Source organism: Candida margitis (genome assembly GCF_024628925.1).
Source record: "Candida margitis strain CBS 14175 chromosome Unknown scaffold36, whole genome shotgun sequence".
In the NCBI taxonomy this organism is placed as follows: Eukaryota; Fungi; Ascomycota; class Pichiomycetes; order Serinales; family Debaryomycetaceae; genus Lodderomyces; species Lodderomyces margitis.
In genome coordinates, this window is record NW_026261866.1 from 1 (window position 1) to 120,335 (window position 120,335).

General features: G+C 38.6%; 51 protein-coding genes across 51 annotated transcripts; 31 read left to right on the top strand and 20 right to left on the bottom strand. All coding sequences in view use genetic code 12, as the record gives it.

The window, feature by feature from the left end:
• CANMA_004005 (uncharacterized protein) lies at positions 1–238 on the top strand (the record flags this gene model as incomplete). Its single annotated transcript, XM_051816237.1, has 1 exon — positions 1–238. A coding segment is annotated over one exon (238 nt), but the record flags the coding sequence as incomplete, so codon positions are not given.
• Positions 239–556: 318 nt separating this feature from the next.
• On the top strand, positions 557–1,300 carry CANMA_004006 (glutathione S-transferase family protein; the record flags this gene model as incomplete). The annotated part of the gene is made up of 1 exon (XM_051816238.1): positions 557–1,300. The coding sequence occupies one exon, from the start codon at positions 557–559 to the stop codon at positions 1,298–1,300; it is 744 nt and encodes a 247-aa protein (XP_051670347.1).
• A 353-nt stretch (positions 1,301–1,653) lies between these two features.
• Positions 1,654–4,097, top strand: GTT13 (Gtt13p; the record flags this gene model as incomplete). The annotated part of the gene is made up of 3 exons (XM_051816239.1): positions 1,654–1,685; positions 1,750–2,424; positions 3,350–4,097. The coding sequence occupies 3 exons, from the start codon at positions 1,654–1,656 to the stop codon at positions 4,095–4,097; spliced, it is 1,455 nt and encodes a 484-aa protein (XP_051670348.1).
• A 691-nt stretch (positions 4,098–4,788) lies between these two features.
• On the top strand, positions 4,789–6,123 carry CANMA_004008 (TauD/TfdA dioxygenase family protein; the record flags this gene model as incomplete). The annotated part of the gene is made up of 1 exon (XM_051816240.1): positions 4,789–6,123. The coding sequence occupies one exon, from the start codon at positions 4,789–4,791 to the stop codon at positions 6,121–6,123; it is 1,335 nt and encodes a 444-aa protein (XP_051670349.1).
• Positions 6,124–6,940: 817 nt separating this feature from the next.
• Positions 6,941–8,695, top strand: CANMA_004009 (sphinganine-1-phosphate aldolase; the record flags this gene model as incomplete). The annotated part of the gene is made up of 1 exon (XM_051816241.1): positions 6,941–8,695. The coding sequence occupies one exon, from the start codon at positions 6,941–6,943 to the stop codon at positions 8,693–8,695; it is 1,755 nt and encodes a 584-aa protein (XP_051670350.1).
• A 282-nt stretch (positions 8,696–8,977) lies between these two features.
• CANMA_004010 (uncharacterized protein) lies at positions 8,978–9,913 on the top strand (the record flags this gene model as incomplete). Its single annotated transcript, XM_051816242.1, has 1 exon — positions 8,978–9,913. One exon carries the CDS (start codon positions 8,978–8,980, stop codon positions 9,911–9,913), a length of 936 nt encoding a protein of 311 aa, XP_051670351.1.
• Positions 9,914–10,042: 129 nt separating this feature from the next.
• Positions 10,043–12,250, top strand: CANMA_004011 (uncharacterized protein; the record flags this gene model as incomplete). The annotated part of the gene is made up of 1 exon (XM_051816243.1): positions 10,043–12,250. The coding sequence occupies one exon, from the start codon at positions 10,043–10,045 to the stop codon at positions 12,248–12,250; it is 2,208 nt and encodes a 735-aa protein (XP_051670352.1).
• A 390-nt stretch (positions 12,251–12,640) lies between these two features.
• Positions 12,641–15,343, top strand: ASE1 (Ase1p; the record flags this gene model as incomplete). Its single annotated transcript, XM_051816244.1, has 1 exon — positions 12,641–15,343. One exon carries the CDS (start codon positions 12,641–12,643, stop codon positions 15,341–15,343), a length of 2,703 nt encoding a protein of 900 aa, XP_051670353.1.
• Positions 15,344–15,538: 195 nt separating this feature from the next.
• Positions 15,539–17,281, bottom strand: CANMA_004013 (phosphopantothenoylcysteine decarboxylase complex subunit; the record flags this gene model as incomplete). The annotated part of the gene is made up of 1 exon (XM_051816245.1): positions 15,539–17,281. One exon carries the CDS (start codon positions 17,279–17,281, stop codon positions 15,539–15,541), a length of 1,743 nt encoding a protein of 580 aa, XP_051670354.1.
• Positions 17,282–17,895: 614 nt separating this feature from the next.
• CANMA_004014 (uncharacterized protein) lies at positions 17,896–20,049 on the bottom strand (the record flags this gene model as incomplete). Its single annotated transcript, XM_051816247.1, has 1 exon — positions 17,896–20,049. The coding sequence occupies one exon, from the start codon at positions 20,047–20,049 to the stop codon at positions 17,896–17,898; it is 2,154 nt and encodes a 717-aa protein (XP_051670355.1).
• A 5,598-nt stretch (positions 20,050–25,647) lies between these two features.
• Positions 25,648–27,582, top strand: AHR1 (Zn(II)2Cys6 transcription factor AHR1; the record flags this gene model as incomplete). Its single annotated transcript, XM_051816248.1, has 1 exon — positions 25,648–27,582. One exon carries the CDS (start codon positions 25,648–25,650, stop codon positions 27,580–27,582), a length of 1,935 nt encoding a protein of 644 aa, XP_051670356.1.
• Positions 27,583–28,133: 551 nt separating this feature from the next.
• CAM1 (translation elongation factor EF1B gamma) lies at positions 28,134–29,578 on the top strand (the record flags this gene model as incomplete). The annotated part of the gene is made up of 2 exons (XM_051816249.1): positions 28,134–28,332; positions 28,533–29,578. 2 exons carry the CDS (start codon positions 28,134–28,136, stop codon positions 29,576–29,578), a joined length of 1,245 nt encoding a protein of 414 aa, XP_051670357.1.
• A 346-nt stretch (positions 29,579–29,924) lies between these two features.
• On the top strand, positions 29,925–31,043 carry MNN9 (mannosyltransferase complex subunit; the record flags this gene model as incomplete). The annotated part of the gene is made up of 1 exon (XM_051816250.1): positions 29,925–31,043. One exon carries the CDS (start codon positions 29,925–29,927, stop codon positions 31,041–31,043), a length of 1,119 nt encoding a protein of 372 aa, XP_051670358.1.
• A 435-nt stretch (positions 31,044–31,478) lies between these two features.
• On the top strand, positions 31,479–32,450 carry CANMA_004018 (coiled-coil-helix-coiled-coil-helix domain-containing protein; the record flags this gene model as incomplete). Its single annotated transcript, XM_051816251.1, has 1 exon — positions 31,479–32,450. One exon carries the CDS (start codon positions 31,479–31,481, stop codon positions 32,448–32,450), a length of 972 nt encoding a protein of 323 aa, XP_051670359.1.
• A 244-nt stretch (positions 32,451–32,694) lies between these two features.
• Positions 32,695–34,647, top strand: NOG1 (putative GTPase; the record flags this gene model as incomplete). The annotated part of the gene is made up of 1 exon (XM_051816252.1): positions 32,695–34,647. The coding sequence occupies one exon, from the start codon at positions 32,695–32,697 to the stop codon at positions 34,645–34,647; it is 1,953 nt and encodes a 650-aa protein (XP_051670360.1).
• Positions 34,648–36,385: 1,738 nt separating this feature from the next.
• CANMA_004020 (uncharacterized protein) lies at positions 36,386–38,092 on the top strand (the record flags this gene model as incomplete). The annotated part of the gene is made up of 1 exon (XM_051816253.1): positions 36,386–38,092. The coding sequence occupies one exon, from the start codon at positions 36,386–36,388 to the stop codon at positions 38,090–38,092; it is 1,707 nt and encodes a 568-aa protein (XP_051670361.1).
• Positions 38,093–38,409: 317 nt separating this feature from the next.
• CANMA_004021 (uncharacterized protein) lies at positions 38,410–39,321 on the bottom strand (the record flags this gene model as incomplete). Its single annotated transcript, XM_051816254.1, has 1 exon — positions 38,410–39,321. The coding sequence occupies one exon, from the start codon at positions 39,319–39,321 to the stop codon at positions 38,410–38,412; it is 912 nt and encodes a 303-aa protein (XP_051670362.1).
• A 275-nt stretch (positions 39,322–39,596) lies between these two features.
• ELP3 (Elongator subunit) lies at positions 39,597–41,246 on the top strand (the record flags this gene model as incomplete). The annotated part of the gene is made up of 1 exon (XM_051816255.1): positions 39,597–41,246. One exon carries the CDS (start codon positions 39,597–39,599, stop codon positions 41,244–41,246), a length of 1,650 nt encoding a protein of 549 aa, XP_051670363.1.
• Positions 41,247–41,485: 239 nt separating this feature from the next.
• Positions 41,486–43,945, bottom strand: PBS2 (mitogen-activated protein kinase kinase; the record flags this gene model as incomplete). The annotated part of the gene is made up of 1 exon (XM_051816256.1): positions 41,486–43,945. The coding sequence occupies one exon, from the start codon at positions 43,943–43,945 to the stop codon at positions 41,486–41,488; it is 2,460 nt and encodes an 819-aa protein (XP_051670364.1).
• A 2,934-nt stretch (positions 43,946–46,879) lies between these two features.
• Positions 46,880–48,388, top strand: UTP15 (snoRNA-binding rRNA-processing protein; the record flags this gene model as incomplete). Its single annotated transcript, XM_051816258.1, has 1 exon — positions 46,880–48,388. The coding sequence occupies one exon, from the start codon at positions 46,880–46,882 to the stop codon at positions 48,386–48,388; it is 1,509 nt and encodes a 502-aa protein (XP_051670365.1).
• Positions 48,389–48,441: 53 nt separating this feature from the next.
• CANMA_004025 (uncharacterized protein) lies at positions 48,442–49,413 on the bottom strand (the record flags this gene model as incomplete). The annotated part of the gene is made up of 1 exon (XM_051816259.1): positions 48,442–49,413. The coding sequence occupies one exon, from the start codon at positions 49,411–49,413 to the stop codon at positions 48,442–48,444; it is 972 nt and encodes a 323-aa protein (XP_051670366.1).
• Positions 49,414–50,054: 641 nt separating this feature from the next.
• CANMA_004026 (uncharacterized protein) lies at positions 50,055–51,113 on the top strand (the record flags this gene model as incomplete). Its single annotated transcript, XM_051816260.1, has 1 exon — positions 50,055–51,113. One exon carries the CDS (start codon positions 50,055–50,057, stop codon positions 51,111–51,113), a length of 1,059 nt encoding a protein of 352 aa, XP_051670367.1.
• A 659-nt stretch (positions 51,114–51,772) lies between these two features.
• Positions 51,773–52,840, top strand: CANMA_004027 (uncharacterized protein; the record flags this gene model as incomplete). The annotated part of the gene is made up of 1 exon (XM_051816261.1): positions 51,773–52,840. The coding sequence occupies one exon, from the start codon at positions 51,773–51,775 to the stop codon at positions 52,838–52,840; it is 1,068 nt and encodes a 355-aa protein (XP_051670368.1).
• Positions 52,841–52,937: 97 nt separating this feature from the next.
• On the bottom strand, positions 52,938–56,489 carry MSU1 (Msu1p; the record flags this gene model as incomplete). Its single annotated transcript, XM_051816262.1, has 1 exon — positions 52,938–56,489. The coding sequence occupies one exon, from the start codon at positions 56,487–56,489 to the stop codon at positions 52,938–52,940; it is 3,552 nt and encodes a 1,183-aa protein (XP_051670369.1).
• A 215-nt stretch (positions 56,490–56,704) lies between these two features.
• Positions 56,705–60,220, top strand: SMC2 (condensin subunit; the record flags this gene model as incomplete). Its single annotated transcript, XM_051816263.1, has 1 exon — positions 56,705–60,220. The coding sequence occupies one exon, from the start codon at positions 56,705–56,707 to the stop codon at positions 60,218–60,220; it is 3,516 nt and encodes a 1,171-aa protein (XP_051670370.1).
• A 456-nt stretch (positions 60,221–60,676) lies between these two features.
• Positions 60,677–62,068, top strand: ANP1 (Anp1p; the record flags this gene model as incomplete). The annotated part of the gene is made up of 1 exon (XM_051816264.1): positions 60,677–62,068. One exon carries the CDS (start codon positions 60,677–60,679, stop codon positions 62,066–62,068), a length of 1,392 nt encoding a protein of 463 aa, XP_051670371.1.
• Positions 62,069–65,150: 3,082 nt separating this feature from the next.
• Positions 65,151–66,752, top strand: CANMA_004031 (uncharacterized protein; the record flags this gene model as incomplete). Its single annotated transcript, XM_051816265.1, has 1 exon — positions 65,151–66,752. The coding sequence occupies one exon, from the start codon at positions 65,151–65,153 to the stop codon at positions 66,750–66,752; it is 1,602 nt and encodes a 533-aa protein (XP_051670372.1).
• A 2,619-nt stretch (positions 66,753–69,371) lies between these two features.
• On the top strand, positions 69,372–71,477 carry CANMA_004032 (uncharacterized protein; the record flags this gene model as incomplete). The annotated part of the gene is made up of 2 exons (XM_051816266.1): positions 69,372–69,605; positions 69,729–71,477. The coding sequence occupies 2 exons, from the start codon at positions 69,372–69,374 to the stop codon at positions 71,475–71,477; spliced, it is 1,983 nt and encodes a 660-aa protein (XP_051670373.1).
• Positions 71,478–72,426: 949 nt separating this feature from the next.
• On the top strand, positions 72,427–74,157 carry LEU42 (Leu42p; the record flags this gene model as incomplete). The annotated part of the gene is made up of 1 exon (XM_051816267.1): positions 72,427–74,157. The coding sequence occupies one exon, from the start codon at positions 72,427–72,429 to the stop codon at positions 74,155–74,157; it is 1,731 nt and encodes a 576-aa protein (XP_051670374.1).
• Positions 74,158–74,278: 121 nt separating this feature from the next.
• CANMA_004034 (uncharacterized protein) lies at positions 74,279–74,551 on the top strand (the record flags this gene model as incomplete). The annotated part of the gene is made up of 1 exon (XM_051816269.1): positions 74,279–74,551. The coding sequence occupies one exon, from the start codon at positions 74,279–74,281 to the stop codon at positions 74,549–74,551; it is 273 nt and encodes a 90-aa protein (XP_051670375.1).
• Positions 74,552–74,567: 16 nt separating this feature from the next.
• Positions 74,568–77,537, bottom strand: INP51 (phosphoinositide 5-phosphatase; the record flags this gene model as incomplete). Its single annotated transcript, XM_051816270.1, has 1 exon — positions 74,568–77,537. One exon carries the CDS (start codon positions 77,535–77,537, stop codon positions 74,568–74,570), a length of 2,970 nt encoding a protein of 989 aa, XP_051670376.1.
• A 321-nt stretch (positions 77,538–77,858) lies between these two features.
• Positions 77,859–78,578, bottom strand: CANMA_004036 (IRC22; the record flags this gene model as incomplete). The annotated part of the gene is made up of 1 exon (XM_051816271.1): positions 77,859–78,578. One exon carries the CDS (start codon positions 78,576–78,578, stop codon positions 77,859–77,861), a length of 720 nt encoding a protein of 239 aa, XP_051670377.1.
• Positions 78,579–78,761: 183 nt separating this feature from the next.
• Positions 78,762–80,252, top strand: CANMA_004037 (uncharacterized protein; the record flags this gene model as incomplete). The annotated part of the gene is made up of 1 exon (XM_051816272.1): positions 78,762–80,252. The coding sequence occupies one exon, from the start codon at positions 78,762–78,764 to the stop codon at positions 80,250–80,252; it is 1,491 nt and encodes a 496-aa protein (XP_051670378.1).
• A 245-nt stretch (positions 80,253–80,497) lies between these two features.
• Positions 80,498–82,033, bottom strand: FCY21 (purine-cytosine permease; the record flags this gene model as incomplete). Its single annotated transcript, XM_051816273.1, has 1 exon — positions 80,498–82,033. The coding sequence occupies one exon, from the start codon at positions 82,031–82,033 to the stop codon at positions 80,498–80,500; it is 1,536 nt and encodes a 511-aa protein (XP_051670379.1).
• A 2,788-nt stretch (positions 82,034–84,821) lies between these two features.
• CANMA_004039 (uncharacterized protein) lies at positions 84,822–85,109 on the bottom strand (the record flags this gene model as incomplete). The annotated part of the gene is made up of 1 exon (XM_051816274.1): positions 84,822–85,109. The coding sequence occupies one exon, from the start codon at positions 85,107–85,109 to the stop codon at positions 84,822–84,824; it is 288 nt and encodes a 95-aa protein (XP_051670380.1).
• A 789-nt stretch (positions 85,110–85,898) lies between these two features.
• CANMA_004040 (uncharacterized protein) lies at positions 85,899–86,555 on the bottom strand (the record flags this gene model as incomplete). Its single annotated transcript, XM_051816275.1, has 1 exon — positions 85,899–86,555. The coding sequence occupies one exon, from the start codon at positions 86,553–86,555 to the stop codon at positions 85,899–85,901; it is 657 nt and encodes a 218-aa protein (XP_051670381.1).
• Positions 86,556–86,979: 424 nt separating this feature from the next.
• Positions 86,980–88,008, bottom strand: GCN4 (amino acid starvation-responsive transcription factor; the record flags this gene model as incomplete). The annotated part of the gene is made up of 1 exon (XM_051816276.1): positions 86,980–88,008. One exon carries the CDS (start codon positions 88,006–88,008, stop codon positions 86,980–86,982), a length of 1,029 nt encoding a protein of 342 aa, XP_051670382.1.
• Positions 88,009–89,231: 1,223 nt separating this feature from the next.
• On the bottom strand, positions 89,232–90,683 carry CANMA_004042 (uncharacterized protein; the record flags this gene model as incomplete). Its single annotated transcript, XM_051816277.1, has 1 exon — positions 89,232–90,683. One exon carries the CDS (start codon positions 90,681–90,683, stop codon positions 89,232–89,234), a length of 1,452 nt encoding a protein of 483 aa, XP_051670383.1.
• A 292-nt stretch (positions 90,684–90,975) lies between these two features.
• CANMA_004043 (uncharacterized protein) lies at positions 90,976–91,437 on the top strand (the record flags this gene model as incomplete). Its single annotated transcript, XM_051816278.1, has 1 exon — positions 90,976–91,437. The coding sequence occupies one exon, from the start codon at positions 90,976–90,978 to the stop codon at positions 91,435–91,437; it is 462 nt and encodes a 153-aa protein (XP_051670384.1).
• Positions 91,438–91,777: 340 nt separating this feature from the next.
• CANMA_004044 (uncharacterized protein) lies at positions 91,778–93,270 on the top strand (the record flags this gene model as incomplete). Its single annotated transcript, XM_051816280.1, has 2 exons — positions 91,778–93,171; positions 93,264–93,270. The coding sequence occupies 2 exons, from the start codon at positions 91,778–91,780 to the stop codon at positions 93,268–93,270; spliced, it is 1,401 nt and encodes a 466-aa protein (XP_051670385.1).
• A 65-nt stretch (positions 93,271–93,335) lies between these two features.
• On the bottom strand, positions 93,336–96,377 carry MSH3 (mismatch repair protein; the record flags this gene model as incomplete). Its single annotated transcript, XM_051816281.1, has 1 exon — positions 93,336–96,377. One exon carries the CDS (start codon positions 96,375–96,377, stop codon positions 93,336–93,338), a length of 3,042 nt encoding a protein of 1,013 aa, XP_051670386.1.
• A 215-nt stretch (positions 96,378–96,592) lies between these two features.
• On the bottom strand, positions 96,593–98,452 carry CANMA_004046 (uncharacterized protein; the record flags this gene model as incomplete). The annotated part of the gene is made up of 1 exon (XM_051816282.1): positions 96,593–98,452. One exon carries the CDS (start codon positions 98,450–98,452, stop codon positions 96,593–96,595), a length of 1,860 nt encoding a protein of 619 aa, XP_051670387.1.
• A 1,825-nt stretch (positions 98,453–100,277) lies between these two features.
• On the bottom strand, positions 100,278–101,729 carry CANMA_004047 (uncharacterized protein; the record flags this gene model as incomplete). Its single annotated transcript, XM_051816283.1, has 1 exon — positions 100,278–101,729. The coding sequence occupies one exon, from the start codon at positions 101,727–101,729 to the stop codon at positions 100,278–100,280; it is 1,452 nt and encodes a 483-aa protein (XP_051670388.1).
• A 6,716-nt stretch (positions 101,730–108,445) lies between these two features.
• On the top strand, positions 108,446–109,576 carry PIR1 (beta-1,3-glucan linked protein; the record flags this gene model as incomplete). The annotated part of the gene is made up of 1 exon (XM_051816284.1): positions 108,446–109,576. One exon carries the CDS (start codon positions 108,446–108,448, stop codon positions 109,574–109,576), a length of 1,131 nt encoding a protein of 376 aa, XP_051670389.1.
• Positions 109,577–110,690: 1,114 nt separating this feature from the next.
• Positions 110,691–113,219, bottom strand: CANMA_004049 (serine/threonine protein kinase; the record flags this gene model as incomplete). The annotated part of the gene is made up of 1 exon (XM_051816285.1): positions 110,691–113,219. One exon carries the CDS (start codon positions 113,217–113,219, stop codon positions 110,691–110,693), a length of 2,529 nt encoding a protein of 842 aa, XP_051670390.1.
• A 983-nt stretch (positions 113,220–114,202) lies between these two features.
• On the bottom strand, positions 114,203–114,595 carry CANMA_004050 (RNA methylation protein; the record flags this gene model as incomplete). Its single annotated transcript, XM_051816286.1, has 1 exon — positions 114,203–114,595. One exon carries the CDS (start codon positions 114,593–114,595, stop codon positions 114,203–114,205), a length of 393 nt encoding a protein of 130 aa, XP_051670391.1.
• Positions 114,596–114,908: 313 nt separating this feature from the next.
• Positions 114,909–115,742, top strand: CANMA_004051 (proteasome regulatory particle lid subunit; the record flags this gene model as incomplete). The annotated part of the gene is made up of 1 exon (XM_051816287.1): positions 114,909–115,742. One exon carries the CDS (start codon positions 114,909–114,911, stop codon positions 115,740–115,742), a length of 834 nt encoding a protein of 277 aa, XP_051670392.1.
• Positions 115,743–115,784: 42 nt separating this feature from the next.
• VPS28 (ESCRT-I subunit protein) lies at positions 115,785–116,540 on the bottom strand (the record flags this gene model as incomplete). The annotated part of the gene is made up of 1 exon (XM_051816288.1): positions 115,785–116,540. The coding sequence occupies one exon, from the start codon at positions 116,538–116,540 to the stop codon at positions 115,785–115,787; it is 756 nt and encodes a 251-aa protein (XP_051670393.1).
• Positions 116,541–116,659: 119 nt separating this feature from the next.
• On the top strand, positions 116,660–117,499 carry DFG10 (putative polyprenol reductase; the record flags this gene model as incomplete). Its single annotated transcript, XM_051816289.1, has 1 exon — positions 116,660–117,499. The coding sequence occupies one exon, from the start codon at positions 116,660–116,662 to the stop codon at positions 117,497–117,499; it is 840 nt and encodes a 279-aa protein (XP_051670394.1).
• A 176-nt stretch (positions 117,500–117,675) lies between these two features.
• On the top strand, positions 117,676–119,037 carry CANMA_004054 (uncharacterized protein; the record flags this gene model as incomplete). Its single annotated transcript, XM_051816291.1, has 1 exon — positions 117,676–119,037. One exon carries the CDS (start codon positions 117,676–117,678, stop codon positions 119,035–119,037), a length of 1,362 nt encoding a protein of 453 aa, XP_051670395.1.
• A 343-nt stretch (positions 119,038–119,380) lies between these two features.
• CANMA_004055 (uncharacterized protein) lies at positions 119,381–120,335 on the bottom strand (the record flags this gene model as incomplete). The annotated part of the gene is made up of 1 exon (XM_051816292.1): positions 119,381–120,335. A coding segment is annotated over one exon (955 nt), but the record flags the coding sequence as incomplete, so codon positions are not given.

Sequence of the window (120,335 nt, forward strand, 5' to 3'; positions counted from 1 at the left end):
ACATGCTAAAGGTAGAAAATGGTTTGTTGGTGACAAGATCTCTGCTGCTGATATCATGTTGTCTTTCCCGATTCAAAGTGTAATTACATCAGAGAGAGGTGCCACTGTTAAACCAGTGAAGGAAAGTTACCCAGATGTATTCAAATACTTCCAAGATATCACCTCAGAGCCAGCATGGATTAGAGCTGCCGAAAAGGTGAAAGATTACGACCATGTCATCACCAATGGTAAATTGTAACGCAGTTGAACCATTAGCAGATGTCTTGACAAATTGTATAGAGGCTTTATATAGTAGTTATCAAAGGTTTGAAATATTTTATCTCGTATACTTTCTTGATAAGCAACTCTTCTCTTAAGAAAAATATGCACTTAACTCCGGAAGATTTTAGTGTAATATTATATACATACGAAGCAATTTATAAGAAAACAAGGAGGGAAAAAGGATTAGTTAATATAAATAGAGTAGATTCTCCTAAATTGCGTGGGCTGCAGGTCTATCTTCTCTTTCTTATTCTTCTTCTTCGTACATTACATTACATATTAAAGTTCACGTACAATGGCTCAAGAAGACAAAATCACACTTTTCTGGTTACCACATTCCAGAGCCCAAAGAATTGTTTGGTTATTGGAAGAATTGGGATTAGAGTTCAACTTGCACATGGAAGAGCGTGTGCAAGACGTTAGAGCTCCAGAAAGTTTCAAGAAATACCATCCATTGGGTAAGACACCTATACTTCATGTTGAGAAACCAGATGGGACTGTCAAAAAGTTTGCTGAATCAGGTTTCATCACTCAGTACTTGATTGAACATTACGATACCGAAGGTAAGTTCAAACCCGCTACTGAAGACGATAAGGACTTGATTGACTATTTCAACCACTATTCTGAAGGCACCTTCCAACCATTGTTGGTAGGTTTGTTGGTTAATAACGTCGCTGCAAAGTCAGTCTCTTTCCCAATTAGTGCTTTGGTTAAAACCGTAGTAGGTAAGATCAACCTGGGTTACTACGCCCCCGAAGCGGAAAAGAATGTTAAATACTTGAATGACTTTTTAAAGGCGCAACATGCTAAAGGTAGAAAATGGTTTGTTGGTGACAAGATCTCTGCTGCTGATATCATGTTGTCCTTCCCAGTTCAGAAAGTTATTGTTGCAAATGGTAGTGCTACTGTCAAGCCAGTGAAAGAGAGCTACCCTGACATGTACCAATATTTCCAAGATATCACCTCAGAACCAGCATGGATCAGAGCTGCTGAGAAGGTCAAAGGACACGATCATGTCGTCATCAATGGTAAATTGTAAGACAATCAGATCATTAGAGATGACTTTATAGGTTTTACACACACATTCGTTTATCAATAATATTGTCTTTTTGTAAGAAACAACCATATATGTAGAAATTTTGAGCTGGGCCTTTTGCACTCTTTTGGGACGTTTTCTCTTGCGTACATCCGAGGGAAGTTGAGTAAAAACGTTAGTGGCGAGTGTCCAAGAAAATAACAAAAGAAAAATAACAATAATAAATAATATTTGTACAGCAATTTAGCTCCCCCAAGCCCCCCTGAATCTGAAACAGTATAAATAAGCACTGCAATTGCCCCCCTCCCCTGTAATTTACTTTTCTTAGTCCTCATATCAACATAATAAAACACATCATGTCTCAAAAAGATAAAATTACCGTTCACTGGTGTGTATTACATCATTATGACGCCTCCGTCACCTCACCCTACTAACAATTTTTTTTACCCCAGGTTGAATTTCTCCCGTGCCCAGAGAATTCTTTGGTTATTAGATGAATTGAAATTGACCTATGACTTGAAAGTTTATGAAAGAAACAAAGAATATAGAGCCCCCAAAGAATTGGAAGAGGTTCATCCATTGGGTAAGAGTCCAGTCGTTGAAATCACCAAACCTGATGGCGAAGTGATTCAACTTGCAGAATCAGGATGGATCGTCCAATACTTGATTGACAATTACGACACCGAGGCCAAACTCAAACCAGCCAGTGTTCAAGATCAAAACAAAGTCAACTACTTTCTCCACTATGCTGAAGGAACTTTGCAGCCATTGTTGGTTGGTTTATTAGTCAACCAAATGGCTACCAAAGTTCCCCCATTCCCCGCCAATTGGATCGCCGGCGCCGTTGTTAAAGGAATCAATGCTAAATATTACGGCCCCGAGTTGGAAAAGAACTTGAAATACTTGGATGGTATTGCCAAGGCGCAAAATGCGAAAGGAAGCAAGTATTTGGTGGGAGATAAATTATCGGGTGCTGATATCATTTTAAGCTTTCCTATAATTTCCATCTTTACTACCGGCAGAGGTTTGCGTCCAACTGTCGTGGATGAATTTCCCGAGTTACATAAGTACTATCAAAACTTGAGTCAGGAAAAGAACTTGAAGGATGTGAATGAAAAGATTGCAAAGTATGAACGTAGTAGTCCACTTAAGTTGTAATTGGATTTAAGTGTAATGTTTAAATATGTTTAATTTAATGATTGTGATTGCCGATTCTCTCCAAATTGGTACAAAATTTCGAGAAAACTCTTTCTTTAGTAACACAAGCCGAATAATCAACTTTAAACACTACAAAGCGAATGGTAAAGCCAACTCTCTTACAATGCTTTCACACTCACTAAATTACGAGAATGCATAACCGAAAAAGGGACGGCTGACCAAAATAGTTCATGCTTTCAACTTGAACACAATAAATTGTCTAAATGCGGTATAAAAAGAAGTCGGTGAGTTGTCGCCCTAAACTTACACCTGTTTTCCTTTTTGGATAAGCGGTCTACAAGTTGGTCTTGACCCCACTCTCTGTTATTCACTCTTTTTACTGTCGTATATTACTGCACAAATGATAATTTGCTTTACTTTTTTATTGTCTTGGGGTATGTTCCCAATAGGGGAGATAAAAGGGCACAAAACTCTAAAAAAAATTGCTTTTTAGTGGGTGGCTTACTTTCCTAATTGGGTAAAACAGAGAAAAAATAGTTTGTCACAAGATACAAAACTTACCTCATCTGAACATTCTAAATAAGGTATAAGATAAAAAAATCACTCCCGCGATACTATTTGGGGTATACGCATGACCGTATCGAGAAGGTGATAGACCAAAGGTCCAAAAGTTGTATAAATATATATACAGGTATCCACTTCATTTTGTTTTCTTGTTTTTTGTTTTTGTTTTTATCTTTGATTTCAAAACAAACAAGGCTTTAAATACCTAAAACTATGACTATGGCACGTCAACCAGCACACCCAGAAGACAGATTCATCTTACATTGGTACGCAGTTTCTACAGAGCACAAAGGCACGAAATGGGCTTACTAACTTTTTTGACGCTTTTAGGCTTGATGACTCTCGAGCACAAAGGATATTATGGTTATTAGAGATTCTACAATTAGATTACGAGGTCAAGATATACTTACGACACCCAGAAACGTGGCGTGGTCCCGTAGAGCTATTTGATGCCCACCCCACGGGTAAAGCACCCGTGTTGGAGATTATATTTGGTGATGGCAGGCCCAGCATGAAACTTGCCGAAAGTGGATTTATAATGCAATACTTGTTGCGCTTTTACGATCGCAATTATATTTTAAATCCTACTGATCTCAGTGAACAGTTGGAAGTGGATTACTGGTTGCATTTCAGTGAAGGAACCTTGCAACATCTTCAAATGACATTATTAATCAACTCAGTTGCTAAGCACGTGGCGCCATTTGGATTAAAGGGCATGGCCAAGTTAGTGACAAAGGGATTGAACAATGGGTTCTATCTCCATGAATGGAAGTTGAATATGCAGTATTTGGACGACAGGTTGGCCCAGAATGGTACGGGCTTTTTTGTGGGCAATAAATTGACAGCAGCTGATATCATTTTGAGCTTCCCCATATTTGAAAATGTATTTGATAACTTGGATGGCGTTAGAGAAATAACTCATGATAAACGAGATTTAAGAAAAGTGTGGCCAAATTTAGCCAAGTGGAGTCGGATGATTAAGAATATCCCCAGTTATAAGAAAGTGAACCAATTGATGGATGAGGAAGTTGAGGATTTGATTGCCTTGAATCCGAAATTTAATTATGCAAAGGATTAAACTTAGGAGGAGTGCATTTGTCCGATAACGGAGAAGTGCGAGACTGTGTATTGTTGTTTTAGTATACCCTCTGACTTGACTTGTAGCAGTGTTTGTCGTTAATAAAAAAGATGTTCAGGAACTAAATCTATCAGTGAATTGTTTATTGTTTATTGTGATGCCACAGTTTTTTTAAATCCGGTTTGGGGAGAAAGAAAACAGTTAATTTGCGCTATAAACCCGACTTATATAACAGAAACTGCAATTAGTAATCAATTGAATCAGTTCTTGTCGTGAGCCGGTGATTTGCAAGAAGCTTATGTATTGCATGGTCAGTTTTAATAATAGAAAGTGTTCCACAGTTTCAGTGGTTTAGTTATGAGTTTCCTGTATGTTGATAAGGTAATCAATTTGGAAAGTTGCACTACCTTTCTCAAATAATAAATTTTGCATCCACGATTGTATGATTGACAACTGTGGCGCACACACACCTTTTAATATATATATATTGCTTTCATAAATTAGCACTTTGTATTAATAATCAAAGGGAGATAGGGGAGAGAGGGGAGAAACAAAGGGAGTTAACAATAAAAGCACCTGGTGAGACATTCTCTGTATTAGCTTCGAATATAAAAGAATACGTAATTTTCCACTTTGTCCCTCGTCTTAGACAACTAGCTCTATATCACTTCTGCTTTTTACTTTTCACAATATGGCACCAACATCAATTGTTAATAAACCCGAGGAGACTCAAACTCCCTTAAAATCAAAATCAGCTACCACTGCTTCTAGTGCTGCCACCAATGACGAGGACTATAATGAAACTGTTCTCAAGTTAGCCAACTTGAAACCTATTGGATTCGCAAAGGCATCGAAAGATATTATCACTGGAGGAGATAAGGACTGGGTTCATCGTTTACCAAAAACCACTAGAGAAAGATATGAAAAGTATGGCGTTGATCTTTCAGAAGGTTACCCATACATTCCAGAAAGTGACCAAATTCCCAAATTCGTCGATGAAGCATTTGCCATTAGAAGTGAAGATTACCCGTTTATTGAACGTGGAAAAAATGCTGATCCTGAAAAGAAGGCCTTGTTTGGTGCAGCTAAGGATGTTATTCACTTAACTCCATACATTGGAACTGAAATTGTTGGTTTGCAATTGAGTGATTTAACCGACCAACAAAAAGATGAATTGGCATTGTTGATTGCCGAAAGAGTCGTTGTCTTTTTCAAGGATCAAGATTTGTCACCACAAAAGCAATTGGAACTTGGCCACTACTGGGGTCAAGTTGAAGTTCACCCACAAGCCGCAAGAGCTGGTCGTGATCTTAAGGGAGTCACCACCATTTGGCAAGAATACGCTAAAGGTAGATTTGGTATCCCATTGACTTTTAAAAACTCAAAATTGGGTAACTCTCAATGGCATAGTGACTTGGTGCACGAGCACCAAACTGCCGGTATCACTCACTTGCATCTCGATGCCATTCCACCATTTGGCGGTGAAACAATCTGGAGTTCAACTTATGGCGCTTATGATAAGTTATCCCCTGCTTTGAAAGAGTTCTTAGATGGTAAGACTGCTATTTACAAGAGTGCACATGTGTACTTGGACCGCAAGAACCCATTGAGAGGTCCCAAACATGTCGAGAGAGAACACCCCATTGTTAGAACTCATCCTGCAACCGGCTGGAAGTACTTGTTTGTCAATAGGTCAATGACTGATAGAATTGTGGGATTATTGAAGCCTGAATCTGATCTTATCTTGGAATACTTGTTCAAAGTCGTTGAAGAAAATAGAGATATCCAAGTCACCTTCAACTGGCAACAACAATTGCCTGGGTTGAAATCACCGGCTGAAGGAGAACAAACTTACAGAGGTACTTCAGCTCTCTGGGACAATAGAATTTCCAACCACAATGTTATCCATTCGGAAGAGAGTATCAATGGACGTCATGGAACTAGAGTTACTGCTTTGGCTGATACTGGTTATTTTGACCCCGGGTCACAGAGTCAAAGAGAAGCCTTGGGATTGTCCTTGGATTAAATTGAGTATATGTGTAGCGTTTATTTCTAAATATAAAGCTGGATCTTTTAATGCGAGTACTTTGTTGATTATGAGGCACCTCTTTCCATACTGATATTTCGACTCTATAGACCAACTAAGATACATCAATACAAAATGAATGTTGGAATATTGGTTATATATAGAAGATTTAGTTTGATTTTGTACAAACTGAATAGTCGTTTAGAATCAACAACAAAGGTGTAGGTTAATTTCCCCGTTGAAGGGGTTAAATCCGTTCCAGTGTAATACAACAGCGAAGATTACCAAGACTGTCTTTGCACCTTTTGATAAAGTGTTTAAAAATAGAAGTTCAAATCTTTCCAAATCGGGAAGGTTGAACCCACTGATATAAATGCGGATAAATTTTTGTTCTCAGTTTTTCAATACATTTTTTTCCATGACTCGTAGCCATTTGCCTCTAGCGTTGCTGCTAGTGCTGTTGTCAAGACGAGACATCAGGAGATACGCACAAGTTGTATGAATAACCTTACCCACCAACGGCTGCATTTAACTATCTCCTTAACTTCCCTTGGTTCAGCTGCATTGGGCTTGAATGAGACTTTAATAATAGAAGATTACACAAAGTCACACATGCCTACTTCCCCACTGGTCGTGTAAAAGTTATCAAACCAAAAGTCCGCCCACACCGGTTTCTTGTATATAAACTGATAAATCTCACACACCCACAAGATATAAATAATATTTCACCACTTTTCATTTGCATATCATCGCCATTATTTTTTCAAGAGTCAGATACTAGTTGTCTTCAATTAAGTAACAAAGTATACCAAGCAATATGGCACCAGTTGATATTTCTTTCGATTGGCCAAAGAGTATCGAAGACATCCCAGTGGTATTGTTCACCATCTACCACCAAATCAAGCTTTTAATATTGGTTCAATACTTTTCCACTAATGATAGAGTTTGGGGTTGTATTTACTTAACAAGAGACGTGTTTTTCATTCTTTTTGTCTACAATCTCGTGTTGAAAGTCATGCAAGCCGTTTGGAGCTACGGAATCTTCGGAATTGTGAAAAAAGTCTACCGTGTCGTTTTGACTGGTATTTCGCAAAGAGTTATGGAATTACCATTTATCAAGAGCAAAGTTGACAAGGGATTACAAGAAAGCATTGCGCAAATTGAAAAGCTGGTGATTCAAAATGACGACAGTTTGAAGCAATTTTCAGAATTGCCCAACAAAGGGTTATCTAATACAGCGGTTAATGATGAGTTGGTAAAGTTACAAGACTTGAAACATACTGATTGGATTAATGGTAGAGTCAGTGGTGCTGTGTATCATGGTGGAGATGACTTGTTGAAATTGCAGCTGGAAGCGTACCACAAGTATAGCGTGGCTAATCAATTACACCCCGACGTGTTCCCTGGAGTACGTAAAATGGAAGCTGAGGTAGTAGCTATGGTATTGGACATTTTCAATGCTCCCGATGGAGCATGTGGATGCACTACATCAGGTGGAACCGAGTCTTTGTTATTGACTGGATTGGCAGCACGTGAATATGCAAAAAGACACAAGGGTGTAACAGCTCCTGAAGTTATTGCTCCCATTACCGTTCATGCTGGTATTGAAAAGGCCTGTTATTATTTCGGAATGAAGCTTCATAAGGTTGACTTGGATCCAAAAACGTACAAGGTCGATATCGGCAAGGTGAAGCGCTTGATTAATAAGAATACAGTGCTCCTTGTTGGTTCGGCACCTAATTACCCACATGGTATTATTGATGATATCGAAGCATTGTCAAAACTCGCAGTCAAGTATGATATCCCATTGCATGTCGATGCATGTCTTGGTTCATTCATTGTCACATTTTTAGAAGCTTCAAAAGTTCATGGGTCACGCAAGTTGCCTGTATTTGACTTTAGATTACCTGGAGTTACTTCAATTTCATGCGATACTCATAAATACGGTTTTGCTCCCAAAGGCTCGTCTATTATCATGTACAGATCACCCAAAATGCGTGAATGCCAGTACTACATCTCCAGTGATTGGACCGGTGGTATGTATGGGTCTCCTACTTTAGCTGGATCCAGACCTGGTGCATTAATGGTTGGATGCTGGGCTACGTTAGTGCATATCGGTAGAGAAGGATACAGGAAGAACTGTTTTGACATTGTGAGTGCCACCATGAAGCTTAGAGAGGCTATTGAAACCAATCCTGTTTTGTCCAAGTACTTGGAAGTTATTGGAGATCCTTTAGGCTCAGTCATTGCATTCAAAGTGAGGTCAAATCAAGCTAAGAACTTGTCCATTTACGAATTGGGCGATTTATTGGGTAAAAAGGGATGGCATTTTGCCACCTTGCAACATCCAGCTGCTTTACATTTTGCTCTTACAAGGTTGACTGTCCCAGTCATTGATGAATTGATTGGTGACCTTGTGTCGAGCACCGAAAAGGCTGTCGAGTATGTGAAAGAGCATGGCCAGACCACGGGAGACACAGCAGCCATGTACGGTGTTGCTGGGAGTATTCATACTGCTGGGTTGGCTGATAAGTTGATTGCAGCATTTTTAGATTCGATGTATAAAACATAGATAGAGAGAATGACAGAAAAGATGTGTCTATTGAATCTTTTATGTAGCGCGCGCATAACTCTTCCCAATTAGGTAATTTCATTATTACTAACCGCTGTGTATGACTAACTTTTGATAAAAGGTACCAAAAAAAAAAACATAAGAAAAAATACACAACAAAATATGCCTATCAAGTGCAACCACATCTAGAGCGACATTTTCTTAGAAGATAGTAACATACATTCACTTTACAGTGTAATATCACAAACTTTCAGCACATCAATCCAGTACATCATTTGCACCATGCCTACGTGCTCAACCTTTTCCTTTATTTCCAGCAGTTTCAGTTTCATATCATGTACAAGTTGGATATTTGCCCAACTTCCCCAAATTATAACCAACTATAAGCTCAAGTCGGCTGAAGGTATACCTCCGCTGTTTCTTCTACTATGGTTCCTTGGTGATTTCCTCAGCTTCACCAGTTGTTTAATGAATGATGCTGTCTTGAATTTCCAATTGTATTTGAGCATCTTTTTCCTTTGTAATGACGTGACATTGTGTTTCCAGTACTACTACTATAACAGTATCTACCCAACCACAGTACCTTCCATTTATCAGCCGGTAGATCCAGTGGTGAGAGATGAGGTGACAGATAATAAAGATGTGTCGATACACAGTGAGGGTTTAAATATTAAGCACAAACATAGCAGAGAACACCAAGCGCTCAATGATGGAAGCGTATCAAGCAGCTATGATTCCACTGAGGAGTCGAGCTCCATGTTAAGGAACGTTGCGGTAGCTGCAGTCTTGAATAGCGGGAAGGCGAGTGCCTTACAGATAAGCTCAGACACTACCAGCTCAGCAGTTACTTCATGGGGGCTTGTATTAGCTTGGGGGTGTACCTTAGTCTACTGCAGTTCAAGGTGTCCTCAGTTGTACAAAAATTACAAAAGAAAATCCGTTGAAGGAATATCGCCGATGCTCTTCGGATCTGCTTTGTTAGGTAACTTGGCATACACTTTGTCGATACTAACAAGCTGCTCCTTTGTTTTTGGGGATGATAAAGCTGATTTTATATACAAAGAGTTGCCATATATAATAGGAAGCTCGGGGACAATTGTTTTTGATGCCGCTTATTTTTATCAAAAATATTTATACCGTAACAATGGCAGAAACACTTCAACAATGTCATTAGAGCCATGGGAAGAGATAGAGCATAGTGGAAGGGTAGGAATATAGAGTTTGTAGGAGTTTTAGATTTGGTTATTCAGTGTACCTTTTAATAGAAGAACGTCTTTTTTAAAGAGAGAAAAACAGAACAGAAAAAATTTCAACCTGATTCGATCTGACTGCAACAACTTCAACTAAATGCTTCGACTTCAATGGTTGCCCCAATGTATAAGAATTCATAGTAGGGGAAGGATACGAAACTTGAAGCAAGCGAAATTTGTGTCCTACTTTACCACGAGTACATTAAACTTTCATAATGCTACACTTGAGCCTTCAATACCTCCACAAATACTAAAGCCGGTGGGTCGTCCGCTTTCTATTTTGGATATACTGCCTGACGTATCACCAAACCCATTATGTCTGTTGGATGTTGAAAAGCTTCGACATTTGACAAAGAGGGAACTTCGACATCTAAGCTCAATTAGATATAGCTCTATGGAAGAAAAAGCAGATGCGTGTTTCACCGTGTCTCTGGCCATAAAGGATCTCGTCATTTCAAATCCAAAACAAGCTAGTCGGATTTACCACTTGTTGGCAGACGATGAGATGAAGAAGGTTGTTTTCAGAAATGTTATCGAGTCTTTGGCGCATAACGAGATTCCGAAAGTCTACATGCGATTCATTGCCGAGCCCCAATCTCATTACACACGCGCTAGCTTTACGAAAGCGCTTCTATATTTATTAAAATCTGACATTCAAATAGCCGACAAGTCAAATGCTTTGCTTGATTTTTTTGAAGGTGTAGCCGAAACGGAAATGGTCAATTCACTACCCATTTTTATCGATAAGAAAGTCTTTCAAACCATACTCGACATCATTGGAGAAGACAACTATTCAAACCTATATTCATATTTGCTACACTTGAATATCAGACCTAAATCCAAAATTACATTCACTGAATTTCGCGAAAGTCTCTTTACGGTTTCCCCCAGATCAAAGTTTATTGCCAATACCGGGTACATCAATCCAAGGTGGTTTGATTTGAACAAGACAAAGTTTAACCCAATACACACGTCACGAATTATTGAATTTTACTCGTTTGCTGAATTGAAAGCAATTTGTGACAACTACCTGCTTCAGAACGACCCTGCCAGAGCTTCGTTATTCCTAAGTTTTATGGTGTCCAAGCTTGAGCGGGAAGGTAGAAGTGAGCTGGCGAACAGGTCTGAGTCCTATACCAAAGAACGAGTGCAGGTGGTTCTCAATTGTGTACTTAACTTGATCATTAGATTCAAGAGTGTCTCGAGTGCAACTCAAGTTTTGAAGTTTATGAAAGATGAAAATTTCAATGTCGAGCTCGAGAGCCTTTTGATTTTACTAAAGACATTGAGGAAAGCAAAGGAGTATGAGCAATTTATTACCGTCTTGACAGGAATTCAATTGGATACACTCAAAAGAAACAAAAAGAACATAATTGTCGATGAGATATTGTTGTTGATGCGTGACAAATTCAGCTCTTCTCCTAAAGTGATTCTTGGATATGTTAGTGCATTATTTGGAGCACCACAAAGTGAACGATCAGGAATATACATTTTGAACGAGCTTGGTGTACTCAGTTACCCTTATGAATCGACAATTGCTTCAAAAATTACCTCGACAAGGGTTGTACAGGCTGCCAATGTTGACCAAAATTTGAAAAAATCCAAATTAACTAGTAGGGCCTTAGCCTATGTTTATCAAGTGCTATTTAACTCAATGGAAAAGAGCCAAAGGCATGATGCATCCGTCATTAACAAATATTTTCATCTTTACGTCGACTTTATGGCAAATAATTCACTTAGTGAACCCGATGATAAGCCGTTGGGTGTCTTTTTCGATTTCTTGCTTTACGTCAACGAAGACGTTGAACGGAATACAGTTGTACCTCCTGGTAATTACTACCTTGCGAAAGCAATGTTTGATTATTACAAGACACTAGACTTGAAGAGAAATAGAGTATCTTCAACAACATTGCAAAAGCTATCGAGAGTTGCGATAACTAAATATAACGACTTTACATTTGCAACAGAAGTGGTACGATTTGCCAAAGACAAGGGAAAGCTACTCACTTTCCATCAAGTATTCCCATTTATCAAAAAGTATCATGACGAAGGCGATCTGAGAAGATTCAAGTTTTTAATGAAAGAGTTGACTGATATGGGGGTCAAAGTTACATCAAGAGAATTGAGTGACTTTATCAATATCTGTAGAGACCCTGAGCCTGCTAAAGATGCATACAAGTATAAGTGGAGTATGACATTGAATAGAAGAGAAAACAAAAAGGCATTGGATCGATTGAGCGCTAATTTCTTGCCTAACAACGCTGACAATGCTGCTTCGCATCTCTTAGATGAAGATGCTTACTGAGATATGTAGACAAATGTAAACCGAATCTGTAGATGTACAGTTTATATATTTCAGTGTGTTATGATAATGAGTATACAGCTTTGATATAAATCATTCTCAGTTTTTTTTTTATTTCTGTTGATAATGTCTATGTTTACTTTTGTTACCGATTGGGAAATGCGTAAACAATAAAAAAAACGCTTCCCATATCAAAAGTATTAAATCTATAGGAAGAACAAATGATCACCACTGTCGTTTCATTCATCATTAATTCAATAGGCAGGGGTAGACAAGTAACATATATAGCCAGCAGTCCATAATAGAATGAGCTTCTACAACAATTTTAACCACAACCTACTGCCCAACCAAACATCGTACCAACGCAACAATTCATCCCGCGATCACCCAACGATGGCATCGATACAGAGTACGCCAAAATCCCACTCCAATAATAGCCAAGTGACGACTGAGTACTTTCGACTGTGCTCTAGGTCTCCCATTGAAGAAATAGAACGGATGGTTCTGCTGTCAACATTGGCAGCTGATGACCAAAGTCGACTACAGGAGGGCAATGATGATGATGAAGATATGAATTCGCAATTTGACTCCATTGAATTCAAAATTAACAATGCCATACTGGAATTGGAGTCGATATACAAAGTTATCGGCTACTCATCATCGGAAATGAAATTGAAAAAAGCAGAAATATTCACCATTGTTCAGGATACAATCAATAATTTTGCAAACAATCTACAGCGGGAGAAGAATACCATTGAAAACGAATGTGAGTGGTTAAAACAACAGATTCAAGTTATATTATCGATGGTGAACGATTCAAAAGGAGACAAGTCACTATCACTATTACAAAAGGGTCTTGTGTTCAATAATCATCAACAGTATATTGATGGTTACAAAGAGCAGATTTTATCAAAGATGACAAGTTCCGCATTTCAACAATCAAAGCTTGGTGATGAATTGACGTTGGAGCAGCAATACGATTACATGGTTAAAAACATTCCAGAATTGAATCTTTTAGAACTGAGGTCCAGATTGAATGTAATTTTTATTGATGTTTTGAAAATATTTGTCAGATTATACAAGCAATATAATTCCCTAAATATAGAATGTGCAAAACTTGTCGTTACAATTGGAATTTCAGAATTTGATCCTCAAGTGATTAGCACAATGCCGCCCTTGAATGAAGCCGAAATGCATCGTGAAGTGATGGAGGAGTTTGGTAACTTGATTATGACCATCAACACTACTCAAACTCCAGATCAAAATGAAAATGACATATTTGTCCTAGCTAGTCCTGTCAAGTCATCATCACTGCAAGAATCAAACTATACACATGATGGATCCAGCCAGGTCAATATAAAGCGATTAAGAGAGGTTAATTACCAATTGGTTCGAATAATGCGAAGCTTGAAATTCACCAGAATCTCTACAGACTTGATCCAGAGTTTGCAGAGGGAGATTAAGGTAGGACGTGAACTGTTGGATGTTAGGAAAAGCACCATTGTCGAAGTTATTCACAAATGTCTTGATTCTATTGAATTCCTTCAACTTTCAGATGATCACTTGGCTGAACTACAGAAGAATGAAATAGGTGGAAATGAAGGTTTTCTAGACAGGCAGACATTGGGGTTAATACTACGTGATCCTCTAGAGTTTGGCTTACACGATGAAAATATTAATCATCTAATACAGATTCAAAATTTGGTTGATGCCAAAATTACTGAAAAGCGCGACAAATGGAAATCATATTCAGACTCATGTATGCAGTTGTGGAAACGTCTTGGAGAGAGCGACGAGTACATTGATAATTTTATGCTGAGCAATAACAATTTATCAGATCTTTCCCTCCTTAACTTCAAAATGGAATTGAATAGGCTTTATATTAAGAGATCGGAGTATATCGAAAGTTTCATATCTGATACCAGAGTTGAAATTGAAAGTCTTTGGGATAAGATGTTTTACTCGCAAGGAATGCGGTCTGAGTTTCAGTATTTTAACTATGATCCTGATAATGACGACGGGGAAGACAAAGAGACGGTATTAAATATCCATGAAGACGAAGTCAAGAAGTTGAATGAAGAATACAACCAGAAAGCGCCGGTATTGCAGGTATATGACGAATTGCAAGACCTTATCAAGGATCAGAAATTCCTCCAGGAGAGCTCACGCGATTCTTCAAGATTACTAAGCAAGAACTCGTGTAAAATTTTGCTTAATGAAGAGAAAATACGGAAACGAATCAATAAAACTATGCCACGGGTGATTGAATCGTTGAAACTGGAGGTGAAAAAGTATAACAATCGCGTTGTCCAAGAGGGAAAGAGAACCTTAATGATGAACAGCAAGGACTTTTTTGAAGAAGTCTTGCGTCTCGAATCAGAGCTTTTGAATTCGGGAAGTAATAGAGTCAAGCCCAAATCAGCTTCGACATCACCAATCAAGAGACCCAATACTTCGTCGAGAAACTTTTCGCCTGAAAAGAAGCCCAAACTGCGGTTCATGTCGACAAAAATACCTCCTGCTGCGCCAACTGGCACTAGAGCTAAAATAATCAAGTCGCCAACAAATACACGCCAGACAACATCAACAACCACCGCAAGAGCTAACATTCATACAAATTCAACCACCAACAATAGCACTACCCTAAGGTCTTTGCTCAGTTCGCTGTCTAATAGCGCCATAAATTCATCTACCTTAAGTGCAAATAGTCCAATATCTGCAACACGCACTAGTTCATTCACGTCCAAACCTCCAACAACTGAATTGAAACCGCTTACATCACCATTAAAGATGTCAACCACGAATTTGAATACCCAGGGCAACAGTAGAAGCATTAAGCGATTTACAAATAGGCCAAATCAGTATAGTAGTGGAACTTCGGAAGAAAAGGAGAATAATAGTACTGATACTTACAGCAACAACAACAACAACAATATTGGGAAGATAGATGAGATTGCGCCAGGTTTTGTTGGTTGTCTGCGTGAAAGAGTAAGCAGCGTGGGGACGACAAGTATAGGCAACGACACTTCGACGATGATTGGTGATGACTATTTTGCTTGGCGTGATGAAAAAATTAAACAACTAAATGATATATGAATCCACCCTTTGTATATGTATGTATGTATGTAACGATGTAATTTTACCAATAAGTACACACCACTCTGTAGTTATTTTGCAGTTTCCAATTAGCTGAGTGAGATACCACACAAAATTTCTCTGGTCGTAGATCAAACATGTTGTTACAGGGTTAAGAAAATAGCTAGATAGTATATATATGTATACCATATTGAATCAACGTGATTGATCTGACTTGGATCCTAAATCTAGCGATACTGAGACAGGTTGGGAGGAAGTATCGCCATTATTATGATGAGATTGTGGTTTAGGTTTATAGAAATGTTGGTCACCATTTACCCTATGTTCCATCTTGAGTTGACTTCCTGCATCTTCTGCAGTGTCATCATCGTCATCATCGTCATCGTCGTCATCGTCATCGTCATCGTCATCGTCATCGTCATCGTCGTCGTCGTCGTCGTCAACAATAGCCAGACTGCTCTCTTTGTCAGCCAACTGTTCCTTTGACTTTTTCACATCCTTCCCACTTCGCAGAACAGTTTCACTATCCTCCTCGTCCTCCTCATCCTCTTCATCGATAACTTCAGGATACCCACCTAACTTCAACACAATCTTATTAACAACTTCATTCCAATCCATCATTCCACCCATACCTATATCCCCATAACTACCAAACACCTTCTCCAGCGGCTTCAACACTTCAATCCATGGCATTTCTTCAGCAATCATTCGCAACTGCCTCTTTGTCGTTATAGCATTATAAGAATAACTAACCATTGCTGGTGCCAATAAAATAGGATACGAAGTATTCCAAGCACGTATAACGTTGGTCAATAAATTATCACATATTCCAAGTGAGATTTTCGATAACGTGTTTGCAGTCAAGGGGCAAACAACCAAAATGTCGGCCCATCGACGGAGTTCAATGTGCAAAACTGGATCCAGCCTTGTTTTCCACGTTGTCCATTCGTCTTCATCTCGCCAAATTCGTACTCCCTTGACATTCTCCATTATATTTAGACTCTCCTGCATGAGAAAGTTTTCGCTAGACCGAGTAAGAATAAGTTGAATAGCAATTTTATTTGGAGTGTAAATTTCAAACAACTTGTTAATGATGAGTTTGATTTTGCCGGTAGATAATGCGCCGCACACACCGAGCAAAATGTGGATTTTCCCATCATCTTGCGGTAACCTGGGGTCAATGTTAGCGTTCTGCTCGGAAATCTTGGGTGATTGTTGTCGACTAACTTGAGATGATAACGATGCATTATGCAGATGTGGAGGTTGTCCTTGAGGAGAAGGTGCAGTAAATGAAGCGGCTGACCCAATTGAGACTGCATCTTTGATGCTGTCGTGGCTTTTACCTCCATCGCGCAAAGGGTAGAATGAAGATTGGGGGATCGCATGTGAACCAGCAGAGTTTGAATTTGACCCTGACCCACTTCTCGATCTGTTTCCCAATTTACCTGGCTTTACAGCTTCGTCAACATAGAAATGGGCATGAACAGATGGGGTCTTGTGATGCTGGGCATCAGCTGGTGGGTGCAATAAGTAATCCAAACTGGTGACAGATTCGTTGTTATCACTAAGGACAGTTGGTGACATGTTGTGATCCTTCAAGTTTAACGAATTCAAGGTACTCACCAACGAGTCAGAATGTATCTTGTCTTTTAAATATACACCTCCAGCCATAACAGTTTCCTTCTTCTGTTGGTCACTCTCAGGAGAAGAGGTTGGTAGCAGCTGTTGACCTTTGCTTGGTTGGATGGGAGCTTGTTGAAGTGATGCAGACAGTGCTAATCCAGGACGCAGTTGGGTTTCTGTCTGGCTGCTCGGTACTTGGTGAGTTGTTGGTGGAGACGTCGGATTCCTCGACAATATCGAGGGGGGCATCTCTTGATCATCATTTTTTGCTTGCAACTGCAACTTCTTCTCTTTGGTGGAGGAATTCGATGGCATTAGTGGATGTCAAGTGTGGGAAAAAAAATAAAAAACAAAAACAAAAGGCGTAGATTGTGTGAGATTACCCAGTGACAATTTGCCGACTATAGCTCTAATTAATAGTGGTGTGTCTGGTTGATGAGAAAAAGTGTAATAGTTGTGTTTTATCCCTCTATTATGTGGCTGATTTTTTATTAAGAGATTGAAAATTGAGGAATTTTATATATTTTATGCTTGCTTTTAGAAAGAGAGACAGACAGAGAGACTGGGAAGAAGAAAAACCGAAAAAAAAAATTATTTTTATTTTTATTTTTATTTTCATTATTTTATTTCTATACTGCATATAACCCTAGAAACACTATATAAAAATTTTCTTTTATTTATTTTTTATTAACAAAATGTTTTTGTTTGTAAAGAGGGAGGGCTTTAACATTAGCAAACCATTGACGACAAAGATGTAGTCTTTGATACAGCTACAGGTTAAGACGAAGAATTTCTCAAAAAAAAAGATAAAAATGCAATTACTGTAAACAGTTAATGCACTTGTCTTCCGCTAAAGTAAAGTGTATTCCCATTCCTACATTCTATCTCGAGAGACCTCTATATCTATTTGCACTAATATCTATACTCTATTAACTATCATTAAGTGATAAGTTTCCAAATACTTCCCTTGTAAGCTGCTCTTCTGGGTCACAATCAGTTCCAGTATTTCCACTAGATCGATTTGTGCCTTGCTGCTGTACAGTATTTGGTGGGTCAAAATATTGCGACGACGGAATTGGTGCCGGGACAGGACCCGGAGCTGGAGTCGCACCAAGTGGAACTCCATAAGATTGATATACATTGGATCCCGGTAGAGGAGGAGCTTGGAAGTAGTACGGCATGAAATAGTATCCCGATGTAGGCGCATTCTGGTTTGGACTAGATGATGACATTGGGAAATTCGGTGGCGCTTGAGGTGGCTGCAAAACAGTAGGAGGATTGGCTGCTGAATAACCAGCTTGTGGGTTTTGGGGGTTGCCATAGTAGATCTTTTGTTGGAGCAGATTGCGTTCGAATGCTAAATTACTTAACAATGAAGGGCCAGATGGGGTCGACACAAATTTCTGTTGGGCATTGAAATTTGTTGCTTGTTGTGGTACTAATGGGACTGGCGGCATTTGTGGGTACCCCAGTTGAGGCGGAGCACGATTGTGCATTGGTAATTCAGAATTGCCATACTGTCTCCCAAACGTACCTGGAATTGGTCTCGAGTATAATGGAGTTCGATGAAGTTGTTGTACAGTGTAGTTGTTGAATTGAGGAAATTTGTCAAAACGTATAGTTAAAGCCCGCCCTTCAAACTCAACATCATTCAACAACTCGATAAGCTTTTGTGAAGATGCTCTATCTTTTGTGGTCACAATGGCAAAACCCCTGCTCCTAGATAGAACTTGAGGTTGGTGCATTGTGCCTTGTCCATAGAATAGCCCCTCATTTAGAGTCATTTGCAGAATTGGGATCTCAACTCGGAGTATAGATATTCCATTATCGGGATCAATCTCATTGGCCTTTTCTATAAGGAATTTTCTCAATGACGCCCAATTTGAAGAATAAGGAACATTACCGACAAACAAGCGAGTGGGGCTTACTTTTATCAATTGCTCTGGACTATCTCCTTCTCCTGCTGGAACTTCAATTAAATCTTCATCTGTCGAGGCCTCGACATGATCCTCTTCACCTGCTTGCTCTTTGTCTTGTTCTGAATCATTCATTTCACCCTCTTCTTCTTCAACTGTTGGCTCAGGTAGAGTATTCCCCTGCATCATATTCATAATAAAGGACGGAACCAGATGTTTGGCCGACACCAGGTCGGTTGAAACTGTGGATAAGTTACTCGAGTGTCTGTGACCGTAGTTGGAAAAGATTGAGCTTGCGTGACTACTGGCTCTAGAATCGGCAGTATTCGATCGGCGTGAGTCAAACGACGACATGGAGGAATCTGTCAGCTTCTGAGACCTAAAGGATGAGTTACTTTTCCTCAGTAGTGACGGTTGACGATATTGGGGTGGGATATATGTTCGATTGAACTCTGGCTTTGTTGAGTCGGTGGAGCCTTTATCGGAACCAGGAAGGGCTGAAGTCTTTTCCGTTGCCTCTAAATTAATATAAACAGAAAGTGTAGAGCCCTTCCATTCTACTCCATTCAAGGCTTGTATTATATTATTACAAGCACCTAAGCTTTCAACCCGAACAATTACTTTTGCTGGGTTGGTTGTTAAAAGTTTGACAATTTTAAAGTTTTCATCACTGACTGTCTGCTGTAGTAATTGTTCAATTTCCTGTTGTGATGTACTTTGGCCAATATTGGCTATTTCAACCACGAATGGTTTTGGTTTAACTTCAGAATTTCCTGGCGATAGCGAGCTAGTGTTTCGTTTTATAAAACTGGATGTTAATGGCTTAGCATCGCTCAATGCAATTGCTTCCTCGACGCGGGCCAGTCGAGGTAGATTCGACGGTACTTGTCTCTGTTGCAGTTGCAGTTGCAGTAGCAGTTGCAGGCCTTGAGAAAGACGCTGAGGCTGTTGCAGCAGTTGATTCATTCCTAATTGCGAAGTACGACGTGCATTTGTAAGCAGGGGAGGTCGATTATTGGACCCTGATTCATTCCCTGATCGCTGTAGTGATGAATTTTGCGACAGTGTTGCTGCAAGTTGATTTGCGTGACGGTTAAATGTTCGACTCCTTTGTTTTCTCGGTCTCTCGCTTAAACCTGCATCTTTATGAGGTTCTTGTTTCTTCATACCTTATCTACCCTTAATCAGGAAATGATGATGTTGAAACTAAAATACTACTTTTGATACAAATTATATGAATTGAAAAAGGACTAAATTGTTCGCTTCCTGTGTAATTTTGGTCCCGTTTTTTCTTTCTGTTTAGTTAAGGTAGTGCTTTTTTTATTTGTTTTTTTTTGTTTTTGTTTTGCTAAAATTGCAATAATTTTCAAAATAAAATAAAATATAAACCATAAGGCATTAAGCATAAAATAATATAATGAAGCAGTTATTTCTACTGTGTCCCTGACAGCAATTTAAAAACAAACAAACAATTGTTACAAAAATAGAGTAGATTACATCACACACCAACAAAAGAATATACACACATAGACACACACACACACAGAGATACACAGTGAGGTACACTATTTGATCTCACTCACTCTGCTTCTTTGCAAGGTTGAAAAGCGTGCATACACACCACCAACATACCTTTATGCACCTCTACCCGCTCGTTAACAAAAGTACACAAACGGATGCTTTACAAAAAAACAATAGAAAAATCCATACAATTCCTCTCAATTGCAACAAATTATAGATGACCATTCGCCGATCTCCTTGTATGCGAAATTAAGGTCAACTTTGCGTAAATGAAACTCTTCTCTGCCTATTTTAGATCCTTCGACCTATAAGAACAAGAGTAGCGCTATATTTTTTCGAGCGTCTATTCTGAATTTTTCTAAAATTTGACGAGTAAATCTACAAACTCAACGGAAAATAAATAAATTAATTAATAAAACGTTTAATTTTTTTTGTTTGTTTTCGTGTGTGTGGGAGTGTTTGGGTGTGTGTTGAGGTGATATTGTGAGCCACGGTCATTGCTAAGAAAAGCTGTACTTAATTAACACCGTATTTTTTTTTTTTTGTTAAGAAACTCCTTTTTTGTGTTATATTGGGGCATTATATCATTATTGTTGTTTTCTTTTTGACGAGTAGAAAAGCTATAAATAGCAGCGCAATCTCTGAGAAGTCAAAGATCAGTTGGAATTGGCATAGCACAGTTCTGTTCTCGAAGTTATAGATTGTTTCTTGGGAGTTACTGCTGATCTGTTGCAAATAGTCGGATTCCCATCTGCTTAGCCCGCCGCGTAAAATACCAAAATTCAGAGTGCCAAGTCTAGAAAGCAATACTGAGTTATAAACTATACGAAAACAACCTGAGAAGCTAATTTGTGATTGTGTGTTTTCTGAACGCAACTCAAGGTCTAGCCTAGTGGCCATTTTACTTCTGCTCACAGAAATAGTTGGCTAAAGAAAGCGAAGGATTAAAGTCCTTGTCTTTGGGTTGCAGCAGTGGTCATTTTGTTATCAAGCTAGTATGAAATTACGTTCTAAGTGTTTTTTAAAACACATCCTTGGTATACGTCAGTACTATTTCAGTGACTAGAATAACTTTACGGTAGATTTTCCAGCCTGTAGTAGCTTTTGTGTTATCATTTAATGATTTGGTATCCAACCATACATCTAGCTTACAAAATCGCAATTCAGATTCAAATAAAAGTGGTACGCAAGGCCCTTAAAGTTATAGATCAATATTTGGAAATTAAGGTTTGGCAGGTAATTAAAGTTAGAACTGGACTGGTCATTTTATGATGCTAAGGTTTTCGCCAGGTGCAAATTAAGTTATAAAGGGTTCAACTTTATCGATGATGAGATTTCTTCCGGATTTATTTAAACCTTATTTTGCATCTTGGAGATCCTAAGCACTCATAAATGAAGTGCTAGAAATGTTGCTTTGAACTGCCTTTACGAATTAGACTAGCCACATTTTTTAACACCATCTCTTGCTTAGTAAGTGTCTCAGATAAGAGCTCGCATAGCAGTAAAACAATACAAACTACATCCTCAACATCATCAGCTGATCTCAGTGATAAGCAGCGACATTTCCGTTCGTTTCAAGAAAGGGTTGTGGATGCATGCAATTATAATAATTTATTATTTAACTGCCGGAAATGTATTTTATTTTTTTGGTGGAGCATTTCCGTTCGAAACTGCAAATCATACAACAGAGAAAAAAGTATTCCTGGTATAGCACGATATTGAAATATAACAGACACGACGGGGTTTACAAAACCCTCAAAGTGTAATTTCTGGGAACGTATGTCCTGTAATTTGGAAATTTCTTTTCTCTCTCTTGTTTCTATTTATCAAGAAAATTCTTTTGCCATATGTATTTGCAAAACCTTCTGGGATAAAAAGTACTTACCTCTCGAGCGGATTTAAATTAATATACGACCTGGTGATTACTTCCCTTTTTCCACGTTTGGTTAAGAAAGTTCGTAGAAAAAACAAACGTACAGTGCTTCGGTGGTTCACGTTGTTTTGTATTTTTGTGTATTTTGCACCAAAGTCTCGGATGATTGGTGTCATTATTCAAGATCTTGATACATTTTAAACATGAAACTGAGGATAGATGCTAAAGCCATAGGGAACAAAATTTGTGAATCAAAGAGCAATAATTGACTGGTTTCTAGTCCTATGATTCTAATAATTCAATGCTTCTCCAGCTCAACGCCATAAGCAATTATGAAAGCACATCTGTTGATGCCAAGGTGACCCCATACATCTCGCACTTCCGGTTTAGAACAAACTAAAAGTCCACAAAATCTGTTGACGGTTTACTGGTGGGGTCGCAAAACACGGAATTCAAGATTTTAGTTTGGCGGGGCGTTCATCGCCTCAACCTGCCAAATTAAAGTTCTGTGTAACAAGTTTGAGCTTTTGAACCACAAAATTAAATTTTACACGGAAGACGGCCCACTCCGAACCAATCTCTGGGACGTTTGTTCCAGCTGATCAGTTTAGTTGAGCTAGGGTTACAGTTTATCTATTATTACACCTTAGCTGATTGCGAGCAACGTTGAATGAACCACGAAGGATAAAATTGAATCTGTTCAAACCGATCGACACCTCTCACATGTAGTCCTTCACCACTTCTATTGAAATGTCCGGAGAATAAAGCTTTCAGGAATGTTAGACGTTTCAAAATTTTTAGTTTTTTTTTGATTTCTGACGCGCCTCCACCAATTGAAGGTCTTGTTTTGGTTTTTGAAATGGTTCTTTGTTTCTAGAAATAATATCAGGAAGTTATAGCCGATAAATTGTCTTTTGTGATACGTTGGGGTAGAAATAGAAATATAATATTATCGACAGCAAAAAATAGAAGGTTTGTGAGAGGGGTAAGGGGGATACAATCAATGTATGTTTCTATTTCACACTTAGCGAAGAAAGCTTCTTCTGGAAGAACAGTTTGCCGACCGTTTGAGGAAACTCTATAACTATATTTAGAGTAAAAGCCTCTCTCTCACTTTCTTTCCCAAAAAAGAAAGCAATACCTTTTCAAAACGCGTTTGTGTAATAATAGTATTCGCATTATAACCCCTTCTGCATTTCAAACTATATAACCAATGAGTTTGCTTTTCTGCAGAGAAGCTAACATTAAGAGCTAAATGTGGGTGGGATTTTGCACGGTGGCTATATCCGTCTTAGTAATTTCGCACAATCCAATGTTGTATTCGGACACCAGCTTCCTTGAGATAAAAGACGACCAGGATCCAACCAATGCAAATGTATGAAACAATGGACCGTTTGGGGCTTTTCTATACTGCGCGCCTACTTTCTTTCTAATAGTGCGGTTAATCCGTCTATATAAACTGTGAGGAGCATCAACATCACAAAGCTTTTGTGTTTTTGTTGCGGCCAAGCTTGGCCGGGCCAGAATAGGGAAAAAAATAGTGGTTAACTCATCTTTTACAGGGGGTGGAAGCGAATCTATGTTACATCATCTTGTGCTGCTGTACCCTTTTTTGTTAATGTTTAAAGTTGTTACATTTGAGTATTAGGTAAACTTTTATAAATAAAGTTTTTGTCTTTCAAACCTTATTTTCACAACACATGTTACATTTAAGCTTTAAGCTTTTTACTTTGTTTGCTACAACGCATTTCACAATATGCTTGCTGTTGAGCTTCCGGGTGGTCGATTTGCAATTGTAAGGGGCTCTCAGTAACTTTCAGAGGTCACGACTAGTTAATAGCAATAAGGGAAAAAGAAAGGGTTTGCTTTGGTACTCTCCGTTAAGGTATACAGTAATATATTGATTCATTATTTCAATCATTGCATAAATCGGTGGCTGATATGGCGTTGAGTCCACCGTTTGCATCTTACCATGAGGTAACTTGTATGTTACCTTCAAAGCAGATATACACAGAGTTGCAAATTTAAACGCAGCTTAGAGAGAGTAAAAGGTTTAGTATCTTCCAGTATCACCACTTTTGCCTAAATTTAGCAGAACGAATGATCATATGTTAGTTACAACTTGTCTACGGAGCAGATAGGTTTAAAGTTTTAAAGTTTAGCTCATGAAAAGTTAAAATGAAATGTCTTTCGTAATTTGAATTTTTTTTTTAAAAAAAATCTGTCTATTCCCCCATACCTTCCCTCCACCTCCTGGTGTTACTATTGAATGACTCGAAATAGCACTGAGTGTCTTTCCAGTCCAAACTGACTCATGGAATGCATCTTTTCACATCTAGCATTGGACTACCTTGTTTGGTGCAGAAATGACCTACTTAGTTTGAGTTTTACGTAACTCAGCAATACTGCCATTAGAAATTGTACAAAAGGGCTTTAGATTATACTGTTGAGGATCAAGGATCGAATAAAAAAACAATATAAAGCAAAATATTATAAATTTATGTAGAATAACTAAAAAAATTATGTATGACAAAAAAAAGATAAACGCTACACAAGTCGAGAGCTGGAGAAAGGATGATGGTTAATTTACTAAACTCCTTCTTTCCTCCCAACTGTATTTTGCTCTTTGTTAACCGTAATTAACTTTTTATAATGCACTAAACTTTGTTTCCAATTGACTAAGCTGACATATAAATAAAACCAACTTGGATCAAAAATTTTGGAACTTATTTAAACTTTGGATTCTTACTTCGCGTTTTGAACAAGGCCCTGTTATAATATACGTCTGTTCCACTAACTTAATCCAAAGGGTGCAAAACTTCAGTTCTTTTAAGGAGATTTTTCACAAATTTTAAAAGTTCAAGAAAAAAGTATCCACCCCCTCCGCCCCCAGAAATAGAAAAACTTGGGTGTGTTACTACGAGATTTCAAAAAATTTTCAAATCTATTTTTTGCTTTTATTTTTTTTATATTGTTTTTTGTTTATTCCTTTTCCTTTTTGTTGCAAACTGGATAAAACAAAATATCATCAACAAAATATACAAAAACCGCCATCAGTCGTATTGGGTACACAATTACACACAAATAAACCCAACAGCTTCAATTAACTACTTTTACACATAAACTGCCAAGTTGGCTACAAAAGGAATAGAGCTGAAGGTAAGTTATATACCAAGCACAACAACATTCGCACATACGCCCGGTCTAAGTTTCCCTTGAGAACTTTATTTGTCAGCCAGTGAGGACTTGACCCAACCACTCGCAATAGACAAGGAAAAATCGTGACCTACCACCCCATTGCATAGTGAGTTTTGTTAGTACAACCCTTCACAGATCCAATCATTAATGTTTCTACGTGTCCAGACAAAGAAATGGCCAAAGAGCGACCACAACACTACTCTCTGTCGACATCATCCTCCTTTTCCACGTCCAAGTCTTCGGCAGATTCTACCGATTCAGCGCCGTATAAAAGACGCCGTACGAGATCAGGGTGTGTTACATGCAGAGACAGGCACATCAAATGTGACGAAAATTTACCAGTCTGTTACAATTGCCTACGACTGAAACGAGTTTGTTACAGGGGTTTGAGATTAAACTTTACGCAATATACATTTTACGACCCACAAAAGGATAGCCCTTGCCCAGAGGTGGTCCATGGAATCACTCTATTACCTCACAGGATCTTAGACCAATCAATTACTATAGCAGCATTGTACAATGGATTGGAAAAGTATAAACCATACATGCATTTACATTCATTACAGGATCTAAGAGATTCAGACTTGGAGTATCAAGATGACAATTACTTAGCATCAAATGATCCAATACTTGCAAATAGACCCATTAATTATCCTATAGATCTCTATAGTTCACACAACAAGAAGCCGGAAAGAACTATAGAAAGCAGTTCAAACACATTGTATGAACTGGCATCAAGATACAACCAAGCCACACAACATGCATTACCGGAGTCTTCCTTAAGCTATTTGAATCAAGATGCATTGAACCACTCCAATCTACCCCAATTAGAGACAAACTTACCATCTTTGAGCAACAATTCTCAACAACCACTACATACGCTACAATATACATCAATGCCAGCAATGCAAGTCACATCCACTTTAAATTACACAAATCTTGAAATGACTAATCCGAGTACTGTTCCTTTAAGCTATGATCTCCAACACTACATAAATTTGCTTGTAAAGGAGCAATTTTACTGGTTACTTGATCAATTCAACGATTTTCATATTTGGCAAAATATCATTCCCGTTGTGTGCATGAAGGAAAAGGACAATTTCTTATTTTCATGCCTTATGAATTGTTCTAGAGACTCAACGATTTCAGATGCGATTGATTTAGAGTTTCTCATTGACTTTCAAAATTTCAAGTACAATCAGGTAAAGGATATTGAAATTGTCCAAACAACAAACTTGTCACTTTTTGAAACATTGTTGATTAGTGTTTGTTTGGTTTTGTTGGGCATATACTTGAAGGTTCCCCATGACAATCTCACAACGTTCCACAAGCAAGTTCTTAACAATCAATCAAATTTGTTTGACCAGCTTTTGGCTAAACTTTTTATTTATTTCTTTCATCTGGGAAATACAGAAAGGTCCTTAATCATCTCCTCATGTATTCAATCAATTACAATCTTGAAATTTTTCATGAATAAGTATTATGACTTAGCTTTTTTACATAAACAACCCACCCTGTATATGAATGTGCTTGCTGACGTTGATCTTTCCAGTTTTATCAAATTCAATTCATACGAGATAAACTACCTCAACATTTCGTATCAGAACATTGACATTACATCGTATCCCTCAAATAGAGAGCCAAAAGCACTGCTGCAGAATGTGAATCTCGTGAATCCATCAACTCAAGAGCAAGATGCTAGCCGGTTCCCACAGACTGCATCAGAAACTAAGAAGCTAAAACACTTGTTGTGGTACTTGATCAAGCTTGATTACATCATCAACTTTCCAGCTGAGACTTCACAATTTTCAACCTATAGTAATGCAGATCAAGTACTCGATCCTCATCTACAAGCTGTCAACCCGGAACAACTCTTTACCAGGTCGAGCTCAGCATCTTATGATCCGAGACCAATTGCTCGTTCCATCTTGCAAAATTTTACATTCAAGTTGCTCAATATGAATAACGGAATGATTATTCAACAATCAAACTTGCTGATTCAGCAGCTTTTCGAGATGTCCAGACAGAGAAGCCCAGAAGATGAACTAAACCGGCAGCAGTGGCTGCACTATTTTGGATGGGCTTTAAGATATGTCAACCCTAGTTGAATTGTATAGAATTTGGTTAAATAAAGCGTTTCACTTGTTTACATAGCAAATAGAAATTCGTTTACCTCGAGATGCTCCATAAACTATTGTCAGGAAAGCCTTATTTCTAAACGGATAGGGTAAAACAACATAATATCCCGCTTGTGTTCAAGTAAGAAATTTTAGAGCTGTAAACACCTTCTGCCTACTCGCTAAGCAATTTTTGACACGCTTCTTTTACTCCATTATCCCGATTCTGTTACTGCAAAATGTTAACCCGAGCTTACCACAGAGTTCTCATACCTCAATGCGGTGGTATTATAAATGTTAAATGTGAGGTAGTCAGCACCCTAGGCCTGGTGATACCTTGACCAATAATGGATGAGTCATGTCTTGTAACTATATCAAAAGGAATTACTGTGGTTGAACCTGTGCACGTGATTTCTTCGGAAATATGTAAAATAAAAAACCCTCATTGAAAAATTTTCCTCCCATATAAAGTGCAGGAATTTTCCAACTTTTTCTCATCACATTTCTTCCTCTTGCCAACCTGAACACATCAATTACAAATCATGTCGTTGGGTACTTTATACGCTACTCAGCAAATCAGAAGTCTTCCTGCCAAAGCATTGGCCAAGCATTTCAACTTGGATATCAAAATCAGCGACAAAGATGCTGCATATGAAAAGAATTTCCCATTGAATAAAATCCCAGCCTTTATTGGCCCAAAGGGATTCCAATTGACTGAAGTCATTGCCATTTGTCTTTACTGTATGTATTTCCCATTGATCCATTGCGATAGCCCAAACTATACTTTAAAGTGATGAGAAATCTTTTTCAATTTATTATACAGTTATCCCTGTCTTAATAAACTATGTCGAGAATACCTAATCTGAAGTAATTATAGCTTTGGAGGCTTCATATTGTTGATCAAAAGTGACATGGGTGAGCTTTTACTAACAGAATAATAGTCATTAACTTGGGTGATCCAAAGTCTAAATTGTTGGGTAAGAACGCTGCTGAATATGCCCAAATTTTAAAATGGACCTCGTTGGCTAATACTGAGTTGTTACCAACCGAAGCCAAGGTCTTCAAGCCATTGAATGGTGCTGCTCCATACAACAAGAAACAAGTTGACGAAGGATCTGCTTACTTGGAAAAAGTCAACGGAGTTTTTGAACAAAGATTGGCAAACTACACTTACTTAGTTGGTGAGAGAATCACATTTGCTGATATCTTAGCTGCAACTTTGTACGTAAGAGGTTTTGACTTTTTGTTTGGTGAGCAATGGAGAAAGGAACATCCTGGAATCACCAGATGGTACAAGAGCGTCATCAAGTCTCCAATCTTGGCCGAATTCTTGGGTGATTACAAGTTCATTGAGAAGCCAATTGAATATGTACCACCAAAGAAGGAGAAGAAGGAAAAGGCTGCTTCCGCTGCTACCCCTGCCAAGAAAGAGGCTGCTGCTCCAAAAGCTGCTGCTTCTGCTGCTGCTGACGAACCAGCCCCAGCTGCTCCAAAACCAAAGCACCCATTGGAAGCTTTGGGTAAGCCAAAGGCCCCATTGGACGAGTGGAAGAGATTCTACTCCAACGAGGAAACCAGAGAAACCGCTTTGCCTTGGTTCTGGAAAAACCAATACAACCCAGAAGAATGGTCATTGTGGAAGGTTGACTACAAGTACAACGACGAATTGACATTGACATTCATGTCCAACAACTTGGTTGGAGGATTCTTCAACAGATTGTCAGCATCCACTAAGTACATGTTTGGTTGCATGGTTGTCTACGGTGAAAACAACAACAACGGTATCACTGGTGCTTTCTTGGTTAGAGGACAAGACTACGTTCCTGCATTTGATGTTGCTCCAGATTGGGAATCTTATGAATTCACCAAGTTGGATGCTTCAAAAGAAGAAGACAAAAAGTTTGTTGACAACATGTTTGCCTGGGATGAACCAGTCGTTGTTAACGGTGAAAAGAGAGAAATCTCCGATGGTAAAGTCTTTAAGTAGATCGTTTTTATATATGAATGCCTTTGATAGGTTTTTTACTCTATAGCTTCCAGTTCTAATATTTATGCCCATTTGTTTTATGATTTGATGTGGTTTATGTAGAAAAGCTCAATCTGTTGAAAATAAAAAAAAAGCTTCGAAGAGAAAAAGAAGAAAAAGAAGAAAAAAAATTTAAAGATTTCGTAACGTGTTTGAAATCTGCGATTTATAAACAAGCGAATTAGACCACAGTGTATTTCCCCCTTTGCATCCAAGATAGTCATTTCAGGAGTTAATTATTCACGTTTATAAAAGCAACCGGCTTAACATTTTCTCAAACGTCCCTGCAGCCTAATCTTCTACAACTATGGTACATTATAGAAATCCATACGTGAACTACATACGAAGGAAACCTTTGGCCCTTTTGGCACCAGTTACTGTGCTCCTTTTCATCTACTTTATCTTCTTTGGGTCCTCATCGTCGACACCATCCTCGAAATCCGCCCCAAAGTATAGCTACGACAAGAAATCAAAGTCTTGGTTTACCTCGAACAACAAAGATTCGGTAATGGTGAAGAATTTGCCCAAAAACCATATAGCCCATTATGACTTGAATAAATTATCTTCATCGACCGATGCATTAGCTAAGAAGGAAGAGGTGTTAATCTTAACACCAATGACCAAATTTTTGCCTCAATACTGGGAAAACTTGAACAAGTTGACTTATGATCATTCATTGATCTCGTTGGGTTTTATATTTCCAAGAACAGAGGAAGGCGATGAAGCGTTGAAGGAATTGGAGACAGCATTAAAGAAGAGCAAAGCTGGCAACACTTTAAACTTCAAAAAGGTTACATTATTGAGACAAGATTCAAATTCGTTAGGTAGTCAGTTGGAAAAAGAAAGACACGCTTTCAAAGTTCAGAAGGAAAGGAGATCGATGATGGCATTGGCAAGAAACTCATTGGTGTTTTCTACTATTTCACCTTCTACATCGTGGATTTTATGGTTGGATGCCGATATTGTCGAGACTCCGCCAACTTTGATCCAAGACTTGGTGGCCCATAATAAACCCGTTTTGTCGGCCAATGTATACCAAAGGTACTTTGACGAAGAGAAACAGCAACAATCTATCAGGCCGTACGATTACAATAATTGGGTTGAAAGTGAAGAAGGTTTGAAAATAGCTGCTGGGTTAAGTGACGATGAGATTATTGTTGAGGGATATGCCGAAATGGCCACATATAGAGCATTAATGGCCCATTTCTACGATGCTACTCAAGACGTCAATTCAGAAATGGCATTGGATGGTGTTGGCGGTGGTGCAGTAATGGTCAAAGCTGATGTCCATCGAGATGGAGCTATGTTCCCATCGTTCCCATTTTACCATTTAATTGAGACAGAAGGATTTGCCAAGATGGCAAAAAGATTGGGATATGAAGTAGTGGGTTTGCCCAACTACTTGGTGTATCATCACAATGAATAGAGTAGGTAAGAGTAGAAAAATATAGGAAACCAAAACATTATTGAACTTGTTGCAAGCGTTTTGGAGAGGTGAGCTGAGGTCCCTTTGAAGGGGGCCCTGGCTTTGAATGTCATTGTTTGCACTTTTTATCGAATTTAGAGCTAATGAAATTGTAGTTTAAAAGGTGATAGTTATTATTCCATAAAGCTTGGAAAAGGTTGTATCCAGTGACAGCTTCGATCGCCACAGACCAGTTGAAGGGCATTTTGTATTTCCATTCTCGGACTATCACCGACATCTAGCAAACCTTTAGACCGAGAACATTTTGCTATTTGCGCATAATAACGATTCATTTTTTTGCTCATTTTTTCCTTTTTTTTCTTCAGCAATTAATAAATCTAATTAGTAAGACAAACTTTCACCAAACTTTACCCAAACCTCCTTTCCCCCTTAAGTATGCTTAGACAATTTACCAGATCAGCAGTTGCTCGTCAAAGTGCAAGATTTGCTAGAACTTACTCAACAAGAAGCTCTGCCTCCCAGACTCAATTCAATACAAAATTGGCTGCTGGTGCAATTGTACCAATAGCCATTACCATTGGATACTTGTCATGGTCTAACTCGATCCACAATGAAACAATCTTAGGAGTAGCGGATAAAATTGGAGAAAATTTTGAGGAGACTGCTGCCGCCGCTGAAAAGCATCATGAAAAGTTTAAAATTGAACAACAGCAATTGCAAAAACAAAAAGGCGAGGATGAAGTTGCTGACATTGAAAAATTAAAGACCGATTTGACAAAAAAGACAGGTGCTCTCGACAGTAAAGATGTTTCTGCAGACTCATCAACTGGTAAACAAGCTGCTGAGAAGTTGGACTCAGATATCAGTAGACATGAAGCCAGTGACCCAGAAAAAGTAGAAAAGTCTCAAGAAAACAAGGATGCTCTCGCTGATAAATCGAAAGGGGATGCCTCAGAAAAGAAGGAAAAGGCACAGAAATTGGAAGAAAAGACAAATGACTTGAAGCTGGGTGACAAATCCGACAAGTCTACCGACAAGAACAACGCTTCTGATAGTTCCCAAGAAGACAACCATCAAGGTGCGGCTTATAACCCAGAAACAGGTGAGATCAACTGGGATTGTCCTTGTTTGGGTGGAATGGCACATGGTCCATGCGGAGAAGAATTTAAAGAAGCATTCTCTTGTTTCATTTACTCTGAAACTGAACCAAAAGGCATCGACTGTATCAAGAAGTTTGAAAACATGAGGACTTGCTTCAAGAAGTATCCAGAACATTATAAAGAAGAGTTGTTTGATGATGATGATAAAGAGAATAGCACTGAAGTTGTCGAGCATGAAGTTTTGGAGACTGCTGAACCAGCCGTGAAGGAGATTGAACAAGCAACTGAAGCAAAAGCTTCTAAGTAGATTCCCTCAACTGTGGTTGCTCTCTGCTGACTTGTTTTAAGTAAAAGTAACTGTAATAGATTTTTGTATATATACACATAGTTTGATGTTGGTAAGAACCACAAAGACAAAAATGTAAAAATTCCTTTTTTCCCTTTTCTTTGAAGGTGAAAAAAAAAATTAAAACCTCATCTCATCTAAAAACTCATCTTAGGTTACAAGAGATATTGTCACACCTCCATTCACAACTACTACTAATTACAAGATGCAGTTATCATGGAAGGATATACCGCCAGTGCCAACATCCAACGATATGTTGGATATAATATTGAACCGTACTCAAAGAAAAACTCCCACAGTCATTAGACCAGGATTTAAAATCACTCGTATTCGTGCTTTTTACATGAGAAAGGTCAAATTTACTGGTGAAGGTTTTGTTGAGAAACTTAATGACTTGTTGAGTGGATTCCCTAACATTAATGATGTTCATCCTTTCCATCGTGATTTAATGGACACGTTGTATGAAAAGAATCATTATAAAGTTTCGTTAGCTGCTGTCTCCAAGGCCAAGACTTTAATTGAACAAGTGAGTAGAGATTACGTGCGTCTTTTGAAGTTTGGTCAATCTTTGTACCAGTGCAAACAATTGAAAAGGGCCGCCTTGGGTCGTATGGCTACCATAACTAAAAAGTTGAAGGATCCATTTATCTATTTGGAACAAGTGAGACAACATTTGGGAAGATTGCCTAGTATTGATCCAAACACTCGTACTTTGTTGATTTGTGGGTATCCAAATGTCGGTAAGTCCTCATTTTTGAAATGTATTACCAAGGCTGATGTTGAAGTTCAGCCCTATGCCTTCACTACGAAATCATTGTATGTGGGTCACTTTGATTATAAATATCTCAGATTCCAAGCGATTGACACGCCAGGTATTTTAGACCGTCCAACTGAAGAGATGAACAACATTGAAATGCAGAGTATATATGCTATTGCTCATTTGAGGTCATGTGTGTTGTACTTTATGGATTTGAGTGAACAGTGTGGATTTTCAATTGAAGCTCAGGTTAAATTATTCCATTCTATTAAGCCTTTGTTTGCAAATAAATCGGTGATGGTTGTAATGAACAAGTCAGATATCATTAAAGTTGAAGATTTAGACACTGAAAAGCAAGAAATGTTGGAAACTTTGAAAACAGTTCCTGGAGTTGAGATTATGCACACATCATGCTATGAGGAAGAAAATGTTATGCAAGTGCGTAACCATGCTTGTGAAAAGTTGTTAACTGCTAGAATCGAACAGAAATTGAAGGGAACTGCTAGAGTTAACAACGTCTTGAATAAAATTCACGTTGCCCAACCACAACAAAGAGATGATGTCGAAAGGTTACCTCACATACCAGAAGGAGCTAAAGATGTACTCAAATACGATCCAAATGATCCAAACAGAAGAAAATTGGCTAGAGACTATGAAGCTGAAAATGGTGGAGCCGGTGTCTTCAATATCAATTTGAAAGACAAGTATATATTGGATGACGACGAGTGGAAACAAGATACCATGCCTGAATTATTGGACGGTAAGAATGTTTATGATTATTTAGATCCAGATATTGCAGCCAAGTTGCAAGCATTGGAAGAAGAAGAAGAGAGATTGGAACAAGAAGGATTCTACGATTCAGATGATGAAACTAATGATGCCAATATGGACATGGATGAAGACGAAATACAAGATATCAAAGATAAAGCGCAATGGATTAGAAACAAGCAAAAGACAATGATAATCGAAGGTAGAAATAGAAAGTCGTTGAAGAACAAGGCCGTTATGCCAAGGGACCAAGTTAAGAAATCATTTGGTGATTTGGAAGAGCATATGTACAATATCGGTCATGATACTGATAAATTGCGTGACGCCATTGGTAAAAAGAGAAGGTCCAACGATGGAGGTAAAGCGTCAGGAGTTGACATATTAAGACAAAACCAAGGTATTAAAGCAAGAAAATTGGCCAAGAAGAAACAAGCAGCTTCGCAATCAGATAGATTGAATGATGGTGTAAGTGATGGAGCAATGAGATCACAAGCTGAAAGATTAGCAAAGATACAAAGAAGAGAAAGAAACAGAATGGCAAGACAAGGTGAAGGTGATAGACACTCAACTGCTGCTTTGCCTAAACATTTGTTCAGTGGTAAGAGGGGTATCGGATCAAGTGATCGTCGTTAGACGGATGTGGTTTTATTTTTGTATAGTTTTGATATATTTACGGATGGAATTAAATTATAAAAGATTTAGTCGATTTGAATGCTATCTCCGAAAGTTTTTTTTGTGTTCGTCCGAAGCGCAGTTTCTGCAAAATAGCCCCTGACTAGGTTGTCAAGACAACGGGAAACGAGAACACATCAATCCACAGCCATATGTGGAGTGCATTGCCATACTTTGCTGCGCCCTTTCCTCGTTTATCTGTTTTGTTTTTCCTTCTTTCCAAGCGTTGGAGCCACAGTCGAAGCGATAACTAAAGTTCAAGAAAAATAGAAGCAAGTTACTACAAGGTGTGTCTAGCATTAACCTATCCTGCTCTGATCGGGCTAGAAAAACACGGTGGCCGTATTACGCATTTGTTGTGGTTTTGAGCCACAATAAAGGATTTAGACGAGGATGACTTGGTCCTTCCAAGCATAGCCTGTAACCACAGGGTGAAACTTAGTTTCTCAAAGGATCTTTGAAGTTCGGTATTGATGACACTGATAAATCCTTGTATAGCGTGCTTCGTGTGAGAGGTGCTTCTAGACTTTTAGAAAGAAAATATATTTAGACTTATTTGAAAGGGGAATTCTGCAAATAAATCAACGCTCAGTTTACGAAAGCAATAGGCGAATTTCCGCAATCGAATAGTATGACAAGCGATACCAACAGGGTAATTAGTCAGATTTTTTCTCTAAGGAAGTCAACGATAAGGATACAAAGCACTTCTTTTAAACAGAGGATGTGTTCTATTACCTCTATTCTTCTCAGGCTGTACATGTATTTGGTTTGTGTAATATCAGGTCAAATGTAAGATAAGGTGAAAAAAGGGATTTTACTACATAAGCATATCTTATGGGATTACGTAATGATAGTGCTAATCAAAAACTTTACTTTTGTGTAATTTGTTTCGGGCGTCTAATCAACGGTTCAAATCAACAACTGCCATTTTATTTGTTCCTTTTATGTATTTGCGTCTTCTCTTGCGGATCTTTCCACCTCTTTATTTCCATTTCTAAAGACTGCTATAAGTATCAAAGTCTCTGCAATACCGCTCATTGATATGCCACGAGCGCACACCTCCTGTAGGTGATATTTTTAACAATAACATTGTACAATTTTTGATAACAAGTATATGCGTTTAAAAATAATATACCACTTGCTGTTGCTTTATTGTTTTTCCATGTGAGGAATTTCTGGAATAAATTAAGCCACTGCAATTTTTCAATTTTTATTGTTTGCTAAATCTAACAATGTCGATATATATTGACTCATACATTTGTACAGTGTGTACCTCTCCTATTGTATTTTATCCTATCACAATTTTTCCAAGGATCCACCACAGAGAGAGAAGGCAATAAGAGCCATACACACGCACGCACACACACACACTCTCTCTCTCTCTCTCTCTCTATCTCTTTCTGTTTCTGTTTCTGTTTCTTTATTGTTCTCTTCCAGTTCACATTTTTTATTGTGTAACAAGGGATCCACAGTTCAAGTTTGTTTCTTTTTTCTATTTCTTTTTCCCCCTTCTCCCTCTTCCTCTCTCTACATTTGAACATATAGATAAGAGAAATTTCTTAAAAAGATACAAAATTTCTCAATTATCAAAAGATTATTATAATTACTTGACAAACAACGGTTTTTTTTCGGCAGTTTCTAACAGCAGACCTTTTTTAACTTCAAGAGAACAGAATCACAAGTCGTATTACCCCAAGTCATGCCTCAAGCGAAGGCTAGCCTGTTCCTGCAGGATAATCACAATCTGAAATTCCAGACTCATCACAGCGCCACATCTAATAATAATGACAAGCGTCCACGTCAACCGCTCGGTGAAGCATTTGATCTCAGCTCACTAAGTGCTGACTTACCCCCAAACACAGGTCCACCAGGCACAGTTTCAGTCACTAATGGACCATCTTCAAATGCAAGTAAAAATTTGAGTCATGTACCCTGCAAGTTTTTCAAACAAGGAAACTGCCAAGCTGGTGATTCATGTCCCTTTTCTCATAACGTTGAAGGGGCGTTGGCTGCTGATAAATTGCCTTGCAAGTACTTTTTGCGAGGAAATTGCAAATTTGGTTTAAAATGTGCCTTGGCTCATTACTTACCTGATGGAACAAGAGTTAATGCAAAAAACATCTTGGCCAGTAATGGAAATAACAACGGTGCTGCCTATTCTAACCACAGCTACGGATTAAAACACCAAAAGTATGGCAACAGCGAAGCTACAAGCTATAGTGGCCATGTCAATCAAAGAAAAAACTCACCTGAATATGAGTATGGTAGAATTACAAGACCAATTGAGGATCTTACTCCTAGATCGCGCTACACCAGTGTATCACCACCTGACTCGCATTCAGCAGGCATTGCCTCTCTTCTGAATGCTGGATATTACAATAGTTACCAGGTAAAGCAACAGCCACAACCGTCGCAACCGCCACAACAGCAGAACCAGTACCAACAGCCAGTATTTCAACAATTTGGGCAACAACAACAACAACAACAGCAACCACAGCAACCACAGCAACAGTTATACCCATTTCAACAACAACAGCAACAACACTATCCTCAACAACAAGCACAACCACGCAATATTTCCCACCAAGAGGCTCCAATTTCCTTCAATACTCTTACTGACGACAGTCTCGCCAGATTTACCAAACAACCACAACACGAACATCCCACACCGCCCAGGCAAGAACCACTTAGTTGGTCCCCAGTTGCGCATTACGCAAAACCAGCTGACTATCTGTATACACAATGGGGATCTCAACAAAAGAGAACTGACTCGCATCACCAACCACATAGTTTGGGATCAAACTCTTTCTCAAATACGTTTACTGACGGCCCCGTTTTCAACACGCCAACGACTAAGCCACAAAATAACATTCGTCGTTCTTATTCCACAGGTGGACAATATCCAACTATAAGAACAGCACATTCGCCACCACAACTGTCAACGGTATCGGGAATAAACATCCAGTCTTCAACCCCATCTGCCACCACGCCATCATCACGATTCTCATTCAGCTCTGGAGCCTCAACTGCACTTTCGCAAGTTAACGATTACAGCCTACCAGTTAAAGCAAATATCTCGCTGTATCTGTACCAGAATATCTCATTAGCCTCACCAGTGTTCGACGATGAGGAGGGGGTGGAAGTGGAAGATAAATTTGTTGCAAAGCGTAACGAGGATTTCGATTACTCCCTTCCAATGCATCAAAGTAATGCCAACGGTGTGTTTGAAGAAGATTTTTTACCTAGCTCATTAGCTGATGTGGTTTTATCACCCCAGGAGTTGAAAAGACGTGATTCGAGATCCCAAAGTGGCACATTGAACAATAGGCCAAGTTTGCGTGCGTTGCTTGAAGAAACTGGGTATACGGGAGCTAATGAACCGGAAAATGTTTTTCTTATGGAGTGAAGACGATGACGAGTGTGATTGGAGATTTGATATCCCATATGTGGGTGCAGACGAGGAAAACGTTGATAAATGTTACGAGATGTTAAAAAAACTAGACAATGATAGTTTATTTGTTATACCAATCGGGAACGGTTACCAAAATCTGTTTGCTTTCTTTTCGGTTTCATTTTTTTTAATTAGTTAGATATTTTGGCTGTATAGGATTTAATTCAAAAGGTGTTTACTTTCTTCAAACTTGCTAGAGTATAACTGTGTATAACCTATGCATTTTCTTTATACATCTATTTACAAGCTGATATGATTCAAAACATTTCTCTCTATTTTGGAGCATCACGATAAATATCAGCTGCTTTTAAAACAAACTTTTGCATAGCATGAGCATCAAAAGCATCTAATTCAGGTTTTAACCCTCGTTTATCATCACTCTCAAACAATTTACCCACCAACAAAATCTGTCCATTAAATGGGTTCATTGAATACACCAAGTAGTCAGTGCTTTGACTTTCAACATCTTGTATCAATTTGCCGCTACTTCTTTCGGTCACGGTAACATGTTGGGTTGTTTTCAATTTCATTATAAATTGTACAAAACATCCAATTCCATCCTGATCAGGTATAACACTGAACATGCTGATCTTTGGGTTTGAATCAATTGATTTTAAATCCCAGGTTATCTTGTAATTCGGTTGGAAATTGGCGGCCCTCAAATTGAGTACATCAATTAAATGTTTACCGCAACATTGATTCAACTTTAAATTGATAAACTTTGAAACATCACGCAGCGATGAAGTAGTTGAGCTAAAATTGTTGCAAGCTTGAGCAAAAATCTTATTTGTTTTAACGTAATTTTCGATCGCCTTGTCTTTCCATTCATTGAATTGTAAAGGTTGGGCGATTTCTCGTTTATATTTAATGACATTGTATGTGTTGAATGCAAAAGTGAGGAATCGACGCAAAACCAATTTTGGCCATGATAGTGGTGAGTATTTAAAAAGACGTGGTGGGATGTACAAGTCAGACATAACTCCAATATACGCAAGGGGAACATTTGCTATATTCATTGATTTTTTCTTCTTGGCTGGTGGATCCGGTGTGGAGGTGGATGAGTCTTTTGCATTTGTTGAATAATGCGATACTTGTGGAGATAATCGAAGCAAAGGCATTGTGCATTGTCTATTGAAAAGCGACTTGAGTGCAACAACACCCGTTGACGTTCTGGGAGCTAGCATTGTTAACATGAATGCTGTAATGGCAGATGGTTTTGTAATGTCGTGAAAAAAAAATCTCAAAAAAAGAAAAGTTTAAAAAAAATTTAACCAGTATCACAAATCATTCTCTTACGACACTGTTGCAAAAAGAAAACCTTCCTGCGACAATGTGAACTTTAAAAAAAAAATTTTGTATCTTCTCCGATGACCAATAGAATCCTCACCAACAGTAATCCCATCAGAACTCCATTTCCAACATAGCATACACATATTTCACCACTGCACACATTATAAATATGCCATCGCAAAATAAAGCAAAACAAGTTCCAGAGAAGGAAAGATTTATCCAATGTTGTGCCGACATATCTCTCGACTTGGTGGCATCATTAAAATCATCAAAAGACATCAACTTGAATGGACTCATCACTCGATATGCCAAAAAGCATAAACTTAAAAGCCAACCAAGACTAACTGATATTATATCCTCGATACCTGACCAGCATAAGAAATACCTCATACCTAAATTAAAAGCCAAGCCTGTGCGTACGGCATCAGGTATTGCTGTTGTCGCTGTCATGTGTAAGCCCCATAGGTGTCCTCATATCGCATATACAGGTAACATCTGTGTTTATTGTCCAGGTGGACCAGACTCCGATTTCGAGTACTCGACACAATCTTACACTGGTTATGAACCTACTTCAATGAGGGCAATTAGAGCTAGGTATGACCCTTATGAACAAGCTAGAGGCAGAGTTGATCAATTGAGGCTGTTGGGCCATTCAATTGATAAAGTGGAATATATTATCATGGGAGGTACGTTCATGTCATTACCCATTGATTATCGTGAGAGTTTTATAACGCTGTTGCATAATGCTCTTACTGGGTTCAATGGTAAAAACATTGACGAAGCAATTGAATTTTCGCAGCAATCACAGACTAAATGTGTGGGAATAACTATTGAAACCAGACCCGATTACTGTACTGAGACGCATCTTAGTGATATGTTAAAATATGGATGTACACGTTTGGAAATTGGTGTACAAAGTGTCTACGAAGACGTCGCTAGAGATACTAATCGTGGACACACGGTCAAAGCTGTATGCGAGACGTTCGCTGTAGCTAAAGATGCTGGTTATAAAGTTGTTAGTCATATGATGCCCGATTTACCCAACGTGGGCATGGAGCGAGATTTGGAACAGTTTAAAGAGTACTTTGAGAATCCCGATTTCAGAACTGATGGGTTGAAATTGTATCCTACTTTGGTCATCAGAGGCACAGGATTATATGAGTTGTGGAAACAAGGGTTGTACAAGTCGTATAATGCCAATGCATTGATTGATTTAGTTGCCAGAATACTAGCTTTGGTGCCACCTTGGACTCGTATTTACCGTGTTCAAAGAGATATCCCCATGCCCCTTGTCACTTCAGGAGTTGAGAATGGTAATTTGCGTGAATTGGCCTTGGCAAGAATGAAGGACTTTGGTACGTCTTGTCGTGATGTGCGTACGCGTGAAGTCGGTATCCAAGAAGTTCACCATAAGGTTGTACCTGACCAAGTTGAATTGATCCGTCGTGACTATTATGCCAATGGAGGTTGGGAAACGTTTTTAAGTTATGAAGATCCAAAACAGGATATTCTTATTGGTTTGTTGCGTTTAAGAAAAGCCAGTAAGAAATACACGTATAGAAAGGAATTTACGGGACAACAAACATCAATAGTGAGAGAGTTGCACGTTTATGGATCAGTTGTGCCATTGCACTCTAGAGATCCTAGGAAATTCCAACATCAAGGGTTTGGTACCTTGTTGATGGAAGAGGCAGCTAGAATAGCTAAAGAAGAACATGGGTCACTGAAAATCAGTGTTATTTCGGGTGTTGGTGTAAGGAACTACTATGGCAAATTAGGATATGAATTGGATGGTCCATTCATGTCAAAGATGCTCTAGCGGTGGAATGGATATAGTTGTCTTTCGTTTCTTTTGTTATTTATTTATAGGGGTTGAAATAGAGTTTTTTTTATTTGAGTGTACATTGTAGAGAGCAGTATAACTAACTTGTGTGTCAGCACACTTTGATAGCGATTGCTAATATACAGGTGGTAACTTCATCTACATAAGAATTGAATATATACAAAATGGAATATATATATATTACTCTATAAAATCATCCTCTTTCCTCCAATATGTTACTTACTACCATTGTTTTGGCTATTCAAATTATGTAGGAAATTCTTGTTATTAACTTGAGGTAATCCACCTCTATGCAAAGCAGGTGCACGGACTTTGTTCTTCAACAACGAATGAACAGATTCGGCATTGTTTGCCCTCTGTGGAATTGCCGCTGCAGCCGCTGGAGGCTTCAGTTTACCCACAGACGACGTGGGTGTTGTGCCGCCGGGAGTGGCAGACACAACAGCGTCCCCACTATCCAATTGGTTCATCCTTGCTTGAACTGTTTTATCCAAGTGTTGCGGCCGGTCTCTATATTTGACCAACCATGGATGTTGTAATAATGCAGCATAAGAAGGCCTTAAATCGGGGTTTTTATTCAAACAGGATTTGACAAAGTATTGTGCTTCTTTTGAGTACTTTGAAGAGTCCAACTTGGGAGGTTCACCATCGACTATTGCACTCAATTGGGAAAAGATATTATCATAAGTCTCGGCTGGATATGGGTAATGGCCAACAGCCAATTCCAATATAGTCAATCCCAATGACCATACGTCGGATTGGACAGAATAGGTGGCTTCGTCTGGTTTTAAGCTCTTGATTCTTTCAGGGGCCATGTATGATTGACATCCGATATTAGTCTTTGCCATGGAGGCAACTAAATTACCCGATACACCGAAATCACATAGTTTCACTCTGCCCTGAGAATTGACCAAAATATTTGTTGGTTTGACATCACGGTGGATAATGTTGTGCTTATCCTTAAGTTCCTTTAATCCACGAATAACCGACTCGGTGATGTATGCCAATTCACTCTCATTTTCGACACCGATATCACTACCAAATATCCTATCAAGTGATCCCCCATCCATATACTCAATACACATGTAAACGGCACCTTCAACAAAAAATGCACCATAGAAATCAACAATAAATGGCGAGTCACATTTGTGTAAAATATCCAACTCCATCAAAATCTGCGTGAATTTAGTTTCATCCAACTCTAGCCTCACTTCCTTCATTGCCATTAAAACACCAGTAGGCTTGTGCAACACTTTCGATACCGAGCCATAATTTCCTCGACCCAATTCTTCCAAGTATTCAAACTCATCTAGTGAAATGTGGAAAGATGAACCCGATGAAAAGTCGATTCCTTTGGAATGTAATGAGGCCTTACCTGCAAAGTTCAATTGTCCTGATTTGATGTCTATATACTTCGAATAGTTGGCAAATAAACCTTGTAACTGGGGCTCTTTGTCTTGCTGTTGGGGACTGTTGTCACTGGAGGGCCCTGAAGAATTTGACTTACCTAAGCTACTACTTCTTGAAGGGATGTTGCTTCCTGGTGAATCCAAGTTAAGCTTGAAGTTTGGTTTCTTCTTTCGCTCAGATAATCGTCTCGATAGCTCGTTCGGCGTGCCCAATTTAGAACTCATCGTGGTTGCAAATGGAGTTGAAGTGGTTGAAGTTTGTGCAGTAGTGGAGTTGACATTTGACGCTGTAGCAGTATTAGACGCAGTCGAATTCGACGTCACCCCGATAGAGCTTGCTGGCGGTTCCTCGCGCTCTGGTGTTCTAACTGTGCCGGTATTGAGATTAAGTGTTGCATCTAATGATGTTGGGGACATTGTGGCAGACAGTGGTGATTCTGATGAGATAGGTGGACTACCAAAAGGAAACGCGCTAGTATTCAATTTCATTCCTCTTCTTTGGGATAACGACGGTTTCTTTTGCATGCTCATCTGTGATTTAAATGTTGGAGACAGGAGTTGGTTCTGGTTGGGGCTTCTTGTTTGCTCTTGCCCTTGCCCTTGCCCTTGCCCTTGCCCTTGCCCTTGCCCTTGCCCTTGCCCTTGCCCTTGCCCTTGCTCTTGCTCTTGTGCTTGTGCTTGTGTAAATCGGTTTGCCATGGGTTGATTCCTATCCGGTGCATTTGCATGTTGAGAATTGGCATCTACCGAGTTTATTGTGTTCTTTGTTGTGTCTGATGACGGGGCAACGGTGTTGAAGGCTGACGATAAGGACTCTACTTGTTTTTTACCGATTGTGTCAGGTTGGATATCTTCCTCCACGTGAGCTATGGTTTCCAATTTCGAATCACTCTTAAACTCCGTGGCATGAGGGGGAGGTACAGGAGGTGCAAGTGACGATTGTTGGAGAGCTGCAGTTGTCACGCTGGGTGCCGTGGCATTATTTTGCTTATAAACATTCACTGGTTCGGAAGCCGGTTTCGACCGCTTTTGTTGAAATGCCAATAACCTTGCCTGTATGTCACTATTTAGTGGTGTATGAACTGACGATATAGGTGCTGCAGGTGGGGACGAAACAGGTGGTTGGACTGTGGATGATGTGGAACCTGAACCCGTTGACGTTGAAGAAGCGGACGAAGCTGCACGACTCCTGGTGCCAGCATATTTGTTTATACTCAACCTTTCAAATTGTTGCTGTATCTCGTCTTCGCCTGGCTGATGGCTCATGGTACTTTAATGCTTTCTATATTAGTGTAGTGTATATGTTTATTCTGTATTTCTTTGGTAATTGATTTAAAATGTTTTCCACTATCTCGTAGTTGCTATTCTGTTTACAATTATTTTTTTTTCTTTTTCTTTTTCTTTTTATTTTTATTTTTTTCGTTTTTTCTTCTGTTTGAGTTGTTTGTACTTAAGGCGGGTTGCGTACACAAAAATAGCTCTTGCTGGAGACAAAAGGATTCAGTTAGCGTTGTCTTAGTTGACGAGTGGGAAGGGGGGGGGGGGGGGTAGGATCAATGGTCAACACTCCAGAAAATATAGTTGCTCTATGTATCCCTTCTGTTTAACGGAAATGTACCAAGTTTACTTCCACTGGGAAACCTTTTCTTGTCTTGAATTGAAGTGCTATGATTTTTCTCCGGACCTGTTTTGCTTGTTAAACTAGGTCTTGTTTTTTGATTTATTGTCTTGGGTTGGGGCTTGTAGTACTGGGTATAGTTGGAGATGTGCAATGCTAACTGATTGAACTGATTCGTGGCAAAATCAAAACTGTATCACTTTCTGTGGACGTTAACCGAGTGGTAGTAGCGTTATTTAGCAAATTTTTAGTCCCAGTGAAATCCCTCGGAGTATGCAACCTTTTTTCGAAAGAATAAGCTCTTGTGTGAATGACGTCTTATTGCTGTAAATGCCAAAGACTACTTAATTTGGAGACTTTAGAAAGAACCCGAGTGTCCTTAAATGTTGAGCAAGTATACGTACCTTTTATTAAAAAAAAGACAAAAAAAAGTAAAGAAGTAAGGGGATATCTCTTCTTGATTTAATACTGTTTGCTTTTCAAGGTTCAAGACGCAAAAATGCCAATATTAATAAAGTAGTTTCCGCAAATCATTTATTTTACTGTATTCCATTGTTTTGCTTTTGCTTTTGCTTTTGCTTTTGCTTTTGCTTTTGCTTTTGCTTTTGCTTTTACTTTTAGTCTTTACGTTGGGTTAGAATTAGGGCTCAAATGAATTGTGCATTTGTGTACCGAATGTGTTGCTGGACACACATCAACTTCACAAATGGAATGGAATCTTGTAGAGCATCAGTTATCTGTCAGTTGGGTCCTAGACCAGTCTGCCGCAAAATACATAGTAATGCTGTAGCTACTACACCGTTACCCCAATTTCTTTCGCTCCTGATCAACACGTCACATCAGTGTCGCCATCGAGTTCCATTATTTGATTCGGTGTTGTTTCAAAGAATTCCATATATAATAATCAGCTTCAAATCTTACACAAACTGCAGTAGTTTTAGTCTTTAGATTCGATTACTGTTGTCTACTTTGCTTATTATCTCTATTTCCTCCCTATGTTCAACACTATTGGGCGTGGTGTATAAGTGATATTATTATTTTCGTATTCTATTAATAGTCCTATATGCCACAAAATCTAAGCTCTTATAACAAAAAGAAAATAAATAGCGTAAAAGTTTGCAAGAAAACTCTAATAATACCCTTCTCGAAAATAAAGCACTAAACTAGTGGCATTAGTGGTGGAAACCTTTAAGCTATGAAGAACTTTTTCCAGTAATTCTCAAGTTATCCCTTTTAATCAACAATGTTTTCCCAAAGGTCGTTTGTGCAATTTGCAAAAGTTTTGTTTGTTGTTTTTTTTTTTCATCATACGATCAATCAATAATCAAATCTTTTGTGTCGCACGGGATGTTCTCCCCATGGCTAATTGCATCAATGAGCCACCAAATTGAGACAAAATACATACATTTGCCCATTGGTTAAATCTTTTCTCACGGAGTTCGTGTATGTACCAAATTGAATACTCTTTTGTGTAAATTTTACTTCATTTTCTCTTTTTTTAACATATATACACGCCCTTTATAACTACTTTATGACTTCTTTGTACAACTCTTCTATATATTTTGTTTTGTTTACCCTATTTGCGTACCTTAAAATTTTATTATGTGTGGCATTATTGTATATATTATTACTAATAAGTTAATAAAAGAGAAAACAAGGAATCCGGATGATGTTTAGTAATAAACCTTCCACCTTTCTCCAACTCATCGCTGGTAAATAGTCAATAATGTGTAAATTTGTATCGTCTGAAGTTTGAAAAGCACAGAGGCCTAAATTATCAACGGCACCATTTACATCTCTGAATTTCAAGAGAAAATAACATAAACACCAGCACATAACCACCAACAGTTACTTATCTGTGTTGTGGTAGTTATGCGCAAAAATAGGTTACCTACCACCAGGTATTCATCGTCAGAATAGTTCAAACCAAGCTCCCTCTAGCGACTCCTTCTTGTCTTGGTGTAGAATGGACAAAGTTTTTTGTTGGGTTTCACCACTTTGCAATTTTGTGTTTTACCACAACATCATATACAATCCAGTTAGCCAAACTGCACTACGGCAACTCATCACCAATGGTGAGACAGAGCACAAAGTCCAGTCAATTAATGGCGCTAAACATGAAGCACAATCTACAGACTTATTTTGAAAGCTGTTAATGTGTTCAAAGGTCTTTAAGATGATTGTTGGATTGCTAAAGTAGTTGCTAGCAACGTAGTCGCTCACAAATTGAGACTGCTAGGTCCTTGAAAATATTAGCAAAAAGGCTTGACTCTTTATTTTTTTTGTTTCAATTTGGTACCAAAATGTTAAGACACTGATGACATATAAGTACAACCATAGGGATTACTCTTACCACAGTGCACTCCAAGCAGCCATACCCTAATCACAGTCCCCAACTACCCCTCCTTGCTCAAATAACCATGTAAAAAGCTTCATCAGGAATACTTTGCTGCAAAAGGAAATGTTTGTGTAATCTCATCACGTGAAGGTCTTCGCTTCAAAAAGAAAAAAAAAAATCTTAGACGTTATTATCATTTCCGGTTACAGTACCAAACTGTCTACAACTATCAAGTATCTACATCATGTCATCGGCAAGACAAGGTATACCGCAGGTGCGAAATCCAACCTTAGCATCCCAAACTACTCCTGAACAAAGATATTGGAGAAGTTATATTAATCCCCAATTGATCAAAGAGAACCATGCAATTAACCACATTGAATTCAATCCAATAGCACCACATGATTTTGCTGTTGTATCATCAACCAGAATACAAATCTTTTCATCAAAGACGAGACAGATCATCAAGACATTTTCTCGGTTTAAAGATGTGGTATTTTCTTCCAATTTTCGATACGATGGGAAATTGATTTGTGCATCTGATGCCAGTGGTCTTGTATCGATATACGATAGTTATCAACCACGAAATTTACTAGTTAGTTTGAACCCATCGCTGCATCCTACCCATGTTGCAAAGTTCCACCCTAGTATTGGATCTAATTTAGTAACTGGATCTGATGATCGTGTATTACGAGTGTGGGACATTTCACAAACATCTCAGGGCCCCATTCAATCATTTAACGAGCTGCATCATGGTGATTACATAAGAAGTGTAAATTTTGTTCCTGGTGATTCAAATTTGTTAATAACTGGATGTTATGATGGCATGGTACGATTATTTGATACTAGAGATCCATCAGGTGCAGTTGCATCTTTTAACCAAGAAAACCCGGTTGAAGATGTTCTTGCAATTAACGCCAGCACTATTGTGAGTGCTGGTGGCCCACATGCAAAGATTTGGGATTTGACTAGAAACTCTCAAATTCATCAGTTGAATAACTTCACCAAATCAACCACATGTTTATACGACACAAAGGAAAAAGGATTATTAATCGGATCTTTGGACGGACATGTCAAAGTGTTTGACTATAATACAACAAATTGGGATGTCAAGTTTGGATGGAAGTTCGGAAGTGGTGGGGTCTTAACATGCGCCGTATCGCCATCCAATTACAAACACTTTGCTGCGGGGTTAACGTCGGGTTTAATTTCTATACGTACCAAGACCACTGAACCAAAAGTGAAACAAGGTGTCAAACAAGAGACAAGTAATGCATATGCGCGAATGATGAAAGGTAGAGACTACAAAGGAGAAGAAGAATATGAAATAGTAAACAACACCAGTGGGCCGCAGACTAAAAAATTGAAACAATTTGAAAAGTATTTGAACAGTTTCAAATGGAGCGAGGCATTAGACAGTGCTTTTGCACCAGGATTACCAAAAGAGCATACAATCACCATTCTCAACGAATTGAAAACTAGAGGTAAAATGAGAATTGCCTTGTATGAAAGAGACGAAATTTCATTATTGCCCATGCTACAATGGTTTACCAAGAATATCGAAGATGTAAGATCATTTAATCTTATAAGCGATTATATTGCCGTGATTTTGGAAATGTACGGATCAATGATTGATAGAAGTGTTGTTTTGGAAGAGAGCTTTAGTGCCCTTTTGCGCAAAATTGAATTGGAGATTGCCAAGTGCAAGGAAGCCAATGAAATAAATGGTATGTTGGAACTATTAACTGTATAGACATTTAAACGGAATAAATCACCTATTAAGCAAAGCAATTGCGTCGTTCGCTTTCACCATTTGCGCCTCCTCTTGCGTTTCTTCATTTCCTGAAGTCTTGTTTTCTCTGACTCGCCCATTTGTCGACAAGTATCTGAACAATACCATGGTATCTTACCTGTGGTATACTTTAAAGCATCAACACGATTCAACAAGCCCACACATTTGTAATGAAACCATTCACCATTGGGACACGAAGCTTCATTATCACATGCAATCATATCGCCAAGAGACGGCTGTTGACAAAAGCAATATCTTTTATTGTCTTCATCTTCCTCCTCTTGAACTTGTTTCACCTGTGGCACAATCTCTTTTTCTTTTCGTATAGGTTTCCTCTCCTTCTTTGCAGGTAGATCATCTTTCTTTGCTAGATCAACAGTCTTTGTTTTACGCTCCGTACTGTTCTTTTTCACCACGTGTTTGCCCTTTGGCTTCAAAACCTTATCCTGTTTCGGTATTCTTAAAACTAACTTAATCCCCGATTTAGTTGACGCTCGTTTCCGCTCCTTTTGCGAATGTTTTTGTTGTTCAACAACGGCTTCAACCTGTGACACCAACGGATGTTCTTTATAATGTTTCTTCAACTGTTTACGAAGCTGTTCGTGTGATTCTTTATCATCCACTTTCAGCACACGCTTATCTTTGATTGTATTCAACTGATTAATTTCATCTTCTAGATGTAGCTTGTGAATAATCATTTGATTATTGAGTGTTTTTCCTTCTTGTATAGTTTCATTGTACAAATGCCGTATCGAATGCTTTAGCTCGTACATTCTGTTTATCTCATCTTGCAGTATGCTTGCTGTTGTTTGATATTTCTGGAGTAAATTGTGCAACTCTTGTTTGGATTTGTCAATTTTGATGTTGCATGATTGAACTAGCCAAAGTGATCGAACTATGTCGCATGGGAGGTGATCAACAGTGGACAAGAAAGAGTTCTGAAGCTGATGTGAAGCGTATACCTCTGTTTCCTCATGATACTTCATAGTTGATGCAGCTTTGATATCTCGTGGAGTTTGTCTGTTTATTTTCGTTTATTTACGAAATCGTACGCTAAGTTCAAAACAAAAATTTTGCGCTTCTTCGTGAAGTTCAGTACACTACAGTCTAACATTCCCGAAAATAGAAACTACACCGTTATTTCCAATCAGCGGAATCTTGCAGAATCTCACTCTAACTTTGTCATAGAGCTTGCATTAAGGTCACACTTTCTGGTATATGCGCAACTTGGTCCATTTAACGTGTCAATGGGAATGCCGTTGTGCAATATGACAGGTATTGAAACCACTGCTCCCGGCATACATTCTTGGAATGTCCCGCTAATAGAAGTTCCCGGGACTCTAAAATAAACCATAGACATCTACTCAGCCCACAAGTAACTTTTATCGGGTCAAAGAATAGTAAACCCAAAAATTTGAGCAAAAAAAAGCCAAGAATTTTGCAAAATTTAGAACCCATTATTTTATAAATGCCAAGTGGTACGTTCCATGGTTGTACTGCATGGGATGTTTCTTAAACTTCCTATATAAGAGTCGTGAAACAATTCAGCTGACCACATCTCGAGAACTTTCGTCTGGGTCTATAACTACAGCAATTACCCTTATGCTAATCACCAGGTAACTCTTCTATGGATATCATATTTATAAGACAGGACAACGAGGATACTTGTCTCAGCACCAACTCCTACAATGGGAAGTACTGGCCAGCGAGAGTGTCATCAGTCCCGGTATTGTTTGTGGTGTCGGCGTTGGGATCATTCACGCCATTGTTGGCAGCGTATTCTACCAGATTTAGAGTACCAAGGTGGATATTTGATGCCATAAAGTATTTTGGAAGTGGAGTGATCATAGCCACTGGATTCATCCATTTGATGGCAGAGGCGGCTGCTAACCTTGGAAATAAATGCTTGGGTCCTCCATTTACCAACTATCCGTTTGCTGAAGGTATTGCATTGATTGGTGTATTTTTCATATTCTTTTTCGATGTTGTAGCCCACCAGCGACTATCAGTTAAAGCGAAAGCTTACTTGGAAGCGGAAAAGAATGGCGACACGCTGTTGGAATTTGAGTCGGTTGGTCGACTGCAAAGTGAGACTCTACCAGAGGAGGATCAGGAATCGAACCTGTCGAAGCACACAAATGGATCAACTGAAATAAGGGAGGTGGATAAACGAGATTTGTCTAAGCTTGAGAGCATATACCAAAAGATTTTGAATTGCGTGGTGTTAGAGTGTGGTATTGTATTACACTCGATTTTCGTAGGGTTGTCATTGACTATAGCTGGGGACGATTTTGTAACGCTTTACATTGCTATTGCCTTCCATCAATTTTTCGAAGGCTTGGGTCTCGGTACTAGATTTGCCACCACGCAATGGCCCAAGGGGAAAAGATATGTTCCATGGGTTATGTCACTAGCTTACAGTTTGACCACGCCGTTCGCATCAGGAATAGGCTTAATAGTACGTGGCAGCTATCCTGCAGGATCAAGAACAGCATTGATCACCACGGGAGTTTTTGACGCAGCTTGTGCGGGAATACTAATTTACAATAGTATTGCTGAATTAATGGCATTTGATTTCATGTATTCAGGAGATTTCAAAAATAAGCCGGCAAAAGAGCTATTGATTGCATTTTTCTACTTAACTTTAGGGGCCTTTGTAATGGCACTAATTGGAAAATGGGCATAGTCTTGGTTTGATATTTGCAAATTCTTTATAGAGGATAATAGTGAGATTTCAAAGTCGAATTGTTTTAAGCCCTCTGGGTTCTTTTAAAGATTGACCTCTATACTCTCGATATTAGTCTACAAATCATACATCAAGTGACTTTTAAAATAAAAAGGTCCAACCAAAAAGCAATTCTTGGTGCAACAAAAAAGAAACGGAAATAATCTTCTCACTCTGTAACTTTTGTGATACTATTCGAAATGTCACTCAATCTTGCCCCACAATTATCAATGAGCAATGCCCTACAGTTGACTAGTAGCATCAACTATAACAGCTTACACGAACCAATTTCACTTCGATTTATACTTTATGTGGGCTATTTTTCTAACAGAAAAAGAAAAGGAAAAGCACTCAAGATAAATTATATATTTACACTAGTCAGCAGTATTAGTTGAAAATGTTCTTCAATTATGGTGACATCTGTCAGGTTGGCAAATCTAAAAGCTGGCAGTCATTTTCTCTTCCCTTCCATTTTCTTTTCTTTTTTTGGTTCAGTTTCTTTTAAACAACTTTACAAATGTGTGCCAACCAGTTATAAAATCCCATGAATGTCTTACCTTCAGTACAATGATGTCCCCCCTCAAAAGAACCAATTTTTCTTATATCTGACAATATCAACCATGAATTACTTAGTCGCAAGACAGAATAATTACGATACTTGCCTCGATGGCAATTTCTACAATGGAAAGCATTTTGCAGCCAGGGTGTCAGCTGTTCCCGTTTTGTTTGTGCTTTCAGTAGTGGGCTCGTTTGCCCCTTTGCTAGCTGCATACTCCAAAAAGTTCATGATACCCGAATGGATTTTCAATGGAATTAGATATTTTGGAAGTGGAGTAATCATTGCTACCGGGTTTATCCACTTAATGGCTGAAGCAGCTGCAGCGTTGAGCAACAAGTGTCTAGGTCCTCCATTTACAGACTACCCATTTGCTGAAGGTATAGCTTTGATTGCCGTATTCTTCATCTTCTTTTTTGATATAGTTGCTCATTATAAACTATCCAGCAAGGCAAAAGCCCAGATCAATAACGAGAAGCATTGCAAGCTTCCAATTGGATTTGAATCCGTTACTGGGGAGCCATCAACCGATTTTTGTCAAGGATGTGCCTGCCCGGGTGAAGAAGAACTGCAATCGAATTTGTCAAACAAATCCTTCGACATAGAAATAAATGAGCGCAATCTCACAAAACTTGAAAGCTTGTACCAGCAGATATTGAATTGTGTTGTATTGGAATGTGGTATTGTTTTACATTCTATATTTGTTGGATTATCATTGGCTATAGCTGGGGATGAATTTGTTACGTTGTATATTGCCATTGGATTTCACCAGCTTTTTGAAGGTTTAGGTCTTGGCACACGTTTTGCAACCACACAGTGGCCAATGGGAAAAAGATATGTTCCATGGGTTATGTCACTAGCTTACAGTTTGACCACTCCCTTTGCCTGTGGAATCGGTTTGATTGTTCGTGAAACGTACCCAGCAGGCTCAAGGACTTCTTTAATCACTACCGGTACTTTTGATGCCACTTGTGCTGGAATCTTGATCTACAATAGCATTGCTGAATTGATGGCATTTGACTTTATGTATTCAGGTGACTTTAAAGATAATGGTATTAAAAAGTTATTGTTTGCATATATTAATTTGAGCTTAGGTGCATTTGCAATGGCATTCATTGGAAAATGGGCATGAGTGGGGAATTAAGATTTATAGAAAAAGCCAAGTTGCTAGAAATTTCATGTATAGTTACGCTGTGTTTATGTACAGTTTTCTATTTACAATAACGTAATCATCTATATTCAAATATCAATAGATTCTCAATCACATCAATCTTTTTCAAATGCAATTTTGAACTATCAAGCAAATCCCCAGCACCCAAATGTCCCGAACCTACATCCTCCAACAATTCTTGACTAACATCAACATGCGCATTGACACTGGAAAATGTTTTCAAATTTACAGCAACCGTCATCCCCTTTTTGGGGTTGGAACGAAGCGATAACTTCAAATCTAGCATTTCTGTTATATTGCCACTATTTTGCTCGTGGAAAATTTTCAAAAACAACAACTGCCAAAAGGTTATCGAGTCCCTTTGTATACTTCTCACGATATCATTCTTGGCATTCAACTTGGATACAATTCCTCCGATACTCTCATCCGACACTGAGGTTTTTCCAAGAAAGTAATCCTGAAATTTCCATTGGTTGACCATATCAATAAATCTTCGCAACGGTGAGGATATATTTGTGTACATGTTCAACCCCATCATAAAGTGCTTCTCTGGTTTGTCCGAAATTATCCCTCTCGTCAAGAATGCGTAAAGGTTCAACAATTTTTCCTGATCAATATCACTTCTTTCCTGCCGAACTAACTCCTTATACTCTAGCAACAATTCTGGATTAAACTTTGGGTCTAAACTGCGGTACAATATTTTAATGCCTTTATCGTTGGCAAACTTGGCAGTCAAATGATTAGCGATTATCATATTTTCAGTCACCAATTGAGTTGACAAGTTATTTGTACTTTCAGATGTGATTTCAATGGACTTGTCGCTGTTTGGAAGACTTAGCTTGTAGCTGCCATCTTCTTCAACCGATGTATGATTAGAGTCCTTGTTTGTCCCCACCATCAACTTCTTGTTTTGGCCACTTGTGTATGCATTATTTGATTCTCTGATTCTCCACAATAGCGATGAAATATATTGCAATTTTATCAAATTGTCAAAATCAGCATCACCAGAAGTTGAAGCATCTCGATATTTGCTAATTTTACAGTCATCTAGAAGCAATTTATTCACAGCGTCATACGTAAAGCCTTGACGAAACCTTTTGGTAAGTGCAAATTTCACCTCACTACTATCGTAAACGTTCTTTTTGATATTGTCTAAAAGAACTTTGTCGGGAGCATACAGGCTGTCCTTCAATGCTCTACTAATGCAGTCATCAACATCTCTTTTGTTTAATTTATACTGCACAACAAATGTCCTCGTCTCTACTCCATTCAGTCCCAATCCGGCAATTTTCGACACCATTTGAGGCAACATTGGGAACACTGCCTCGGGAAGATACGTGGTGGATGCTTTCCCATACGCAATGCTGCTGATGATCGAGTCTGGTTTAATGTACGAGCTTGGTTCTGCGATGTGAATTGTAACTACGTACTTGCCATTTTCTTCATGTAGAGAAATTCCGTCATCAATTTCGTGAGCTGTTGCGTCGTCAATGCAATATATCGACACTTCTTTCATGTCAATTCTCTTGTCACTGAGGGGATCATTTTCGTACAAATTGTCTGTTAATGTCTTTTGTGCAATCTCATCTTTCTCGCGGAGCTCATACACCTTGTCAAAGTATTTGAAGTATGTACCTTGCAAATCTGCCTTTATGGAAGTATGTTGTCCAGGAAGATCAGATTCCGCTGTCCATTTAACAGGATTGACATTGACATCCTGGTTCAACCTTGTCAACAAATCGTATGCTTTACCAAACGAGTATTCAAACTTGTAGGAATCATCTGGGATTACCTCTCCCTGGTTTAAAAGTAAGCTGTCAATCCTTCTCAATAAAGAAATTAGTGTCGTCGACACCATTGGATCGTCGTCAAACTTTCCATTTACATATTCCTTCAACATGTTTACCACACTGTCATACAATGTCGGTTTAGCTAGCTCTGTTTTGCCAAGAAGTCTTTCTGTACAGTATTGTGCCACTTTTCCAAACTCCTTTCCTCTAAGAGCTCTAATTACTTCGTCTTCGTGGGCAACTTGCGCCAAGGGCCATATGATAACTTTAGTCGGTGAAAAAGATGCCTTGTCTCGCTGGATTGTCCATAGCCTGCTTTGCTTCCTCAATGCAAATAAAACAGACAAGTATTCTGCAGCGACAAAGTTTTCTGAGGCATAATCCACCAGTTGATTGGGCAGAATTCCGAAAGACGCTCCATTCGATGGGACATTAGGTTCCAGATGAACATTCAATTTGCTCAAAATTTCGAAAATGGAAATGGATCGAGGTGTATTTATCTCTCCAGTCTCGTCATTTTGCAATATTCTATGCAATCCTTCCAATTTCTTGTTTGTTTCATGGACCTTGCGAAATGCATTGTTTGATATCTGCGTCAATGCCGCATGAAACAATTCGCGAGCTGCATTTGGTATAATAAATGTCCTCACATTTGAATTGGTCAATAGTTGGGATGACGCCTGGGATAAGACAAGGTCATTGGAATCGTACTCGGACACTTCGCCTTCTACTTCAGCAGTGGTTTCGGTTTCACCCTTTTGCAATTCTATTGGCAACGATGCAGCAGATCTAGTAAAGTTTAGATCTGGTATGCCTACTGGCGGATTATCTAAATACTTTTGCTCTTCTGTGACAAAGTTACCAATAGTTTCCATGTACTTTTCAGGAATGGCTTGGGGTATTCTGTAATTCACGTTTGAGAAACTAGAAAACACAATTTCTCCCTTGTCAGAAAGAAACGTGGCAATTCGAGAATCAAATGATTTAGGGGTCTCAGCAACAATGTACAACCGAAGACTCTCTGAACCAAAGGTAACTAAATCCCCCACTCTCACCGGACTGTTCATTAGGTTCCCGTTAATTTTGACTCGCTGGGGTAGTTGCTTGAAAAAGCTCTTTAGCTCGTTGAAGTTACCTATTTCTTCCTTCCACAGGTTCGAAGGATCTCTGTACAGAAGTTTTTTTGACTTTTCCGATCTGCTTTTGATACCGTCGAGAATCTCCTTGTTTGGTCTATCCAAGTTGAAATTGGGTTGCTCAATATCAAAATATTTCTTCTTCGTTTTGATCATCCCAACAAGCTTTGTGAGATCACTTGCACTATCTTTGGGGGTACTTGAATTATCCAAGAACAGTTCTTTGTCTACGCCCTGATCCTGAGGATGCTTTGGCTCCTCATTTCCCATACTCTTATCACGAGCTAGCTCTTGTCCACTTTTGATAAACGATCGCAACGAGCTCATATCAAATTCTTTAGATGGTGATCCATTTTGAGCTTCTCGATTTGTACTTGTTGATTCGTCGTGATTTTCCTCGTGATTGTTGGAAAGTGACTTGTTCCATTTCAGCGACGATACGGGACGATGTTTAAAGTTTTGAAACTTGAGAGATCCGGAGTTACTCCACTGTTTGGTGGTGCTATTCAGCTTCTTCTTGTAATCATGTAAAACTTCCCTACTGCCCTTTGCCCCATTTTCATTCTCGTTGGTGGATGAGTTATATTTCACATAGCGACGTCTCAAATATGCACAATAGTGTAGACTTCGCCTTCGACGTATATCTCTGCGCCAAATGCTTGAAGCTGTAGTATAACTGAACATCTGCTTTATTTAAATAGGTGCAAAGTTGGGCCGATCCACCTATATGAGACTAGCTCTATTTTCAGATGAGTTTGGGATGGTTTGGTTTTTGTGCAACTAGTGAGATTTTTCCAAGAGAGAAAGATCAAAACGCGCGAGAGAATTTGCGACATGAATAAACGTAAACAAAGGATACCAAGATCGTATATTCTTTATAGATTGTACTCACCAACAAAATGAAAGTGGAGGAGCTAATAATCGATGGATTCAAGTCGTATGCCACACGTACTGTTATATCAGGCTGGGATGCGCTGTTTAATGCCATCACCGGGTTGAACGGTTCGGGTAAATCAAATATTCTCGACGCCATTTGTTTCGTGCTTGGAATATCATCGATGCAAACGGTTCGAGCATCAAACTTGCAAGACTTGATTTACAAGAGAGGTCAAGCAGGGGTGACCAAAGCAAGTGTTACGATTGTGTTTAACAACTCCGAAATATCTAAGTCACCCATAGGGTTTGAGACTTGTGCTACAATTAGTGTTACAAGACAGATCATTTTGGGAGGAACGTCAAAGTATTTGATTAATGGACATAAAGCACAACAGCAAACTGTTCTAAGCCTCTTCCAGTCAGTGCAGCTAAATATCAATAACCCTAATTTCTTGATCATGCAGGGTAAAATCACAAAGGTTTTAAACATGCGACCAAGCGAAATATTGTCATTGATTGAAGAGGCAGCCGGTACTCGAACTTTTGAGGAAAAAAAGGGCAAAGCCAAGAAGGTAATGGCAAAGAAAGATTCCAAGCTTAAGGAAATTAAAACGTTACTAAAGGAGGAGATTGAGCCAAAGTTTGAGAAATTTAGGAATGATAAACGTGTTTACATTGAATTTAAAAACACAGAAACGGCTTTGGAGAAGCACAGACGTGTTGTGACCGCATTTGAATACTCAAAGCTAACTCAGTTATTTACAAACAACTCTGAATATACAGCAAAGCATGAGAATAAAGTCGCAGAATTACATTTGGAGGTGGACAAATTAACTCATGAGATAAACAATTTGAACGAAGATTTGCAACAGGTAAGGGAGGCAAGAGAGGCGAATTTGAAGAAGGATGGGAAAATTAATGAATTGGAGCACCAAGAAGGTAAAATTGCAAATGATCTAGAAAGATTGAGGACTAAACGGGGATTGACTACCGAAGAATTAGGGAATGAGGCCGATAAATTAGAACTGTTGAAGCAGAAACAGCAGGATCTAGAGAGATCCTTGAAAGAAAGCGAGTTTTCGTTTAAGAATCACGAAGAAATGCACGAGGCTTCGAAAAGGGAGCTTTCATTATTGAAGGAGCAATTTGAAAGGAAACAAGAGCTATTGGCAGGATTGAGTACAGGGTTGTCTTCCAAAGGTGGTGTATCTACAGGTTATGCTTCTCAACTCAGTGACGTCAAGAATAAGCTTGGCTCGTCTAAGAATCAGATCCAACAAAATAAGCTAAAAATCGAGCATATTTTTCAAGGTTTGAAAAGCGACGAGCCAAAGCTAGCTAAAGCCAAGGGGGAATATGACCAATTCATGGTGAGTGTAAAAAACCTTGAAAGCGAGATTGAAAATAAAGAGGCTGGGTTGGCCAAGGTCACGGGCTCTACTACATTGAATATAGACAAGATACGCTCAACAGAAGCTGAACTCAAATCACAACAGGAAAAACTATTGCGAGAATTGAACTACATGAAGCAAAACCTACGAGGTCTTGATTTTTACTACGAAAGACCACATCCGAATTTTGACGACCGTTTAGTACAAGGTGTTGTAGCTCAGTTGTTTGATTTGCCGGAATCCTCATATGACAAGGCCATTGCTTTGCAGACGTGCGCTGGTGGAAGGTTGTATAATGTGGTGGTTAAAACTAGTGAGGTTGCGTCACAATTGCTCGAACGTGGCAGATTAAGGAAAAGGGTCACAATGATTCCATTGGATAAGATTAATCCTAATGTTTTGGGAACGGCTGTTGTTGAACGTGCGCAGCAGATAGCCCCTGGTAAAGTTGAGTTGGCATTAAATTTGATTGTATATGATCAGGATATACACAAGGCTATGCAGTATGTGTTTGGAACCACATTCATATGTGCCGACCCAGATGCAGCAAAGAGAGTCACCTTTGACCCTCAGGTTAGGACGAGATCAATCACGCTTGAGGGTGACACTTATGACCCGGAAGGAAACATTTCTGGTGGGTCGCGCCGAAACAACACGGCCTTGTTGCTTGCCTTGAAGGATTATAATAAAGTGCTTAAGCAGTTGAATGTTGTGGATGATGAATTGTATCAAATAAAGGAGGAAATTGACAGCTGGGAAAAGGGGATGCAAGCTACCAGTGGTATGCGAAAGGAGATTGAAATGAAAAAGTATGAATTGTCCTTACTCCAAAGGAAACTTGAAAACAACCAAGCATCGTCTTTCTTAAAGTCGAATGAGGAGAGAAAGCACGACATTGAAAGGTTGACTGGTGAAATCCGTCAACTAGAAAATGATTGCCTGCAGTACGAAAATGAGATCACAGAAGTGGAAAAGGATATGCAGGAATTCAATAGCGACAAAGGAGGTAAGATTTCACAATTGAAGCAGGAAATAAAGGACCTGAAGTCGGTTTTGGACAAGAAGCAAAAAGAGATGGCATTAGAGACAGAAAATTTCCAAGTTTTGCAGTGGGAAACTGAACAGCAACAAACAGAATTGAAAGACATCAAGGCACAATATGTAACTACAGAAAAGAGCATAAGTGAACTAAAGGCAAAGGATCAAGCGGACGAGCATGACCAGGTGAACTTAGAGAGAGGTTTGGCCATCGTAAAAGCTCAAGTGGAAGAAGAGAAAGCCAGTTTGGCAGGATTAGATGAGGAGTTGAATGAATTGACAAAAATAATAGCTGCCAAAAACAAAAAAGCCGAAAACCTACGGGTCAAGATTAAAAGTCTCAACTTCGAATTGGAAAAATCGCGCAATGCCACAACCGACTTGCGGAAAAGGTTGGATCAAATAATGAGTGACCATGAATGGGTATTAGATATGCGTGCCGTCGAACATGAAGTTTCTGAACACAGAAGTTTAAACTTCGACGAGGCCAAGGAGCAGTTGGGCCAATTGGAAGAAAAATTTCAAAGTATGAGGCGTAAGGTGAATGTTAATGTGATAAGCATGATTGAAGAGAATGAGAAAAGAGAAGCATCGTTGAAATTCAAGATCAAGACTATTGAAAAAGACAAGACGAAGATCGAGTCCACGATTGATAAATTGAATGGAGAAATTAGAAAGGCGTTGAATGGGACATATCAGAAGGTCTCGGACGATTTTGGTCAAATTTTTGCTGATTTGCTTCCAGGTTCATCTGCCAAGTTGGTTCCAGTAAATATGATGGATGTAACTGAAGGTCTCGAAGTCAAAGTCAAACTTGGGCCGGTTTGGAAAAACAGTTTATTGGAATTATCCGGTGGCCAGCGATCCCTTATTGCATTATCATTGATCATGGCTTTACTTCAATTCAACCCAGCTCCAATGTATATCTTGGACGAAGTTGATGCAGCATTGGATCTTTCGCATACCCAAAACATTGGTCATTTGATCAAAACCAGATTCAAAGGATCTCAATTTATTGTTGTTTCATTAAAAGAGGGTATGTTCACCAACGCCAATCGTGTGTTTAGAACCAGGTTCCAAGATGGTACCTCCGTTGTGTCTATTATGTAATTTAATGTATACGTTTAATAGATTTGTATCGTGGATTTGACAGCTTGCATAAAGTTACAGTGTAACCGTTATTGTGTCAAAGATATGTATGCATCACTACATAATGAAAGGGATTGTAAAAAAATAAATAAAACAAAGTACACTTGGTAGTTCTCCTTCAGCGAAGAAAAAAGAAAAAAAAATTTTTTGTTCTCTTTTTGTATTGTGTAAAACCATTCTGAATCAAAACATTGAGTTAGACCAACTTCAAGTCATTTACGACGTATAACGCTCATCAAGACATCAAATTTTATATCGAATCATACTACTGCATCACAAGACTTGTATCGTTGTCGAATATCGCTACTTTGCAGCAGTAGACTACATAACACCAACCTAATCTTACTTTCATAGCATCAGCATATCGCGTTTTTTTTTTTTATTTTACTCGTCATTCGTTAAATCATATACACCACGATGCCACCTTCCAGAGCATCTACGCCACAGTCCATGCAGGTAACGCCCTATGACTATCAGGATGATTCAAAGGTGAGGCTGCATAAATCTAAGAACATACTACTCCGCCTATCGCAACAGGGTCGAAACATCATCATATCAATAGCAGTATTTATACTCCTATTACTACTCATATCGAGAAATGTCTTGAGCTCGTCACATTACACACCCAAGTTGAACGGACTAGATAATGTTTCCTTCTTTGATTTGGCAAACTACGAGGGCTCATCTAATGGATGGCAGTATGATGAACGAGTATTGTTTTGCGTGCCATTGAGAGATGCAGCAGCACACTTGCCAATGTTTTTCAATCATATGAAAAAGTTGACGTACCCTCATAATCTTATAGACTTGGCATTTTTGGTCAGTGATTCCAAGGATGACACTATGGGCGAGTTGTTGAGACACTTGAATGAGATTCAGCTGGATCTCAATACGGAGATGCATTTTGGAGAGATTGAAATATTTGAAAAGGATTTCGGTCAGATCATTGGTCAGAGTTTTAGTGATAGACATGGATTTGCTGCACAGGGACCCAGGAGAAAATTGATGGCGCGTGCGAGAAACTGGTTGTGGTCGGTGGCTATAAAGCCATACCACTCTTATGTATACTGGAGAGATGCCGATGTCGAGACGGTGCCGACGACTATTTTGGAGGATTTAATGCACCATGATAAAGACGTGATTGTACCTAATGTGTGGCGTCCACTACCAGACTGGTTAGGAAATCAACAGCCGTACGATTTGAACTCGTGGCAGGAGAGTGATGGTGGGTTACAATTGGCAGAAACGTTAGATGAAGACGCCTGTATTGTCGAAGGTTATGTTGAATACCAGACATGGAGACCCCATTTGGCATACTTGCGTGATCCATATGGAGATCCAGAGATGGAAATGGACTTGGACGGAATCGGAGGTGTTTCGATCTTGACCAAAGCCAAGGTTTTTCGTACTGGTTCTCATTTCCCAGCTTTTTCTTTTGAAAAGCATGCGGAGACAGAAGCGTTTGGTAAATTGAGTAAACGAATGGGGTACTCGGTGGTTGGGTTGCCACATTATGTTATTTGGCATATATACGAGCCAAGTAGTGATGATTTGAAGCATATGGAATGGATGGCATTAGAAGAAGTGCGTCAACAAGAAGAAGCAAAGATTAAAAAGGTGTATGACAAAGTTTGGGGCAAAGCATTTGAAGACGTACAGAGTGAATGGAATAAGGAACGGGCTATGTTTTTGAAAAACACTGATATGTCAAAGTATCGTAAGATCCAAGTTGATTGGTCAGGTTCTGATGATTTCGATATTGACGCCGAGTTGAAAATTGATAGAAAATTAGCAGACTTCAATCCTTGAGGAGATGTTTAGGTGATTTGATGGATTCAATGAGTCATAGCATGGCTCTACATGTGATGTTATTTTATGAGAGAGAACAGGGAATTGGACCAAGAATTCAAGAGGCTTATAACCCCCCTCAGCGCACTTATGATTGTGCCATGCCGCTTAATCGAACACGGTCGTGTTAAGGTTCAGAAGTTAAGATTGCTCGTAATTGCCAATTCAGTTGCTTTCATTCAGAATTCAGAGACGTTCGTATAAACAGAGTAGTAAACCATTTTGTCTACTTTGGTAACAAATACACACAGTAGAATAAATTTATCAGTGTGCACTACATACTTTCTCTTTATTACACAAACGCAGGAGAAGGAAGAGAATATTTTACGGATATACATCATTAATATTTTATATAGATAGATAATGAGTGAGGTTTACCCCCTTTTTAACTGTATATCCAACATGCTATCAGAGTAGAGTGAGTGTCATCAAGATACATCGTCGATCAAAATGAGAGTCTGACCACTGTTCAGATTTCAAGTGGGTAAAGTTTTTTCCATCTCTGAGAAAAAGTTCGTATTTCAAATTCCGAGCTATTTTCCTTAAAAGCCACTTTCAAAGGGGGGAAGAGTAATAAGACATAAACAAACAAACTGTTTTGAAGATGAATTGATAACAAAAAGCTCAATCTCCGTGGCGTACTTTGTGGAAACTCCTTCTGTATTGAATCTAGACAAACTAATTCGATGGCAAACGTTTTATACAAAGAAAAAGCAAAAGAAGACCAAAAACAATAGGGGCTGTCATATGTGTAACTACTAAATATATGAAATGCCCAGAAAAGTTTCTCTGGAAATCTCGAATTTAAGAGCGTGGGCGACATCGCACCTTATGCAAAGACTCTTCTTTTTTTTTTTCTTTTATTGTAAGAGACAGAATGTCAACTGGTATCTCGAAATGACGCGCTGCTTCTTAAAAATGGGGCTTTAGTTTTCTTTCGCAGACCAGAATTCCGAACGCGTAAGCACCAGTTAGCAACGCATCACTCCTTGTTCGGTTTCACAGTGGCTACGTTATATCCATAACAAGTCTGAGAAATGTAGAGCTACAACACTGTATTCGGTTGTAAAAGTAACTTCCACGGAATCTTTATGTGAATCTCTTCCAAGTTTAATTAATATCATTACTATGTTTATTTACAAATGCATAATTCAACTAAAACGGGTGTGTCCTCCTTCCTTCCCCCCTGCGTAAGTATCTTTGGAACCTCCAAATTGGCCAAAAAGGAGGTAAATAACTACTACTGATGATAAACAATAAAGAAGAAAACAAGCGCTGAGCAGTAATTAATCTTGCGATGGCTTAGGTACAAGCCATTGTTTTTTGTGAGACAAATATCTAATTGGCTCTAATTCCGTTCAGTTTCTCTTGCTTGAGATAATTTGTTGGTAAATCCCATTTAGCAATCTTGTTTGGAGCAGAAGTGGTTATGAGACTTCACAAGTGGGAAAAAAAAACACTACAATACGTGGATAAAGCACAACAGCTTATCATATCCCGACATATGACAACAGAAAAATGTTGGGAAAACAAAAAGGCTCCACATAAAATCGAAGAGCTGTAGAAATAGCGTGATACGCATGCTTAAACACAAGTGATGACGTCTGATGCGTTAGAATAGTTCGTTTTTTTTGGGTTAGTAATCCAATTTAAGCTCATTTAGTGCTATCTATTTTCTTCGTGTCTGGCGCAAAAGTTAATTACTTGTAACTTGAAATACATTTGTCGGAAGTAGGTCATTGATCTAAATGTGCTCGTATGTCTCTACAGTCGTACCAGATATACCCTAGCTACCTGCTAAAAAACAATGGATATCAACAATATTCCGTTACAAAGAGGTGTTCATTTGCATATTTTTGTTGGATAAAATGAAAATAAAAATGAAAATTCTTTCATTTATTGTTTGCTGGCTCTTTGTTGATTTAAACGTCACAAAAATAACAAAATTTAGTTTCGGAACTCAAAGTTAATTTTAATCTTTCTCCTCCTATTACTAATGGAGGTTTAGATCCAATCTAGAATATGGCTTATGTCGAGCCATTAGTTCGAAAAGAAAGTAGCAATCTTTCCAATTTGGTAAGCTTTTTCAACCAAAAAGGAAAAATAACAACAAACAAGTTTGAATAGTTTTGCGCTGCTGGATATCTACCATTGCAAAACGTTTTGTCAGCTATTTCCTGCCAAGGCTAACCTGACTACGCTTTTACTCCGATTGTAGAAGTTGACCTTGTTCTCCTACATTTTCCCAAAAAAGTTCACATGTTGTCTTTCCTTGCGTCTTGAACTCTTCTACCTTAAGCAAGGCAATAGGCTGGCGCATCAACACTACGGACTCATGTTCCCGTCTTTTGTCTTATCCAATCAAAATTAGAATACTATCGGAGTGCGAAATCCTGATTTCATTGTTTAACTGCAATCAATATATCTACTCTTACTCTATTGTTGTTGTCTATGTTAATTACGAGTTTGCTAAGTCAAAACGTGCGTTCACTCTCACAGATAACAATACAATGCAACCACCGTAGTTAAAAGTAAACAAATTTGAAATGAAAGACAATACAGTTTGCTTTGTTCACCAAAGCAGTATTGTTTTGTCAATTATAAAGTTTAAAATTAAAAAAAGTACAATTCTACTACATTAAAAAGCTAAAGCCCACTACTTACTGCATATAACTTCCTCCACAAAGGTTATGAGTGGTGCCACAACAATAAACATTGCACAAACGTCGATGTAATTGTAAATACATCTTGCATTATGCTTTTAGGTGTATCACAGTTTTCCTCTTCTTTTTGTTTGTTCATTCGTTGGTGGAACAAAAGTCACCAAAAATAAAAGAAATCTTCTATTTTCCATTTTCTTGTTGCATTTTGGCTTTGTGGTACTTTAGCATTAGAGTTCACAACCACGAGGTTTTTCCCAAATTGCAACTCGAAATATTTTTTATTATATAAGTCCGCCATCAGCCCCCTCCTTAATCCCTTTATTTCTCGAAATTTCTCTTACCTAACTAACTACATTTCCTCACATTCGCTACTCCTTATAATGAAATTTTCCACTGTTGTAGCTACTTCATTGGCTTTCTTGTCATCCACCGTCGTTTCAAAAGACGTTGCTTGTTTAGTTGATGGTGCATCCGTTGCTGTCGTAGACTTGGACACTGGTGTTTGTCCATTCACCATTCCATCAGGATTGCCAAGCCCTGTATTCAAATACAGTGCCGATGATGATTACACTGCATTGTTCTACTACTCCCTTGTTGATGCTACCAAATACTTTACCGATATTGTCAATGTTGGAAACGTTATTAGCATTCCAGCAAAATTATTGTACGGAACATCAGGTGCTCCATTATACCAAGTCCAAGCTCAAGAAGAACCAGCTTCAAACTCCACCGGTGCTATTAGAAAGAGATTAATGAAGGGAAGTGACTTGACTTTATCCCCATTGGACAAGAGGGACGCTCAATCCGTTGCTGATTCATTGAAGAGCAGAGATGGTACCTTTATTGCAAACTCTGCTTTTGAAGTTGTTGATATTAGCGCTGTATCTTCCACATCTTCTGGTGCTGGTTCTGCTACTAGTGGTGCATCTAGTGGTGTAACTAGTGGTGCATCTAGTGGTGCAACCGGTACTGAAACCATCCGTTCAACTACTGTTTTGACTGAAACTGTTGACTGCTCAACCTCCACTGGTACTACTACCTTGCCAAATGGTGAAACTTCTACCTTTACTTCAACATCACCAATCTTGTCCACCGTTACCGCTGAAGTTACATCAGTTATTACCATCACCTCATGCCACGAGGACTTGTGCCACAAGACTACCGTTGAAGCTACTTTGTCTGCTGCTACCAAGACTGTTTCTGGTATCGAGACTATCTACACCACCTACTGTCCACTCTCATCAGTTGAAACTCCAGAATCAACCAAGGTTATCTCCACCACCGACAACGAAGGCAAACCATCAACTGTTACTGCTGTTCCAGTTCTTACCACTGAAACTGTTAATGGTGTCGTTACCGAATACGTCACTTATTGCCCACTTTCATCTACTGCTGGTGGTGCTTCTCCAGCAACAAGCACCCCAGTTGAGACCACCACTTACACCTCCGAAGGTACTGCTGTCACTTCAACTATTTACGGAACTTCAACTGGTACAGGTGGTGTTGCTCCATCATCAGTTCCTGTTGGAACTACCACTTACACCTCCGAAGGTACTGCTGTCACTTCAACTATTTACGGAACTTCAACTGGTACAGGTGGTGTTGCTCCATCATCAGCTCCTGTTGGAACTACCACTTACACCACTGGCGGTAGTGTTGTAACATCTGTTATCTACGGAACTACTACCGCTGCTGGTGAAGGTCAAACTACTGCCGCTGGTGAAGGTCAAACTACCGTTGCTGCTGAATCAAATACTGCTGCCACTGGAACAACTGTTGCTGCTGAATCAAACACTGCTGCAGGTGCATCATCCGTTGCTGCTGAATCGAATACTGCTGCAGGTGCATCATCCGTTGCTGCTCAATCAAGTACTGCTTCTGGTTCAACCACCGCCGCTATCTCAACCTATGCTGCTGCTGCTGCTTCTCACGGAGCTACCTACTTGGCATTGGCATTGGTTCCATTGGCTTACTTCTTCTAGATGTGACCAGTAATAAACCAATTCTGAGGTCGTCAGCGCTGCTAAAACCACTACACAAATTAACTTTAACAATCATTTCGGTTAAATTGTTTTCACAACTTACATTTTTTCACTTCGTGTTTCCATTATAGGAGTTCGTTAAAAAAAAGACTCCTCTATGTACAAGCTCCGTTCTTGTGTTGATTCGGTTGATAATAATAACATCTTGCTGCTTAGCTTAGATTTACCTTATTCCCACTTTGGTTTTCAGTTTTAATTTTAGTTTTCTATAGACTTTTCGAAATATCATTTTTTGCACAACTTATCCACCGTAGAGTTGCGAGAAATTCATACCTAGAGCTCGGACTTAGACTCTATTTTTTTCACGGTGACACGGGTATCTTCTACTGAATAATTCTTGAAAACTAGGCAACCAACGGAAACTGCGATAAAGCCTATTTGAAAAAACGAAAAAGAAAAAAAAGTAAAATAAAGACTCTATCCTACTGTCAGATTATATTGTTACTGAAACCATTCGACCTTTCTGGGCTGTTGCTTCAACCTCAGCATATTCTTTTCCATTTGCTTTGACTACGAAATATTCGTGGTATAAGCACTGTGGCTCTGTCGTTACCGCCTCGAGTTTCAAAATTGATAACACAATGGTACCGTGCTTCAGATGGTTTCAGAGTGGGATTTAGACTTTTTCAATATGCATCTACTTCATGCAAGTTTCAGGTCATTCATCTGGGCTTTCCACATTAACAATACATGTTTTAAGTAATTACGGCTTTCTGCAAATGTGCTTGGTGTTTGACCAAGCATTTATAACATTTGCTCTCATATATATGCGTTAAAATCTTAAAAGTTAAGAGTCATTGAGCCTAAAAGTTGCATTGGAGTTAGCTATGGGGTATCAGTTCCAATCCCTCATATATTGAAAGCAAAGACAGGGGCAATGTACCTTGGAAAGGCGACTTTTCAAACAGCTCCTATTGGAAAACAAAAAGCGGATTGCAGCTTAGCGGTCTAGAACAATCTGTTGAAACACATTCTCTCTTACGAAATCAAATTAGTTTCAGAAGACAGATTCCATCCATCTATAGTGGAAGCGTTCTAAATTTGGAGTTTCAGAATGTGTGGGGCTATGTTTTAATGCGATGATTAATATGCTGAAAAATTTCCATTTCTTCTAATCATTTTCAATCATTTTGCTTGCCAGGAAACACCAATACAGTCGAAAAAGAATTACACCGTATTTGAAATAAATAAATTTAGCTAATTGGACTGTGTTATCTAAAATGATACATGTTAAGTTATAAAATTAAATATCTTTTCATCTTTAAAACACGAAAAACAGTTCTAGAGAATTTTTTGCGTTGTTACACAAAACTACTTGTTTCATATCGTAGGTCCTTTTTTCCGCGACGGGCAAAAATAATATTGATGTAATATTTAACACGATATCCTGTTTATTACAAAACTAGTGCAAACAAAATGGATTGCTTCAATTTTAGAAAGCTATATTTCCCCAAAAGCGGAAGAGGTAGCTTAGGTTGAGGATCCTCAAAATAAGAGGCAAAAAAATTATATGATCTATAGAAAGCACTTATTGAGGGTTGGAGACAGTTTGTAGAAGGAGTATTCCATTTTGAACAATGCCAGCTATCCGTTGCATTAAAAAACAATGCCACAGCGACTGTAATGCACAGGGAAATCACACCATTAAGTCCGGACACAAGATTTACTCCCATAGAGAGAACGAAGTTCTCCAGGGATTAAAGTTTGCTCAATTGATTTAATTTTTAACACAAAGATTTTTAGTTATCATCTGAAACAAAAAAGTTAGTTCAATAAAATATTTCTAAGGGTGTCTTAATTATTTTTCTTCTACTTTATTTTCACTCTACTCTTCTTCTCAGTCTTATAGTCTTTATTTTTAGCCTAAACGGTTTAGTCACCAAATGAAACAAGACACAATCCATGTTTCAGGGTAAAACAATAGCGAAGGAACCAACTGAATAGCTTCCATGTAAAGGTAAAGAAAAGAAGTGAGTCTTTCGAAGATTACCAGATAGTAGTCATATGAATTCCCCGTTTGCTTAATAGCCTGTGCTACTTCAACCTCTACGCGTTGTGGTCCTAATTCTGCAAATTCAAAAGAGACCTATTATTTTAACCTTTGACTTTGTGGTCAGCTTTATTGATTTTTTCTTTGCGGATTGTATCGTGAAAGAGAAAGGTTGGTAAAATAAAGTTGATTGTTTCGCTTAACGATTAAGCTTGTAATATACTATTATTAAAAAATATGTTACTCACCAATCCCCATTTAATATTGGATTTTCAGGAGTAGAAAAATGCCCAAATTCTAATGGGGAATAAAATTGTGTATTATAATGAAGGAAACAATTTTTGCAGTTATTTTGAAACAAGCTGAAAACAATTGTAATTAACGAAAGAAATAAACTCCACTATATTTTATTTTTCGTTTCAAAGCTTAACCCAAAAGTGCTAATTATCACCAAACATGATGTGAAAACTGATTTATAAATGTGCCACTTTTCGCTTTATGGAATCGGATTTGTAAAGATGCTTCAAGCCAGCCAAGTTTACAAAAATATTTATTGATCCACCCCAAACATGAAGTTAGCTATCTTAACATCACTCGCTGCACTTACTACTTTAGCTAGATCTGCATTTGTTTATATTACCGAAGACATCACTATCACCGCTGAAACATGGACCACAAGTACATACTGCCCAGAAACGGATTCTAATGAGCAAAGTACAACAAGTTTGGAAGAGAATACCATGTCAGAGGTTGAGAGAGAGACCTCAACAAGCACATCTTCTAAAAGAGTTGTTACAGTTGTTGTGCCAGTTACAATCACTGATCCTTCAACCACCACCATCACTATATATCCCGAATCTGAGCCTGACATTACTTTAACTACAGCGAATTAATGGCCCCAATCGATTATTTCTAGCTTTGAGGAGCCATCCATAGATTTGACATCTTCCTCATCTTTTTCAGAGGAAACAGAGTCCATTTTGGTTGAAAGCTCCACTGTGGATTGGACGAGCTCAGTTGCAGATCTCTCTATCACAAGTGAAATCAAGTCAACATCCATTGAATCTACCACAGAAGAAACAACATCCAAGGTTGAAAATAGGTCTGGAGCTGAAACTCCGTCTGGAGCTGAGACGACAGCTCAAACTGACCCTACATCCGAATTTGAAACTACGCCTGAAGCTGAAACTACGCCTGAAGTTGAATCTACAATAGCCCTTAGCTTCTCACTTGAGGGCCCAAGCTCTGTTCAAATTGATTTAACTTCGACTACATTGTTTGAAATTAGTAGCACATCAGCGGAGTCAACAAGTGTGGAAGAAAGTTCGTCCGTTGAAACTAGTTCATCCCAAGTCGAAACCAGACTTCAAGCCACATCTGAAAGTTCCATCTCAGAGACCCCGGGCTATGAATCTACTTTAGTCTCATTGCTGAGTGAGCCATCTATTGATTTCCTGACTTCAATGCCACCTCCAATTGTCATTACCTTACCACCTATATCGACCACTACAAGCATTGATACAACAGTGATTACCCTTTTCTCATGTTCGAATGATATTTGTTCCCAAGACACTCGTACATTGGTTTTATCAACATTAATTGAAGCTACTACATCCTTTCTTTCCTCAGTTGAAACCAGCGAAGTAGAATCATCAAGCACTTCCCCAACCGAGTCGAGCACCACTTCAGCAAATGAGTCAAGTTCCACATATACAACAATTGCTGCTTTGATTTACGAAGCTTCCACAGATGTCGTTATCCTGGTTGAATCTTCGTTGGAGCAAGTTGTTTCTACAAATACTGATATTAAAACAACAATTTTCACAATTACTTCATGCAAAGATAATAGCTGTACCATGGTTACACATACAACTGGACTCACAACTGTTACCGAAGATGAAACTATCTACACAACTTACTGTCCTTTGACAACGTCGATTGAAAGTGAATCAAGTAAAGAGCCCTTAGCTACAACGTCATATTCAGAAGTGGTTTCTTTCTCAGCCTCGTTGTCACTAGCTGAAGTTACTATTGAGTATTCAAAATCAGTGGGAATCCCTCCATATTCTGTCTCGGAGCCTGGATCAAGTGAAGTTAAAGAGGAATTGATAGAATCATGCAGTGGTGATGAATGTTTGACATCCTTGGCCGCAGAAGCTACGACTGAGAACAATCTATCCGTTGAAGCTTATCTTGTAGAGAAGCCTATTACATCTGATGCTCAAGAGACCATAGCTCAAGAGACTGAGTCTGCATTAGTAACTGAGAGTCAAGATGTCACCACCTCCGTGGCTGCACCATCGACATTTTCATCACCAGTACCAAGTGTTTCCAAGGATGTTGGAATTGCTACCGCTAGCGAGATTGAATCACATGTTACCACAATTGTCTCCTACAACTCAGAACAAGATGTGACTACTACTATCACATCAATAATTGAAATTACATCTCATGTTCAAGCGCCGTCTGCTGATGTCGAGGAACCTCAAACAACTGAGTACTGGTCAGAAGATGTCCCAGAAGAGCAAACTCTGGCTATTGTTACACTTGCAGAGTCAATTTCGATCATATACAGTCCTGAAGAATCTCCAGCAGTATCTGAATACCAAGGGTCTGCTACTGTAAATGCTCCAATACTAACTGCTGTTTTTGGAGTGTTATTTTGTTTTATCTAGTTAGCTTGCTTTTCAAGACTCGGCATTACATTGGCACCTGTCGACTACTATTTTAAAATTGTTTTTCTTGTATAGTCTTTGCTTTTATAAATACCCGTTGAGTTGAGATATTTATTCCAAATGCAGCAACGCTTCTACTCTAAGCTGTTAGTATTGTCAAGTCAAGTGCAGAAGCTTCAAGAATTTTATCATGTAGGTGTTGGTTGATTTCAAATTACGCCCGAAGACATTGTTAAGTGGTCGTAATCATGACGATAACGCATATATAATTCTAATCATCTGAATTCAATTGAAGCAAAACAAATGAATATACATACTTGCTTTGGCTTGTGAAGAAAGAGAAAAAGAGGATAAAAGTTTGCAAAAGTGTGCAAAATTTTTCATGTCTATTTTCGCGCAAAGACAGAAGAGCAGCTGAAGGGCAGCACGTGACAGGGTTGGGTTCCATTACTAGCGTTTTTGCCAAGTGGATTGCGAAAGTAGCAGGTGTATATAAGGTCCTCTATTATGTGTAAGATTAATATAACCTGGATAGCGCCCTTTAACGGACCTGTAAATGGGATCTCTTGACCAGCTATCTGTCTATACACTAGCACCACCCATAGCCACTTTTTACAGAGTCAGCCTTCCTGCCCTTTCCCGCAAACAAGAAAACACCGCCGTTAACCGTAATACACTCAAGAACATAACAATAGATCTAAAGTCTGGGGTCATTTCGGTTCTCTTAAGAAATTCAGGACCTGTATCGGAGCTCACCAACAAAGCAAAGAAAAAAAGAAAAAAAGACAGAAAAGAGTTTTTGTGTAATCGTCTTCTATGACTAACTTCGATTTCATCATTCGTTTTTCTGAAAAATCCAATCACAACCATAAACTCAGTATATAAATAGTTAAGCATAAGTCGTGATTCTATCTCAACTATCTCAACTATCTCACTTTCTACACCAAAGATGCCTATGTTAAAAGATCCATCAACCAAGTACAAGAAATTTCCACCGGTAAATTTGCCAAACCGCCAGTGGCCAAACAAAACCTTGGATAAGGCGCCAAGATGGCTTTCAACAGATTTGAGGGACGGTAACCAATCCCTTCCAGATCCTATGTCCATTGAAGAAAAGAAGGAATATTTTAAGAAATTGGTTGACATTGGTTTCAAAGAAATTGAAGTGGCTTTCCCGCTGGCTTCACAGATCGATTTTGATTTCACCAGATTTGCTATTGAAACAGCACCAGCTGATGTGTCGATTCAAGTTCTCTCACCTTGCCGTGAAGAGTTGATCAAGAGGACGGTGGAATCACTCAAGGGCGCTAAGCGAGCCACTGTCCACATATATTTAGCCACGTCAGATTGTTTTAGAAACGTGGTGTTTGGTTTGAGCAAGCAAGAGAGCAAGGACTTGGCTGTGAAATGTACCCAACTTGTTCGAAAGTTAACGAAAGACGATCCATCATCTGCAGGAACAGATTGGGATTTTGAATTTTCGCCAGAAACTTTTTCAGATACCGACTTGGACTATGCCGTGGAAGTTTGCGAAGCAGTTAAACAGGCATGGGAGCCCAGCAAGGAGAAACCGATAATCTTTAACTTACCGGCAACTGTTGAGATGTCGACACCCAACGTGTATGCTGATCAAATTGAGTACTTTGCAACTCACATCACCAATCGTGAGACTGTATGTATCTCGTTGCACCCTCACAACGATCGTGGCTGTAGTGTGGCTGCTGCCGAATTGGGTCAAATGGCTGGAGCCGATCGTGTTGAAGGGTGTCTTTTTGGCAATGGTGAACGTACTGGTAATGTTGACTTGGTTACATTGGCTTTGAACTTGTACACGCAAGGTGTGTCGCCTTACTTGGATTTTTCAGACATCACATCGGTGATAAATATTGTCGAAAAGTGCAACAAGATTCCAGTCCATGCCAGAACGCCATACGGTGGTTCATTGGTTGTGTGTGCATTCAGCGGTTCGCATCAAGATGCTATCAAGAAAGGTTTCGCTGCCCACCACGAAAAAGTCAAGGCTGCTGGTGGAAAGAATGTGCACTGGCAATTGCCTTATTTGCCATTGGACCCAGAAGATATTGGCCGTACTTACGAAGCCATTATCCGTGTCAACTCACAGTCGGGTAAAGGTGGTTCAGCATGGGTCATTTTGCGCAACTTGGAGTTGGACTTGCCAAGAGGATTGCAAGTTGCCTTTTCAAAAGTGGTTCAGCAACGTGCTGAAGTCAAAGGACAAGAACTCACCAACCAAGAGTTGTGTGACTTGTTTAAACAAGAATACTTTATTGACTACGACGAAGACGACAAGGAGGTTGCTGATGAGCATTACAAGTTGATTGATTACTCAATAAAAACCCCAGGTAAAGGTGTCAAGGAGATAGAAGCAGCCATCGAAATTGATGGAAAGTCCGTCACCGTAAAAGGACAGGGTAATGGTCAATTATCTGCTTTCAATGACGCCTTGGCCAAGCATTTGGGCATTGCTTTCGATGTCAAGCATTATCACGAACACTCTTTGGGCGAAGATGCTAATGCTAGAGCAGCAACGTATATCGAAGTCGTGGTCAACAACTCGGTTACCAGATGGGGTGTTGGTATCAATACCGATGTTTCACAAGCATCTTTCCTCTCATTGATTTCTATTCTCAATGGTTTAAAGAGGAATAAGGAGATTTAAGTAAAGTATTTATTGAATGTAAGAGAACAAACAAAAAAATTAAAGTGTAAACAATTTCTCAAACAATTTCTCAAACATTGCACGTCAATTCTCACCACAGCAACAACACCGTCCATACGCAATGACACAAGAACCTTCCGTCGACATAGCTAATACCTATCAACAGATAAATGAAGCTGAAAAACAAGCTTTAAAACTAGAGCTGATGTTGGATTCGTTTGAGGCAAAGCTAGACTCGATTTTAAAAGATGCAGAGAATATAACCAAGTCAGAAGAAAATGGATCAGGGGAGTGCACTTCCACAGTGCAAGCAAGCTCCAGAGACACCGCGAGTGAAGAAAAGAAAGAGTCTTCTGATTCTGCATCTACAGTACAAGTACAAGAGGGAAACTGATCTACTCCATTCCTATTTACTTCAACATACCTTCCAACTCCTTTCTCGAAACAAATTCGGGTTCAATGGTGTCGACAAACGGATTAATTGGGCGCCAAGGATTTACGACGAGATCGTTCCCCTCCTCAGACAATCGAGGGATTGCTACTTTTGCCGGTTTGCCACCATCTAGCCACCATTTCAGTTTTTCTGAACTAGGTGGTGGCAACTTTTCATTTTCATAATCGGCGCTCTTTTTGTCAGGATCATAAGTCAAGGCCGACAAATCTTGAATTCCACCATACCTCAAATTATACGTTTCGTATAGTTCATTAGACAATCTCTTTTTAATACCATGATTGACGATTTTAACTGTAATTTGAAATACTGCGTACACAGCCCGATGGTCAGAAAAGATGATATTATCGATACACTCATAGTCCATTGGCTTGATTAGGTTCTTGCGCGACAAGTACAATATTCGATCGGTCCAAGCAGGAACTCTTTGTTTTTCACTTGAGTCATATTTTCTGGTGCCATTATCAAACTTGTAAGTAGGTGGGAACCGAATCTCTTGTTCAGCAAAAAAAGGGAAAGTTTCACCACTTGCCATTTGCCTGTTCAACTGGTCGTACTCGTACAACTTGCCGTATTTCTTCTGATGTATCAAAGATTTCACTTCCTCGCTCGACAAGTCTATTCGAAAGTTAAAGTCACCTAACCAAATGACAACATCATGATTGGGAATTCTTCTATTCTTCGAAAACTTGATCCCCTTGATCAAGGTTTTATAATTGTTGTGTCTTTCTTCGGTGTTACTGAGTCCTGCGGCTAAATGAGAAGATACAAAACACATTGTTGTGTCAGAGTACTTGAAACTGACAGCGATTCCTCCTTTATTCGCAGCCATCCCACCAAGACCTGTTTTTTTAAATGAAATTTCAATATTGGAGATATGCTTCACCTGTGACTCTCTGACAAAAAGGAGCAACACGAGTCCTCCTAGTTGACCGCTCCACATCACCATATACTTGTCCTCTTGTGCGAGACAGTTTAGAATTTTACGCTCCCATAAAGTTTTGTTTTTGAAATCCTGGGCCATCATTTGGTTGGGCTTTAATTCAACAATTTCCTGTAAACCGATGAAAACCAAGTCATGTGATTTACCATGTGGTAATATCCATTCATTTATATCTCCCTCGTAGAAAACTGCATTCACGTTGAATGTAGATGCAAATACAGATATATCCAGCTCTGATGTAAACTCTTTGCTGCGTTTGGCCAACTCTTTATCAATGTAATCGTGAAGCGGATTGTGCAAACTAATTGCAGACTGGTCTTGCAACCTACCCAACAACTTGAGTAGTGCCATTTCATTTGGTTTGGTATTATCCACCACTCCACTTAAATACTTTTTCGTAATGTGGGACTTTACTGACGAGGCATTTGACTTTTTGCTGGTGTGTAACTTGTCGCTGTATGAAACAAAATTGAGCGTCAACTGAGTTATTATAATGTCATTCTCCTGCCATAACTTTGCGTGTGATGTAAACAAGTCTCTGTCTAAGTGTACGCCAATCTCGCTGAATGCCAACAATATCACCTCCTGACTAATCACCTTTGACAAGAAGTTGGCTTTGTTCAAGCTGTCAAAGGAATTAATTCTGAATATACCCAACTGTTTGCCAACAAAACTAGTTGTGGCATTATCATAGAACAAAGCACCAAAGTCTGTCACAGAAGTAGCTACTCGAGACTGTATCTCAGAAGGGTTTTGTGAAGTGTAGCCTATTTTCTTGATCCTAGCAGCAGGTATGGGAATGTGCGTGTACTGAAACTTAAAGTCAGATGTGGCAGGGTCTCTATGTGCCACAAAGTACTTCACCTGCTCTTCAAAGGAAGCATTTAAAACGCTCTTGTATGACTTGTCTGAGAGTTCATTGAGCACATGAACATCACCATATTGAGCAGCAAGCCTTTCTATATGCCTTGTGAACGCTTCCTGTGATGCTTCAAATGACCTTGGAAACACGATTTTTTTATTGCTAGCTCCAATTATATTCTTGGTTGAAAAGTTGTTATCAAGTTCCCAGTACATGGGGACATTTCCTCGTGCAATCACGTATGATAGACAGAAATGTTCAGTAAAGAGAATCACTTCCGATTCAAGATAGTTTGAAACGCACCCATTACCATCACATCCCCAATCGCCAAAAATGGGCCCTTCTTTGGCACTGCTTTGTTTCGATATCAAAGTTAATAACGCATCTTGACCAGAAACTTCAGTGTTGATGGTTTTCGCATATCCACGAGCAATAATAATGAGGAACCCCGTCTCATCAATCAACCTCTGTTCCGACAACGTCAATCTATTTCTAAACTCGAGTAGCTCCTCCATCATAAACATGTTCCACAGGAACCGCCTAAAGTAAGAGGCATCTGCAATTAACTTGAAATCGGAAGTTCCTATACCTCTTTCCTGGATTGTAGATGTGATATCAAACTGTCTCGAGTAAAAGAATGCACCACTCGATAAAAGTTTCCTCACCGAAGAACCAGGGTACTTTACCTTTTCAGTGTCTTGATAGCGCAACTCATCAAAGTCTCTATCAAAAATATAGTCGTACTCATCACTGTTTAAGCAAAAAAACTCAGTTCCCGTGATCTTGTACACCTTGTCATCCAAAGTTGGCGAGGCTACTAGCTCATGCTGAGTTATAAAGCCTAAAAACACTTTACCTTTCAAAGGTAAAAGACCAATAAATCCCAAGAGCTTGTTTCGTTTAGGGGTTACATCTCGGTATGAGCTTAGATTGATGTACTCCTTCAAGATAAACTCTACCAAGACCTTGGAATCGTCTTTATCGCTGTGACTGCGCTTATGGCCAAGTATTCGACTCTTGATACCCTTGTGTTCGTATGTTGGGTTTGGGTGTCTGACGATTAATGCATGCGTCGCAGTTGTTAAAACAAATGTCCGTGGTTTATCATTGAGGTATAATCGCATGCTGGTGTGGGAAGGGCTATGTTTGGGAGAGAAAGCTCAAATATGTTGATACTGATGTTGCAAGTTTATAAACAAAAAAATTACAGTCGATATTGTCACGTGAATATCTCCATTGCCTTGTAATCTTTTGGTGAACTAACGGTTTAACCAGCAGCAGTGTATCTAATAGAGATCTAGAGATGTAGCACTTAGCGCTTAGATCTGTTGTGCTCACAGTTCGATTACTATTACACTGCTGAATATCAGCCTCAATACACTGAAATAAAAACGTACATTTGTAAACAACTACAGCGTATGTTAACTAACGATTACTACATTCCCTCATGCTACCTTCTTGGTCTTCTTCTGCTTCAAGTGACCTTCTGGAAGCCAATTAACATCGTATCCAGCTCCAGTTGATGAGCCAGCTGAGGAAGAAGTGGCAACAGGAGAAGGCGATTTGACACTCTTTTTAGTCTTAACGACGGGTGCTGTTCCTTGAATATAGTTCTTGCCCCAGATCTGATAAGCCAAGTAGAGCAAACCAGCAAAAGATGCCAACAAGACGACTTCCAAAAAGATCAATCTTGGATCGAAAAAAGAAATGGCTTTATCAAGAACAGAAGCCAACTGACCACGACAGGGAATAACCTTGACTAATTCACCTTGGACAATAAAGACTTGTGGCACCAATTCATAGTTATTTGGAACCAAATTGACCGCGACGGTTTGTTCAAATCTTGCTGATTGACCAGCAGCAACTTGAACGGGTCCAATTCTTCCTTGAGTCAAGTTTGTCACAGCCTCTTTAGTGACTGGGTTCAAGAATTGACCAGTGACACCAATAATGGAAATCTCAGTCTCTTCATTATTGCTTAGGGTGTATTGAATGGTAATCTCTTCCCCATTGGTCCAACTGGCCACGTCATTCTTTGTCACTTCTGGGGTTTCTTTAATGCTGTAGTCAACCAAAATGTCAACCGTCTCCTTTCCTGTGGTTTGGTAGGCTGAAACTGATGCAATTGATGCAGAAAGAACTGCAATGATGTTGGAGAATTTCATGTTCTGTAAAACTGTGGATGGTCAATGTTTTGAATGATTGAAACGAAATTTTTCAACTTTTTTTTTTTTCATGGACTTTAAACGAGAGTAAAGCTAGAGCACACATTATGAGAGATTAAATTACAACGTGATTATTGTGTACAACTTGTTTTCACCAATACACTTCTACTACATTGTCATACCATGCTCAAGCGACCGTTCAGAATACGAAGCTACTCGCTAATACCAAGCCTTAGCCATAAAAACAACACCCAGGAATCAGTGCCCAATTTCGAATCAGATAAAAGGTTTGCCCAAGCTGTCAAAAGATACGAACGACGGGTAAAGGGATACGAAGATGCTATAGAAATGTCGAGGCAATACAAGCAACACCGGTTGAATTTGGTTGATATTCTCCAAGACAAAAAGAATGTTGAGGCAATGTTTGCCAATGATGCAGGGTGCAAAATCACATCTTTCAAAGACATGTGTAAAGACATGAAAGGACACGAGGGTCTTACCTATACCGATGTAGAAATGCGAAACACGATGATGTTGGTGGCCAACATGTTGATGGAAAATGTGAAGATAGATTTGAAATTGAGGAGCGTAAAGATTGATCACGATATTGGGAGTTTTATTGATGAGATTAAAACTTCAAGTGATTTCGTTTCATTGGAACTGTACCGACTAAACTTCCATCACTACAAATCTTCGCAGTGGCTAAGTACTTCAGAAGGTAACACTATTTCGCAGCTTGGTTTCGCTCAGCCCATTGTTTTTAAACTGGCTCAATATGGGGATAAAGAAGTAATACAATCACTAGAGACGGCGTTTGAGGACTACGCAACCTCGAATAAAAAATTATCTCACATTCAATTGGCTGTGCAAGTGGTTAAAATACTACTATCCCCTCATAACAATATACCAACGATTAAGCTATGGAAGTACCTATTAGACAAACTCGGCAATTGTAACTTGTTAAATTATCAGCAAATTATCTACTTGTCGTTGTTTCAGTATAAACACCAGCCTACAGTCCTCGCAGATCCTTCACCAGCTACTGACTCCATCTTTGCTCCACTAATGGCTGACCATTTTGCCCATTTAATTCAAAAGGATCCGGAAATGCTTCCATCACTACTCAAGTATCAACTACTCCGAAGAGACGACAAGACATTTTTGGAATTGTTGTCGTTCTTGACGTTGGATAAGATTGCTGGTGAGATGCTGGTAATTAAATCGCCCTTGTTATCCAAATCGAAATACAAGCTACCCACATATATCCCTGGTCTTGATCTCGAGGAACGGTTATTGACCATTTCGCGCAGAAGCATGTACCTGATTATGGAAATGGCTATCGAGTTGGGATTGTACCAATATCTCGATCTCCTATTCAACAAAATTGTGTTGCATTCGCGAGATCAAGAGCGGATTGAACTCAATTACGTTGAGGATGTGTTGGTTGAAGGCAGAGTGTTTGATGAGCATTTATTTTCAATCATGTTGGATGCTGCTGTAAAATCAAATGATTTGGGACGAGTGGTATGGTTATTACCTTTTGTAGATGAGTACATTAAGGAAGGAAGTGGGATAAATGATGCTTTGCGAAAACAATTGTTGACGACATTGAAATTTTTCAATCTTGAAGGTAAGCTAAAGAGTTATGAGGAAATATTTAGCAAAGTGTATTGATCATTTGAAACTGATCTTGGTTGTGTATGTTTCCATGAACTTAGACGATAGTCGGAATTTTTTAGTGTAGTAATATGTAGGAGTACTCACTTTGGTTTTCTCCATTCCCTCAGCATCACTCTGTCTACAATAAACTGTTCTCAATCATTCTCATTCACACATCTATCATTATATTACAAGTGGTACAACATTAATACATATTCTATCAAAATAAAAATGAAAAAGCCAGTCAAAGCTAATCTAATCTATCGTATGTATTTCTTTTCAAAGTAGCGCGTGGTATTGAAACCAATGAATGCAAATGCAAAAGCTAGTTCAAAAGCAATATCACCACCATAATCACCAATTTGTCTAGCAATAACACCCATATACCACGTCTGGTTCATTCCCAAAATAACACCAGCAACACCACAACAGAATCCAAAAGTACCCGCCAACCCAACTGGATAACTTTGTTTATCATTGTAACGCTCATAATCGTAGCTTCTAAATTTGCCCTTGTGCCAAATCAAATGCGAACTTAAAACAAGCGATTCGTAAATTGCCAAATAGTATGAGATCAAGTTCATAAAGTTTTCCATAACGGATTCGAACTTGTAATAAGCTGGGATACAAATGGCCAAAGTGGCACCATTACCAATGATGGTCCAAGCAACACGAGGTACTTTGGAAAACTTGGTCCAAACAGTTTGGGCACTGAGGGCTATTGAGTACATATTGGGGATATTGTTGGCAATGGTTGACAATGCCAACACGACACAACAAAATTGACCAAATCCATGTAAAGAATCAGTCACCAAAATCGAGTAAACTAATCCACCAACGGAGTAGTTGTCGTACAGTTCAGCCCATGCTGGGTTTGTCTTGGTTGCGGTGGCACAAGCAGCACCCAAGATCAAAATGAAAACGGATGGAGCATAGATACCGATAAAGATTGCGATGAAAAGCTTGACCAAATTAGTGTTTCTTGGTTGGTAAACGGTGTAGTCGGACGCATAAGTAGTCCAACCAGTGGCAAATCCATAAACGGTACTACCAAAACTCAAAACGTTACCTGCAGTAGTTTCACCACCAACAAAGTTTGCACTATGGAAATTGTCAGTCATGGCAAATCTAACAATAAGAATGATGAAAATAATCAAGTTTGGAATCCATGACCATTTTTCATAGAAATGGATGGCGTGATAACCAAAGAATGTCACCAAGATGGTACAAAGCACAAGAATCAAACACCCAGCCCATGGAGGCAACGCACCATTGTTGACAATATGCAACAACTGAGCACTTGACATAATATTGACAGCACCCCAACCAACACAAGCAACGACATTAATAACACTGAAAATCCGTACTGTCAAATCACCAATCATGAACCGTGACAAAATCATTTGTCTCAACCCCAATGTAGGTCCAAAACAGGAAAAATAAGCCACGGTGAAATTACCAATGGCCGAAAAGAAAATAATGGTTAAAACTGCTTGACCAAAAGCCAAATTAAAAACAGTAATACCCAATGCACCTAAAGCAAAAGTAGCAATGACCAAATTGGCACTCAACCACATGGTGGCGGCGTTCCATACCGAAGAATCTGTCTTTTCCTCATCGGTGACTAAGTCAATACCTTTTGTTTCTGCTTTTAATTTGTGGGCCCAACGATCAACAAAATTGAGTTGTGTATCTTGTACCTCGGCATCAGAAGCTGAGCTTGGGGCGAAATCATCATAAACAATGCTCTTTTCGTGCTCAAGACCAACTGATTTTTCCTCGGTATATTCCTTCATCTTGGGAGCTTTAGCGTTAGATTGAGTAATAATATTATTATTATATTATAGAACAGACAGGGATTTTTTGTAATACGACTTTGATGTATTATTCAAGAAATTATATTAGAATGGAGATGGATAATCTATATTTCACTGTGTAAATGTGTCGAGTGAAATATATAGGAGATGATTTAAAATAGGGGGGGAGTTGTAGAATGGTTGGTTGTTCTAATATATGGATTATTATTGAATAAAAGTGTGGTTGTTTGTCGAAGGGGTTGTGTTTGTGTGGGATATAAAGATGTACTTATATTATCAAGCCCAAAAGTAGTTTGTCAGTGGATCAATTTGTAATTTAGAGATAAGAAAAGAAGAAGAAGAAGAAGAAGAAGAAGAGGGGAGATGGAATTAGATTAAATGAAAATTTCTTCAGATGTAAAAAGCCTTTGGTGTATTTTAGGGTTTTGCATTTTGATGTTTGTCTCTCTCTGTCTCTTTTGTCACTCTTTTGCCTCTCTTTAAAAAGCATTAATTAATTGTCCCATCGGAAAGCCCTAAAATTTTAAAAAGAAATTTCTTTTTTTTTTCTTTTCTTTTTCTCATGCGTTATTAGATCCATACATACATACATACATACATATATATATATATATATATACACTATAATATGTTATCACACAATAACATACAATAAGAGAAAAATTTTTGCCGTTGACTTTTAAATTTTTAATTTGCCTTAAAGATAAGAAAGACACAGAGACAAAATTAAAACTAAAGCTAAAACAAAAATATATAATTCAACAGAAATATATATCTCTCTATAACAACTCTGTGAAAGATGGAGCACAATTGACAATACCAATGAGTAAGTCCTTAAATTAGTAGCAACTATCATTAAAGCGACGAGAAAACCTCCACTAGTTTTCTTTTTCCCGTTTCTCTCCATCCCCCCCTACCAATTAAAATTCTCAATTTCGGGATGTGGACGTGGACCCATGACTAAAATTTTACCCCTTTATGCATATTACGCAATAAGCTTTATAAAAACCGCCTTCTCTTTCTTCCATCGGAACACGCGTGAAATTTGATTGATAAGACAACTTACTTTATTGTTACGATAGGCTAGAGATCCTTTCAAGTTGGGGAAATAGGGGTGGAAGGGGGCGAATTACGTTCGGTGCCATCCATTGCAAACTTAGAATCAGTCCTTACAGAATGATAACCCATCCAATTGCAACTAATATATTGCTTCGACTAAAAGAAACAGAAGTCGAAAGCCCCTGGAAAAAATTTTTTTTTTCTTTCCTCAAATAAATGCCGTGTAAGTAAATGTTACGTGAAACACAAATGAGAGGCGGTCGTATTTGGGCACAAAAGTGGAATAGATGAGATCGTTTCCGTACAAGACCGACATCAGCCCACAGTTATTGTTCTTCTAGGCCCCTAAAGATTCAAACCATTGTTGTCCTATCTCTGTTTTGTTTTTTACGGTCAGGTTTAATTGTTTTGTTAAACTGAGAGGCAGGACAATAAACTGTTGTATCTGATTGTACAGTGTTCAGCATTTAATATTAGGTACCACTGTTGAAACCTCGGACATATATGTTACTGTTGTCACGTGAGCAACAATAGACACCCTCTTGTCCCTCTTCATCATGTCCTTGCGGCCCCCTCCTCTACAATCTACATCGCAAACGATCCAGTTGTTTCATAAGTGCATATATTATCTTTGATATATCTTGGGACATTCACTGTGAAACAGATATTGTAGATTACTTTAACTCTGCTTCTCCCTCCTATTTTCTTCTTAATATTTAACAAACCTGAGGAAGATAAAAGAAAAACAAAATACAAAAAGAAGTTGTGGAAATTTGTATTTTCATTTTTTTTCCACTATTGTTAAACCTAATTGGTGCATGTACGAAACTTTATCGTAATCATTGCCGTTTTCATAATGTCCCTGAATTTATTCTTTTAGTTTTGGTAAATTTCTTCAATCGTTACCATCAAGCTTTGTCGTTGTCCAGAAAAGACGTTCGAACCATCGTCGTCTTTATTGACTTTAAAGCAGGAGCATCAGATTCAAAACGTTTTCCGCTCTTCAATATTTGTTGTTTGACCGGTTGACATGTCAGGTTTGATTCTCTTTGGTTTTACCCTTGTGAGAAATTGGCCATTTGTTTTTGAAATATTCTTTATTCTGTTTCCATCACATCCAAATCATTCGTAGCAATTTACCCTTTATGATTTTGGGACCGATTTAATTTTGTCAAACGCGAACATTGTCAGTGGATGTGTTGACTTTAAATTGCCAAAACTTTGCTTGTACCCCTCACAAGATACTTTTTTTTAAACGTGCAAGCTTGTTATTCATATGATTATTTTCAAGTGCCTGACACTTGTAATAGATTTAAAAATTTCATAGAAACGAAATTTACATTAGACTAATATACAAAGTAAACAAAAATAAAATTTGTAGAACTTTTGTTTAGTCTAGCTCTAAATATTCCGTAGCTTTTGCAACTTTTAATAATCTGGCAAGTTCTTTGCAAAAAAAAAAAATGATCCATCACAAATCTGCGGTGTACTACAGTACGAAGTGGAAATTAGAAGTAGAACAAGGAATAATATGGCAAAGTTATCATCTACATTTGAATTTAATTCAATCGGTCACTTGAAAATCTATAATGAAAAACTATAAGCGGCGATGGTACAATCTCCTTTTAATTTTATTGCTTTCCTCCTCCATACAGCATGGTTGATATTTGCCACTTTAATTTTTCTCAATAATTCACAGAATTTGGAATCAAATTGGCTTTCTTCGTTTAGCTTTTGCCCTCTTCACCGCCTCATCAATCTGTTCTTGAGAATATCCACCAGACTCCAAAAATTCAATAGCAATAGCATACGTGTCACCTTTTTCGCCCCATGGTGTAAATCTAAATTTTTTGTCCAATACAGGGTCATGGCAAATGATGTTACTTGAATTCTGACACATGTAATCAACCATCAGATCAAAATCCCGTTCTTCTTCTTCTGTATCGAAATGATATGGTCCTCGGTTTCTTTCGCGTTTCGCAAACACAGAGACCATGAGTGACAAGAGTATAATGGAAAACTCCATAATGAGTTAGTGATGGATTAGCATCCTTTTCCAGTCAGTCAGTCATTCAGTCAGTCGAAACTACAGAACTTATATAATGTCTTTACCAACTATCGGCCACGGTGTTCCTTCGATTTGATATGAGAAAATGGATGCTGATCTTTTTGCAATCATTTTTAGTTATGCCAACTGGGAAATGAAATAATAGCATTTATGATGATTCAACATTCTTTTGGTTCTTTCCTTATATTAAGAAGTAGTGTATCTGTTAACAAATGATATAAAAGATCTGATGAATTAGAGTCTAAGCTGCTGTCGTACAATAACTTATTTACTCTTCAATTTATAAACAGAATATTTTGGTGGCTGTTCACTAAATGGATTAACATGTGATTTCACACTATATTCCAAATAGCTTATTACTGATTAGTTGTTGATCTCTGGACTAATGTAATTGATCAGAGAAAACCTCTTCCTGTTGATAAAGTCTGTTTGTTGTATTGAGTTTGCAGTTTTCTCTTTTGGAATAGTGAGACCAGCTACAGACATGGCTCTAACATTTGCCACTTCATTACAATCACACCTCAGCTCATGATTGTGCTAACATACTAGACTATTTCCCGTCGAAATTACCTCTTACTTTTCGAAGCACCTGATTTCATATCACAATATCAACGTCGATAGTTTGATTCGTCCATTAACCTTGACAAATGGGGGAGAAGATAGTGACATATTTGCCAATATCAAGATCAACTCAATACATTTAATGATACTATTTAGCTAATTATCCTTTGAACATTTCCTATCATCACCATCATTACCATCATCACTATCATTACCACCATCACCATCATCACCATCATTTCTGTCATCATTATCATCTCCTCCATCTTTTTCAACACAAGTGAAAACAATATGAGTCATGTAATTTGGGAAATCTGCTACAACCTTTTTTCCAGCCAGTAAGCATATATCATGATATTGCTTAAGAATTAAATCTACCTCACTTCCATCATTTAATGGATTCCACAATATCCACTTAATACACCGTCCTTTTATGTTCGACTCTAAACATAATTGACGTTTCCTATCTTTCTGCTCCTGAAGGACTTCAGTCAACTGATTGCTGAGTGACCTCTTAATGAAGAGGGTCACCTTGTCCTTCAGTTTATTAGCCGCCTTCTTTATAACTTTGCAACCACTTCTTGTAAATCCATTCTTCTTGCAATCGAATGCGGATATTGATCCCTTGGCAATGATGAACCCACCGCTTATTTTCAGTAAGGCCACATATCTTTGAACTTCGTCATCAAATGTACAGATTCTTATTGTACTATTACTTTGGCACTGAAGGAAGTTTTCTTGGATACTTGTAGTACTGCACGTTATTAAAACTAAGAAGCATATCAATGCGATGAATCTTGTTGCTTGCATCATGTTTGGTCGAATTCTAGAAGTGGAAGACGAATGCAATAAATTGTTACGCAATCAAGTTTTATAGTATACACAGAAGCACAGTTGTATCCTGATTTGAACAATGTACACGGCCATTAGTTGGCACGAGAAAATAGAGAATTGGTTGCAAATAAATAGTTGCAAACCAAGACCTAATATGAGAGACAAAACAGTTGACTAGCAAGCTGTTCTTTAAAAAGTAAATTCTTCTGCTTCAGCAAATAGCATTTGTAGAGCATTATAACGTTTATACGTTATGCACCAAGAGACCACATCAAACCAACTACAAAGGTACAACAATTCCAGATAGATACAATAGATACCAAAATCATTCTCAAACAAGTTCATTTTTTTTCTTTCTTTCACTTATATATTATTTCTCTTTATAAAAAAACTCAAACTAAAGTTAATAAGCAATCCCATTGGCTTGAAGTATAGATTTCAATCTGTCAACTTCATCAGCCAATGCAGATTTCTCAGTCATCAACTCTTCAACTTTATCCTCCAACTGGGTCATCCTCTCCATTTTTCTAGCCCTTGACCTCCTGGCAGCTTCAGTGTTCTTGGCTCTTTTCAAAGCAGCCGAATCCTGAATACCATCTAAAGCAATGGGTTCTAATGACTGTGACCGTTGTTTCTTGGAATATGTGACACATCCTAAATGGTCAACTTTAGCCTTTTTCGATGATGGCTTCTTCATATCCAACTGAGGAGTAGGCAAAGCAGATGAAATGTTGGGGGTAAACAACTGCGACTGTTGATTTGACCTTTTGGCACCATAGTCAGCAACAGAATCTACCTCTCTAAATGATCTCTTGTTTGAAGATGAAGGGGCAACACTGGTAGCAACAGTGCTAATCAAATCTGGACTGGATGCCGAGGTAGTAGCCGCAGAAATGGTGTCATCTGACAACCCATTTGGTGAAGCTTCAATCAAAAGAGCCTCCAAGATTTCGTCATGAGGAACAATTGAATCTGCTTCATCACCAGTAACAGCAACACCAGCAGCATCATCGGTGGCGGCATCATCTAAGGATAGAATTGGACCATATTCACCATCACCTTCCCCTTCAGTTGGGAACATGGCATCATCATCGTCTCCAAAGAGAGCGACCCAATCATCCTTAGAGTTCACCTTGGCACCATCCATGATGAAATCCAACTCATCAAACATAGGAGTATGATCTAATAAAGCATCCTTGCCGTCCAAGTTGGTACTGAAAACAGATTCCAATACACTTGAATGGATTTGAAAAGGCGATGCAACTTCCTTTTTCTGATTCATCTCTTCTACAGATGAAGCAGCGCGACTTTCAGTTGTAGCTGTAGCAGCAGCATCAACATTCTTTTTTGGTTCAATCATCTTGTCATTGACCATTTCTGGAGATTCAAACAATGAATCTTTGAAATCAATAGGTGTAGTAGCAGCAGACATTGTTATTAATGTAGTAGTAGTAGTAGTAGCAGCAGTAGTAATTGTAATTGTATTTAATATCAATGGTAATCAGTAAGTATCAATGTAACAGTATTCTATTTTTTAATAACTCTTGTATTGGGGAAATGTTCAGTGATCTAGTAGTAGTAGTGAAAGTGGGAACGCCATAATGGACGGGGATAATTAATAATTTCTATTTCAACATTTTTAAACAGGGGGTAGTAGATTGTAATAAACAAACGATCAAATATTCTTGATGGATATTGTTAAAACTCTTTTTTTTAAAGTAGGATATTATTTATGACATAATTCAATAAATAACAAAGGGTTTTAAAATTTTTTTAAATTGTATAAGGATAAACAAATAAATATTTTAAGCACACATAGTGGATAAATTAATGTAGGCTCTGGAAAATATATGGGGGAAAAATAAATTTAAAGTGATAATTATAGTAGTAGTAGTAATAGCTATGACGTTGTGTTGTTTATTTACTGTTGTTATACTGTTTGTTTGATCAAAATGTTGAAGTGTGGAGAGAAGAAAAGAAGAAAAGAAGAAAAAAATTTTCAGTAAAAGTGGGTTTTTAATTTTTCGTGAGGAAATGTTGATAATTTTTATACTACACTTAGGGCAATAAACCACTAACACTAATAGTACCAAAGTACACGACTCTAATAAATGTACAAAGTGAAACAATAGTCTAATTTTGATATTATAGAAACACAAAGCCACTTTCATTCTATTCTTATTGGTTAAAGATTTCTTAACAAAGGTCGTGCATAATTGTCTCTATTAAACGTTTCATCATTTTTATGACTCATTCGACTAAAGATATAATTTCAAAACAAATATTGGTACCTCCAAAATCTAAAAACCCCTCTTTCTACAGATGCTCCACCCCTTTCAGGTTTTTCAGAAACTTTATCTAATACAAGCTGTTCCGTTTTTCCAAATTCATTGACTTCAAAACACACATGGCATTCATAGGAAACCATATCCCGAGGTGAGAACAAAAAAAAAAGAAAATTGATAAATCACAGGCTTATTTGTGTATCTTTGAGGCGCCTACTTCCTAGTTGGGACAGCACACACAAAAGCCCCGACGGCTGTAATGGGCAGGTTGCCACCTCCAAACTCCGAACTTATTCGGACCGACTACTTTCAAACAGCAAACGCCCTTTCTTTTTCTATTCGTATGACAGTGTCTATCTACTTTACGTGCTCACTTTTTCATTTTCAACCACCTTGGTAATTTAGATTTCTTCTTGTCATCCTTATCTTCACCATCTTTAGACTTTGGTTTTGATTTGAAAAGCCCGGTTTTCTTCTCACCTGCCGGTAATTCACTTCTATGTTTCTCCAACTTTACTGCAGGCAACTCATCACTTGGCTTTATAACCAAGTCTTTTGATTCATTATTCAAAAATGGTCCTTTATGAGTTTTGTTTGACTCTTTACTCAATTCCCAAATTAGAACAACTTGTTCCGACTTGAATTCGTCTAAATTGTGCAACTTTTCATTATTCAATGCAAACGATTGATTTAATTTGGTAAATGGAGGATATCCAATCTTTAAATTATAACTATTGATAAACTCAGGAATCAACAATTCGTCAAGTTTCTTCACAAGCGAGCCAAACTTGACCTCATGGGCATTTTCAAGGAAATTGATTTGCAACATGGCACCATCGGGGAACTTGACACGTATAAAATATTTGGCTGGCTTTTTGACATCAGTCTTTTTCACCCTCTTGGCGGAATTGCGTATAACATTTTGGTAAGTTTTGGCTTGGTCAACAGTCATGTTGTAATCCTCCTCTGGGTTTTGATACGCCGGCAGTGGTTTATTCGATGGCATGTACAATTTAGGAGTTTCATCAGCCTTCTCCTCCTCGTAAACAAAATTGGCACCTGTTCCATCTGCTTGTGCCTCACCCGTACTTGGGCTTGATTCAGACTCTGTAACGGTGGAAGGAGTATCCTCGGCAGCTTCCCTCATCTCGACATCTTCTTCCGGCTCCTCCGGCTCCTCCGTGGGTTCTTGTTTCACCTGTTTAGATCTCTCGTGCTCAAGCCTTTGCCTTTCTTGCTCTTCTTGTAACTTCTTTTGTGTTTCCACTTCCTTGCGTTTATGAGCCTCTGCCAACTGTAATCTGTTGGCTTCTTGTTGTTTCCTAAACAAGGCATCCTTCTCGTTTGTCAGTTTCTGATTTTCCAATCGAATCACAACACTATTGGCATTCCCCACAATTGATCCCAATGTAGCTGTGGTGTATTTTTCATAACTAATCACTAAATCCAAGATTCGCAATTGCGTGGGTTTTTGCAAACGTCCCACTGTTTGTTCCACAATGTCTTCCAATGTAGTAGCTACAGTGAATTTCTTTACCACAGTCCCTTTCTCGCTGATAAACTTGACATTGATTTCCTTGTTCAGATCTAGTTTCTTCACCTTAAGTGTAAGTTTGGCGTTGTTCAAAAGGTTGGTTAATCTGATGGGTGATGCTGAATCCAATGCCTTATTGTTGTGATACAATTCGGCACCGAAAGTGTTGGCATCGATGCTATAGCTCGTCAAACATTGGGATATAAACTGTGATATGGTCTGTGACTTGTTAACAGTAAACTTCTTTGGCTGCCCTTGGTATGTTATATTTAATGCTATCGTTGCCATATCGGAAAGGGATTGGTAGTTGTATAGTGATGGCAAAATCAAAGGAATTGAAATCGAATTATATTAAATTGAATTAAATAAAAAAACATAAAAACTACAATTTTAAAGTTGCAGTGTCGCGACGATGCATACTTACGACATTACCTCACTGTGTCAATAAAACACAAGAAGGCGAGGAAGAAAACAAAAATCATAAAACAGAAAAAAGAAATACATGACTAACTTGCATATCTCTTCATCAGAGTTGTCAATCGTTTTCAACGCCGACAGAGACATCAATCAAACCTAAGCAATGTGTATTTGCCTTTCAGATCTTTTATTAATCGTTCTTTCGGTTTTCTTCCCACCCTTACCAGTTTGGATTCGCCGTGGAGTTTGTTCAAAGGATTCAGCAATCAACATTCTCCTTTGCATACTTGGGTTCATTCCTGGTTTAATTCACGCATGGTACATCATTGCCAAGTATCCACCTTATTCTCATCACAGTGAGTCAAAAGTGTACTATGTTTATAGAAATGATTTGGAGAACCAAACTCCAAGAGATCATCATGAACATGCTCACCACCAACATCATCATCATCACGACGGTCCTCACAGCCAGCACCATCACCAGGATAGTACTCGTGAAGAACCGGTTGCTCAACCAGTTTTTGGCTACGGATCAGTGGTTGAAGGAAACAGCAATGGTAGTTCTAAAGCTGGTCAGCATGCACCACCAGCTTACTCAGAAGTGGATAATAAAGTTCAACACTAATATAAGGGGGCTTTGAGTAATGAAATGGAGTGATGTTTAATATGGTTTTATTGGTTTATTTCTACATCATCGTTGAATAGTAATTTTTAGTTTAATATAGAGGATTTTTAACCTGGAAACAGATTAGTGCTATTGTAGAAGGTGGTTGTGGCACACTGACTCCTTCCATCCCTCTTTTTTTGGATCCTAATATTGTCCATTCTCACTTTTTTTGTTCAAAGCCTTGAAAGTGGAGCTTATCTCCAATCACAAGCCAAAGGTGCGAAAATAGCAAAACAAAAGATAAGAAATTCAATGATACAGCACTGCAGTACCATTAGAGAAAGCCCACAGCTACCTCATGACCTCCTTAATACAAACCTCGATTGAGGCCATGGGAAACCCCAATACCTCAAAGCATGAAAGTTTATCCTCCCCCTCATCTGAGTCTTTTGATGAATCAATTTCCGAATCTAAATCAAAACCAACCAAAGCTTCAGTAAATTCAATTCCTATATTAAAGTCGATTCAAGACTGGTGGGCATCGTCTCCAGAACTTAAAAGAGAGCACGGTACAATAAGCAAGGAAGATTCAAACCTCAGGACTGCCAGGTTGAAGAATAGACAAATCGAGTTTGATCTATTTAGAGCAATTTTACCTGATGATATATACATTGAGCCGCCCGTGGCAACCGAGGAGGAGGACAACAACAACAACAACAACAACAACAACAACAACAACAACAACAACAACAACAACAACAACAATAATAATAATAATAACAACCAATCTAAATCAAGTTCCATGAAAGGCAGGCTAATAGATGTTGACCTCAAAGACGGATCCTTCATTCACGAGTTTTACTTGGAAAATGATGAGCCTGGTCCAGAACAACATATCGTAATCATACACGGATACATGGCGGCCTTGGGCTATTTCATTAAAAATATTGAGCTGTTGGTTAGAATCCCTGGAATGCGGATCCACTTGATTGACTTGCCCGGGTTTGGTAATTCGGCAAGACCCAAATTCCCCAGCCAATACCTCACTAAACCGACAAAAAAACGACAACAAATTGAACAAGTTTTGGATATTGAAAATTGGTTCATTGACAAGATTGAAAATTGGCGCTTGAATAGAAACATCTCCTCTTTCAAGCTCATTGCTCATTCAATGGGGGCATATTTGTCTTGTTGTTATTTGATGAAGTACAATAACCAAAATGAGTGCAAAGTGGTTACTGACTTGATTTTGGTTAGTCCAATGGGTACAGAGTCAAATGAGCATAGTTTGATCAACGATGAGAGATACAATGTGAATCTCCATTACACTAGCGATCCATTGCGAGAATTGCAATTTGACGAAGACAATAAAGAAGTGGTGATAAGTCCTGAATTCACCAAGGCGTGGGAACTTGTAGGCAAGCCAAAGTTCCCCAAAAGTCCTGTCTTGAAAAGACTTTGGGACAATAGTAAATCGCCATTTGATTTATTACAAAAGACAGGCCCTTTTTATTCCAAGTTGATATCATATTGGTCATTTGCCAGGTTTAGAAATTTTACTGATTCTGAAGATAGCGTTGATTTGGTCTATAAGTTACATGGCTATTCATTTTCCATCTTCAATCAATACCAAGCGTCTGGAGAATTGGCAATTACCAAGCTTATAAACCATGAAATATTGGCTAAATTGCCCCTTTGTGATCGCGGATTTGTTGATTTCCTCGTTGACAACAACATCAATAGTTTATGGTTGTATGGAGATAAAGACTGGATGAATTCGAAAGGTGGCGAGTACATTTGCGAAAAGATACATGAAAAGAATAATTCAATTTCAAAGTTTAAAGTGGTTAAAGATGCTGGCCATCATATATATTTAGATAACCCACAAGCATTCAATAAGCTTGTTTTAGATTTTTTTAGCTTAAATACTTGAATAGATTAGACACGTCTGCGTTTCCGTTAATCACCGTATTGACCAATTTCAACATTTCAATATCATCTTCAATCTCTATTTGGAGCTTCAAGTCTTCGCTTACTTTGTATGCATTGGCAATGACGTGGTCCGGGATGCCTGCCAATTTCGCCACATTCAACCCGTAGGAATTATTAACTACTCCACGACACAAATCATACAAGAAGATGACTTCGGGAAATTTCCCCTCTCCTTGGTTAATTTCTTCGAACCCCATGTGATAATTGACAACTTCGCCCGGATACTCATGTTCCAAAACATGGATAGATGGATAATGGGTGATGAATAGCAAGAGCGGTTTCGATTCCGATTCTATAAAGTATTTCAAGATTGAATATGCCAATGCTATTCCATCAGCAGTACCGGTGCCTCGCCCAATCTCATCCAAAATCACCAATGACCTCGTTGTTAGTCTTTGGATGATGTTGCTGCACTCCAACATTTCAGTCATAAATGTCGAGTTACCCTTGAGTATATTGTCACTAGCACCCATGCGAATAAACACCGAGTCAAAAATGCCCATTGTGGCCGAAGTACACGGTAAATAACAGCCAACCTGAGCCATGATGGTGAATAGAGCAACCATCTTGACATAAGATGACTTACCACCCATGTTTGGTCCGGTAATAATCAAAGCACGATTTGTGTCGTACTGGATGTTGATATCATTGGCAACGTATCCATCGCGCAACTGCTCAATTATAGGATGCCGTGCCTGTTTCACGTCAATTATCAAATCATCGGTTAGCATTGGTCTTACTTGATTGTTGAGCACACTAGCTGCAGTTAGGGAAAGTAAACAGTCCAACGTAGATAAATGTTTGACAATCTTTTGAAAAAACCCATATTGTGAGTCTAAATCTTGTAAGAATGCAACAAAGGCTTCGTCGCATCTTTGTACCAACACCTCTTCATGATACTGTTTCAACTTGTACAACCTTGCAATTTCCTTATTCCTAAAGCGACTTACGGTAGTTGTCCCATTGATCTTGATAAAGCTTGATGGCAATGAATCAACGCTTTTCCCATTCCTGACTTCAATAAGATATGGCTCACGATTACTGGTAACGTAGTTAAGTTGAGGCCGTTGTAGCAATTGCCTAACTCTGACAAGCTCTTCTTCAAGTAGTTGCTCAACGTTTTTAATCTCAGCAAACTCGTGATTGATATCATCGTAGCCATAATTCAAGTTGAAAAAGCTCGCCTTTTGATCAAATGGGTCTTTTGGTTCATTAAACAAGTAAGATGGGTTAATCATGCTGATAAAGTTGTCAACAATGCCAAAATTTGCCAGCTCAAGTAAATCTTGCAACATGCCAACAATCAATGGTGACGTCAAGTTCAAGCTCGAGGATTGTATTGTATTGCCAAACAGTTTTACCAACTTCAAAAGCTCGTTAAAGCTTTGCAACAAAAGGAAAATTTGTTTTCTATTGATCCGGGTTGATTGGGTTGTTGCTGAGTAGTGAATCTTGATTAACAATTCCTCCATATCCAATGACTTCCCAATCTTTTCCAAGTGCTTCATTAATGAATCAACTACATGGTCAAATTCCAGCCCCAAATCTTCCACTGCATTGTGTCGCTCTTCAATTTTCTCCCTGTCAATCAATGGTCGAGAAATCCACTTGTGGAGCAATCGTCTACCAAACCTGGTCCGTGTGTGATTTAGGAGCCACGCCAAAGTGCCTCTAGGAGATTTTGGATCTGTTGCATTGGTAAATATCTCTAACGCCGTTAATGTATTAGCCGGTAGAATCATGTATTTTCTCGCATCTTTGAAAGTTGAGATGTTTTGTACTATTGTGAATACGTTGCTCAATTTGAACTCTGCCAAGTACATGACAAGCTCGCTGAAGCATTCTTGGATCAGCAAGGGAAAGCTTTGTGTGTAGTAATCAATCATATCCTGATTTAGGTAGTCGCTAAATCGTATGCCGTTAACCTCTTTGAGTTCAATCTTGAGTTCGTGATTGACAAGTCTTAGACACTTCATAGTACTTGGACTTATCTCACTCTCTTTGTTAATAACAACCACCTCACTTGGTCGAAGGTAGAGCAACCGAGTTTCCATTTCCTCTCGACTTACATCATCAGAAAACACGTCGTATATTATTTCTCCCGTCAAGGGCTGCACGGCAACAACTGCAAATTCACGTTCCGATACTTCATTGATGCAAACAATGTAATTATTATGCTCTTCCTCGACCGAATTTGGGATTAAGTTACTTCCAACAAACTCGTCACTCATATAAGTTCCCTTGGTGTACACTCCAGTCACTTCACGCTTCATCAAGTCTCCACTTTTACCGACCTTGTCTATCTCCTTGACAATGGCTGATTCCATCTGTTTAACGATCCCCACTTTCACCCCACTATTAAGTATCCTCTGCAAATTGATATGTAGTCTAGTATCAGGAAAGGAACAGTAGGCAAAGCGACGATCGGAGGCAGGGACATACATGATGTTTAAACATTTCGACACGTGTTTTGCATTTTCTCCAAAGACCTTATACTTGTAGCCCACTTGGATAAGTAGCATCTTGTCAGGATGCAGTTCTGTAAGTTCTATAATTTGGTTTTCTAAGGGAGTAAGCTTTGTAGTCCGTGCCTTCTTTATCTTGCGATCGCTCGTCGCTGCCACCGGTGTATTGCGTTTTGTTGTTGATGGAGCGGCAGTAGATTGCTTGTTATATTGGAAATTTTCGAGCACGTTTGAGCCCGAGGAGTTAGATGGAGGCGGCGAAGCGATGGGAGTATCTGCTGGAGTATCTGCCGGAGTAGCAAGACGAGCTTCTTCGGGTTGTGGGTCTTTCCTAGATGTGCCAGAGGAACTTGGATCATGTTTAACAAACTGAAACTTTCCAATATCGTTCGAATATGCTAGCTTTGGCGAGTCGGACTTAAAAAGCTCTTCATTGTCTGAGCTTTTCGACCTCTGGCTTGAGAAAAACTGACTGATTGAAGGTTGCTTCTTGGGTGTCATTGAATCTCATAGAGTGTTGTGCCTCTCCTTCTGTTGTCAGAAAATTGGCAAACGCGTTGTTTTTGCCAAAAAATTTTCTTTTGCAACAGAGTTCACAACACGAGCCTAAGCTGGTTTCTTCATTTGACCAACACCAGTAGTTCGCACGTTGAAGATTGGTTGCTACTACACATCCACTCAATAGCTTACTTCTGGTATTATACGCTCTAAATAAGCTATCTAACACGACTAAAAGTTATGCTACTTACCGAAGTTTTTTTGTCGTACTCATTGTTGCTGTTTAACGACGTAAGACTCAAATTCCCGGCATTGTTTGTAAATACATGATGTCCATTATTCTTTGGAATAGTTGAAGGTAACGTGCCAGACGACCTTGATTTCCGCAATACAAAGTCGTTTATACTAGACTTTGAATTTCCCGTGCTTGCTTCGTTTCTCTCTATGCCATCTGTAATTCGATGCACTGTCTCATAACTTGAACCGGAACTGTTTGACATTGAAGACCCCTGTGGTATGCTGTAAGTGACACTGTTTGCACTTGATGTACTATTGAAACTGTTGACTCGGCTATTGCTGAGGTTAGAATGCTGTCGCGAAGAAGATCTCGGTCTTGTTTTGACTGGGCTAGCATCAGACAGGTTTTGTAATGATGATCTACTGGAATTAAAAGCTACCTTAGCTGCAATTGAAGAGCTTGACGACGTACGAATTGGCTTTAATTCATTCTGTTGTATTTGCATGCTTGGCGAGGCCACCTGCTGCAGATTTGGACTTTCTGTGTATAAATTAGTTACGGGTGAACTTATCGAGGGTAATACCGATGATTTTGAAAATGAGGGTTTGCGTGCTCTTGTGTTTGTGATGTATTGATGGTCACCTGGTTGTGCAAAATACGACGAACCACTAGACACTGATTGCGGAGAATCCAACTCTTTCTCTTTATCAATACTTGAGACCCCTAGGTCAGCTGCTACCGGTGATATTGTGACCGACTTGATCGATGGTGTCTTCGGCGGGTTCAATGGAGTCAATGGTGCAACCATTCCGTGTATCAGCCCAATAGAGCTACCCTGCAAGGATGTATGTGATGTTTTCGTTGAAATGTTTAGTGGTGTAGGCTTGTTATTAACCGCAGTGTTTGATCTTTGTCTAGAAGTGGGCTGAATCAGGTCGTTCGGCGATGTCTTGTGTTCATTCGGCAACGATTGCGAATGCTGTCTCCTGTACTGCGGTCGCAACAGCTGTTGCAGATTTTGCAGCTGTATAGACATCAGTGCAATCGGGCTAGTCAATACCTTATTCTCCTCCAAGGACACTTGTGACGAGCTATTGGCTTTCGCCGAATCCAACCAAAGTTGATGTTTCATTTGTGGCGGCGTTGCAAAATCAAAATTTGCCAAGCTCCGGTTCTTTATCACTTCATACTGTTGAATCAATTCAAAACTGGAAGCAAAATCCTTTGCAATCCATCCATTAAAGTTTTTGACCTTTTCAAGAGTCTCCAATGCCATTTGCGCCGACCTTTTGTCCTTGGACTCGGCAATAATGTAATTCAAAATCTCACACAAGCAATCTCGACTGCCGTATTGAAAACACAAATGTAGGCAGGTATCTCCATTGGCGTCAAGTAATTGGTAATTGGCGCCAAATTCCAACAACAAGTTGGTTCCCTCTTTAAAGTCGTATTTGCAACTGTAATGCAACGCAGATTGTTTATGCTCTCCGCCCAATGAGTTGAGCCATATTTTACCCGGGAATTCCTGTAATAAATAATGCAAAGTTTGTGAATGATGATGTTCCATACATAAATGAAGCACGTTCAAGTTGTCAAAAGTCAATAAATCCAATGTAGTGTATTCATTTTGCAAATTGCCCAACGTCTTGTTGATGAAGGTGATTAAATGGAAACATATCAAGTAATGACCGTGATAAGAGGCATAATGTAGATTGGACCATCCCTGATGGTTAGGGTCGACATTGAGCCACAAGTCTGGAAAGCGCGAAAGTATCCGCTTGACTATGGCAAGATTGCCAGATATTACGGCATTTCTTAATCTTGATGAAGGGTCTAGCATGCTAACATAATGTGTGGGAGTGAATAAATACGTGAAGGATCCGAGCTGTGCTGCGATTTGGGCGACAAAACGGAGCTAAAAAGAAAAAAAAAGGCGGTTAAAACTGGGGGTGAATTTGAGTCCGCAGGTGAGAGACACAAGTTGTCAGATAATGTATAGCTTCAATGACTGATCTCCCTTTCTTGTGAGAAATTGAGTTGGAATGATAATGCTGTGATACTTTTTCAACTATCTCAGTGTTGATAAAAATAGTCTTAAAAAATAAAATGCCAATCTTTAATTCTTTATTAATTTTATAATTTTCTCAATTGTTCTAAATTAATTTTGTCCCATTTTTACATTTTTGAAATTTAGACGTGTCGTAATTTAATTCTTTTTGTTGTACTTCTTCGAAAGTAGTCTTGAAAAAGGCTATGTTAGGAAATGCCTCTGCGAGTGCAGGGTATATTAGGGACACATGTATAGAAGCAAGAGATTGGGGAGGAAGACTCGTTTCAACAAGTGTCCATTCAATGAGAAATGACTTAGCCTGGTTTTCCATTTATTAATAACTTAACAATGACAAAGTCTTTTTTTCTTTTGTTCTTCTATGCTATTGTTGTGCAGGCTTTGCGTACATCACGCATAAGTTTGGGACATAAGGAATGATCATTTCAGAAGGAAAGCTTACATTAGTTTCATTTAGTTTTCAGTTATATATATCTCTCTCTCTTTGGTTTTATTTCTTATGCCGGCAAATCACCTGTTCGAAATAGAGCTCTTTTAGTAAGAGATTTTCCTAAAACTGTCAATAGCAAGTCACACTCTAAATTTCTCCTTTTCTTCTATTTTTGTTTTAAAAAAGCCTTTAGACCTGAAATTCGCGGATATAAGTTCAGTCGAAGTCTGTTTTGTGTGTGCAGTTAGAGAAGAACCAATTGTTGTGTATATCCACGGAATCCCCGGCCATAGAATTTCAAGCTGTCACAAGTACTAAGTGTCAATGTCTTTACTGGAAAGGACAATGTCCAATTTACAATACTGAGGAGTAAAAATATTTCGCACACACTAGTGAACCATAGAGAAGAGTACTACAGACACATCTACAACCTGGTGATTAACAATGAAGAGTACATCTAATCCTTTATTGATACACATGCATTGCAAAAACCAAAAAAAAAAACCCAAAATCTCTAAGCAGTGAGTCTCAAACCATTTGCGAAGTTTTTTACCACTAGAGTGCACCACCTCGTCCATCTATCAATTAGGACCCCTCCAAAACGCTCCCCGTGGCCTTTTCCAAAATATAACTTCTCATAACCCCCCCTTTTAGTGGTGTTCAAATGGCAACTTAACACCAAACATGACAGGTCCATCTTCTCTAATCCTGTAAAAAATCCAAAACCACATTGTGGCACCCATTAGTTTAGCACCCCAGTAGATATGTGGAGCAACATGTGGAGCAGCAACTGGTGCGTGACGTATGTATCTAGCTAAGTGTCCAGCAGCCATTGTTTGTGTAAATGTATTGTTTGCGTTGTAGTGATACTAAACGTCTTTCGCAGAGTGTTTGAGGGTTGATGTAATTTTTTTTGATGCTTGTTTGATTGGTTCAAAAGTCGTGGGACTGCGCCAAAATATGAGTCTAGGCACGTGATGATAGAGATAATACACCTATAAGATTTCCACTGAGGGGTAATGTTTGAAGGAACTATTCAACTATGGACCCAGTTAGTGAATCCTGTGACCTCTAGTAAACAAATCAATGAACCTAGAAAGGAGAATGCCATAACTTTGAAGAAGTATAGTACATCTTGATATTAGTTTCTTAGGTTTATACAATTGTCTACGAAAATCGAGAGTTCAACGTTTGAATCGGTGACTGTTGTATTTCAGGAACTTTCACTTGATCAGTCGGTACATTTGTCTCGGAGATCAAAGGGTTGGGAATGAATTGAGACTGTACCAAGGGAGAAATCTGGGTAGACAACGGCGAAAAGGATTGATAATGGGGCCGCTGCAAAGTATCAAGCTGGTTCAATTCTCTTGGATGTGCTTGAACTGCACCCAATGCTGCTGCTGCCTCGTGTTGTAATTGCGGTAATAGCTGTTGCAGCTGTCCCAGTTGGTGAGGATGTACGGTAGTTTGAAAGTACTGACGTACCGCACTGCTATTTGACGAAAGTCCTAATGCCCTCATGAGCTCAGGATTCTTACTCTGAAAGTCAAGTTCTTGTGCACGTCTCGAATCTCGTTCATGTAATCGGTAATGCCGTGTCATGTTTGATTTAACACTAAACATTTTCCCACACCCTTGCCAGGGGCATTGGAATGTCTTCTCCCCGGTGTGAGAATAGTAATGTGTTTGAAGTGACGATGGACGTTTGAATTGCTTGTTGCATATGCGACATCGGTTGCGTAATGCTGTTTCTGGGGTCATTTCATGCTGCTGGCTTGACAGGTGTTTGCGATATCTTTTGCCACGGGTAGGGGGTGCCGATACAGGCGACGCCGAAGATGACTCAGATGGGTATTCATTTGGTGGTAGCCCTGTTGACCACAATGGAACATCAACAGCAGCAGCAGCCTGGGATTGAGCTAGTGATGCGTTGGTGGATTGGGGGAAAGTTGAATCTATTACTTCAGGAACGTTCAAGGTGGATGATAAATAAGGGGGCTCAAACGGCTGTAGCGCTGCCATTTGCTGAATTTGCAGCACTGACTGAACGCTTGACCCGAATTGGGGTAAATACATTGGACGAAGTGAAGGCATTGATTGACGTTTTGGAATCTCTTGCGCTTTAGGTTGCGTGATAGAACCTAAGGAAGCATGGTGAGATATAGACTGGTTAAAAGATTGAATATTATTGACATCTTGCGCAAGCTGACTGGCATTGGCCAGCAAATTATAAACACAAGTGCCGAACACTTGTGTTGTTGGTCGCTGAATCTGGTTCAAGTTCTCATTCGTCATTGCAAACTCGTGGTGAACAGGTGGGAGATGTTGCATCGATAGCTGTTGAAGTTCTGGATGTTGCAATGAAGCCAAACCCATCCCTAACAGTTGTAATTGCAACAGCTGTGGTAGGAAGTTTATTGAGGAGTTGAAATGCTGGGGAAACTCTTGGTTTTGAGCAGTGAATGTAGTTTGTGTTTGTGTTAACATGGCAGTTTCGGTTGAATTTGGTTTCGATTGCAAGCTTTGTGTGTTCTTATTGACAGTAGTTGAATAATTAATTATTGCTGAAGGTTTATCTGTTGTTTTATTGCAATTCTTTTGGGTTTGGCTATTTGACATTGCTTTTCTCAACTTCAAAAGATATAAGTAGACCCTGAAGCTTTGGATTAGATCTCACCCAAATCCACCTTTCTGTTTTTGCAAGCGAATGGGGGGTATTTTGGTGACAAAAATTATAAACAATACCTGTTTTCTTTGCAGAGAATTGAGGATATTTAGGAATTGAAGCCAAAGAGTTGTAGTATTCTGGACATACTTCGAACAAAACAGTGTATTTGATGACAGACAAAACTAAAACGCCGCCCCGTCCCCCCTTGTTTTTTTGGCTCAAGATAAACTTGTTTATTTATAGAAAAAAGTTAGTGAACATTTTAGGCCTTCTAGTTTACATTTAGCAAACACAATAAGACCCTTAACGCCTGAGCAGGAGAGAATAAATATGTTCAATTCTAAATAAAAAAAACCAAAAATTACAAAAAGGAAATTAAGTAGGAGGAATTTTTTGGGCACAACACAGTTAAAACAAACCCGTTTTTGCTAGCGGCATGCACAATTTATAAAATAGAAATCTAGTACAACATGGTTACAAATTCTTTTATGATTCAATCGCGAATAGCCTCCCCTATGCTAACCATCTTATTGTATTTATATTATTCCCTTTGCGGCACAAAGGAACTCACCTCTTTTTTTTTACTTTGTTTTTATTTTTTTTCCTTTTAGGTTAGGTGGTAAATGCAAAAAGGATAAATTTGGATTTGGTAATGCTTATATAATCACATAGGAGTAAAGAGTTTTTTGCATGTGCAAAATATTGTAATTGACTACAACATTTAGAGACTGCATTCGGGTGCCTCATTTGCTAGAAAGAGTCTAGAATCAGCAATCTTGTGAATAGACCCTGCACCAACGGTTCCACAGGCAGTCACGGCATGTGTAGAAGCTTCTTAAGATTATAGTATTGCAGGAAAAAGGTTTAGTATCCGTTGGAAAGATGGAGAAACCTAATTTGCTTTGCTTTTCTGTTTAGAGCATTGCCCATTATTGAAACTTTTTTTTGATCAACTTGGACTTCTGTGTAATCCTCTTGGTGTATCTCAATTTAGAGGCTTTGTACTGTTCTTTTAAAAAGTCTCCAACTCCATCTGCACGGTTGATCGTGCAATTGTTCCTAAGGAAAGGTAAAGAAAGATGTCTGGGCTGTTGTGGTGGGAAATTCTGAAACAATAGTTAGGCACTCAATATTGATTTTTTTTTTTTAGTTTTTTGTTGAGGCAATTGAACCTCTCCCTCGTAAACTATCTCTTTTATTGCAACTTTTCTCCACAAATTGCAATTGAGACAGAAAAGCAAAATTTAAACAGGGTCAAGATTGGGGCTTAAGTCAACGTCTCCGCCTTTGTTGGCGAGTCATTTACGGTGATCTTTTCTAAAGTTGTTAATATTTCTTGGCATCTGTAATTCTGAACAACTGATCGATAATTGGATTTGTTCTCTCAATCGTCGTAATTTGTTGGGTGTATCTGTAACTAGTTCTGATATGCATAACGTGGTAAATCTATTTTTAGAGTCAGACACGACTCTAGGTAGACGCAAATACTAACCGAACTCCCGTTAATTTCCATTATTGTGATTGTGGAACAGCAAATTTGTGATATTGTTGATCTACCAACCTTGTTTTTATTTTCTAATTTGAAATGTCGAACCTTTGAGGTTGCAACGTACAAAACAAAGGCGGGATGTCTAAAGGCTACGATTGTGTTTGAAGAGAATACGTCTAACCTCGGCAGATATAATAAGTGTCTATTGTAAATCTTTTCTGTTTTTTTTTTTGATATATTTTATATATTGTCTTTATTTCTTTAGGGACCTTGTTATCCTGTACATAGGAGAAAGGTTCTTCCTAACAGAAACTTTGCTTTTTAGATAATGAGTCTATTTTCTCCATGGAACTTCGTAACACCGGCATTCTAGAAGTCGAGTAGCCTAATTACCTTTAGCAAACTCTTTGTAGCTTGTATGAGTAATGCAGTGGAAAAGTGCACGCTTAGCAATGAGCTAAATAGAGGATTAGATCAAGTACAGACTATTTGACAATACTGCATACAGCTGCTTCTAAATTAGATTTTCGTAAAGTGTTGCGAGTTGCACAAAGCTGAAATTCTCAAACCACAGTTGTTTTATTTTTATCTGAAGAGTTTTACTACAGCAACCACTCAGAGGAAATAAAACAAACCCGTTTCTTATCTCCGGTAGAATGAAGGGAAAAGTAGGGAACAAACAATAGCAACAATTTTTTATAGACAGAAGGACAAGTAACGACTTTTTCAACTACAGCTAATTTTAGACAAAAAAAGAAAGAAAGGTTTTGCCGCGGTTATCTAAAGTTTTCTTTGTTCGAAGAAGATAGGGACAACTATAGTGATAGTAAAAGCGGGGAAAACGAATTGCCGGGGAATGAATTCTCGGAGGAACAGCTTAAAAATGCCCCAAAAAAACAAAGGACAATGACGTCTAAATCTGTGGCCATTTTGATCAAAACGTCCAATGGAATACGAGTTTAAGGTGACTTTATCCACGAAACGGATATGACAGGAAATAAAACTCAACTGCCCCTAAATCAAAAAAAGAGAAAATATTCAACTGGCATTCGACGTCAAGGTTAACTTACAAAGTGTATTCGCTAAAAATAGATCGAAAAAGAGAGAGAACGAAGTTGATAGCAAATGAAATCTGCCGCCGATCGTTAAGAATCAATGCTATGACGCTAAAAAGTAGAAATAAAAAACAATACAAGGGAAACAATAGAAGTGAAACAATACCTATCAATTTATTTCAGATCCATAATAATAAGTCAACCGAGAACAAAGAAGAATAAACTAACCTAGCCGCGTTAGTTAAATAATGTGTTGATAAAAAAAAGGTCTAGAGAAAATGCCGAATCCGGAACTTTTGGTCCTTATTAGACAATATAACTGGAGGAGTGTCTACTTGCGATTGACGAAACATGCAACATCATGATATCCTCCAGGCGTTTGGCCTTGTTGCAGAGTGGACTGTACATTAATTCCAGTTTGGTTTTGTCATTTGTTTTTTGTTTATGGATAAAATTACCCACAATTTGCTGCACGTGCCTGGTGTCAAAAAAAATAAAAGAATGATTTCCGATTGCGCTTCAATCTCCTATTTTCGGATTTGAACCCTATTTGGATAAGGAATGTTGCTGAGGGATTGCTGAGAGGCTGTACAATTCTAATTGAAAAGCACATATTTTCCTGAGAATGCATTCTCATATGTGATAATACTAAGAACACAACAGGGCAGCTCCTAAATTTTTGCATGTTTATTTGGATGAAGATTGTGTAAAAATTGGAGAACAAGTGCGGGAAAACATTTATAAAATGATTGGTGTTATTATACGAAACTCTTGCAAAGATATAAACACTGTTCTTACGACCAATAACAACACACTTCACCTCATTATCAATCGAAATACTATTCAGACCTCACGATATTATATGACATCCTTTTATTTATTATAGATCAATCCTGCATACAGTCTCACGGAACAGTACAACCTTGACCTTGAATGCCATCAAAATACCACAGCCCATATATATAGCCGCAGCATTATCTTGCTATCAATTGATGATTATCGGTCTTCATTGTTTAGATACAAGAAGTTGAAGTCATTGAATTCACGCAAATCTTCAGTCCTGCTTATTCGAAAATGTGTTGCAAAAAAAATGAAAATAATAATAAAGGAAAGACTTATATTATCGCTTACCCTTTTCGATAGAGCCGCATTTAATGTGGAAATTTCCTATTCGATAAAATTGTTTTTTGAAGAACTACCATGCAAATTTTGGGAAAAGGTTCAAATTCAAAGAATCGGCACGGTAATAAATTTACACTGTTGTTGTCTTTGTCTTTTCTGTTTTTTTAGAAGCTCGATAACTGGTCATCTACTCTTTACAAGTGAAAAGAGATATCAATTACTTTCCTTCAGTTGATCGATTCCATCCTCTCTTTCCCACAATTTGTAAATGGTAAAGCAATATATCCAAGTCCAAATTATATTTGCTCTGAATTAGGAGCAATCGGAGATAGCGTTTGAAACAGACAATAATATAGCAGTATTAGGCGATGGTAGCGTTTATTTTATATCCTGTAATTATTTCAGGTTTAACGATCCTATTCAACCGGAATAATACAGAGTTCATAGCCCAACCCAAATGATAAACGGCCGAGGAGTTCAAAAAAAAGAAAGATCCAAATCCGCAATTGGTTGACCCGTAAATGTTTCGGCCCTCCACCGGTACGATAGAGAGAGTTAACAGGGTTTCATCGATCCGATAATTTTGCGGACGGAGTTATCTGCCGGAGAAACCCCGGGGAAAAAATACAATTAATTTTCTAAGCCTGGCTGATTTGTCAATCAAACGATATTTGTACGCCAATGACAACGGCAAAGACGAACTATTTTGATAGACAAGGCTTCGGTAAAAAGCTAGTTTAGCAATAAAATTGTAGTTTTGTGGGATTTTTTAAGAGAGAAAGAGGAGTATTGTAATTGATTTCGATTATTGTTCATGCATGTCATTTATTTAGAGGGGAGTCAAGTGGTCGAAATAACTTTTGCTTAGTCACGTAATGCAGTCGTATCGTGATGGTTGCTGTACCATTTTAAGAACCGTTATTGCCGGAAAGAAAGGGCAGAGATTCAGAAGAATATTATCGTAATCTATTAGATGCTTTGCTCTTATCCAAGTGAAAGGGGTGCATGTGTTGTTTTCTCGTGATGTGTTGAATAAGTGTTTTATTGCTAGTAATATTTGATTGTTGGCCAGTGGAACAGGTGGTGGTTTTGAATGTGATGATGATGGAAGATAAGTGATGATCAAGTCAGCGTTCGCTGTGTCTGGTGACATCATAAGTTGTTCTATTGGTGGTAATGTATCGTTGGATGAAATTTTGTGTGTCTTTTTTTGGGGGTTGAGGGGATTTAAAAGAAGAAAAAAACAAGAAAAAGACAATAGGAAGAAGAGCCTAACAATTGAAAAACTAAAACATGGCTGGCAGTAAGTTTGTCATCCATACAGTATAATACATTTAGACACAATGGAAGTTCAACTGTGGTGTTAATTGATAAAATGGAACGGGAAGGAAAGATTGTGTTGTTTCTATTTTTAACTTCTATATATTTACTATTTTTACCATTTGCTGTTGATAAATGAGATTTAGTAGAAGATTAGGCTTTTAAAAGGGGGGATATCATACATATACTATAGTTTTAATTTTGCAAGAGAAAAAAAAATAAAACGAAGGGTTGTGATGATGATGAGATCAAAACGGTTGTGATGTCATAGTAGAAATAGAATAGAATTTCTCAATTCAAGTGCAACATGAAAGATTATTTTACCAATTTGCACTTGGCAGATGGAAACCACATTGGAACATTCAAACAAAGGGAATAAATGTATGCCTATGAGTTTCAGAGGGAGTACATTCTTGACCAATGACCTTCTATTCTCTCTCCTTTTTTTTATTCGTTCTCATTTGTTGTTTAATAAACTTCCCCCTTTCGGCGTATTAATGACTTGCATATTGAAAAATTGTTTGTTTGTTTATTTATTTCTTTTTTGTACATAATGCACTACTTAGTAAAACCTTAACATTTTCTTGTCTTTGTGGCTAATTGCGTCAGTTCAACAGGAGAACAGAAAAAAAAACAGCCAGCACAGATCACGCATTTATTATCAAACTACACCTCAAAAAAAAAAATCAGCCAGCACGGATCAATTGAGTAGCAAAGAAGCAAGGTAAATACACAACCAGCCAGCACGGATCACAATGAGATTGCGATCTTAGATGGATCTATTGGAGGCACAGTCAGGAGGTAGGCTATGCTTTTGTTTATGAATCAGAGAGAACACAACACAAGGATCGTATTGCGTACCTGTCTTTATTTTGTTGTTTTTGCTTCTAAAAATTTGTGTGCTTTCACTATCTTTCCCTAGCTGGTTGAATTTTGATTCTTTACAGCCAAATCATAAACAAACAAACAAGCACAACCATAGTTTAACCCTTGACATACACAAAGGAAGCAAGTAAAACAAACTATTACTGTATACTGTATACTAAAATGTTAGAGAGGCAATGCTTTTTGCTTTATTGTTTTTAAGTTTTCTAAATTTTTTTTTCAGTTTTTGTCCACGCAGACACACCAGATACAGGCTACACATACCATCTCTTACAACCACAAGGGGTGAAATCAATTGACAATGTAGGTGTATGATAACTGAAGACATTATCTTGTGAGAAATGCCAACTTCGTAGCAGAAGCAGTACTGGTAAGTTATCTGTTTGTTTACTTTATGCTTGTTGTAAAAATTTAGCATAACGTGCATTATATGCACCTTGTGGTAAAAATATAAAATAAAATATTTTTATATTTTTCTATTGTTTATTTGATTTTGTTTCATTTGGCAAAAGAGATTAGTAGTGAGGTTATAATTTTCTGATTTTGATTTGATGATGATGCAATTTAACATTTACCATACTATACAATAACTATATAGTATACACTCCATTAGGAGCAACTACTAATCCAAAATTAATATAAATAGGCATCGAATTCCTCTTTTTCTTCACTCAACCCCTTTCTTTTACTTTTCTTCATCAATCAATCAGATCTTCTGTCAAAAACCTTACATCAGCATACATTTTACTTGGCAGACACATACTAAATAATATTCATACACATACACACACACAAAATGAAGTATACTACAATCGCTGCATCTGCTACATTCTTGACTACAGTTTTGTCTGCTACTGTTCCATCGGCGCCATGGACTAGTTTGACCCCAACAGCATCAATTCCATCAGATGCCACTACCGATTACACATCTAGTTTTGGTATTCAAATAGAAACTGTTGAGGCTGCTTCTGCTTTATCAACCGATTCAGCAGATAATCTCAGTAGCAAATTGGAAACCGCTTCTGCTACCCTTAAAAGAAGAGATGTTGTAAGTGCATTGTCAGATGGTCAACCAAATGTTAGATCTGGCTCATACTCAATCTTACCAACCTCAAAATCATCAGTTGCTCCAGTTGCTCAAATTACTGATGGTCAAATCCAACACCAAACCAGTGCTACCGCTACTCCAGTTGCTCAAATCACTGATGGTCAAATTCAACATCAAACTACTGCCTCAGTTGTAAATCAAATTACTGATGGTCAAATCCAACATCAAACTTCAACTGCTTCAACTGCTTCAGTTGTAAATCAAATCACTGATGGTCAAATCCAACACCAAACTACTGCCTCGGTTGTAAATCAAATTACTGATGGTCAAATCCAACATCAAACTTCAGCTGCTTCAACTGCTTCAGTTGTAAATCAAATCACTGATGGTCAAATCCAACACCAAACTTCAACTACGGCAACTGCTTCAGCTGCTGCACAAATTTCTGATGGTCAAATCCAACACCAAAACTCAACTGTTGCTGCTGAATCAAAAGCTGCTGCTACCACTGCATCCGATGGTCAAGCACAAGAATCTGGTGTTTCTACTGACTCCAGCTCCGACTCATCCATCTTACAAGCTTGCTCATCATCAAACAACCTCGTTATGACATTGGAAGACAGTGTCTTGACCGACTCAAAAGGAAGAATTGGTGCTATTGTTGCTAACAGACAATTCCAATTTGACGGTCCACCACCACAATCCGGTTCAATCTACGCTGCCGGATGGTCGATCTCCAACGATGGTTACTTGACTTTGGGTGACTCAAAGGTGTTTTACCAATGTTTGAGTGGTGATTTCTACAACTTGTATGATGAAAATGTTGCCGCCCAATGTAACGCTGTCAAATTGAAGATCGTTGACTTTGTCGATTGTTAAAAGAGTCAACATGGGGTTTGGAAAGATGGCGAGAGGGTCATAAGCTATTTAGGTTTTTCTTTCGGGGGGATTTTTTTTAAAAAAAAACAACTGGTTTTCAATTTTTACGTCATTATTTTTTTCGGTAATAATTTGCATATATAGCTATTTAAGAGTTAAAATAAAAAAAGTCTTAGATTTTATAAGAGAGATCAATCTTGCGTAACAGTAGAATGTAGTTTCAAGAAGAATCAGTTAGGTCGTCGTGATGGTTTGGTGAGATTTATTCAAAATGGCAAATGACATCTCCCAATTAGGCAATCAGTTAACTTTGCTGCGGCTGGTTAATACTAAGCTCGAAAGGAGAGAAAAAGAGAGAGAAAGAAAAAAAAAAAAAATTTTTTTTCTTCTGCCGGGTCTGCGGGTTTGTGATACTTCGCTAAATGCAGGATGTGCCTAGATTTCGATTTTCCGAATTTTTGATCTATTTTTAACATCTTTGTGTTCTGTTTTGTTTTCCCAGTAAGCTCAGCCAAGAAGAACAAAAATAACTTACACACAGGGGTGCAATGACTATGAGGCAGTGTGCTTGCAAGCACAAAATTTGCCGAAGTTACTCTCTTTTGGGGGAAATAATATGAAGGCATTGTAGCCTTTGTGAGTCCTTTTTTATTGTTTCTATAGTTAAGGTACACACTTTCCCTTTTTGAAATAAATTGGAAAAGAAAAACAAAAACAAGTAACACAGACAAGGAGAAAACAATAACGAAACCTTAGACACAGCCAGGTGAACTAACTACCATACACACAGCCTTGCTCTGTTCCGTTGGGCCAGCCACTTCTTCTGCCTAAAAAGAAATTATTAATCAGGCAAACAAGTCAAAAAAAGGGTAGGGAAATAATAGTGCAAATGAAACTCAAAGTGGTTGTTATGTGTCGTTTCTACATTCCTTCCAATGTACAGTTTAAAAAAAAAATACTCAATATCTAAAATAATAAACGTTATACAAAAAATAAATGCCATTTTTAATCAAATCTCAAAACTTAATACCTTTTGCTTTTCTCTTTTCAATGTCAAATCATCTCTTCTCTCTACCCCCATACTCACAGTTCCGGTCAAAGGAGATGAAGAATCTTACCTACGTAAGAATCCTCTTTTTGTCGCTCCTCCGTTATCGGGCGACGTCATCGTATATGCAACGCTAGTGTATGCTGTCGTTTTTTCCGGGTTGTAGACCACTGATGAGTCAAGATCAAGGCCATTGACTATATCCGGATTAAACTCATCACAATCAAATATATCACCGCCATACCGCAACGTTACTGAGTTGAACTTTGCAAATGGATCATTAGGATCGTGTGCTACTCCCAGCGCCGTTTCATTATTGCCATCTGAGGCTGCTGCATCGCCACCGCTACCACCACCACCCACACTATCGTCCTTGATTAGCCCACCGCCTTCACCTGCACCATTGCCGTTGCCACTTTTTGCATCCTTATGATCACGATGCTTTTTCGACTTGGTCAACACAGGGATCATGGGGGGTTTTTGATGTCGCAATAATGCCCATTGCGTGTTTTTGAAAAATGCATGATTCTTAATCTCCGACGCACCCGTTCTTGAGCCCAACCGTTTATCTTCTTCTTTGATCAACAACTTCTTTATCAAAGTTTTGCAATTTGATGAAACTGGCTGCTGCGATGCAACATCAAACTTGACATCACGTTTGAGCACATTGGCAAATGTCTTTTTGCGATCATGGCCCTTGAATGGGGTAGTTCCATACAACATCTCATATATAAAGATTCCCAACGTCCACCAATCAACGGCACTGGTGTGACCCTTACCACGTATAACTTCAGGTGCAATATACTCCTCAGTACCAACAAACGAATTGGTTCTAAACCCATCAATGCATGCCTTTGTGTCCAATGTTGGGCCATGGTGGGGTGAATACGTACTTGGTGATGATAAAGATAGCCCATTCTTGTTAAAGGCAATCTCCGGGTTCTTGGCGCGTTCACTGCGTTTAGATAAATCAAAATCACTCAACATAATGTGTCCTGATTGATGCAACAAGATATTCTCCGGCTTCAAATCGCGGTAAATGAATCCCATTAAATGGAGATACTCAAGTGCGGCTGTCACTTCAGCGGCATAAAACTTGGCGTCATTTTCAGAAATGGTTTTCGATTCTCTTGTTTGCAACGCCCGGAAAAACTCTCCCCCCATACAATATTCCATGCATAGATAAAGAAAGCTTCTTGATTGGAACGAATGGTACAACGTGACAATAAATGGATGGTTTGAAGTGGCCAAAATTTCTTGCTCCACCAATGCCCGTTTGATCTTGTTTCGTTCAATCATTTCCTTTTTGCTGAGAATCTTCATTGCGTAGAGCCTATTCGATTGTAGTTCACGCACAAGGTAAACTTTCCCCACGTCTCCTTTTCCCAAAAGTCTAATTTTCTCAAAACTATTAGGTCCCACTTGCACATCAACTACGCGAGTAGCTGCATGCGAGTACGTCCGGTCCTGGGTTAAAGTACGAGGGCGACCGGTGATTGTCACCTCCCCAATATGTTTACTTATATCAAACGGCTCTTCTTCTTTTCTGATAATTGGTGACGGTGGCGACGACACATCACCTGATTTATCATTCATCAATTTGTGCACTAGCGGCGCCGACGCAACACGTCTAAGGGCCCTTTGGAATGGCGATGGAGGTGGCGTGAGTGCTGGTTCTTCGTCAACTTGTTTCATTGCAAGAGATTCTTTTCTTGGTGGCTCAAGGTATGTTGAATGGTCGGCACCTTTTTGAGCATTGGTGATATCATCATCTGACTCATCATCACCGGAAAACGATTGACTGTAATGTATCTTGGGTGGTGGCTGCAACACCTCGTGTTCATTCAATGAGTAAATGGAGTCATTATGCCTTAATGAAACTGAAAGGTCAGACTTATTTGTTGTTGTTAGCAAGTTTGGTTGCTGTGGGGTAGATACGGTTAAATGCGGAGGAAGCCCCTGATGTTGAAAGTACGGATTTGATTGCACCACGGGACTTGCCGATTCAGCCAAATCATGCGATTCTGGTACATCAACAGTGACAATTTCTGGTACTTTGGGTGTTGCGTTATTCGAATGGTTGATACTAGTTGATTTCTTGTGTTTGTTTTCTTTACTGCTTTGTCGAAAAGGAGACGATAGCGACCGCTGCCTCCGTCCTTGTGCTTTCTCCTCTGATGACGACACTGAATTGGAGGGGAAACGAAATATGTTTTTCAATTTATTCATTCCATTGTTGTTGCTTCCTTGATCTGAAGGTGCCCCTGATGCAGTTGATTTTGAAGAGCTGTTTTCCGAGGAGTTTACCGGCACGTTACCAATAGATGTGCCGGGTGAATCGTGGTCCTTGTTGAAAAAGAATCGACTTATTGATATCGATCTAGTTCGATTACGTGACATTGGGCGCAATTCAGGACTATTTTTGTTTGAGTCCTTATCCAGCTCCAATGTTAAAGATGAGTTGGTACGTGCGGGGCTACTGTTGTTATCCTTTGATATGGTAGGATCTGACTTGTCATTGTCATTGTTGTTGTTGGCGGCGGCGGTGGTGGTAGTTGTGGTGGTAGTGTTTTGAAAAGGGTTTAAAACAACCATAATCCTAAACTGCAACCCTTAAAAAGATCTAGTTGGATGAAAAGTGAGTGTGTTTGTTGAAGTATATAGCACAACCTATAGTCTAGTTGTCCTTTTACAACTTTTATGGGCTGCAAATTGCAAGTTGAATGTCAATGCTCCTTTCTAATTTCAGTCCGAAAATTTACTTTTATTCAGGGCGAATGTTGTTGTAATGTAAAATGCAACTCCAAATAAAAAACAAAGAAAAAAAAGAAATAGAGCAAAACATACAAAAAAGAAAAGAGTGAAAAGAGAGTAGAGAGAGTAGAGAGGAAAACAGAAAGCAAAGGAAATCAATGTTTGTGGCAAGTCAAGATAGCTAAATAGTGTCAGTTGTATATTACGCAGACTACAGTTCTTATTTGCAGTTGAACAATAAAAGCTCAGTAAAACCTGTATTCATTTGAATTGTTTCTTCTATTCTATTTTTGATTGCTAGTCAATGTGGTGTTACATTGTACATATATCATATATAGTTATATATAGTTAGTTAGTAGTTAGTTTCTAATAATGTAAACAAAAACTTTGTGGTATGTTTGTCAAAAGCCTTGGGTCGTGTAATTTGCTCATTAAATTAAAGTTATAAGATAAATAGAGTGGGAATGTACGATTGATGATGGAATGTATATATATAGAATGGTTTTACTTCTTCTAAAGTCATTGATAATTTTACAGTACCAAATGGACTAAATGCAGTATTTCCTAAAACTAATCTACGTATTTATACTCCATGTCATTCAAGCGGCAATGAGCTTTCTCCTCTACCGGGCCACACCCCCATAGTTCAACTCTGTTTACAGAAACATACTCAAAAATGAATCAAAACTGAGTTCCAGGCTAGTATCCAGTCCATCCCAATGTGAGTCAAACTACTCCATTGCAGCACAATAGTGCTGGTACACTGTAGCCCATCGACCCACGGTATACCTTTCTGTCGCTCATGTCACACTTAACAACCAACTTTAGTTGGCAAGATGCGGCGGTAAAAGAAAGTTTGGTATTGAGTTCTTAATGTAGTAGATATGGTGACAATTTTTGCAAACCATTTTCCCTTCAATCAACTGGGTCTCAACCAATAAACTATGTAGATCCCTTAATACGACTTGATCATCTTCCATTATAGGATCTAACCCTTCAGGTTTGGTCTGTGGTAATGCGTCATTTCCCAAATCTCTAGCCACCGATATTACTGCATTCCAATCAAGTTTATCCAACATATGCACTATGAATTCAGGTTTAAACTCTTGCTCTTCTTGAACCAATTGGCATTCTTCATATTTTAGGGGGAATGAGTCTGATGATGATTGGCAGCTTTTAACTGCACATTGTACAAAGTTTGTGGTTAAGAATTTCATGGTGTTTATACTATTTATCTGACCCCTTTCCAAGTGATGTAGTTATATATATTGAATTTGATGTTTAGTTTGCAAGTCAGTTTACACACACACATACACAGAGAGATGTGAAAGAGATGTGAAAGAGATGTGAAATTTTTTTTTGTATTGTATTGTATTTTGTTGTGTTTGTGTTACACGACCTAAAGCAGTTCTTTCTTTCTCGTTTTCTCAATTCTCTTGAATTTTGGTGGCAATCACTGTCAACAAGAACTTTCTTCGCCACTGAAGTTATACACCCAAATCCACAGCCAACTCTCCTCCTCCATTTCCAATGTCACTACAAAAGCTTACTGCTGAAATATACAGTGTCTATGATAAACTGGACTATCAAAAATGTCAACAACTTTTAGCACCCATCAAAATTGAATTGATCAAACACAACTTGTTGGTGCCATTAAGCTCAAACACCCAAACCGAGGACCAAATCAACGACCTCAAAATAGCCCAAAGGATATTAGAAATAGGGGCATTATCATCATTGCTCACAAACAACTACTCTGGCTTTGAAAGCTACTTTGCTCAATTGAAGCCATTTTATACCAATGGCAATATTCACAATTTAAACAAGCCGCACATCAATACTGACAGCACCAAAATTATATCTTTGTTCTTGTTGTATCTTTTAAGTCAGGGATCTATTTCAAAATTCAATGTTGAATTGGAAATGATTTACAATTCAAAGCAGTACGATGTGGAACACGACAAATACTTGAGTTTTCCAATCGATTTAGAAAGAAATTTGATGGAAGGAAATTACATAAAAATTTGGAACTTGTTAAAAGAGGAAAAAACTTTACCTTGTAAAGAGTTTACCCACTTTGCTGAAACTTTAATCAATGCATTGAGGTTTGAAATTGCAAAAAGTTTGGAAAAGACGTATGATTCAATTCCAATTTCCAATTGTAAAAGTTTGTTATACTTGCCGCAAGAATTGAGTGATGCAACGTTTGAACAAACATTAAAAGACTCATTGGACTTGACAAATTGGAAATTCGACAAGGGGGTCATTTATTTCACCAAGGTTGAAAATGAAGAGACTGTGGATAACGAATCAATTATTAAGAATGTATTGGGTTATGCTGAACAAATTGAATCAATTATATAGATGAAAAAAAGAAAAAAAAAATACCAAATAATACACACTGAACTAATGACTTTCTAAGGATGTATAAAACCCTTTATAAGCAATATCTAAATCATTTAAAAATGAATCCGAATCCTCTTGTGAAAGTTCCTTTTCCAAATTGTTAATCTTGATGAGCCAGTTTATCAATTTCGACTTGCCATTAAACTCAATACTTTCATTAAACTCATTCAAATTGACTACCAAATCACTCAATAACGGATGCAATTGATCTCTAGTCTTGTAATTTAGCTTGACAGCATCCATACACGTGATAAAATTGCCCGTAATCTCAGCAATTAGTCGAGCATTGGCCCTACTATTGCCACTTGTTCCTGTTGTGTCGGTAACGTGGTCTATCGTTGAAGGTACACCACTTTGCAATCTATTTACCGCTTGTGGGCAGTTTAAATTGAATTTGGCTGTGAACTGGGGTAGGAAATTGGACAAGTCGGGAGTTAATTCTGGTAATAATTCCCTTAATACTGACAATTTTGACTTGTCAAAGCCCTTGATTATAATTTGGTATTGGTATATTAGTCTATATGTAGTCGAGGTATATTTTTCTTTATCAGTGATGTAATCTTTGACAAACGAGTTCTCCAACATTTCCACTGAAAGGAGGATCGAGCTTATTTCGGCTAGTGAATTGTATATTGCTTTGTTTGATTGTGACTTGAGCAATGACGATCGGGTTATCTCTTGGTTAAATTTGGCTGATTTTGAGGAAATTGTGAATGAAGTTGATGCCGTTGGGGCATACTCTGGTGGATGAGACATTGCTTGTGTTCAAGTATAACTTTCCATTTATCTTTTAGAGAGTAGTGATCTTTGGGTTGGCAAAGATCAAATTTATTTTTTTTCCCGCATACGTTTTTCTCACCTTTTTACACCATAACATGAATATTACAACTTACGATCTACAAATCCTTGTCTCGCTAGTATACTTTGCTTTAACGTCGGGTGTTTTGCTTGTTAAATGTGTTCGACCTTTGAGAAAATTGCTAAACTATGGTAAGACGGCATCCACTGGTGATGACGGTAACAGTCCGCCTTCAGAAGTAATTGAGATTATAGCCAAATACGCTGTAGTGCGTAAACTGTGGTTTACCCATTTTTACATTTGCTTGTTTACCTTGTCTACTGCCACTTACTTCAAGGCTTGTCATGAAACTATCGTAGGTCAATCTGATGAAGCCACCTACAAAAATTTATTGATTATTAATAAATTACTCATCTTGCAAGGGGCAAGAAGAACCTTTGAGAGTTTTGCTGTTACCAAGTTTTCACCTACTTCCTACATGAACATGACTCACTACCTTGTTGGTATATCTCACTATGTGTTGATTGCGTTGGCAACTTACTTGGGCTTATCGGGTAACTGTTCAGGAAGTGCCGCTTTGACCATAGTCGACTACATTCTCATTGCTATTTTTGGAGTTGCCTCATTACAACAATTTAGAGCTCATTACCACCTAGCACATTTGGTAAAGTACTCGCTTCCTAAATTCGGGTTAGTGGCATCCCCACATTACCTGTATGAAGTCCTCATCTACACCGTAATTATGATATTCAGTACTAAAAACGGCATCACTTTAACATCCATCATGTTTATATCAGGATGGGTATTTGTTGTTACCAACTTGTCGGTATCTGCTATTCAAACATATCAATACTACCAAGCAAAGTATAAAGAGGAATTCAATTTGAAATGGGCAATATTTCCAGGCGTTGTGTAGAAAAGTATGTGTATTATAGGTAAGTTGTTAGTATTCGTGTGAAACTTAAAAAAGTGTAAAACGCGTTCTGATTGTTTAAAACATTATCTCTAAGCTGCTTGTGTCACTTTCTCGTCAGCGGAACAACACTACTATACCACGACTACATCAAAACTAATTTTAATAAAGCCAACTAAATGCGTTTTCAAGGCTCATCATCTGGTGTCCAAAAGCAGGAATACCCACTTACGATTTTCCTAGAACCTACAGCGTCGACAATCGTGTTTGGATGTGCAGGAATCCCACGCAGTATACCACGGATTGAGACAATCATACATATTAGAACAACCAATGGTTCATCATTTTTGATAAGATCAATTTCGATTGTGTTGATCACACGTCAGAAAGTGATTGTGCCGGCCAAACTTGGTAGTACAGAAGCATTTAAAGAATTCAAGATATTTGAGGATCCATTGGCATTTAAGCCAGTAAATGGCTTTTCACAGCACGTATTGGGAATAGACTTGCCTATCATGATACCTGTTCCCAAAGACATAATGCCCACGGGGTACCTGCCCACGCTTGGAGTTTCTACAACGCACTATCTTGCTGTCAAGGTGGTTACTGGGGAGAACAGCGGCGTCGAATCATCATTCATTGATACTTTTCCCATTGTTATCAAAACGTATGATACATTACCGCTATACCGACAATTCAACGAGCCTGTGGTGGAATTACAGAAGTCGCCCGATAATCAAGTGTTGGCGGAAGTAACCGTGCCAGTAACCTCTATTGGTCCCGGTGACCACTTAGACCTACATTGCAAATTAATGACCAACTCAGCGAATAACAAAGTAAAGAAGCATTTGGCAGCAAAGCAAGTCACTTTCCAAGTAAAGGAGTATCTAGAGTGCTACGATGGCGGACTACCTCCCAAAAAGGAAAACAAGCTATATACAAAAACCTTGCAATTAAACAAGGAACTAAATACTCAGGGGGAAATCGAAAGCTTCAGCACAAAATTTCCCAAACTTAATGACAATTTGGAAATGTATCATGATCCAACACCTTACATCATTGAAAACGAAGTTACCGAGGACAATGGTACGACAATTATTGAATCGGCAAATATCGCAACCCACAAGGCTATTGATAGCTTGTCTGAAGGAGTACCTATCACTCATCTTCAGAGTTTTACAGCACCGGGTAAGTTTTACTCGATAAAATTTGAGATTATTTTAAAAATAAAACTATCAAAAGCTAAAGATTTTGATATTCATCTACCAATAACTGTTTGTCCCTTTGATAGAAAGTCGAGCCAGAATTTACTAAAGTGGATCATGCACGAATGCGAGGTTGCTAAAGCTCGGTTTGGTCGCGAGTTTATTGACCATTTCTTCTCCGCAGTGAGCTATGATGCTATTTGTAACCTAATGAATCGATACAAGTCACCACCAGTCGTTTATAAATATTGCAAGGAAGATTGGATCAAGTTGGGGTTTGCCGGTGATCAATTTGGAAGTAATGATATGAAAAACTTGGTGCTGTATATTGACTAGGGAGTAAAGTAAGTGCTTGGGGCCATCTACTCCAGCCTGGCCAGTACCGGCAACTTTTTTAAGAAAACAAACACGCTTATATGTGAAATAATAGACCATGGCATTCGATTAAGCTTATTTTAATAACCATCTAAATCTACATTGATCAACAATTCTTCAAAACAAATCTTCACAATCAAAATAAACACTAATATAGATAAAATCGAAATAAACATAAACAAATACGATCCATCAATAGAAATCTTAATTTAACTTTGATAGTCACACAAAATAGAACTCGTGAATCCTGATCGCACATACAGAAAGTAAAGTCAGGTCTATAGGGCTTCTTTACCCAGAAAACTTAGAATAAGAAATAAACAAAAGCAACGAAAACACCCATCAGTGAGGTAAATTTGGTTCTTGAACCAGCACCTTCATAAGTATTAATAACGGCAGCCGATGGAACTGAGCCGCTCGTAGGATTTGTCAACGTAGTCACACTGTCTGTATAACTTGAACTTTGTTGTTCCAACCCAGGTTGGCTCGAAGCAACTTCTTGGGTGTTTGTGGGTTCAACAGCTGCAGATGACTCTGCCACCTCGAAAACATTAGACAGTGAATCGGCATTTGGGGTAGCTTCTGTTCCTTGCGATTGTATTTCATTTGAAGTTGTGAGTGGAGTAGTTACCAACGAAGACTCGACAGAAACCTGCGGAGCTGATGATTCTGTTTCAATAGTTAAAACGCCGGTCACACTCGTTAATTCGCTACCCGTACTTTCTGAACCAGTTAGCTCCTCAATAGGGTGAGTGCTTTGACTGTACACACCAATAGGGTGGGCTTCCGAACCAGGATAAGACGGATAAGATGAACCAGATGGCACTAGCGTCTCTGACAGAATCAACGACTCTGAAATATCAGAGGTTGTACGAATTATCCCAGTGGCACCGATAGACACTGAACTGCAGGAAGTTGCCAAACTAGAATTAGTCCACCTCGTGAAAGACAGAGGTGATAACACCGGAACATAAGTACTAACAGTAGTCAATGAACCACCAGACTGCGATACAATACCAGAGTCGGTTTCAACAGATCCGTCTGACTTGGTGGTAGTCCAGGTGGTGGTGTATTCAGTTTGCACTGGCTGTGGGAAAGTCGTGATGGTTGTCAACGATGTACCAGACTGCGATACAATACCAGAGTCGGTCTCAATTGATCCGTCTGACTTGGTGGTAGTCCAGGTGGTGGTGTATTCAGTTTGCACTGGCTGTGGGAAAGTCGTGATGGTGGTCAACGATGTACCAGACTGCGATACA